We start from the raw sequence: 144,179 nt of genomic DNA on the forward strand, positions 1-144,179 counted from the left end.
GTCCTTGCTCTTTCAATGTGGCTGTTGAGAAGTTTAATTCTATTCTGATCCTTGATCCTCTTTATGATATAAACTTTCCTCCTCAGAAGCTTATAGGATAATCTCTTTGCCTTGACTGTTATGAATTTTTATGATGATGTGCCTTAGTGTGGGTCTGTTTTTGTTCATTGTGCTAAGCATTCAGTCTTTTTAGTCTAAATATTCATGTTCTTCAATTCTGGGGGATCTTCTTGATGTATTTCTTAGATGATTTCTTCTTCTTTATGTTCTCTGTTCTCTCTTTTTGTAATTGCTCTTATTTGTATGTTAGATTTCCTAGAATTTTCTCTACTTTTATCTTTTCTCCTGTTTCCATTGATTTGTCTTTGCTCTGTTTTCTGGGATTTTTCTTCAACTTTATTTTGCAAAGTTTCTTCTGTGCTTATTTTTTTAGTTTGTGCTTTCATGCTTAAATTTTAAAGAGCTTCTTTTTTGGGGTGTTCACTGAATGTTCCTTTTTACACTAGCATTGTGTTCTTCTTTCATAGATAGATATTATCTCCTCTTCTTTTATTGAGATTATTAATGATATATTTTTAAGTTTTCTTCCCCATGAATTGTCTCTGCTCATCATGTGTAAGAGGGAGTCACAGAAAGCTAAGAACCCCGTGTACCTAGTAGGGTTTGAGATCTTCACTGTATATTGCTTTGCTGGGCTATTTCCTTGGGAAACTATCTTGTTAGTATCTTTCAGGTTTGCTCTGAAGTTTATCAGATTCCCCAGAAAGACTGAGCTTTTGCTCGGAGCATATATGCTTGGCTGCCAGCATTCTGGGAGCCAAGTCGGGGAAAAAATGTCTAGGGAGAATCAATATTCCTTATGTATGGTTTCTCTTTTTTAGTATGATACTTTTAATGTCAACTGTGTATGCTTTGTTGCCCCTCAGTCAGAGACTCTCTCATTTGTCCTCTTTAGAGAATCATCTTCCAGTCTTTTTCTGGGATTGGGAAAGAACCATCATTTGGCTACTTAGAGTGGGAAAGAAGATCTGGGGTTCTGACTGCATCTTAAATAGATGCATTTAAACCCATTCCCCTAATTTGAGCCCTGCCTTCTCCACCACAGAAGACTTTGGGGGTTCTGCTACACAAATCTGGTTGCTTCTCAACTTTCCCCACTGCTGGCTTAGGGTTCAGCTTTTCCAAATTTGCTCAGTTATCAACGAACCGTCACTTTCCAGTTTCATATTTTTGTTGATATTGTCTCTTCCTCCACCCTCTTTCATCCCATTGGTTTATGCCTTTTTGCAATATTGCTTTATTGTCTTTTTAGAGGCTTGCATGAGGGAATGAAGGCAAGTATGTTCTCTCTCCTTTCTTTAACTAGAAGGCCAGGGGTAGTTCTTGGCTTTTGAAGAACTAACACTTCACAGTGTCTCTTTTAATTTGAAATGTGTAGGCCATACACTTTCTCCAAAAGAAGAGTCTCAAGTGATAGAAATTCGTGTAATTTTTCTTCTTAGAAAAAAATGAGTGTGAAGCTTCAGCCACCTCATAAACCTTTAGCCTTTTGTGTCTAAATTACCCAGACAACCAGATAATCACAGCTCTGCAAATCCACCCCTGACCTCCCACTCCTTTAAATCGAAGACTCCTCAGTCCATTTCCTTTACCCTTTTAATAGTAGCCTTTTAGTATGTTCCAATAAGTGCTTTCGACAGGCAATATACATATCATGCTTTCCTCATTGTTACTGGTCCATCAAAAATATATATAAAAATCAGAAGAAAAATCAAACAATGGTCATTGTACATGCATGAAGAATGAGTTATCCTTGGAAAATTCAATACAAGTGATTTACAAAAGGCATACCTAAGACACAAAGGTGAACATTATTCTTAAGTACATTTTGCTCTTCTGGAGAAGTCGGAGATTCCTTTCTCCTATTCCTCTGCAGTACCAGCACTGAATGAATGTAGGCTATGAAATTTATTCTAGGTGTCATGGTCTCAGTGTAAAACTTTTGGGGAGGTTCTGCTAGAGAAATCTACTCTGCCAGGCTAGAATCTGCAAAATATGGATATGAAGTTGTCTTTTGCCCCGTCTTACTTTTCACCCGGTGCTAACTTAGAGGAAGCCTTCAGGAGACACAAAAGATTTACAGTTCTAGGAAAAATTACACCTTAAGCCCTCAGGTTTGCAAAGCTCTCAGCCTTGCTCTCTTAAGCTTTGCAAAATAATAAAATGCTGGCCCCTTTCTTTTACAAACAAGGCTCAGTTTAATGACCTAGCCCAGGCCACCTGGCAAGTCACTGGTAGGAATAACTTGTAGTGAACTTGTGCTTCTGGAATTATGCCCTTATTTCAAGTGGCATAGCATATATCCTATTCCATGAGCACAGGCAATATTGCAGGGGTATTGCATCCAAGGATGAATGCTTTAGACCTCCCCTTTTCCTATCTTAAGAACACAGGGGTATATCCAAGTGAGAGATGACAACAATAATAAAAGGAAAGATCATATTTAATTCCAAAATTAAGTAGAAAACAATCTCCTATTTCAGCCGATTTGATGGGAATGTCTAGAAGGGGTGGAAAACCATCCCTAGCTGTGAGACTTATATGACTATCCAGTACCCCAGGAAGAGCCTGGTCTGGCCTGCCTGAACCTGACCCTGTTGCGATTTGTTGCGTTTAGGTTAAAGAGCCTGCATGAGCCTGCTTGGGTCTGCAGCAGACCCAGGACAGCCCTTGGAAAGTGGGGTTACTTGGACACTAGTGGCAGTAACAACAGCATGGCTTGATGTCCATTTTCTTTTCATTCAACTTGAAAATAAAAAGAACACCAAACAGCTGAATATGGAGCGGATCGAGGATGTCCACAAAAGAGAGAGGAAATTTTCAAAGACCATGATGCGGAGGGTGTTATGAGCGGGGTGGGGGGGGGGCGGGTATGAGGGTGGGGAGGGGAGAGCAGAGGTTGAGAATGAGCAGAAAGCCAGCATCTCTCCTTTAAGTATATCCTTCAGAATCAATTCTTGCTGTAAGCCCAGCCCTGATCCATGTGGGACCTTTTTCTTTTCTTCCTTCGTCTTCATATTTGGGCTGAGAAACATTGCCAGTTAAGCATATCAATTTAGGAAACAGATTACTTTTTATGGGTCCCATTTTATAGGAACACTTACTTTACAGATTCAGTTTCTTCTATTACAAGTAGCCTTTGGAAGTTCCAGGACCAAAGGAGCTTCCTCAATTTATAAATAAAGACCACAGAGGACTTGCCAACCAAGGGACAAAGCCATTACTCTCTTATTTGGCCATAAAGCTGCCTATCTGGTGATAAGATTCCAATGGTGGGAAGCCCTGTAACCTTTTGAGGGATTCTCCAGGCACTTAACTTAACCCTGAGGAGCAACTGCGTTGGGGACAGACTTGGCTTGGGAAAATATAAGCAAATACAGCCATAAAAATCCTCCAACAGGATCTGCACTGTTCCCTACCCCACTTTCCCAATCTGTGTCGATCAGTTGGGTACTGTCTAGGCTTGTTGATTTCCACTGGTTTCTCCTTTTATTGCAAAAGGTCACAGAAGGCACTTCCATATTGTTTTTGGACGCCACGAACAGGGTCAGCGTCTAGGACATGGGACATCACAAATGGTCGGTCATGCAAATTTGATGTGACTTTTTACAGCCTTTCAGGGGAGAGACTAGGTAGCCGTTAATACATAAGAGCAGCTGGAGCTCCTCCTCTCACAATTCTGGTTCTAAGACAGGACAGAATGACTTCAGAGCATCAGAAATAAAACAATGCTATCTGCCTTGATCCTCTGTGAGATTTGGGTGAGTGAGCCTGACTGGGGGCTTAGCTCTGAGATGAAGAGCTGCAAGGGGGACCCTCTCATGTCTCCCTGATGAGCTGTCGGGACCCAGACTTTGCTGGTTAAGAAACTGAAGGATCACAGCACAAAGGGTTAAGGTGGAAGGAGTACAGATGTTTATTATGAATTAGCGTAAACCTTTTTATGCTTCTGACAAAGTAACAACAACAAAATAATCATTCTGATCAAAGGATCTCCAGGGTTTCATATTTCAAAAACACAGATAAATAGCTTACTACAGATAAATAGCTTCACCTTTTGGGTATTTTCCAGAAGCATCTGAAAATTTTCCAGGGGGTCTGTAGAAGGGGATGTGTGACCAGTGCACCTCCTTCCCCTACCCCACTGGAAAGAAATGCCCAGGGATTGAGCTGATGGAAGGGCAATATGGACCCATTCAAATTTCCTCCCAGGGACCAATCCCTCTTAGCCCTGGGGGATGTCCTTAGCTGATGTCTGTTCCCTGGTCGGTGCGGTGGAGGGAAGGTTGAAGATCAGGAAGATGGATGTGTGGCTTTTGCTAGAAGCCGTCCATAGCACACCCCAGGGTGGGGTGAAAGGCTTCTAGGTGGGAACTGGGACAGTCAAATTCTTGCCGATTATTAACTGGGCCCTCATTTCAGAAAGCAATGCTGTTTTTGTAAATTGGAACTGACTTTAAGAAACAAAACACACACTCAAAAAACCCCAAAAAGGAATAGAAAATTTTATGCTGAAAAAAGATCCCCAATGAAAAAATCAGTAGCACATCGCATCTGTGAAGTGTCCCAGCTCCCTGTAAAGATTATGTCTCTGACAATGGTTTCTTTCCAAGGTCATGGAGTAGGTGTTACACCCCAATCTTCATGTCCACATTCTGCAGGTTCCGCCTCTCATCTGCGGTCATAAACTGGTCTGGGGTCTTTGACGACTCCTTGTTCACCAAATGCACCATCTCCTGAGACTTGCTAGCTTCTCCGTTGAGTCCGCTGGGCTTTCTCTCCTGCACAGTGCCATTGCCATTGTTGATCACCAGCTTTTTCTTCTGCCCACACCTAATAATTTAAAATATCACAAGAGAAATGGTGCAATGACCCAATTATCATCATCACTGCCACTGCCACCATCACTACAGTTGATGACAGTCTGAGTATGTTTCATCCTACTGACTCTTAACAAGTGGCACTTCTCAAAGTGAGGTCCTTGAACCAGCAGCAAAAGCATCACCTGTAAATTAGTTAAAAATGCAAATCCTCAGCCCCACCCCAGACATACTAAATCAGAAAACTCAAGGAGAGGGGCCCAGGGTCTGTGGTTTAGCAAACCCTCAAGGGCTTTCTGATGTGCACTTGAGTTTGAGAATCAGTGGTCACAGCTTTGGGAAGACAGTGCTATTATTATCCCATTATCACAGCCAAAGAAATCCTGGGGCTCAGAAAATTCCATAACTTGCCCCAGGTTATTCAACAAATACTAAAAGAATTGGGATTCAAACCCCGGTGTGTCTGACTCCCAAGTTCTAACTCTCCTTCCACCGTACTAGGGAAAGGAAATGTTTGCCTCTTTTAAACTCCAGCCGTTTCTGCAGGCTCAGATAAACCATCAACGGAACGACTGTAAATCATCCTGATTTGCGTATTCAAGGAAGTCCCATTCCTTCCTCTTCCGGTCAACACGTTGTGGGCCTTGTCGGGGTTATTACTGCAAGTACCGAGAAGAATGAGACAACTCTTTTCTAGAAGTATAAGGCCATATTGATTTTTCTCTTAACATTGGTTAACTGCTGTATAACCCTGGATATAGGAGGTTTAACTACCTCCTAGGCAAGTTGTTCACTATTACCTTAAGATTTCTCAGTAACATTACTTAAGATTCAAATGCAGAAGGTCTTCTATGGAAGAGCATGACCTTGGCCTTGTTGCTGGGTCAGAGCATTGCCTTATCATACCCAGCCTGACACAATGCTTCCTCTTTCCTGTAACATAATCATTGCCACACATCTAGAAGTCAGATGCTGCTTAAACAAAAGCAAAGGTGCAGACCCTCACAACTACACATGGAGTGGGGATGAGGGGAAATGGGCTAGCATTTATTGGACACCTCCTGAATGCCAGGCACTTTGTATGTAATTTCATGTAATCCTTACAATAATCTCACAAAGCAGCTGTTATTCCCATTATACAGCAGTGGAAACTGAGGTTCAGGGAGGTTTAGAAACTAGCTTGAGGGACTGAGTCAATATTCAAATCTAGGCTTTTATGACCAAAAGCCTGGGCTCTGCCACACTCTATTCAGGCTACTAACCATCTGGAGATTTGGAAACAGTATGAAGTCGGAATTGTTCACTTTGCCACTGGATATTTGGAGTTGTACAGACAAAGCTTCTATTATTCATGATCATGGGCCATTCCCTCTGGGACTGCCAAGGCCATAAACTTTAATCCCTTGTTTGGGGAAGTAGACATTATACATCCTGAATAGCAGGTTGACCCTGTCTCCTCTGGCATGACGGTTGATGAGGGGTCAGGGGAAGAAGAATGCTTGACTTGTGTGGTCTGTGGGGCTGGACATATGGATGCAGTCCACATAGACAAGAGCAGGGGCTTGGAAGGCCTGGTTTGGGGACCTTAACGCTGTGTGACCTGGGGCAACTCACTTCACTTCTCTGAACCTCAGCTTTCTTATCTGTAACACCAGGCTGTTCAGAGTACCAGTGTCAAAGGATTGTGAAAATCCCTTGAAACAGAGCCTGGCACTGGATACATAAGTCTACCACTGTTTTATTTGTTCCTCTTCTGAACAACATGGGGTGAGGAAACCGAGGCCTTGGATAAGCACTTAGGACAGTATCTGGAACACAGTAAATATTCAAGAAGCACTTGCTGTAATTGTTAATATAACCAGAGCCATATGAAATGTGTTTGGTTTGTTTCTTCTGGCTACCTCCACCCACCTTGTTATATTTACTCTGAAGATGATGGAAAAGGCCAAAGGTGGACGCTGCTTATGTTTTTTCAGATTGCCAGGGGGTATCTCATATGTTCTTTGTTTTCGATAGTTTTTTGTTTAAATTCAATTTTATTGAGTGTAGTTGATTTATATAATGTTGTGTTAATTTCTGCTGTACAGCAAAGTGATTCAGTTATACATACATATATACATATACATTCTATTTCATATTCTTGTCCATTGTGGTTTATCACAGGATATTAAATACAATTTCCTGTGCTATGGAGTAGGACCTTGTTGTTTATCCATTCTATATATAATAGTTTGCATCAGATGTTTTTTGGAGAAAATGTGTCTTATTAAAGTAAATCCCATTCACCTACCTAATGTGTACTTGAGAGGTTGGATGAAATATTGCAGGGAAGTGATTTATACTCATAAAAAATGTTTGTGCAAGGGGGTGAAGTGGGGAGTAATGTTATTACCCTAAACGAAGCTGACTTTGAAAGTGGGTAATATTCAACGTGCAGGGCTTAGGAATATTGGGCTTGGGTTTGGTCCTGACCCCATTTCCCTTTGGATTCATGGTCTCTGTTTTTTGTCTGAGTTGCTTCAGGAGGGAAGGGTGATGCTCATAAATAACTCAGCCCAATATTTGGTGCTCCGGGCATTTCATAAGCACTTTTAAAAAGCAAGTTCTAATTTTTTTCATTCTTATTAGTTATAGGAATGTTAAAAGAAACATTAGAGCTGAGGGTACTTCAGAGGTGATCCAGCTAACCTCTTTTCTGAGTCCAAGAAGTCGAGCATATCACGCGAAGCTACCCCGCTAGGTATGGCAGGAACTACACCGGATCTGCAACTTTATGACTTTATGACTCTAAAGGTCAGAGATTTTTACTGAACTGCCTCTTGCCTGTATCTCCTTTCCCCTTCAATCTCAGGCATTAGCTGAGGATGCAGTGACGACACGATGTAGAAGATACCAGACCGAAGCCTGGCCAGGAGCGGGTGGGGTTTAGAACCCAGGTAACATATCTTTAGGGCATGGGGGAATTTATCCTGAAAGACTTGGGTGGGTGGGGAGTAACTTAACAACTGACCTCCTGTCTCTTCTACCTGACAGTCCTTAAAGATATTTAGAGATTTATTTTGCATTGTGTTGGAGCTTTGCCATTCCATCCAGTAGCCACCAGCCAGATGTGTCTATTTAAATTTAAGCTAATTCAAATGAAATAAAATTTAAAATTCACTTTTTTTTTTTTTTTTTTTTTTGGTACGCGGGCCTCTCACTGTTGTGGCCTCTCCTGTTGCGGAGCACAGGCTCTGGACGTGCAGGCTCAGCGGCCATGGCTCACAGGCCCAGCCGCTCTGCGGCATGTGGGATCTTCCCGGACCGGGGCATGAACCCATGTCCCCTGCATCGGCAGGCGGACTCTCAACTACTGCGCCACCAGGGAAGCCCTAAAATTCACTCCTTAAGTCGAACTAGCCACATTATGAGTGCTCAGTAGCCACAAGTGATTAGTGGTTGTGTATTAGCACAAATGTGGAACACTTTTGTCATCACAGAAAGTTATACTGGACAGCTCTGCTGTAGAGGGCAGAAGGAGACTGGGTGAGCAGAGATTACAGTGAGCTACACTGCTACAGTTTTAAGATGATGGAACTCACGGATCACTTCCTCATGGGAGCCCATGTTTAACTCTCCCACCTCCACTTCAGCAATTAATGCTTTTCCACTTTTATCTTTTAACTGTAATTCACATAACAGGGCCTGGCCCAGAGAATGTTCTCAATAAACATTAGCTGACTCAAATTCAACAGGCCAATGGTGTCACGAAAGCTCAAGATTCTCGCAGAGAAGGGATGGTACCCTTTTCGTTTTAATGTCTTCCTGTTCTCTGCAGTGTTGACTGTCGTAACCACCCCTCAAAAGAGGTTTGCTGAATAACTGAATGGCTGCTGTAGGCTTCTTTTCCTCAACCAAACTTTCTTTGATGAAAATAGGATTCTGTATCCCTCTATAATGCAACACGCAAAGCAGAAAGGCCTCAGCCTTTTAAGAGGATTAGAAATGGGCTGGCAGCTTTAGAAACACACTGCACATTCAGGGGCCTGTGCAGCTGTTAACCACCCTTTAGCTACGTGGCAAATCTGTTTTTGATTATCAAATCAGGACATAGTAATTTACAGCATCCAAGCAGCTACTTTCCCTGTGAGACACTTGCTGTGCCAGCTCCTGTGTGTCCCTGTTTGCCTGTTGCCAGGGTGACCACCGGTCTTGGCAGGAGGAGGAGGAAAGCAAGGGGGCCCGTTTTTGCTGCAGACATGATGAGAAGTGACACAGGAGCTAACCAGCTACACTGCAGGGACTCCAGCTGCTCTGGGGACAACTGAGATGCTTCTCCAAGTTCTCCCCCACGCTGAGAGCATCTGAGGCCAACGTTTCTATGGTGACGTGCACAAAGCTTATGGACTGTATATGTGAGCAGAAGTGGTGCATTCTAGGGCCTGGAACAAAAGGGTTGATTTCTGACAATAGGAAATTCATATTTAATTGAGCAAAAGTCATCTAGGAGAAAACACAGAGGCCGAGGGAAAGTATAAAGACTCTTTGTAAGGGCTCCCTCAAATCGCATTATTTAAATTCAACTAAAAAAAAAAATCTCTTTCCATTTAGTCATGGGAGACTTCTAGGAGGTCTTTCAGATTTATTTTCCTAGTTTTTGTTCCTTATACAATTGGCTATCATGACTAATTATTTTTTATGCCTTCAAAGGTACAGATGGCAACACAGCTATTCAACTTTAAAAGCACTTTCTTTAACTTGTACCAGTGTAAAATGACATTATTTGATTTCTCCGATAAGTAGAGATACTGCATGGGCTGTAACACGGCAATGAAATGAGCTGTTTCTTGCTTTCCAAAAGCCAACAAGAAAGATTCTAGAATTTTCTCCAGGCCTTTCCCCAAATGGAGGGGCATTTTCTGGCCTGTTAGATGATCCAGTGATACAATCAGTGTGGTCCCACTTGGATGTAAGCTTCTTTTGCCTTATAAGAAGAAACCTCAAGGCATGTTTACCAAAGGTTAAATGTTCCTCTGCATTTGCTTGGAGAAACATCGTGGCTCTTTAGAACATCTTGAACAGGAAATTTAGCATTACACTTCTGGAATACCCCTGTGAAAGCTCATTTCCTCTGATGCTAGAATTACCGTTCTCCTTCACTTCATTTTAGGTAGCATTATTTCTAGAGCCTGGTCACAGCTCAATCAGGTATATGCATTGTGTACGTTCCAAAACGATAGGCCTTGGTTGAGGTAGGAGAGAGGGGACGTTTGACAGTATGAAAACAGCCCACATGCCAGTTCTAGGGAGCTGTCGTTTTTCAGACTTCCCTAAGGAAAGTTTTTTATTGTCTCATACACCTCAGTCTCAGGGAACTCTACATAGGCCATAACCTGAATCCTTTCAATGACAGCTTCCAGAAAGCAGAAAATACTGTCATTCCAAAAAAAAAAAAAAAACTCAACAAATAAAAACACAAACCCAATGCCTACTTTAGGTAAGGGTTCTAGAAGTTTCTAGGGGCCTCAGACAGGATAAAGGGCCAACCCTTGAATCTCTATATAGCGTTTTTGTGCACTATGAATTCACAATAAATATGTGTTTAATGAATCAATGAATGAATATACCTTTTATGTCTTCCTGGTGAGATATTGCATGACTTTCATCACATAGAGTCTCCATGGGCTTAACCCCCCCAAAATTAAGAACCACTAAAAAGTCAACCACTATTTAAAAGCAAATGTCCAAATAATCACAGTCTCCTTTCTCTAAGAAGTATGCCAGAGCAGAGCTTCTTAAACTGTACTGTCCACATGAATCCCTTAGGTCTTATCAAAACACAGACTCTGATACAGGAGGTCTGGGGTAGGGCCTGAGATGCTGCCTTTCTAACAAGCTTCCAGGGCGCGGAGGCTGCTGGTTCCAGGGACTACACTCTGAGTAGCAAGGACATATCACCTAAGGCTTTTTAGTTTTAGATTAAAGTATGGTTGACTTACAATATTCTATTAGTCCCAGGTATACAACATAGTAATTCGATATTTTTATAGATTGTACTCTGTATAAAGTTAATATAAAATATGGGTTATATTCCCAGTGTTATACAATATATCCTTGTAGCTTATCTGTTTTATACTTAGTAGTTATACAGCCCAAGTTTAAATGATGCCCTTTCAAGGTTGAAGGCCCTGAAGAGCATCCCCTTACCTCCTCCTACTGTTGACAGCGATGCAAACTGCAAGAATCAAAGCCAGGGCCAGGAGAGATGCCAAGATGATCAGCCATTCTGTTGGGAAGCAAAAGATATCCATGAACTTGGGAAATAAGCTTGTGAAAACAGAAATGTACTTTATAAATTGACCTGGTCCAAAAAAAGAATTACAGTCAGCTCTATACATGGGTCCAACCAAAGGTCCAGTCAATAGACAGATAATACTGGAAGAATCATTTTGCTATACATCTTTGCCCAACAGGACTCTTGTTTTCATCTCTTATCATCAGTCAAGATTTCCAAGTCCCCCCAAGAAAAACACGTTTCCAAAAATGTGTAGGATGACCTGTGGGAACTTGTAGGTGCCTTTGGTGCAATGTTATTAAATAAATTAAAGGAACATCCCTTAAAAGGAACATTCCTTTCCTATATGAGAGCATCCACCTTACATTTTATTAAGGAACAAAAATGGAGGCCACTAGAGGGTGGGAAAAAGGACAGTCCTGTGTGTATAGGGCGGGGTCATTTGGCAAAACTTATCAAAATCCTTCAAGATATACAGCCTTTGATCCATCATTAACACTTCTAGGAATATATAGGACCTCAGACTTAGCTATAAAGATGTTTACTACTGTGCTATTTGTGATAGTAAAGTTGGAAACAACCTACTATCCAACAGTTAGGGACCGGTTAAATGAATTAGGGTACATCCATTGTATTGTGTACTAAGATACAAGGGAAGAGTATTTAATGACATTGGAAAGCTGTAGCCAACCAGTTGGGAATGTAGTTTACTAAACAGTGTGTATAATTACATGTTTGTATAGAAATTAGATTGAAAAATAACAGAAAGGACATACATGAAAATGGTAACCATGGCATTTCTGGATGGTGAGGTAGATAATAAGGGATTTATATTTTTACCCTTTTGTTTAGCTGTATTTTCAAAAATGTCTCCAAAAATTAATGTATCACTTGTAGACCAATAAAATGTTATTTATATGTTTTAAAACCAAGCTTTAGTAGGATTAAAATATGACATGACAATTTGCAAGTCAATTGCAAAGTGGGCCGTATATCCACGCAATGAACTAAAGGTTAAGGAACAAGAAAAATGGGAAGCCATTCACTGGCCATTCTTCTTTAGGAAGCTTGATTCTCCTCTGATTTCCTGCTCAGTACTGCCTCTGTCTGACCTCTCCCTGGTTAGATGAGTTTGGGGAGGGAGGTAGAGTTAGGAGGTGTGGAGGCTGACAGGAAGTTACCATTTCTGTTCTTTTCCCAGGGTTCCAGCCCTGAGATGCTCCATATTCACTCTCACTAGAGCTGGGGAAAATCTTGCTGCCTGATTATAGCAAACTGCATCCCACCCACCCCCTCAGCCCACTCCCTCTCTCCACGTGCTATGCTCAGGTAAGCTGAGGTAAGGGGACGCGGCCCCTACCACGTTCTTCTCTCTCCCCAAGGGAGGCTCCGTCTGGAGACCTCTGAAGAGCAGAGAGGTAAAAGAGTCATTTACAACCCTAGGAAAAACCTTCCTTTATTGTAATCCCCCTTTACAAATGCCCAGTTTTGAGCCCAAGTCGAATAAAGAATTTGCCTCAAATGCCTTAAATCCTGATGCTGAAGGGAGCCAAGTGGCCCAGGCTTCTCGCTGCACATCACACATTCTGACACTTTCTTCTGTCTGGATCAGTAAAGACTGTCCCTCGAGAAAAAGTAGTTTTTTCTTTTAGTTTTTATGCCAGAAGAATATTCTCCCTCCGCCTAACATGACCCTTATATCTCCCCATTGTCTGCAATGCAAGGGGAAATTTACACGCTTCACCTCAAACCGGGAAGTAAAGAGATAACTGGACTGGGATAGGAAGGATCAGGGGATGACAAGGAGTCCCTGGGGTGATCACTCATTTGGGAAGGAAGCTGTAGTAACTAACATGGCGCTTCTTTGGGACGGACCAGGGACAGGTCTCAATAGGAGCTCAGTCAATCTATGGGACCGAGGAAAAAAGGAATGTTCCATCCTTTCCCACCAAGAGGCTGTGGTGCTCTCATTCACCCTTTAGCTTGAAAAGAGGGGCCATCAGCTTCAAGGTTAGACATGCAGGAGAATACGTTTTCTAGCTGGTCTCTGCTTCCTTTCTGGGACATTCAGAGAGACCCACTTTTAGCATTATTTTTCCTTCACAGCTCAAAACTCACCTGGAATTTGAGGTTTCCGCATAGGACCTGAGGTTGTGTTTGCCCCACGTTCCTGACTCTCACTTGAGTGTCCTAAAGAGAAAAACAACATCTCTCAACCAAAGTTTGGCACGTATAACCACGAGTTCCTTACCGAGTAGCACATAGGGCCAATCTCTATGTGCTGCATCACTGTAAAGCTATTTATAGATTCAAGCCACAGACATTTATAATGTGTTGCATGAAAAAACACCTTCCCAGAAAAACTCGGTTTGATTAAGGCTAAGGTTTGGAAATGTTATTTTTCTACAAGAGCATGAGAATTCTCAGCAGCAGTACTATGCAGTGTTTAAGAGGCTGTAAAGCAGGACAGCCCTGGATTCAAGCCATACTTCTGTCTCTTGCCAGCAACATCTGCTGCGTCAAGTCATCCCTCTCTAGGTCTCAGTTTTCTCACTCATAAAATGGAGTAATAATAGAATCTACTTCATCATCATTTTACAGAGGTTTAAAGAAGTGCACACGAATGGTAATTGTGTGCAGTTACTGTAATAGGGAAGAACCTCCGTTTCTATTACAAGTCAGTCACTAAAGGGATGTTACCTATAAGCTTAAATTATATATAATGGCCCATCTTTGGGAACCCAGCCTCCCAGGGAATGAGCATTATGGTAAAATATCTTTGTTTCACTCATAGGAAACATTCTGATCAGCCTCACCTGTGAATGACTGCAGGAAGGAAGAAATTAACACATCCCCTCGGGAGGCTGACCAGAAACCAGGAAAAGTTTGACTTTATTCCCTCCTCTTTTAGGATAAAAGAAGCCTGAATTCTAACTCAGGCAAGGTTGTTCCTTGGGATACCAGTCCATCTTCTCGGTCTGCTGGCTTTTTGAATAAAGTCACTATTCCTTGCCCCAACACCTCATCTCTTGATTTATTGGCCTGTCATGCAGCGAGCAGTACAAGCTTGCACACAGTAACATTACAATTTTCTGTTTTTAATTTTAGGACCTTGCTACCCTGCACCAGCAAGATCACGTGGGAGCTTGCTGGGAATACAGAGTCTTAGGCCTCATCCCAAACCTCAGAATCCTCATTTTAACAAGATCCCTAGGGGATTCAAATGCTCCAGGTAGTCGAAAACAAATCTAAAAACCACGTCCAATATCTTCAATAGATATAAATATAGGTATTAAAAAATAAGGATTTGGGGTGGGAGGGGCAATGGCCCCCTCTGTCTGTGAAAAAATCACCCGAAGGAGAGTGCCTGTTAATGTATTTCTGAAACATGCATTGCTTAGAAGACAACATTTTCTACTGCTACAAAACCAAATAAGGAGACAAATAAAGGATCTCAAACTGGAAGGAACAGGAAGTATCACAAGATAAAGAATCCACAAGTCAGAATGGGAGGTTCATCAAAATGATGGAGGAGGGGCTTCCCTGGTGGCTCAGTGGTTGAGAGTCTGCCTGCTAATGCAGGGGACGCGGGTTCGAGCCCTGGTCCGGGAAGATCCCACATGCCGCGGAGCAACTAAGCCCCTGAGCCACAACTACTGAGCCTGCGCGTCTGGAGCCTGTGCTCCGCAACAAGAGAGGTCGCGATAGTGAGAGGCCCACGCACCGCGATGAAGAGTGGCTCCCACTTGCCGCAACTAGAGAAAGCCCTCGCACAGAAACGAAGACGCAGCACAGCCAAAAATAAATAAATAAACAAAATGACGGAGGAATTATGTTTTAAAAGAAACTTCTAAGACATCTTGTGAAGGACACTCACCCAAATGAAAGTTTTGGTGTGTGTGTGTGTGTGTGTGTGTTTTGTGCTTCCTCCACTGCTTCAAAGCAAAATGTGAAAAATTCCCACTAAAATCAACTCTTTTTCCCTACCCAATAGGACCCCACTGCAGAATCCTGAAGGCTTCCAAGAAAAAAACCAAGGAAGTCTGTTTGGCTAATCAATGAATGAAGATGGCCAGGCCTTTAATGGTCTTTTTTCAGAGGGTCAAACTGTAGACTGTGCATAGGGGACTCTGAAATTTTGATGGCTGTGGTTATTTTGGGTAGAATGGCTTCTGTTTATGCAATTTGATGTTCTTGTGAAGCTCAAAATGGAGCAAAACAAAGTCTACCAGACATCTGGCTGTTTCAGCAGGCCATTTTGACAGTGGCCTTTTACTTTACAAACCTCAGAAGGAGTCCAAGGGGCTTCCTCTAGCTGCCTCCCAGAGGCCTTGGTCATTATTGGCAGGTGTTTGCCTGTACAGGTCATGGGATACTGGCCATCTAAACTAGAGATCCTTGCCTTGAAAACCACCTAAGAGGTACAACCACTCTCACTGGTCTTTCTCTGACTCATAGCAGCCTTTGATATTTGAATGGGAGGCCACTAATGGATCACGATCTCTATTTTGATTTTCAAAAAAGTGCCCCCAGCAAGGAAAGATCTGGGTGTGTGTACAACCAGATGAAACCTACCGTTTGAACAATACACACCTGCACAGGAGGCAAACAAAAGAGACTGCTCCCGCCCACCTGATTCTCACTTCAAGCAAGAGCCGAAGAAGACGGAGGAAGATGGACAAGACACAGCAGGCTGCCTCGCCTTGTGCCCTAGAGGCCTGCAAATCTAGCCCGGGTAGGGCTGGCTGGGGAAGTTCTGCAAAGAGGAACGCTTGACAATGCAGTTGGGAGGTGAGATCCAATCTAAGACATATGCACAGAGATCATTCAACTGGCTCTGACCGTGAGGAAGAAGTCTAAGACAGTGCTTCTCAAACTTCAATATACATACAAACCACCTAGTAGGGGAGGGGTGGGGGAGGCCTAGTTAAAATGCAGCTCTCCATTCAGTTGGTCTGGGATGACTGGGGAGTCTGCATCTCCAGCCAGCTCTTAGGTGATGTCCCTGCTGCTGGTCCAGGGACCACACTTGGAGTGGCTGGGGTCTCTTGATTTTAAAGAGCACTTCCTTTTAGTCAGAGATCCATATCATTTCCAAAACACTTTCAAATTCCTGATACCACACGCTCTTCACAAGAACTCTAGGTCAACCTGCCTTATGGCCTACTTTTGCTGCCTGGAGTAATGTTTCTAGGGGTGTGATCATTACAGTAATTACGGCAGTAATGATGGTCATGACAGGGTACTTTCTCCAGATCCTGCTTCTAGAGGCAATACGAGACCCCTGGGCTTGAAACCTGGCTCTACCACTCAGCTCACTAGTCATGTTAACTCAGCCAGGTTGCTTAGCCTCTCTGAGCCTTAGTTTCCTCATCTGTAATACTGGGATAATAATAGTACTGACATAATTAAATGAGTTAATAATAGATGAAACATATGAAATCACTGATATTTGACTGTTGACCTACAGAAATGGCAGTTTCATATGGTCCAACCTAATACATGTAAAGTGTTTAGAACAATGCCACCAGCACACAGTAAATTCTCAATAAAGGCTAGCTATTATGCCATGTTCAGGGAGGGGAGGTTATGCTAAATGCTTTACAAGTATACATCATTTAGTCTTTAAAACAACACCCTGTGACAATTATTATTATCCCAATTTTATTGGTTAGGAAATCGAGTCTCAGATCCTTTAAACAAGGTCTCTCATTAGCATGTGGAGGAGTTGGAATCAAACCCAGGCCGTTCTTCCTCCAAAACCCATGCTCTTAATCGCTCTGGTATAATGCAATGTTCAACTGAGCGCCTGCCTGAATTCTTCTTGATCCTTTCAGATGGAAGAATTTTCTTGAAAGCAGTAGTTCTCAAAGTGGAGTCCCTGTCCCAGCAGAATCAGCATTACCAGAGAACTTATTAGAAATACAAATGCTTGGGCTCCACCCCAGACCTACCAAATCAGAAACTTTAAGGATAAGGCCCAGCAACGTAGTTGAATAAGCCCTCCCCGTGGCTGTGATGCATGCAAAGAACGTATGAGAACCACTCTTCAGGAGACACTGACTCATACTTCATTAATAATCAGCAGGTTCAACAACAATAACAATAAATGACTAAAGCAGCTCAAACTCACCAGCTGATTCGGATCCATGAGTTGTATAGAACCTCCCGCTGGGGTCATGGGATGAGTCTTGGTCTTCTGTAAGGAGCAATAAAGGGAGATTCAGTACTGTGTGCTCAGTTACACCGCCATCTGCTTTTCCTCACGTGTGCATTTCCACAGAGCCCATCACAAAGTTTAACCTTTTAAAGGTGGCCAAAAACAATGACAAAGGAGCTTTGAATGGGTCCACGATATGAAATATTGTTCATTGCTTCATCTACTGATAAGCGGTCTAGAGCTTTAATCAAAATTTTAAAAACTGCGACAGCACAGACCTGCAAGGATGACCGTAGGAAGTGTGGCTTTAGTAAAAATCCCCAAACTGTAACACTCTACCAAAAATATTATGAGGTCTTGGCAAGTGTGAGGTGGGGATTTGATACGGTGTCTTTGAAATAAGGACTATATGCTTTGGATCATGACAAACGTGATCACTGGGAATGCGTGTAGTCTGTGGCTTACGGCATGAGACATTTCAAGAGATTTCTCTGAGGCAGGAAATAGAAAAAGGTTTTGGTGTGCAATAAGGGATCTTGGGGTTGAATCATGTAAGGATTCAAAGAGAAAAGTCAACTGCTTATTTATAGAAAAAGAGTCTGAAAATAAGTGAAAAAGAAATGGGGAGATGATAACTAACCTGTGGCTAAGGTGCGCCTGGTTAATAGACTATGTTCCAAATAATACTTCCCCAAAATTAAATCTGTATTTTTAACACCAAGAGTTACTATAATCCCATCTTCTCAAACATCCATCACCAAAAGGCTTTAGGTTGAGGCAAGTTTATGAATTGCTAAAATCTGGATCCACAGGTCAAATCTTGGGTTCAGCATATGGGAACTCTCAATCTTCTCCCTCCTCCCCACACGTTTTCCAAAACTATAATGGAATCTTAAAGCGAAACAACACAGGACAACAGTTCATAAAATGGCTATGGTCACCCATTATGAAAGGTTCTTATAAGGAATACACAGTAGTCTGATCTTCACCATGTCCTTTTTTAGACAAGGCAGACATAGGTGACCTGTAATCTATTATGTAATTGCACGGGGGAGATAGATTGTTTTGTTCCTCGGCTGATGGTTAGAAAAACTGAAAACAGCATTTGCTGAAATGCTGAACACCAATACCCCCAATACCACCACCACCATCACCATTATCACCACCACCATCACCACATCCACAATTCCAGATGTTTTCATTCTTAACATCAAGCAAAAAGATGGAGAAAAAAAATGTATGGGAGGAAATGAGCCTTTCTGAGTGTTCTGGAAGAAAACCAAGGGTGATAGATCATTTAATCCATGAAGAACCATGGAAAATCTGTCTGTACCAGCACAGAATGTAGAAGGAATCAGGGTATGTAAATATCAATTTTGTAGGAAGTATTTTATTTACTAACAAATAGACTATGTAATCCTTCGAGGCTACTGTAACTATTAAAATTGCCATTTAAAATTTAAATTCATTTGGGTGCATAAAGGGCTCTATTTTGCCATAAGAAACCAGGCAGTGCTCTAAGATTCATTTCTCCTGAAGAATACTGACACTGCTGCTAGGAATTTTTAATAACTGAGGGCAGACCTATGCTGAATAAAGAACCAACGGATGTAAGGGCTTTTGTCTTGCCAATACTGTCGAGGTTAGTATATATTTTTAAAATTTATTTATTTTTGGCTGCATTGGGCCTTCATTGCTGTGCGTGGGCTTTCTCTAGTTGCTGCAAGTGGGGGCTACTCTTCATTGCGGTACACGGGCTTCTCATTGTGGTGGCTTCTCTTGTTGCGGAGCACGGGCTCTAGGCATGCAGACTTCAGTAGTTGTGGCTCACCAGCTCTAGAGCGCAGGCTCAGTAGTGGTGGCGCACGGGCTTAGTTGCTCCGTGGCATGTGGGATCTTCCCGGACCAGAGCTCGAACCCGTGTCCCCTGCATTGGCAGGCAGATTCTTAACCACTGTGCCACCAGGGAAGCCCGAGGTTAGTATTTTTTAAAACTGTTTTCCTTGAAGCCCTGGGATGGGCAGCCCAAGCATGTGGGCTCTAGTAGAGAGGCCAAGCATGTGGCATTCTCATTCTGGGTTTTCTGTCCCACATCAAGTCACAGTATCACAGCTGTTATCTGTTTTACATATTGGGTTCTCATAAGATTTATTCTTCTTTTGAGAGGGAGGGGGATGGGAAAAGACATATGCTACTATATATATATATACACACACACATATGCTACCATATATATATATATATATATATATATATATATATATATATATATGTTTAAAATCATGAATCTTTAATATCCCTTAATGGTTGAATGGTAAGAATATTTGAACAGTTGGCACCAGGGAGAGTTCCATTTTAGTTTCTTAGCCAGGGTATTTTGCAGTTTCCTTTTCTTCAATGCTACTTTCTTAATGCAAACAGAGAAACAAAAATGGAAGCAGGGAGGATTGCTAGTTCCATGTGTAACTTAATTGAATAAGTCATCTTCAGTCATCTCTTTGCCATCACAACAAGAGAAAGGGTGCCTAGTCATTAATAGTAGATTGAATCATATAGTCTTAAGTGTACAACATAGTTAGAAGAGGTTATCCATAAGCTCTTAACCAAAAGTAAAATTCACCAATCTATCACCAATAAAAGAGAATTTCAGAGCAAAGATATTAGTATATGGAAATTATTCACACGTTGGGTAAAACCTTACTACATAGGCAGCATATACTAGTGGAATCAAATGAAATTGACACTTGACTACTTTTACTTACAAAAATATCCACTTCATATGGTTCAACTAAATATATCACAAGATCAGGAAGAAGACAAAGAAAGAAATTCTGCCATAACAATCAAGTCACAAAAAATAAATGGAAATTTCACAGGCTAATGAAAACATTATCTAAAATAAATCTATTGCACTAGAATGATGATCTGTGTGAAAGCCATTCCCATGTTACACATCAGTCTAATCACAGCCTACACAGAAGACATCCCCTATAATATGAAAGGATGTGTTGTTTCTCCCTATAGAGAAAGCAAACCAGATAACAAATGGCCAAATTACCTGGTAAAGAAAGATCAACATTAGAAGTAGAATCTCCAACAATAGTAACTTCAGTAACTTCAGGGGACCCAGTCTTAGCAGGGGTCACTGGGATGAGGGTTCTGTATTCATTTGTGTCTGGAGAATAAGGAGTGTAACCTTCCACTGAAGTAGTTGAGTCTTCAGAAAGATTTCCACCTCTTCTGCCACCTCTGCCACCATTCCTATCTGTGTGGAGGTGGAATCAATGGTAAACCCACATGTGTAAGACCACCACCAATCGTGTGCTTGTCTTCTGAACGTGAAATTGCTGCAAAAGCTTTCCACTTGTTATTTGTGAACGTGGGGCAAAAGACAGTGTGGTTTGTTACACTATTGAACAGAATCAATATTTTGCAATCAATACCGCCTGGACATCATTCAACAGAAGAGATTTTGGTGATCCTAATATCTAGAAGAGACATTTGTTGCATCATCTACCTGGCTTATTAAAATAAGGTTTATGCCACTAGAACTGTTACCTTGAAGCCAACTCAGGTACTCGATAATCTTGAGCTCTTACCCAATTGGACCCACCTTTGATGAAGTGGAAGAAACAAGCTATTGAGCTGACAGGTAAAATTATGCCCCCTGCGACTGGAAGAGCAAATGCAAAGTTTCAAAGACGTTGAGACTTTGATTATTCTTTCCTTTGCCAGAGGGCACTGCTTCTTGGTCACCAGCACCATGTATTTATGGTCCAGAGGATAAATGGCAAAATAATATTATTAATGCAAGGAAAATAGAGAGTGATATAATTCAGATCTTTCCACCAACTCAAACATAAGCGATCTGTTATTTTTAAACAAAGCCACTAACTCTGGAGTTTAATAAAACCAAACTTTAAGATTAAAAAAATATAGTTTGCATTTAATATACAATGGCTTCTAAGAGATCTACAAAGCAGAAGAATCCGAGAACCATCACCAGCCACAGCTTCTGATCAGGGGTAAGAGCACAACAACAGTCAACTGATGCACCTCCACCAAAGACACTGCAAAAGCACCCATAGTTCATTGACTTTTTTTTCAATAGCTGAAGCCACCTGGGCTTTACAGTCCTTACTGCTAGATGTTGGAGTAGCAGTCATGGGACGGTCTTTGTCTTCTTCCAAGCCTCCATGTGATGTAGAGAAGCTCTGAGTATCACTCTGCTCTGTTTCAATAAGGGATGAATCCAGTATTAATTTGTAGTCATGAAACAAACCCTCTGTTATCTGCTGACAGGGAGGATCTAATATAGTGGTGTCAGATGGGTCGATGCATAGGAATACCAAGGTTTGTGCACACCATTCTCCTCTGACTGATAGAAATGCGCAACAGAATTCTGCCTTGCCCCTAGTTGGCTTTGTTTTTCAGTATAATAAACAAGGTAAAATGCCAAGGTGAAATCTGGGCCAAAACTTTGCCCACCCTGGATCATCCTGGCCCAATTATAGCATTGCTTCCTGTCACTCAGGAAAATCAGAGAACTCAGAGACAAAGAAAAAGGAATGTTTGAATCCCAGCGTTCCTATCAGCCATCAAGAGCACCTTAGCTGTGTGTCAAGAAGCGTGACTACAGGGAAAATAAACATGATCATAACAGGTAGTATACATGTAACCACAAAAGAGACAGAAGTTCATCTAGAATAACTTGCTCAGGTAACTCAGATCAAATTTATACAAGGAAACACTTAAGACTCTTCTAAAGAACATTAAATTAAGTTACCATTGTACTCAGTTATTAGGTTTTTTTTTTGTGTGTGTGTGTGCTGTACGCAGGCCTCTCACTGTTGTGGCCTCTCCCGTTGCAAAGCACAGGCTCCGGACGCGCAGGCTCAGCGGCCATGGCTCACGGGCCCAGCTGCTCCGCGGCATGTGGGATCTTCCCGGACCAGGGCACGAACCCGTGTCCCCTGCATCGGCAGGTGGACTCTCAACCACTGCGCCACCAGGGAAGCCCCCAGTTATTAGGTTTTTGATCTCATCTGTGGATGAGAATTCTCATCACTGCCCTGAAATGCCAGGAAATGCTTGTCTGGGCAAACACAGGGTCCTCACTGATATATATCAATTTCAGGTTGAACCATTGCCCGTATCTGAAATGGCTTTGTTTTGAGTTAATTTCTTTTGCTTTCTTCTAAGAAAGGGACCGACCTCTGAGTTACACGTGCAAGCACTCCATAAAGCACACCGCTAAGCCATGTCCACCACCAAGTAAATATTACAACCAGGAGAGAGACAGTCACCAAATCCCAAACCCAACATCAGAACAAAAGTCAACAGGGACATAAAGTAGGAATATGAGACCCTCCATTGTCAAGGAGCCTTTTAAGGCTTATCTGCATCTCCTTTGACGCTTATTTACATTCTTGACAATTAACACGTCCTTGCTGATTTTTCCCTTTGCCTAAAAGGGCTCACATGAAAAGACTCCGCCCATTATGTGTAGCAAACAGTGAAATGAGGCCCTCTTAATTCTGGATTTCTTTCATATTCAGTCACGAAATTATGAATGACTTTATGGTGATCTCTAGGATAGCCCTGTATCTGTGGTGGACATTAAGGCAACTAGAAGTTTAGAATTGTTTCTACCAGATGTTTAGTGATAGGAAGAGATATAGCAAATGTTCCTCTTTTGTTCCCGGGCCCTGCAACCTATGTCAATTGTCAACAACATGCCTTGCTCCTCCTCTGTGGGCTGATGTGATTTCCGTACTCTCTGTGATGATCTGGCCCCACAACATGTTTTTACAACCATTGAAAAAAGGCTACCCCTCTTCTGCCTTGATTAAAAGATGGGAATCTAAAGGAGCTGGTCAGTTAAAGCATAGAGACACCACTGTCCTAGCTGTGGTCTTGAATTTCACTGACATAACTTCTCAGAAAAGGAAAATCAAGTGGAATGGAGTCCCACATCCTTTTTTTTATGTTTCAACATAAAGTCATTGAATCTGGAAAGCACCACAAATGAAGGTATAATCAGATTTAAAGAACCATCAAGAAAATATAGAAAATGAAGACAGCTTTTATGTTCTGAGCTGGGCTGAGCCACGTAGCACTGAATGTGCTGTCCCATCACCAAGCCCAAGCCCTGCATCGGGGCTAAGGAGAGCAAGAGCTGATGCAGCAATACAGATCAATAGAGACCGAGTGTCATTATCCTTACGAGTTGTCACTGAAAGAGGTCCTGTCCTGTCCAAGTCTTCCACCAAACCTGTGTTTGGATCTGCAGAAGGCTGAAGCGTTGTATTATGGCTGGTGTCCACATCTGAAGGAATTAAATCAGTGTTATTGCTTGATTTCCTAACTACTATCTGAGGGTTGTTTATGGTCTAGAGACAAATTATTCTTATATGCAAACCTGTATAAGAGGAAAGAAAGCACATACTGATTCATGTCTCCAGAATTGAAATGGATTATCATCTCTCCAAAAGAGCATCCCAGGAAATAACTGGTTTTCATTTAAAGGCTGAGTTGTATGAAAACGACAATTTTTGTTCTTTTTTTGCTGAATCTGGAAGAATGCTAAATGAGTACATGATGGGTCTCCCAAGCCTTGCAGACAGATGGAAATATAACCCACGTGTGACTTGTCCCATTCTACACAAGTGACCTGACACATGGAGAAAAGACAAAGTGCACTGGTTCAGGCACCATTTTGTCATATCCCCTTGATGTGGCACAAAAGCTTTTGTTACAGCCCTTTCCCTCATTTGCTCCCCTTTCGCTTCACAAAGTGAATGTACAAATAAAACGTAAAATCATCATCCCATACTATCTAGTTGGAGGCTACAGGAACAGTTTAGGCCAAGGAATAAGAAGCAATGGATGTCAGTGAATCATTCTTCCTATAAACGCAAGCAGGAAATGTCTTTGGAATGTAACATGTACAATGTTGAGTGGTACAGAAATTTCACTGAAATATTTATAGAAGCTGTTTCTAATGACTATCACAAATCGATTTTGCTGAAATAAGTCCTGAGTGAAATAGAGGCCACACAAACCATAAACACCATCACTTTTGCTGGCTCTAGGATTCAAAGTCCACCCACACTGCTGCCTCTGGGGAGATTTAATGTGCTCCAGATGACTCCGGAGGGAAACACTGGAATATTAGGCACCCACGTCTACATTGCAGCCTTTACATATAAAAAGAAAAGAGTATCGAGATCTTTGTAGGACAAAACGTGGCTGACTCTACTATTTAATAATAATAATAGTAGTAGTAGTAATAGTAATAGTAATTATTCAAAAAAGAAGAAAGGCTAACTAATCCAAATCAAAAACCCAAATGGATATTCTCCCAGAAGAAGTCCTGCCTGTTGATGGCCTCTAGACACTCTTGTTCATCTTTCCTTTAAGAGGTATCACACCACTCCATAGTTGAAGCCAATTGTAACGTTCTTGACATCATCAGTTTGACGGAAACTCTTTCCGTTCATCAGTATGGAGACTTAATATTGATTCTGAAGCTCTTTTACTGGCTTGGTTTTCCACAATGGTTATCATCAGAGCCTCTAGCCACCATGTGCATAAAATGTGTAATGGGCTTGCAAGTGGCACTTCAGTCACACCATATAATGGCCCCAACCTCACCATTCACACTCATCTTCCTTTGTGACATATGGATCCATTCACTCTGTCAAACTCATTCCTTGGCTTTCCTTCCTTTAAGCCTGTCCTTACATGTGCTTCCTTCCTAGAAAAACTTTCTCCAACTACCTTTCTCTGACTAACCAGGGTTTTTTCCATTTTTCAAAAAACCAGATCCAATCTACATTTCTCTGACATTCTCCAAGGGGTCCTCTGAATTTATTTTGTGTTTATTGCTAGCAATATTCATTTGACATCTATTACTTATTGTATTGTACTGTTAGATCTATTTTGAAGCTAACTGTTTTCTTTTCCTAACTAACTTTTAAGTTCCTTAAGAGCATGGACCATGAATTAAGTGTACATTGTTTGTCTCCATAAAGCATTGAACATAAATTATTAATACAATTCTATTAGCAGATATTTAAGATGATTGTACTTTAAGGGATATATGATCACTAATATTTGGGTACAACATAGTTAGGGTGTTCTGCAGAAATGAAACCATAGAAACTGTTGTATTGATTTTGGAGATAACGTTGTTTAACTCAATACCAAGAGACATTATCATTTCATTCTGAGAACTCATTTCATTAGTTTTGGGTCACGTATACCCTTGGGAGTTTGGACCCAAATGATATATTTAATGCTACGACTGAAAATTCATATCCCCATATTGGTTCTTTTGGTTGATCTCCCTTTTTGGAATGTCACATTTCTGTGATCAAGACATCTTGTTAAATTAAAAATAAATAAATAAAACTTGCATAATTCTATTCATGGATATAGTAAGGATTTTTCCCAAAGATAAAACATGGCTTCTTCCACTTCGTAAACACTGAGAAAAGAGGGGCACCACCTGCTACCAACTCTTTCAGATTCTCTCAGGAACACTGTCATCTGGTTCTGATAAAGGAAAAATTCCTTTTAAATATAAAAATTTGTTAAATAAAATAACAATCTTCCATTCTTGCATAACTCCAGTTAGTATTTTCTTACTCTCTCTTGTTTAATTCTGTTTTTGAATTGCTTATAGGTAAATAAGAATGCTAATTAAGAAAACAAGGATTCCATCTTGTGTAAAAGTTGTCCATTCATTAAATTCACGAACATTTATTGATGGACAAGAGTGGTCTAAATCCTAAGTCACTGGGTATAGTATTTATTTCTAAGTGTGCAAGAGTAATTAATACCATTTTCTGAGCCTTTTAGTTACTTGTTTGGAATGAGTACTCATCAGTTTTTGATCTCTAAGATTTCTCTACCAAAGACAAGTTTTATCTTTGGGTCTATAATGGAGATAGTCACTGAATCCATCACTTCACTCTTTTTAAAACCCTGCACTTAGAAGTAAATGGAAAAGAAATCTTGAAACTGCTCCTCTTCAGAGGAAGTGACTTCCACTCCCATCATCTTAGGACTAATCCTTCTTTAACTTTCCCACCAAATTCTCCACTCTCATCTAGGACTTCAGATTCAGATGCCTGTGCATATCACTCTTACCACGAAAACTAATTTTTGAAGAAACTTAAAGTTCCTTAGGAAAGCAGACTGGTCTAAAGCCAAGGGCATATTTCTAGGAAAATAGCCATTTGAGGGCTTTCAAAAACATAATATATAAAAAAGCTCAGAGATTATTACCCATCCTTCTTTCTGTTTGATGACCTCGTCCCACTGGATGTGAGACTGGGTCGAAGAAATAAGTCCAGGAACGGTCCTCTTGGCTCTGCTGTGTCACTCTTTGATTTTGATGGCTGTCATGGGCTGAGGCTGCTGTAACAATGCAGTTCAAGCAGTTGTCAACATGTTAGGTGACATTTGGCCAGGGACACACTGATTTTTTAAAGACTTTATTTTCTATGCAAGACAATGAAACCGTCTTCCGGATATAGAGGGCCAGGAAGTTGCAGAATGTTTTAGTAGGTATAGGTTCATTCATGCTCATGTTTCCTAGCAATCAGCATGTGAACTCGAGGACACAAAAGCATTAACGACTTCTCCAGTGGGTCGATGAGAAGTTACAGACATCAAGTGAAGATGGAGGAGAAATAGTTCTTTACCCACACCATGTTGCCACCATCCCTTAAAGGAGGACGTGTAGAAGTCCAAACACATGATGTCATTCCTAGACCATGTCCCAGTGAAATGCACATTAGGCCAGTAGTGATTTAGAGAAGGAATCAGATAACATTGAGATAAACATGAAAGTAAATACCATTGAGATAAACATGAAAGTAAATGCCATTCATCTCAAAAGCATGAGTGGAATCTATTAAAAACATCACCTTCTAACAATGAGATTTATGGCACAGTGGCATATAAGAATGCAGCACATGCTTTGGCTTCACTCTGAGCCACTGAAGACGTATAGGTAGAAAAGATGACAATAGTAGCCCCTTAGCAACAACTACACCACATATCCTGTCACTGAATCCACTGCTCTGCCAGCTATGGATTCAGAAGCTGCCACACACCAGAAGAACATCATGCATTACATTCTATATTGCAAATAAAAACACAGGGATATTTCTCACTGATATTAAGTAACGATATAGAATTCAAATTCTTTTACGAGAATGCATCTTACATGCATTTCAATATTTCTGTCACACAGACAAAAGAATCATGCACAGGAGCAGGTAGAGCCAAGTTATCTGGCATCACTTAGAAATGTTGACAAGATTGGGTCTAATCTCCCCAGTCCCACAATTCAAATATAGAGAAGAGGTGTTTTTTTATAAATCTAAGAAGAAAACATTGTACATTCAAGGAGAAATCTCCAAACAAACATGACAAAGGGCCAAATGACACCAGACAGGTGTTTTTCTCAAAATGTCTGGCTCCCTTTCTTTGACTACTGAGGTTCTGACCAAAAGCTTTCTAACAAGCCCAGGATTTCATAGAACTGTGTCGTAAAGCCTGGATCCATATCATAGAGCAGATTCCTTTACAAAAGAAAAGGGAGTATTTTATAAGATCGGAGTCCCTGCATCCTCTTACTAGGGGATGCCCAAAATTAGATCTGAAAGTGACATATGCAAGGGCATATTCTCTGTGTCTCCTTATGTGCTTGTATCCATTTCTGTTCTGGTGATTTGTTACGAGCACTTAAGGGTTGGCTCTGTGTTGACTGAATGGTAAGTGATTAAGGAACTGTAACATCTTGTGACATTTCCTTCAAACTCTTCTTGTTCACTGTCTTCAATGCCCAGTACTTAACCCCAGAGGAAGTTTTCACCCAAGTCTGCCTGTGAAACCATCCATTACCAGTTGTCCCTGCTGTTGAATGAGAGTCTTCTTTTGGCATTTGGGGATATTCCCCAGGCCATCCATTCTCAAACCACTGCTCTTTCTGGGTAGCTGTTTCTTCTGTTGTACTAGTAGGGGGTGCTCGGGCTGTGAGAAGAATGTCAATTGTGAGCTGTTATTGTTCAATTAATTTCCTTACCAACACATATCTTTCTACCTGAAGAGCATATACATGTGGGAGAGAAGGTAGAAAAGGAAAGCAGGGAGGAGAGATACCACTGATACTCTGAAAGGAATATTAGACATCAAATGGCCTGATACTTTAGCTTTTCAGATGGGAAAACTGGGGCTCAAAGAAGCTTTGATTTGCTCAAAATCATATAGCCAGGTTGGTACAAAGTTAGAATCAGACCACGGTCTATGAATTCAAGTATTATTCTTATTTTACTAGAGTCTATGGCCTCATATATCCTGTCTGAGAGAACTGTTTGTTGAAAAAACTTAACCTGTCTTCAGTGATCTTGGAGGGAGGAGTATATTATATAACAGTCCATGACAAGATCAGCCTAGTAGGAAGCCTTCTCAAAAGGTGGTCACATGACTCATAATTGCACACACTGGAAATACACCAGCAGTGCATTTGCCCAGCATGAAAGATGCTGGGAATGATTGAGATGTTACCCCACTGACATGTTACAAAGTTATGTCTATGGAGCATCTAAAATTGCCAAAATGACTTTTTAAGAAAATTAATTCAGTGGAGAAAAACTTTTCTAGCCAGTGTTTGGCATTATATAAATAGTAGAAGTGTGTGACAGGCTTAAAATTTCCAAGGCTCAGTGTTGTAATTGTCCAGTTTTAAAAAGGGCATAATGAATGAAATGAAATTGTATCGGGGTGCCTTTGGTAAAAATCATAAAGCCACTGACATTTTCATCTGTAGTGACTAATACTAAAGTTTTAGTTCATCAAGTAAATGAGAGTGTTATAATACTGTATATCAACTATACCTCAATTAAAAAAAAGGAAAAGAAAATGAGAGTGTATAAACTTGCCAAGCTGAAGTATATTTTGCAACTTGTAAAACTGGTTTATTTCATTATTTTAGAAATTAATATGTATGATTTGATCATTGCAAAGACATTTAAAAAATAAAACTTACTGTCCTTGTTTCACCCTTGCATTGGCCAAAACATTCCTGGGGTTAACTTGTTATCCAGAGGGAGGGGAAAAAAACCCCAAAATCTTAAGTTTTCCCTCCCCCTGACTAAATCACTACCTCATGACAAATAATAAAGTTAGAGAAAACACTGTGTGTAATTACAAAAAAAGAAAAATTAACCCAAAACATAGACTGCATACTTAAAGTTTAAAAAAAAGAAAGGAAAAAAAATGCGCACACACATGCTCACACATGCGCACGCACACACTATTCTATACTACTTCTACCTCTCCCTTTATAAAACACAATGATCCTTTAAATATCCAGTAACCCCTTGTTATCTTCAATATATGGGTTAGCAGAGTAATGGATTTCCATTGCAAATGACTCTCTTCTGGAAGTTGTAAATGTTCTTTTGACAACGCCCAGAATCACCAACCAGAATCACTTAAGTTTTGCAAGTCCTGATAAAAGAATTGCTGCAGCAGCTGCTGCTTTCCCTCTGTTAGGTTCTGTTATGTCCTGTTTTTCAACTGCCCTCCAGTAATCATGGCCCTCCCCCCCACCTTTTGACAATAGGATCATTAATTCCAAGCCTTTTAGTTTTCCACTTCTTAAGTACGAACCGTCTTAAATAATTTCTAAAATACACTGCTAGGATCCAAAGGGACTGGTACAGAATCCCATTCTGAAGACACTTCTGTTTCTTATGTCCTTCCTCTATCAGAAGACTCTTTTGTTAACTCAGCCTATAATCCACATGCGTATATTGAATCTGTTGGGGTCAATAATGAGATATAGGCCTGTTGGGTGTATTCAGTACAATGCCCAGGAGGTAGTAACCTATTCAGTCCTAGCTGATGTCTGAAACTTTTTTATTGTTGTCTGAAGACCTCCTCAAACCATGGATTCCCAAACTTCTTTGGCTTCTAAGTGATTGTTTCTTACATTTTTGCTTTAGGAGTATTCAAGGCTATGAGAATCATGGTTGAACCATAATTTCTAAAGTGCTACAAGCTGTTATCCTAAATTAAAGCTTCTTTTATTCCAAACATCATAGGCATCACTCTGAGAGATAGATAAAAAAAGAAGAGTATACACTTCTTACTTCTTTTTTTTGTCCTATCCTCATAGGCCAGGAGTGAGACCTGAAATTGTTTTAGGAAACCTGAGATGTTTGCACATAAGTAAAAATAACAGCGTCAAAGCCTTCCCCAAGTTACCCTGGGCTTAAAAACAAAAAAAAGAACAGTCAAGGAATTCATATATAGACCATCTGAGCAACTGACTTTCTTCCAAAGAGTACAAGGGATGCCTTTCTACAATGCAGTGAGGAACAGAATGTGAAAAAGAAACTGAATTCATCAAAGATCTTTATAGAAAACAAGAATTCCAAAGATCCTTGCACTTGTCATGCTTTCTTTCCAGATCCCACTACTAAGCATCAAAAGAACACACTCTTCTTCAAACATTTCCATAAACACACACAAATTACCCAAATGGAACCTCTGGGAAACTTTAACACAAAAACTGTATCTCAGATATTTTTAAACATTTTAACTTTTTAAACATTTTGGCCTTTTGGGCCACCTGACAAGTTAGTATTTTATTCCAATTTCTAAGAAATTGTGTGCAGATTTGGCAGCTTTTCATGCTCTGGGGATAAAAGAAATTACTGTGTGGAAATAGAAGATGTAGCCAATGTCTGCAAAAAAAGTCTTCCCCATTCTCTGGAGTAACTTCACTAACTCAACTAAACCAGAACTGATGCCTGCCATCCTTCTTACTTGTGCTTGTAGGATGCTGGGTCTCCTCTTCATCATGGTATCCATGGTGACTGAGAGAAGAGTGTGTTTCCTGGGTCCATTTTCCTCCATAAGCACTGGTGCTACTTCTGTCCACATCTGTCGTGATGACGGTTATGTACACTGTGACTTTTATCAACCAACTTTTGATTGTTCTGTTTTTTCATTAAAGTACGTGCCATCTAATGGTTCGATGCCTAACTAGTACCTCTGAGCCTCTCCTCTTAATACTTTTGAGTGAACTCACTAATATCTCCCAAGAGAAAACCAACGGGCATGGAAATTACTTAATGATTACCTGTTATTGTACTACAACCACTTTATCAAGAGCAGCACCACAAACCATTTTAACGTATTCATTTTTATAATGAAGCAACATAAAATATCTTGTGCCCAGATGATATAATTGACAAATGACTCCTAAGCTGAACTGAGTATCCTCGTGAAAGTTCACTAAGAATTTGTGATGAGATCTTAACTGAATTTCCCACTGTGTCCCGATGACTGACCTTTGCAGCGTCAAAGACTTTGAGGGAAAAAAAGTCTTTAATTAAGTATGTGTAACCCATTACCAGTCATCCTTGTGGTTGTCTGAAGTGATACTTCTGGATTCGAATGGCCTGGGCTCAGTTGCATCCAATCCTGGTTCTGTTGTGGGTGGTTAAAAACCCGTGGTGTGGTTGAAACTGTGATAATGATGATTGAAGTAATAAGGAGAATGTTATTTCTTGAGCCTTCACCACTTGTTTTGCATATCTCTCCCTTCTTCAGTCTATAGAGTAATTCATCTATACCAGGCTGTATAGATGGTTGAGTGGAAATGAAGGGAAAGCAGAGAGTGCCTTCAGCTTGATTCAGCCATACTGTTAAGCATCTCAGTGTCCTTTGCATTCTGTCAGAGAACACATAGGGGTCAGAACATGAGATCTTCTGGAGAAAGCAGCCAAAGAAGCTGCAGCAGGAGGAAGAACAGCTTTGAAAACACCAGCCCTACACCAAGGAGAACCAAAGATGTCAGCACTTTGCCTGTCCATGCAGTCTGTAATGACCCTCTGCAATTGAAAGCCCAAGGAATCTGTAACACTGCCAAGTGTGCTACATGTAGATCCTCAGGCTGAAGAGTAGATAACTGAAAAGTTATACCATGATGACCAGTTTACATTATTAGTAGCTTTAGTGGGGAAGGAAACACCCTGAGCAGCCAGAGCTTTCCTATAGATGATTCTAACAAAGAATATCTACCTAGAACAGCCATGTGATTTAGCTATACATTTCTGAATATTTATATTTATCAAACACCTATGGTATTCTCATCAAACACAAAGCATTTCATGAGCAAGCCATTCATAGCCAATGAAAGAAAACCAAGACGCATACATTCAGTAGAAAACACCATAGGTAACCAACCACCATCACAGCAGCTCCCCAAAGATAAAAAGGGGCATACATCCACCAGTGCCCTGATACTGTCACCCAAAATGATAGGGCTGGAAGAGGAGATGCACCTGACAGAAGAACCATGACAAAATCAGAATCAATGTCTTTTGTGAAAGGTTATTTGCAAATACATCCTAATTCTTTCAAACTTTATTTTGATACCCAAATAATACAAAAGTCTTTTCAGAACTATAATACTATGAGCTCTATTTCACAAGTTAATAAAATCAGGTTTAGAATCATTAACTACATTCTCAGTAAGCATGAAAAACTGGCAGTTATCATAACCCTACAGCAGAGAGAGGGCATCCTGCTGAATTACATGCACAGGTGCCAAGAAGAAAAGTGAGCTGAAGTCGGAAAATATGCCACAGAGATGAAAAAATATCAAGGGAAGTTTTCTCCTGGAGCTTGATGATATGATTTATTTTCAGGTTGATCTGTTTGGCTTGCCACTCAAGAGGGTTTAGTTTCTCAAGTGTCAAGACCACATCTTTCCTGATGCCCGACTTAGAAGATATGGCCACATCCTGAACCCAGCAGACAGTATAATAGTAAAGCTCCAGTGTCTTGGGGTATTTGGTTTTCTTTTTGAAGTAACTAAAGAGAGTTTCTTTGTTAGGTCTCTAAGCTCTGCAGGGGTGTCCAACTAAGGAATACACTACTTGAAAGTTTAGATATAAAGCATATAGTTCATCTCGAGTATTTGTTGTATCAATGTCATATACTCAGATGACTCAGGCCTAAGCTATGCTTTTGGACCCCTCCCTCCTGGGGTGCTGTCTTTTTGGGGATGAAACCCTCAGGTTCTAATTGGATGGACAGGACTTCTGTGACCTGAGAGAGTTCATGTAGCACCACAAAGGCACACCTTCTCTAAAAAAAAGGCAGAGCTGTGATAGAGTCAGGTTCAGGATTCTCATCTCAGTTCAGCAATATCTCAGATCATGACAGGTATGTATAGGAAACTCAGTCATTTGGCAGAATATTAGACCAACCTTTGAATTTTTTTAAAGGACCTTTCAGCTCAATTTCCATCTCTGTTCTCAAAAAGTTTTATAATTGTCACGAATTTGGATACTATTATGCAATGGTTTCACTATTTGTTTTTAATAATTGGCACTGTTTTGTTATATAGCTCAGCTTTAACACATAAATAAACAAAACAGGAAGTACCTGAGGTATTAGAAATTTTATTAAAGATATTTTTTCCATTTCTCCTCCAAATATATTTTGGCTTCCATTAAAAAAAAATCAGTTTTTTCCTTCATAATCTCATCAAGGTATAATTAACCTGTGATCATAGGCTTATGCTCATTTTTCATATTAACTATTTCCTAAGATCGATAAGCTTGGGCATCACTCAGATTAATCGATAAACCTGGCATAGATGGTTCTACAGGAATTGATTATTCTTACTGGTGCTGGAGATAAAATCTTCATCATCATCAATGCCTGATCCAGAATAACTGGGGTGTCTGTCACTTTCATCTTCATTTTCTTCAGTTGGCTCCCAGCCTGCTGAGATGATATTTGAATCCGTACCTGTCGTGGTGACTTGCATTAGTGGCTGAGCTGGATGCCAAGCAACCCATTTGACAAAGGAAGAAAATCAGGCACAGAATGTATAATAGAACTCCCAAGATCATAAGAAGAAAGTGAGAGATTTGACTTCTATACGCCAAATTCCTATATTCTGGTCTCTGAAGCTAATGTATAGATCTAAAAACAACTGGCTATGATCTTTACAACTGAACACTCTTTTTAAAGAAGTTAAAAGAATAAATATGGACATAACCCCACCAAACAAGTAAAAGAAAAAAAAGGCCAATAAACACAGCCCCATGCTTTCAGATGCATTTATTATTAACTTATTAACCATATGCCATGAAAGCTAGGGTGTCAAGAATAGAATGAAAAGGTTTCACACGTGCCTATTTGTTTTATCAAGCCACCTTCAGTAAAACCTTGGAATCTAAACACGTCAGTCATTTCTAAAAATCCCTTAGTTGTATTCACTATTTGCTATTCACCCAGCTATTAGGTGTGATCTTCTCTAGCATTCGATTACTGTAGCTCTGAACGCAAATGAAAGCTATACTGCAGTTCCCATCAATACTTTAGCATGTAGCCAGAAAAAAAAAACCAAAATTAGTCAATTAACAGAGAAATTTTGCAGGGCATTTATTAGTCAACCAAAAGGGTTGACTAGAGTGGATTGTAGCCAATATTTGCAAAAATTCTCACTTTTTCCCTTTTGGATGCAATCCTAAGAAAGGAGATGGAAAGTCCCCACCTCTTCGCAGTGGTTACTGTAGATGTCTCTTTACTAGAAAGAGGTTTCCTATATTTTGAATGAGATTCATGCTATCTTTCAGAATGACCGTTTATCTTTGCATCCTATGAGTATCTATCCCCAAAACAGTTCCATTGATGGAGATTTTTGTTAGCTCTACCTATGCTATTTTATTTTCTCATGAAAAGTCAAGAACTTTTTATCACTTCAGTCATTTAACAACATCTTTCAGAGTCAAGGTTTTGTTCTGTCATTGAGAAAGACCTAGCCCCCCTTCTCCAGCCCCCAGATTAGCCTCCTCCTGGGCTACATTAATTCTATAGAATATAAAGAAGAAATCTGCTTATTAGTACTAGAAAGTCAAACATATAGATCCCAGAGTCATGAAAAACATTTGTGAAACCAGCATGAACTTTAGACTTTGACAATATCCCCGAGGCCAATGAAAATTACTGAAGACTGCCAAGAAAACATATGAAATGAGATAATAATAACTCGTTACCAGCCATTATTGTTGTGGTGTGAAGATGCATCTTGGATGTTGATGGCTGAAACCACCAAGGAAACCAATCCTGCCAAGAAAACCAATCCTGGGCTTCTTGCCTCTTGGTTGCTGTTTTGGAAGTTGTACCACTAGGGCTCATCAAAGCTGTTGTAACCATAATTGAATTGATTGTTGAAAGGTTAATTATCAGTGCTTAAGAAATAGCATTGTATGTGCTTTCACTCTTTTACCACTCAAGAGTCATCTATACATGATACAGATGGCAGAAAGAAAGAGAAAAAGCACAGAAGTTCCATTTCTTTCCAAGGTCCAAACCAGGGTTCATAGAATGTCAGAGATGGAAGGACCTTAAACAGCATCTGGTTCATGCTCCTCATCTTGAAGATGAAAAAGCTGTGCTGGACAGACCTTGACTTGTCTGAAGTTAGGATGATTAAACAAGAGAGAAGTCTCGAGGGGAGCATGAGAGCTGTCTTTGAATTTTGAAAGGCTATAACATAAACAAGGGATTAAGTTTTTGTTTGTGTTCCTAAAAGGTCAAACTAGGACCTGTGGTGAGAATTTCAGGGAGATTAATATTCTTCCAGATGTTAGATTTAAAAAGGTAATAATCTGAACTCTCCAACAATGACAGTATTATACAGAAAGTATTATAACCCCCACCATCAGAAAGAGCACTTAGCAGGAAAACTGTGTCAGAGATTAAATGATTAGAAATGTTGATGGAACGAGACCATTTAATATCCTCTCCACATCTGAGTCTTTGATTCTAAAGGATGATGAGTCCTAGCCCATCATCTTCTACACATTCTATCTTGGTCAACCAATATCATCCTCCAAGAATTTAGGGTATGACATTTCTGCCAGCAGTCCCACACACATAGCCCCAGCAATATCTTATACGTGGAAGAAGGACGCATGAGGTGGAAGCCTGAAAGAGATGCCATTCCACTTTCGTTGGCATCCCAATTCCCTAGCAGCCTTGCCCATGGTCACTTTTATATCAGCACTAGATTTTGCAAAGCAGGACAGAACATTTTGAGACCCAGTTTTTGAAAATAGGATAATCAATCAGGAAAGACAGACGAAGATGAAGTGACCCAATGATCTCACTAACAAGACCAGAAGCAAGAGTCTTGATTTGAAAACTTCCAAAGACTGCCATTTCTGCAGCCATGATGTGCATCAGAAGAACAGTAGAGAATAGCAGACAAAAAACTGAAAAAAGTTCAAGCAGAAAGGCTGAAACCATCATTAAATTGCCAAGTACAAAGTAAAGTGAATTAGATTTCTTCTTTCCAGTTATCAAGAAAGCCCAGAAGTGTCCCAAGATGAAGTACTTCAAGACCTTTTCCTTCACAGTGTTTGTACTATGAAGATGAACATTTTCAACATTTTAAAAATACCATTTTTTAAATTCTGCAGTCAGTCTCCCTCCTCTCTCTCTCTCTCTCTCTCTCTCTCTCTCTCTCTCTCTCTCTCTCTCTCTCCAGCATTATCTTAATCAGTATGATATGCAATCATAGCATAACATCAGTACTATTTTCCTCACAGGAGTATTTGTCAAAATAAAAAATACAGTTTATTCAATGTATTATAAGCTAAGCAAATGTAAAAGACCATTTTTATAACTCTTTTTCTGCATAAACAATGCTTAATTATTTTGAAATATGGCCATATCCTCCATCAACAAAAGTTAATAAGTGAAGATATGCTTATAATATCCCATTGTTATAGACTTTGAATCTTTTTTCCACAAAAGCTCTCAAACTCTCACAAACACTTTATAGTGATTTAGAATTAACAGTCAAACATCCAGGGAGCTTTTTAGAGGCCTAGATTTTGATATAAAGCAACAGGTCACTTCCCACACTTTATAGTTGAGGTATCAGATGTCCAAACAGTTGTTCAGGGCCTATACTTTCCATCTGTAAATCAGTATTCTCTTCTATTATTATTACTGGCTGGATAATTAGATCAGTGGAAAGTAGGAGTATGCATTTTCTAATAGACTTCTTTTAAGAGGACATGTTCTGAATTAATCTCTTAATTGAAGCTCTGAAGGAAAAATAATTCTGATTCTATGTGCATGTTGCCAAAGGAAAACAAGTAGGACATTGGGCAGAATCCAGTCATGTCCCCAGATCCATGGGCCTCTCTGTTAAATGAAATGGTACCAGATCCTGTTCTAAGGATGTGGTGACAGCACATCAGTAGGAAACTTCAGCATGATAATGGTGTCCTTTCCCTTAACATTGAAAGGCTTGGCATTTAGGACAACAGATAAGCAAAAGACATAACAGTTTACCTGCCATTGCTGTTGTGGTCTGATCCTGAGTCTTAGGCTGTGAATTACCAAATGAGGGCCATATCCAATTATTTTGCTCCTGAGCTGCTGCATGGCTGTTTGAGTGCACAGTTGAAGTAACTGGATCAATTATGAAAATATCATTTTGTGGGGTCTTTCTAGAAAACCTTTACTCTCAGTCCTGTCTATATTAAATGTATGTATATATTGTAGAGTGAAGATTAGAGAAGAGTGAGGCCTGATTTTATCTTTCCGGTCTCCTAAAGTCTCTTAGAATCTTAGGACAACATCAGAAATGCAAATTCTGTATGAATAACCACAGAGTGCTACCCATTCTTCAAACTGAGACCCCTGAATATAGGCTCAGAACAAAACCAAGTAGCAACGGAATAACCCGTGATGGAAAAGAGATTTTATAGCTACCTGATTGGGTGACCCAGCCATGAACTGGATCATTCATTTATTTTCGGAATATCTTTAGAGGTGCTTGCTTGTATCTTTTGGATCTGTCTATCATTTTATCCAGGAAGCTTGTGATGACAACTAGCATTTCAAAGTTCCGCCCACACTCATTAATCTCAAGTCAAGCTTTATACTTGAGCAGAAACTTTGCAAAGGGTGTATATTCAAAGTGTTGAAATCAGATAAAGCTTTGTCAAATATCCATCTAACACTTTCTGTCACTTTTAATTCTAATTCAGAATGTGTTTCCAGAAAAGAAACACAACTGCCCAAGTTACAGAAATTCTGGACTCTATTCAAATTAGAGAAAGGATAATCGATGCTATTTTGCAATTTGAAATCTCCCACTTGACTCTCAAGCTAGACTTGAGTCAAGAATGTTTCTCTGTAGAAGAAGAACGGCAAAGATCATCAGGATAAACATCTAAACCAGTTGAGATTTTTAAAAACCATTTTGAGTCATATGCGCCCTTGAAAATCTGATATAAGTCATAGCTTCTCTCCTAGAAAAACAGATCCTACACATACGTATTCTCAAAGTTTTTTTTTTTTGCTGTACGCGGGCCTCTCACTGCTGTGGCCTCTCCCGTTGCGGAGCACAGGCTCCGGACGCACAGGCTCCGCGGCCATGGCTCGCGGGCCCAGCCGCTCCGCGGCATGTGGGATCCTCCGGGACCGGGGCACGAACCCGTGTCCCCTGCATCGGCAGGCGGACTCTCAACCACTGCGCCACCAGGGAAGCCCCTCTCAAAGTTTTGCATATTTTTTTTGGTGGCTCTTAAATAGCTTATGGCCTATCATTGAACCTACTGGATGTCCATGAACTCCAGGTTAAAAGCTTTGACTCTATACACACCCAATGTCAACTACCTACACAATGTGCTCTATGCTAAAAAGTACGCATTTGCACAGAATAGACTAGAGAGATTGGAACCAATTTCACCACTGATGCCCCCAGATAAACCTGGGCATCCCCTTGGAAAATCTGCAGACACCACTTTCTTACCCCAGTAACTTTATTAAAGATGCAGAACTCTGGCCACCCTCACCCTATAGTACATCAGATAGAGACCAACAGGAAGCAAACATACAAAAGCAAGACAGAAATAGGCATTATTTCTGTCTTCCTAAAAAGAGGTGTATGAGGGCTTCCCTGGTGGTGCAGTGGTTGAGAATCTGCCTGCCAATGCAGGGGACACGGGTTCGAGCCCTGGTCTGGGAAGATCCCACATGCCGCAGAGCGACTGGGCCCGTGAGCCACAATTACTGAGCCTGCGCGTCTGGAGCCTGTGCTCCGCAACAAGAGAGGTGCGATAGTGAAAGGTCCGTGCACCGCGATGAACAGTGGCCCCCACTTGCCACAACTGGAGAAAGCCCTCGCACAGAAACGAAGACCCAACACAGCCATAAATAAATAAATAAAAATAAAAATAAAAAAGAAAGAAAAAGAGGTGTATGAGATTTGGGGAAAATGAAAAAAGCAGAGTTTTCAATTTTCCCCACCCAAGTAGATCATGCCAGACCAAAAAATAATAATAATGATAAAAAATTTTAAAATATATACATATATATACACACACACATATATATTTTTCTTTTACACCCAGAAGACAAGGAAATAGAGCGTTCCAAGGCAGGAGTCTGCTTCCTGAATTAGTTTAAGTTTTTGGATTCCAAAGAATTCCTGATCACCAATAGTAAAAAGGCTTATGACATGCCTCCAGGAAAGCACTTCCAAAAACAACATTTATAATAGAAAGCCTGCTGGAAGTCAAAACCTACCCAGATGGTCGTTCTCACTGGCTCTCCCTATTGCCACCCACTAAGGACCCTTAAGGATGGAATCAGCCACACAAGCCAAAGATACTCTTCTCTGTGCTCAGCCAGCCCTCCTCTTGACCTTTGTCCTCCTGTACGCATTAGAGGGGATTTGCAATCACTCCCTCCTGGTAAGTCCCAACTCTGAGTCCAACACTCATGAGGTTTTGGGATTCTCCTCACTGGGCTTAGAAACTATGGTCTATTCATGAACCAGCACTAACTTGTTTGAGTACACTATACGCTATGTTCAAGTTTCTACCTGATTCTTTTCTTTGACACCTTTCTTCCCATGAGCTGATTTATTTGGCACTGCTGTATTGGGTTCTAAAGCACTTCCATGACTCTCAGGTTGGCTCTGGACTCACTCTGCTGGACATACAAGTCTCTCTCTTCCTAAACTACTGAAACTTAACTAAGTGCTCTGGAAAGAAGAAAGCACAATTCTTTTCTCAACCCAAATCCTGAACTATTCGTAGTTAAGTAAACATACTTAACTAAATCATTTCCTTGATTTCTGAACAGTATATAGGCTCCATGAAGGTAGGTCCAACTCTGAGTCCCTAGTAACTAGAGCAATGTCTTGCACAGAGAAGACCTCAAATACCAGTTGAATGAATGACTAGGTTACTAATCCTTACTTCTCCTCAATATTACTTTCTAATGGTGTTTACCAATAGGTCCCAGGCATTAGAAGAGCTTGGTACGTAGTAGGTCTTCAAAATATGTTTGCTGACTAAGGCAGGAGAGGCACGGTCCTTTAAAAGATGTGCTATGAATGTTTATAAAATGTCCTCATTGTCTTTTTTAAAGGACATGTGTAATACTATTTCTCTACAGTCTGTCAGCAGCTTGAATGTTAATTTCATCTGGTTCCCACAAGATATATTTTGTCACTATTTTCTTCTTTGGTGGGAAATGGTACTTTAGGATAGACCCGATCTGCTTCCTGCTGAGACCACTAGTTGTTGTGTTTGCCAACATCTGACAAAATTGCATGTCCTGATGATAAACCCCTTCAGTGTGGCTACTTTACGAAGGCAGGGAACTCAAGCAGCAAGTAACTAGCAGCCCACCTGCCTGGTTTGCAGAAGCTTCTCTCAAGAAGGGTTGTCCGTGGAATTACAGACAATACAGTGACACAATCTTCGGAGAGCCAATAATCTGGGAAATCATGGGAAGTTTGAAAATATGTGGTTTTTGAAATGTTTCAAAGAATCTGAGGAGAATGATCAGAACCCAACCCTATTTGTATCACCCTTCTCAGCAAGATGCTAACAGAAATTTAAGACACTGTTGAGAAAGTAACCTTACATTAAAACCTAAGTGTTCATCGACAGATGAATAGATAAAGAAGATGTGGCACATATATACAATGGAATATTACCCAGCCATAAAAAGAAACAAAATTGAGTTATTTGTAGAGAGGTGGATGGACCTAGAGACTGTCATACAGAGTGAAGTAAGTCAGAAAGAGAAAAACAAATACCGTATGCTAACACATATATATAGAATCTAAAAAAAAAAAAAAAAAAAAAAAAATTGGTTCTGAAGAACCTAGGGGCAGGACCGGAATAAAGATGCAGACATAGAGAGTGGACTTGAGGACACGGAGAGGGGGAAGGGTAAGCTGGGACGAAGTGAGAGAGTGGCATTGACATATATGCACTACCAAATGTAAAACAGATAGCTAGTGGGAAGCAGCCACATAGCACAGGGAGGTCAGCTCAGTGCTTTGTGACCACCTAGAGGGGTGGGATAGGGAGGGTGGGAGGGAGACGCAAGAGGGAGGGGATATGGGAATATATATATATGTATAGCTGATTCACTTTGTTATAAAGCAGAAACTAACACACCATTGTAAAGCAATTATACTCCAATAAAGATGTAAAAAAAAAAATCCTAGTGCTCTGGTGATTTCCCTGGCTTCTGGGTGATGAGGAATAGAAAAGGGCCCTGTCTGAAGCATTTGCAAACCAGTAAATTTCTGCCACACTCTTTGAAGACCCGAGTTCCACCCCTCAAGAGCCATAGCCAGGAAAAGAGAAAATCCACACCATACTAGGAAAGCTGCTGAAGAGGCAGATGCCCTATTTGAGTGTGAATAATCCTCCACAGAAGGAACGCAGCCCATCTGGAAACCTGTTTTAAAACAAACCATAGGGGAAAAGCAAAGAAGGAAGCAGAGAAGGAGACAAGGGGAAAATGTAAACACTTTCCAATGAAAGTGAAGCACTGGTGCCAAAAACCCAAAGGAATCTAATGCAGTGTTTACATATTTGCACTCTAGCTGTCCCAAAGTAATGTTACCCACATAACCAAGCAAGAATTAAGAACCTTCCCCTACCAGCTGGGATAGCAAACTTTTAAGCAGATTACTTTGATCAGATAACTCCTTCAGCTATGCTTCCTTAGACCAAAACCAAAGGAATTGCTTAGCAAATCATGGGTGGTGAATATGACTAATTATGACTCAATTAATAATACGAATATAAATCAGGTTAAAACCTAAAAATATAAAATTAAACTGAGAAAAGTAGCACATGAAAAACGCTATGATCACAACTTTGTGAAAACAATCTTATCCACAGATGGATAAGAACGAGAAGGAAACATGCAAAAATGAAAATAGCTTCTGCATCAGGCTTGAATTGTCACCGTATCTCTGGGACAAGAGAACAAGGGAAGTTCTTCTGAAAAACTTCCAATATGGTACTTCTCGTAGATGGAAAAAAAAAAAAAGGTAGGCAGTAGCAGTCAATGCATACGGTGCACTGACAACCACAGCAGCCCGCCTCCCCAGATGATGTCACCACCTTCTAGAGACGGAGGCAATCAACAGGTGAGTGGGGATCGCTCAGGAAGAGCAGAGACGTTTTTTGCAAACGAATCGCTATTGGAAAGCACAGGGATTCATTCTCCTTACTGGTAGCCAGGGTAGTCTCTGGGTTGCTGGGGACCCAGGGACTATCTTGGTCCGGAGTCGGGTACACGGTTGGCAGATGGGTGTGGAAGATGTTGTAGCCCCCTGAAGTGCTTCTCTCACTGGAGGATCCACTGCTCATGTCCTCCTCGGGAGTGGTGCCGGGGTTGATGTCATCGGGGTTAGTTCTGTATTCCCCTTTCTTGGTGTACCGGGTGCCATCACGGTTAACGATAGCTGGAAGACAGAGGAGGCACTTTCAGAGCTGGACAGCTGACGTTTTCCGACTGTAGGAAAACTGTGGCTTATCTTAGAAGACTTTAAAGCTATTTTTCTTTTTTATGAAGCAAACCAACACCTAACTACCTCTCTAGTTGGGGGGATAGAGTGAGCGATGCACTAAGAAAGTGAACTCTCCCTGCCCACCCACACACCCTGGAGACGGGGAGGGGGAAAGAGGGTGTGTTTGGGAGTCCCCAGGTTCGAATCCCAGTTTCGTGTGGCTCTAGACAAGGTAGGTAACCCTCTGAGCTTCAGTTTCATCATTTGTAAAATAGGGATGATACTACCTTCTGCTATGAGCACTATATGATATGTTGTATGGAAAGTGCTTAGCGTAGTATTCAAGACAGAGTTCGTGCTCAATAAGTGATCATTCTCCTGCCTGGTCCCTACCCTCCCTTCTCAAGTGCATGTAATATTTGTTGCTATTAATTCCATCTATTTCGAGAAAGGATTTGAAATAGGAGACAAAGAAGTGATCAGTCTCAGCAGGGAATATACAAGCATAACTCATTTATTTGTGCTTCACTTTATAGCTTCACGGATACTGTGTTTTACACCTTGAAGGCTTGTGGAAACTCTGCGTTGTTAGATAATGGTTAGCATTTTTTAGCAATAAAATATTTTTAGTTAAGGCATGTTTTTTAAAACATAATGCTATTACACACTTGGACTACAGTATAGTATAAATGTAATTTCTATATGTGCTGGGAAACCAAAATAATTTATAGCAATATTCAGTTTATTGTGGTGGCCTGAAACTTAACCCGCAATACCTCTGAGGTATGCCTATAAATTTAAAAATCCACAAAGAATTAAATTTTCTTTCTAAGCAGCAAATGTTGTCAGTTTAAATGCACTCCCAGTCCTGGCTAAGAAATCAGCATGCTTAAATATCGACAGAGCCTCTGCCATCTTCTGTGAAATTCAACCTAAAATGAAGAAGCACGGATGTATACAAAGGTCAAAGTCTTTGGTTTAAACAAGCAGATGACTAGAATGACAGGAGGAGAAAGAGCAAGGAGGACTTCTTTCATTGTTCTCCTCTAAATGTGTTTGTTGCCTTCGAGCGTGGGTCACTCACTGCACAAGTGTGCATTTAGCAGAAATGATTTTCTGCTGTATGACATTGGTAGGACTAAAGAGTCTGTCTGTCTGCCTATCTAGATTGCCCAAGTAGAACTATTAATAAAACATAAATTTGAAAACATTGCAAAGTCTCAATCACCCTAATTATCTCTGCAGATAAAAATCTGACAAGAAAATATGACTAAACTTGAACAGATCCAGACTTTGAGAGAGATCTGTGGGGACCAAGGAAATGGGGCATTTATTGAGCATCTACTAGGGGCCAGGCGTGCATCAGACACATTATCTTTCTTAATTTTCAGGACAAATTTCATATGTTTCATTACTCGGATGAGAAAACAGGCTCAGATCACCTGGGTGGTAAAGAACTAGGATTTCAAACCAGGCCTGATGTAGACAGCATACCTCACAGTGCAGGCCTCCCCTTCCTTTTCCAAGGTATAGGCCAGGGCAATCTCTTTCCTAACTGTGGGGGGCTGGAACTGTGTGGTCCAGGAAGATTCTGGTCCCCCTGCCACCATCACCATTGTCCCCATGCACACCGAGGGGTCTGGCTCTTAGGAGGCAGAAATCCAGCCTCCTCGTCACTGTGATACTTCTCAAAACATGAGGCTCAGAGTCGATCAGATCAAGGTTAACAGGTTGACCTATTTGAAAGTTCTGGCTGAAATATTCTGTTTTCCGCAGTGCCAACTGCCTACTTCTGAGGATAATCAAGATGGTTTTAGGTCGACATGTTGTAAATCATGCTGAAACGCATATCAGGAAGTTTGTATCATTTATTATCATTTTTCAATACTCCAGTTAAATCAAACAGAAAATTTGGGGGGCCAGAATGTCCCTACCCCTGACACTTATCAATCCCTGTCTCTGAGAGAGAGAACATAGCTCAGACTCAGAGCCTTCAGCAGCTAGAATTTAAGAACATCATTTAAGTTTTCTTACATTTAAATTTATTTTTAAGGTTACGTTTTATTTATAACCAGAGATGTTGGCTTTACATTTGCAGTTTTTTAATGTATTTTAAGTAGAAAAGAATGGGTCAATTAAATGAAAAATATCAAGTAAAAGATACTTCTGTGTCCACAGAGATGCCAAAAAAATGTGAAAGTAGTTTTCAGATGACTGATGTTTGAGGAACAATGTATTGGGGTAAACCAAAGAGCAGTTTTAAGTCATCGAAGGAAAAGGGGAAGGGTTGGTAAATCATAGCCACTGTCCCTAACCTTAGGGAAATAAGTGCTATTTTATAAAACATAGAAAATGCACCTCATCCTTTCTCCAAGAATAGGAATACTCAATCAAGGTTAAAAGAGATACGTACTTATGGTAATTGGTCCTTCAAAGGAATTGGGCAGGTCTGTGACTGATGTACAGTCTTCTTCAGGTAGAGCTATGAAGTAGAAAAGAAAAAAAAGGCATGAGAACTTGAAAAAAATAGGAGCCTAATTGATGTCCATTTCTACTAGTTAGGATGGTTTTTTATTATAACTTATCCCAAATCATTCTCTTTTTCTGAAACTTAAGTTTCCCAGGAACTTCTCTGATCTTGGTGACAAATTTTCCATTTTTATTTTGCTGCACACATTTTTGGAAGCTTACTTGTTCCCCTCCCCATGCCAACAAATTCATTCATTAACAAATGTATATGTTCTATATCAAGCACTGTGGAAAGCTGGGGATACAACAGTAATACGATAGACATGGTCCTTCTCTAATGAGGTATACATTAGAAGTTATTTTTAATTTGTTATTATAAAATTAATATGGGAATAACTGTAAAACTGTTAAAATAAAGAAATGTATGAACTATAATGAGGAAATCACGTGTAATCCCAATAATTTACAGAAATGATGGAAAAACACAGCCGACAAATGCAATCAAATGCTTATCAACATGAACAGCATGAGAATCTGAAGATTAAAATAATCAACAAAGAATTTACTTAGTAGAAATATTTTTTTAAAAACTAATCTTTCATCTTTTAATGTATTCATTTATTTAACAAATCTCCTAAGTGCCTACTCTATATAGACTGCTTCTCCCCATATAGTTTCTGAGGTTGTCCGTCTTTGGTCTGGGTGCCCAGAATATTTCCTGAGGCTTCTGTTTTGGCTTATCTCATCACAGGCGCCTCTGACTTCTTTTTCTTTTGTTCTCCATTTATCTTCTACTTCCCCCCACCCTTCTTCAGGGATAAAATTTCTGACTGTATGTTGGGCCTGCCTGATCACCCACAAATGTTACAAGAGCAGTCCTTTGAGAAGCACTGTCTAAAGCTCTCTGAAAGCAGACCCTGGAAGTTCCACCCTGCCTGCCATCCCGTGAGTCCTAAAGGAAGCTTTAACCAGTGGCTCCATTCCTGCCCAAATGCTCTATTCTGTAACTGGACCTTGTGTTGAGCTCTAAAAACTCAGAGAGTTTTAAACTGGCTTTGCTGTTATAGGAAGATTGGATTCATTTGTGTATTACAGCTTTTATACTCTGTGTGTGTGTGTATATGTGTCTGTGTGTATGTATGTGTGTGTGTGCACTTTAATGTAAAATGGAAACTTATTTGTTAGGTTGGTTTTTTCCAGAGTTTCTTCTTGGCAAAGAGGAAAGAACAAAGAGATGGATGGATGGATGGGTGGATGGATGGATGGATGGATGGATGGATAAATGGGTGGATGGATGGATGGATGGGTGGGTGGGTGTATGGATGGATGGATGGATGGATGGATGAGTGGATGGATGGATGGATGGATGAGTGGATGGATGGATGGATGGATGGATGGATGAGTGGATGGATGGATGGATGGATGAGTGGATGGATGGATGGATGGGTGGGTGGGTGGATGGATGGATGGATGGATAGAGGGAGGCAGGCAGGCAGACTGCTATCACAAGGAAGTCTGTTATCACAAGTATTTTAAGTGTCCTGCCATAAATTGCTGGGTACTCATGACACTGGACATAAACACAAGTCAAATGAAACAGAGTTTGATTGCTTCCCACTTCCTAGGGCCATCTTTTCCCACAGATAAAGGGAATGTCCTTTACCTGCCTATTCTTTGGCCTCATAGTGAAACTAACTGGCAGCTTTATATATTCAACTGCAGAAGAGCAGGTTTTAGAAATAGCTGTTCTTGCAAGGGCTGATCAAAAGATTTCTCAGAAGAGAGACTCTTCAAAGAGAAAGTCACCTCCTTGGTAAGGCCATTCCTCACCATCCAATCTAAACCAGCCTGTCACCACTCTCCCACATCCATCACCATTGCATATTTGTTCTCATTTCTTCTTCAGGTTTACTGCTAGCTAAAATTATCTTATTCACTTTACTTGATGGCTGTTCAGGTCACATCTCACATCCCCTACCCTCTGCCACCCACCCACCTCCACAGAAATATGGAAACTCCACAAGATGAGTAGTAACTTCACCTTTCTTGGCTAGAGCATTTATGTGTGATGGGGACAGAGAAGCACTCAAATATTTGTTGAATGAATGAAAAAAAAATCACACCAATATAATTTCTCAACAGTCCATTCTTCCAGTAAACATACCTAAGATATTAATCCCCAAAATGGTCTGCAAATACAAACAGGTCAAGAAACATCCAGATGAACCCTGAATGACAATGCCATAAGAAATAATTAAAGGACGTTTCAGATCTATCAGTTCTTTTATTCATTTTAAGCATTTACTCAACACATATGACAGACCACATTATAAACAAGGAGCAAAAAGATAAACATTTCTGTCCCTGCTTTTGAGGAATTCACAGGTCATGGGAGACAATAATAGTATTTCTTTAGATTTTTACAGTTTTCAAAAAAATTCCCCAATGATTCCCTCGCTTGAAAATCAGGGCAAATAGCCAACCTGGGAGATCTTGCAGAGTATCTACATAATCTGTTCTGGGGACACCACCAGAAACTGTCCTGACCTATGAGATGTTTCTGATATTATTATACTGCTCAGACCCAGAAACAGGCCTTAGATTATGGTTTCTTAATGGCAGGGATGGAATAACCTCCCCCAAATTCAAACACAATTGCAGGTAACAGTAGTACACGGGGGATTTCCAGGAGTAAAGTTGTAGCAGAATGAAGCATGATGTCAAAAACACTAAGACAGTTTTGCAAATGATGAGAGCATTTGTTCAAATGGAGTCCCTTCATGCTCCAATTCACCTTAACTTTTATAAAGAACATCAAGTCTGCCAAGCACACTAAGATGGATGCTGACCCAAATGTGCAGTTAATACATCACGCTCCCATGTCAGATACAGGGCATCATTGGACAGCCTTTCACTGTGTTTAATGAGCATCCCACTGCTGGGAGAATCAAGCCTGGTGAGGTTTCCCTGAACCAAAGGATTTGTTAGAAAGACTCTGAGATGAGCTTCCTGATAGGCTGCATCTCAGAAACCTTGCGTCCACCGCACCAAAATGGCCAAGAGCAATGTTAATTATTCAGTCTAGCCAATCACTCATTGACATAGAAAGAGAGCTTCCTCAATGCCCAATACATACTTGTTGAATAAATGAGTGAATGAATAAACAGATGAATGCAGAATCTTCCCCTAAATCCCTCCTTCAAAAGAGAACGAAGTATTTTACTGAAAGCAAACTTCAAAAATGAACTAATTCATGTCAGTTCTCTGTGTTAACACAGAAGTCATTAAGCTTGTGTTGGGCCTGACCCCTGAGAAAAGAGGCAATAAAAATCATGAAGCCTTATTTTCATTTGTAAACCATAGGCCGTGTTTTACAGAAACACTGCTGAAATTGTAAGCTTATAGAAAGTATCTGCTAAGATGGAGCTGGCTTTGGTCCCTGTAGCCAATTTGTCTCAGGATCACATCACCAGGTCCTGACCACTTGCTTGTAGGTCTCAGGCTAAGATGGATTCAAAGATCTTTCCAATGGGATCCTTGGCATAGAGCACAAGGTTATCAAGATCTGTCTCTCATTCAACACTCCCATTGTCATTCAACTCTAAACTAAGACATTTAGAATGTATTTATCCTTAGAGAAACATTCTTCCCCAGCTCCTTTATTTTTCATCTCATGACTTCAACAAGATTAAATTCGAAGACAAGAAATATGCCCTCTGGTTCCTTCTAACTCCACTCTGCCCAACACACTACTGAATGCATGTCGTTGATCAATAAATACTCTTTTTAAAACATATAGAAAATTGATAAAAGCGCTCTAACCATATTGAATAAATTTAGATACGAGAAAAGGAAAACCATCGCTTTGAACTTTACTACTTTGCTGCAGCTGCTTTGCCACTCACTACCCCCAGGGCATCTCAAGCTTTTTAACAGAACTAACCTCCCCAAAGAAGAGGAAAGTTCATCAGTACCGTTCACTCCTTTCTTTGAAGATGGGCCCAACCCTATGGGCAAAAAGGACAGGGAGAAAAGTCTCAGTAGTAACTGGCCTAGACGGCTTCAACTCCAGGTGATAAAACAGTGGGAGCTTCTACCTTTTTGAATGAAGGTTCTTTCCAGCAAGGGATACCAACTTGTAAAACAGGCGAGACAATGTGCATATACTACAACATAATTTATTGCATACATTCACCAGAAAAGATTCAGTGGGAGAAGCAACAGGCAGTGCCCAGAGGCTGGAGAGTATGCGGCCTTGAATTTGCCCTTCCCACATGACCAACCCCTTCACCTAAAGCATGAAGCCTTCCCAAAGCCTTCCTCTGACCTCTGACATTAAGCTAACCTAGTCAGACCACGTGTTGCTCTGTGTCTCTTTCCTACTGAATTGCATGTGGTTTTTCTCATCATGTTATTAGAATAGACTTTCTGGTATGGGTATGGGGACTGGATAGCAACCATGTATTGTTTAGCCTCAGTTGGACTCTCCTCCTTGGGTCAAACTCCATTTGTGTTCTTTGCTTATATAACAGGGAAGAGTAAACACTCTGTAGTTTTCCTCGTTTTAAGTGCCCCTCCATCGGTTCAGTGACCTGTATAAATGTGACATAATTTACTGGCCTCATGCACTCCATTTCAACTAACCAGCCCTGATATTTTCTCTTTCTCCTAAGTGCTAGAATTCCCTTCTGAATTCCCACTCTCATCCCTGCTGCTCACACAACAGTGGATGGGTGGGGAAGCCAAAAGCTACTGATGTAATCTCACAATTTCTTTGATGCACCTATTTAAGCTTAAAAATCCATGTAGATTTTATATTCTACTACCATATGTAATATCTGTGTTTGATTTATAAAAACCATGTCTTAAGTCATCATGTAATAATATCTGTCTCATGTAGGTAATATCTTAAGTCATTTTCCAGCTAATTTAACATCCCCTTCCTACCTTTAAGGAAACTGACATGTCAACAAGATGTGCCACATTTGCCTTGTGACTTCATCTTCCCCTTCACACAACCTTAAACCTTCGGGGGGAAACAGAAGGCCCCATTTGAGAAATAAGACATTTGATTGTTGGCATTCAAAAATTTGACATTGCTGGGTTTGACTCTCTTCAAAAGGCCCTGAAGACCCATGGTGCACAGAATTTTAAGATGTTGCTAGGGCCTGAGTTAGACTTGTAAGCATGAGTCTTCAGGCTGGTGGTTGGAAGCAAGTCCCTTACACAGGGAGGGGGGCCTGGCCAGCAGCCCAGAATGCATATCCTAACTTGGCTTTCTTATTCTCTAGCTGTTGGGTTTTCAGTTGTTGGGTAAGGACTCAAGAAGGTCAAAGGCCTACCATATATCCTCCCAGCCTTCTCTCCAGCCCCAACAGGTAACAAACACCACTAAGCAAAGCCATTTGGCTTATGCCCCAATGCTACCATTAGATTCGATTCATGTCACTCCCTTATTCAAAACCCTGCCATAACTTCCCATCACACTGAGAATAAAGTCCAAACTCTCTACCATAGCTTACAAAGCCCTATGCAATCTGGCACCTGCCTACCTCTCTGACTTCATTCCCTGGCTTTCTCCCCTCTGATCACCGAGTTTTATCCACCATGGCCTCCCTGCTACTCTCAGCACAGGCCATGATGCTCCCACAGGCCTGGCTTTGCACTGCTATCCACGGCGCCACGGCTTCCCTCCCTCGCTTCGCTCAGGGCTCTCCCTATACCCAGTTCCTCAGAGGCACTTTCCCTGACTATCTTCTCAGGAAAGCAAAGCATCCCCAGCACTCTGTAGCCCCTTGCTCTGCTTTCTTTTTTGTAACACTTGTTACTCTCTGACTTCACGTAAGTTATTTAATATGTATTTGTTTACCGTTGGCCTTTCCAACTTAGTAGGTAAGCACCCTGGAGACAGGAATCCTTCTTCTACTGGAGAGATACTCAGTGAACATCTGTTATGTGAATGGAAGCTACACGAATCCCCACTTAAGCCAAGATTGTCAGCCATGTTGCCGAAGGCTGGCAGGCCAAAAGCAGTCCAGAACACAAAGCCAATCCACTTGGAACCAACCTGAAGCATTGAAGCAATACGTGTCATACTGGGAGGTATTGGATGTAAGGATGTACACTCCCGTGTTGTTTGCAGCACAGATGGAATTGGGGTGGATCCGGGGGATCACCACGTGCCCATCTATGAACCCGTACCTGCAAAAGAAAAACCAGAGGTTATCCACCCACAAGGCTATAAGCAGGGATTTCATAATATCCCATCGAATGACATTTCATGCAGTGCAATACTTCCTTCAGTTCACCCCAGGGATGCTACAGGTTTTGACAACTGAGTTATGGGAAAGCCAAAAATAACAGCAGAGGGACAGTGAAAGGGACCAGCAAGGCTGATGAAGACAAAGTGATTTTTTCGGAGCTCTATAAAAAGTGTTTTAAAAAAATCAATTCATGAAAGAAAAAAAAATTAGTTTCAAATAAAATCTATGGTCAGCAGTCAGGCCAGGTTGAACAAGCAGAGGGAAGCCCAAGTCACAGACAGAATGACCCCTTGACAATGTGAGACCCACTCTGGCCCGCCATTACCTTCCTATTTGCCAGAAAATACAGAAAATGACTGGCTCGCATCAGACAGAACTAGGTGGCTCTTCATTTCAGTCCACAAATGGCAAACCTGCCTTATTTCCCATCCCCTCCTCTTCTTTCCTGGCCTCACCTTTTCCTGTGATTCCCTCACGCCAGACCTCATTGTTCTAAACACAAAGCCTTGTTTATATGCCAGATACAACGCATCTTGTCCCATGAGCATCTCAGGCATAATTCCATTGCCAGTGGAAGTAAACTGACCGTCATTGAAATGGGAGTCAGAGTGATTAAGTAGATAGCAATGCCTCATTAGCTCAGGAATTTTCCAGAAGCAGCAGAGAAGTGCTTAAGCCCCTTTGCCCCACCATGGTGTTTCTGGGAGTGGTTTGGAGCCGGAGGTTCTTTCAGATACAACATACAGAACCCAGCCTCTTCGATCAGCATCGTGGTGGCTGAATATTCACCGCACGATTTCTCTACAATATAAAATGCCTCAGAAAATGAGATGTGGGCTGAGAAAATACCATTTACAAGGGAAGAAGCAGAGAGGGAGAAGCTAAAGCCAACAGGTTTTTGAAAATGCAGTGCCAGCTAAAATGCACAGCCCAAATCCTTTTAATCGTTCCTGCCAGGGGTGACAGTACGTACTGCATCACCCTGCAAGACCTATGGGAATGGTTGTGAGTCTGAAATTTCTAAGCACATCGAACTCATTATGTCTAAGTTGCAAAAGCTGACATGACTAATTCGTCATCTGAAAGGCCAGACTGGTTTCTCCAAAGACGCCTGAGCTTGGTGGGGGGAGTGGCCACCATTAAATGTTAGTAAGTTTCCATGTATCTGAGAATTGCTACTAATCAGGGTGGGGCAGACAGAAGAGAGGAGATGCGAAGGTTTTTCCGTCACCTGTGAGACTCTCGCATCTGTCCTGTGGCAGGTATCTGATTCATAGCTACCTGAGTGAAATTATGGAAATAAGTTTTGCAACACTTAAAACCAGCTATGGGTAGAACGATAGCTGTCTTTGGCACAGTTTTTCTTTGTTTTTTTAAAATAATAACACTCGTTGGTGAGCCTCCTGCCCACCCCATTCCCATCACATTCTGCTAGCCTGTATCACACCGACATTCTAGAATTTAAATTATTCCTGAGATTTTACAACATCGTGTCGACTGCTGGTTTTATGTGTCATCCTGTCTATAAGTTGGAGATATTAAAATTTATATATGTGTATACTTCATGAGTAGGTTGTTGTTCCCAGGGAGGAAAGAAATACTCAGCAAATCCATCCATGCACCAGACTTTCATCTCCCTTTTGCTCTCAGTCCTTAGGGAGGGCGGGGTCATTAAATCTTGCCCTGGCCTCAGAAGCTGGTCTGGAATCCGAACTCCTCCCCATGAAAGTGATGTGGCCCAGGGCAGGCTGCCACTAAGCCTCAGTTGCTTCCTCTGCAAAGTGGGGTCATATAACCGACTCCTGGTGCAGTCTGAGGATTAAGAGAGGGATATGGGCAGGTGGGCTGGATGATTGGCCAGTGGTGGGTACAGTAAGAACTTCCCCTGTTTTCAGCATATGAGAACTTTTCTGTATTTAGCAAGTCTGCCTTGTCTGCATTTCACAATCAAAATTCAGCTTACTAAATCCACTTTCTTAGGCCACTGGCCTAGTCAGGGCCATATTTAAACAATTAGCCTTAGGGATAGAATATGTGGACCTGCTAATTAGCTTTCCTTCATTGCAGCCTACAGCTCAGGTTCAGAAGCTACCAGAGCTATCTGCTCCTTTTCTATTCTCCCAAGACCCTGCTCTGAACACACACAGATGCCTGCACACATCTGCTCTTTGTTTTAGAGCAGCACTGCTCATTAGAACTTTCTGCAAAACAGAAATGTTCTATAACCTACATTGTCCGATAAAGTAGCCACTAGTCATTTGTGGCTAATCGAGCACTTGAAACGTAGCTAGTGCCAATGAAGAGCTAAAGTTTTGATTTTATTTAATTTTAATTAAGTGTAAATAGCCATCTGTGGCTGGTGGCTACCATATTCGTGCAATTGTGAAGATGCTCTTTTTCCTCATCAGCAGAAGTATCTCAGTTCCCACGCATACTATGGGTGCCTTACTCTGTAACCAAGGACAGGGGATAGATGTATTTAACTTACATTTAATGGTTTCCATAAAGAGTTCTGCAGCTTGACTTTTTAAAAAGCAGCCTGTGTTTGCGTGTTTGCGCGTTGAAGAGAAAAGGGAACCACGTTACCCAACACTATCACATTGCAAAAGTGCAAAGGGGTAGCTGCAGGCTGGGGTGGAAACTTCAGAGAGCAGTTGTCCAGATTCCCCAGAGCTCTTCTAAAGAAAACAAACCAAACCGAAACGCTTCACCACGGCGGTCACCACTGCTTGCTCTTAATGTGCACCGCTTTCCACAGGCCCATGAGAAATTCAGAAAAATAAGGGCCATGCCTGCTGTGAATACCCTGGAGCAGATATCCTGGGCCTGAGGACAGCTCCCTGAGCACTGTGATGTCTGGTAGGAGGCCTCTCAGGAGGCCTCTGTTGGTCCCTCTCATCGCTTTCCCATCACTTGTAATAATACATCTCAATAATTTTCATGTCCTTTTCTCTCAAATCAGAGCAATGGAGAAGAGAAACAAAATCAAAAGAGAGAAAGTTGTTTGAAAAACCTGCTTTAGCCAAGTCTGCAGGGTGAAGACTCCACCAGGCACAGATTTATTTTAAACACTGTTATTTGGTTCCCTTTCTCTTGTGGTTCTGACAATGATATTGCACGCTTCTTCAAAGCCTGGAGAGCATGTTGTGGAAGCACCTCAGGCAAGTGGCTTCCAACACATGACCCTTAAGGGCCTCCTCTAGGCAGCCCCTCCCTCTGTGATTCACAAAGGTGTCTTCAGCCGGCCCTCAATTTCAGCGGTCATACTGGTTCCAGATGGACTTGGCCAGATTAATGGGTGGTGCCAACTCTTCAGGCAAGCAGCCATTCAGCTGTCACGGAGGAGCCTTCCTGGGTCTAAGCCCCGCCCCCTGGACCCAGGCAGCCTACTTTCCCGCCACAGGTTGGGGCTGGTCCCTTACCTGCAGGTCTCAAACCCTACACGCAGGGCTGCCTCCATCTGGGCCATGGTGGGCAGCGTACAGTTGAAGGCCTTGCAGAGGTCAGCAGCCTCAGTCTTCGAGATGCTGTAGCGACCATTCTTCTCCACGTGGAATACACCTGCATATCGGCAGGTTATATTTAGATCTATGGGATGAAAAGATGAAAAGTTAGATTCTTCTGCATCAATAATTTGGAAAGGATAAGAAGTCTGTTTTAGAGCAGCCTCATTAAAAAGACAAATAATCTTCCCTACTGGCCAGAGCCTTCAACGTTCACCGTAGCATTTCAAAGCATCACTACTTCACTCTCAAATCTGAGACAAGAGACAGAAAGTAGCATCACTTTTACACATTCTCTCCACCGACTGCTCTACAACAAAGTTTTTACAAAGCATGTGATTTATTTCTGATTAGGAAAGTAGCACAAACTTGGGGAAAACTTACAAAATTCAAGGAAGTAATGAAGGAAAAGCAAGTCCACCTCTAAGAAACTACTGAAAACATTTTGCTCTATCTTGTTTCAGTTTGTTTTCTGAATGTGTGTTATGTATATACTTGCGTAGTTTAAATGGTACTAAATATACAATTTTAGGTGTAAGAATCTTTTTTTCCACTTAATGAGTATTTTTCCACAATCACGTGGTATGGCTCCCCAGCTGATAACCTCCAGTGACTTCTAGTCACACCCAGAATAAATTTCATTATCATGGCTGATAAGACCCACATGACCTGTCTCCTAACCTTTAAGTAGCTCACTCTGTTCCAGGCACAAAGCTTTCCTTCAGTTCCTTTGGACATTCTGAGCCCTTTCCCACCTTAGAACATTTAGGTCTGACTTTACCATTTCTTTTTTTTTTTTTAAGATTTTGCAAAAAATATATTGATAGGGTATATGTGCGGAAGTCCGTTCTAAGGGGGAGTTAGAACAAGATGGGATAGATGGGATACAAAACAATATCAGACCTAACTTACTGATATGAGTGCATTTTACATGTTTAGGTTTTTTAAAAAATTTTTTATACAATTTTTAAAGGTTACACTCCATTCACAGTTATTACAAAATATTGACTATATTCCCTGTGTTGTACAATACATCCCTGTAGCTTATCTTACACCCAGTGGTTTGTACCTCTTACTCCCCTACCTCTATATTGTCCCCCAGCCCCTCCCAACTGTTAACCACTAGTTTGTTCTCTACATCTGTGAGTCTGCTTGTTTGTTATATTCATTAGTTTGTTTTATCTTCTAGGTTCCACATATAAGTGATAGCATACAGTATTTGTCTTTCTCTGACTTATTTTACTTAGCATAATGTCCTCTAAGTCCATCCATTTTGCTGCAAATGGCAAATTTTAGTTCTTTTTTATGGCTGAGTAGTATTCCATTGTATATATAGACCATATCTTTTTATCCATTCCTCTGCTGATGGCCATTTCTGTCTAGAATGTACTGTCCTCTGATCATCATATTTTGTTTTTCAACTTGAAATCACCTCAACTTAGGGTCCTTCCCTGAACATTCTTATCCAACCCTCAGCGTCTCCCTCAACTTACTATGCTTTTGTGTCTTCACAGCAACTTGTCTATTTATTTGTGCATTTGGTTTTTTCTGTCTGTCCTTTCTTTTGATGGAAACTCCAAGAAAGCAAGGGCCCTTTGCCTGTTTACAGCTGTTTCTCTAACACTCGCATCAGTGGCTGACAGAGAACAGATGCTCCATAAATATGTGTTGAATAAATGAACAACTCATTGGAATTTCTTCAAAAACACACTTTGAACATATTGACAGATAGATCCAAGACCTGTTCTTTACTCGCAAGAGTTAATGCATCCAAAATGAAACCTAACTGCTACTAACCAGTTTAAAAATGATTTAGTCCTAAGACTTCTGTGAGTTTGCAGACACGAATCTGAAATCTCAATAAGGAGCTGAAAATTTTAAAAAAATCACCTGGTGCTCCCTGATCCTCTGTAACAATCTCAAAAGACTTCAAAGCCCTTAACTGAAAACTCAATATTCTTCTGTATGATGCCCAGTTTGCACTTGCGTAAATGCCAACACAGAAAGGTTATGTCCTTGAAGCTGTCTTGGTGAAGCAGGAGCACTTCCTTGAGCCTCAAAGACAGTCAGACATTGACTCTGCCAATGCCAGACACCACTCTGTCAGTCCCAATTCAGACAGAATTGGCTTTAACTCAGAATCTCTCTCTCATATGGGTGGGTCCAGAGGTCATCAGGAAGATTCTGCTTATTTATCAATGAGAAAACCGAGGCTCAGAAAAGTGAGCTGCCCAAGGAAGTGACAATTGCCGTCCAGAGCCTGTAGTTGCCTTCCTGAATCCCAGTTGCTTTGTTTTACATTTCTGAGCTGATAGCCAGGGCGGAGAAGCCTGCAACTGCAGCATCCCTGGTTACCCGGCAACTTTGGGGTTCTGTGTGGCATCACCTTTCAAAGACCCTGAGAGGTGACTTGTATGTATGTATGTATTATTTATAGGTGAAGAAACTGAAGCTCACAAAAATGAAATGACTTTGCAAAGTCACCCAGCCATTAGGTGGCAGAGCTGGAATTCCACCTCAGGCCTGTTTAACGCCCAAACCCATGCTCCAATCCGTTTTGCTATGTGCCCAAGAATCCTTTCATATCATTAGAGCAAGTTTTCACTCTGGAGGGGAGAGATACACCTAAACAACTGTTACATAATGACAAAGACAGGGTCAGTGTTAATGGAATTGTACAGCCAACAACTGCTTTCTCCTCTCTGAGCAGGAAGCAGCTTCCAATCACTAGAAAACAGAGTCTGATGAATGCAAATCGAGATGATAAGAAAACTGTTAAACTTCTCTACAACCTTTCTCAACTCTGAAAATAGTAAAAGAAGATATAAAAAAATGGAGCTTTGCAAAGACATAAGCCAATATCAAGTGATTCTATTTTCTTTGTATCATTAGCATGGAGGTGCTTTTGAAAAACATTAGAACTAGGTGAAATGGAGAAAACGTGTTTTGGGGAGACTAATTCCTTTTTGGAGTGGTGTCCTTTGGAAGCCACTCACACAATACTTGGCTGATGAGGCCAGGGGAGCACAGAGCGGGGAATGTACAAGGCCCTTTTGAAATGCTGTTTGTTTTTACTGACATTTTCAGCTTTGGCCTCGGTTGGCCAATCTTTGCCAAAGGAGACTGTCACGCTGGGTGACCGTCCTTCCGGGGGCCCTCTGTGTGTAGCTTACAAAAGAGAAGCAAAGCCTCCCAATCAGTTTCTTGGAGGTGAGGGAGACAGAGGACACTTCAGCAGATGCCAGGAGAGGCAGACCGCCCATCAGCGTGTGGCCAGGTGGCTGCTGGCACTCCTAGGTTAAAAATAAAGTCTGAGGCATGGACGGTGGTTTGGAGCTGAATGGCAGTTTCTGTCTTATTAAAATAAATTAGAGTTTGCCACCTGGCACACAGAATATGCAAATGCAAAAGGAACCGATTCACACTGAGACTTTTGAATAAAATCCCTTGAGTTCCCCGGGCGGCAGCCAACATCACTTGATAGATGATACACACAGGAATGTGTAAGTGTGTTTCTAGGTGTGCATGTGAGTAGTGAATGTGTGATGTGTGTGTGTGAGGTCAGCCAAGACAGGAAGGGACAGATAAAATCAACCTTCAGCCTTCCTAGAAATGCAAGGCTTACACCGCGTGTGTAGTAGGTATCAGGAAAGGGCTGCTGAATGAATGAAGACATTCTATGCAATGTGAGAATTCCATGGCTAACATTTATCTTAATCTCACACATAGAGAAGGTCCAACTCCTAATCTTGATGGCATTCAGCCATCTGGGAATTCCAAAGACAGTGCCAAAACCTTCACTTCAGGTCAACAGTATTCACAGTTCCTCCCCTCTGGGTCCCTCGTGTCTTAAAAAGGACCAAGCCTTCAGGGCTGTGTATCCGTTAAGCCCTGATAATTTATGAAGACTTTCCAACAGGCTTTCTTAACACTTTTGCAAACAGAAATTATTACCCCAGAGGGTATTGATAATACTAACAGCAATAATAGCAGCTAACACATATTGTGCACTTATTATGTATATGCCAGGCACTCTTCTAAGCATTGGACAAGTATTAACTCATTTTATCCATAAAACAACCCTATGAAGTAGGTAATATTATTATCCCCACCTTTCCCGATACAGAAACTGAGGCACAGAGAGGGGAAGAAACGTGCCCAGGTTCACAGAGCTCGTAATGATGGAGCCAGGACTCAAACCCAGCCAGGCTGAGCACTGAAGAGTCCACAGGCTTAACCACCAGGGCACACTATACTCCTCACCCCGATTTACATAACTTGTTTTGCCCTCTCAACCTCCCCCATGTACAGCTGAGAATATCCCCAAGGTTCAAGTAAGGTTAGGGTAAGGCCGAGGCGTGAGTAGCCACGGACCACAGACCACCGGATAGGCACCCGTGTCCATGGCAATGGCACTGGCCACACTGCAAACCCCTGTAGAGGCTGGACTCCGGAGATATCTGTGCATCTCTCCTGAGAAACAGAGATCCCTGTGATCCAGGAGCTGCCATGACTCAAGAGCCTAATATTAAATGGCCGATTGCATCTCTCAGACAAGCCTGTCCAACTGGACGTGAATCAAGAATGTTTTCCGTTAAGCCCTCTGGTCTCCAATAAATCTCCTGTATCGTGTAATAAAGGAAGGATTCCATGTTCCTCCCTCCAAGAGACCCAACGGGCAACATGAATGTTTGGAGGCCACTTTTGGATTCAGGGTGGAGCCTTTCTGGAGGGTGTTCGTTACGATGGGGTTGCCAGGAGGACAGAAGGGTCATTGGCCCAGCACCCAAGGATCTCATTGCCCACATGGGAAGAGATCTATCAGTAACCTGCCAGGAAGACCACAAAAAAGGAGCTCTGCAAGAGAACTGTTTAACCAACTCCCTGGCACCAGCTCACGTGAAGGCTGGTAGCTCAACTTAGAAGAGATCCACCCCAAACTGGGTTCAGATCCTGACACTGACACTCCCTCCAGGTTACACAGCTAGTTAGTTTCTTACCCTCTCTGACACTCAGCCTTCTCCTTGATGGAATGACAATAACATCAGGGTTTGTGGGACTGTGAAATGAGCTAAATGAATTCTCACAAAGGTGCTATGGAGTGGGCACTATTGCCAAACCCACTTTAGAGACAAGGAAACTGAGGCACAAAGAGGTTAAACAGTGTATCTACAGTCACCCAAGTGGGAGAGTCAGGGTTCTAACTTCTGTGCTATGCTGCCAATTATGTGGGGTTCCGGGTAAATTCCTTCTTATTTGGATAAACCAAAGCTAACCCATAACACCATTAATTTTACCTATATTTTTCACTAAGCCTCACATCAAGGAAAACAGATCTTCCTAGTAAAATCGCCCTGGGCCTGAGACGAATAGCTTCTTGGTTTGCTCCAGTCACTTCGAGAGTGATAGAAAAGCACAGCATCTGCTGAGAGTACAGCAGTGTGTAATCTTTACCCAACTCACCATTATGTGCACGTGTCCAAATTTTCCTAAGAGGTGAGTGAGGGTGGGGATAGTACACAGCCGACTAGCAATGGAGCTGAGTGACAAGACATGTTCAACCTGGAATCCACAAGTTGGTCTTCAGGGGTCTATAAACCTGGGAAATTATACACAAGACTGTGTGTGTATGTATATACGTGTCTACGTGCTTGTACGCATGTGTGTGTGTGTCGGTGTTTGGCTAGAGACAGCATCCCTCAGTTTCCATTAGCTCCTCAAAGATGTCTGTGGCAGAAACAGGTAAAGAATTACAAGAAATTATTATCTTTAAGGTCTCTTCAGTAATTAGAAATTCCAGGATTCTGGAATTTTGGAACTTCCTTGTGGGCTTCATGACAGCAGGGACTGCGTCTCTCCTTCAGCATGTGTCCCCAGGACCCTGTGCAGCACCACACAGAGTAGGCACATGTGGAACAAATGAATGAATGAATGAATGAATGAATATTCTCCCACACACACAGGACAAGCAGGCGTGTAGGATACAAACAGAACACGCCTCGGGGCCACTCCCCACGTCACGTCTAAAAGAATCACCAGCTGGGCCTGGTTGAGAATTCCCTAGTAGACACTTCAAATGTTTAAATATTTTTAAACCGAAGCATTTGCTTCTGAGAACCTCTGCTGTTTTCCCTGAAAGCAAATGTTTCAGAGACCAACTTTTAGCTTTGCAACTGGCGTTGTCTGCCTGGGCTTTGCCGCTGTCATCTCAGAGACGAGCACAGCCTTTTCACATCCTGTCATAGGGCCCCTTCTGAGGCCGGATCTCCTGAGACAGGAATGACAGGCACAGTGCATCCCATGTGAAGACCACAGGAGATGATCTACCATCACGCTGTGCCCAGAGACTCTCAATTCTCTGAACCAGACTTCTCCAGACGGTCCAAAGTAAATTCATGTATTTTCCAACAGGCACCACCTAGATGTGCCTGGTTCCTTTCGTCATCTCCTCAGGAAGGATGAGGCAGAATTAGATTTTTTTCTGATTTGGTCCCAGAGTAGCTATGTGTCTGGGGAAGTTGGTTTTCTTGAAGATGGGGATAAGGCCAGTTCCTGAGACCCAATGACTTGTGCAATTCCCATGGCCATGAGGACAACTGCGAACATTCACCTAGCGCCTAATCAGGCCCATATGAGGTTTCCAACATTTTACACCCAAAAATTCATTTAATTCTCACAACAGTGGTATGTGGTAGGCACTCTGGTTATCCCCATTGGATGCAGGAGGTAAATGATTCTTTGAGAAGACATGAATGACCTGAGCTAGGGGCTAGTGGACCTGGTTTCAGACTGGGCAGTCCAGCTGATCATACTTCAGAGTTAAGTGGCACCTTGTGGGTGGGACAGATGCTAAACTACAGGAAACCCTCTTCTCCACGTGTTTTTTTTTTGTTTTTGTTTTTGTTTTTGTTTTTTGTGGTACACGGGCCTCTCACTGTTGTGGCCTCTCCCGTTGCGGAGCACAGGCTCCGGACGTGCAGGCTCAGTGGCCATGGCTCACAGGCCCAGCCGCTCCGTGGCATGTGGGATCTTCCCAGACCGGGGCACGAACCCGTGTCCCCTGCATCGGCAGGCGGACTCTCAACCACTGCGCCACCAGGGAAGCCCTCCATGTGGTTTTTTTTTTTTTTTTCTTTTTTCTTTTTGCGGTATGTGGGCCTCTCACTGTTGTGGCCTCTCCCGTTGCGGAGCACAGGCTCCGGATGCGCAGGCCCAGCGGCCATGGCTCACGGGCCCAGCCACTCCGCGGCATATGGGATCCTCCCAGACCGGGGCACGAACCCGTATCCCCTGCATCGGCAGGCGGACTCTTAACCACTTGCGCCACCAGGGAGGCCCTCCATGTGGTTTTTAAAGTGCAGAGAGGTGAGCATTAAAAGAGAACTCTGCAGAGAGGAATTTGAGCTTATTAAATATTAATAAGCTCAAATATTATTTTAAGATCACAGGTCTCTTGATTCTGGACCAAAGACTTAAAGGGCAGGGCCCTTTGCTCAAGAGCTTGGGAAAACTTAGATGGGAAAACCTGCACTAATGGAACTTCCACCCTCTCCCCAAGGCAAAGATTCCGAGGTCTCTGTGTTCGCTGGCTTTTCCCAACAGAGGTCTGGCTTCCTCTCTCTCATTCTACCTGTGCTCTTCCCGAGATCACCCTGGGGATCAGAGACCCCCAACCCCAGCTGCAGCCTCAGGCCTCTTCTGTCCTTTACAGCCTGAGGGCTCTGGCCAAGGCCAGGCAGAACAGAACGAAGAGATGTTGGCCCAAGGCTGGGATGCCAGACCACAGGCTGTCCTTGTGACATTTTGAGATGTCTGTTGCCCAGCCCCCAAACCTCAACAGACCAGGCCCTTCTAGCTGGAGCATGGCACCCCAGGCTCACTGCATCCGACTCCATCGAGCCCCTGGAGTCAGTCACATGCAAGCCTCCTGGGCAGAGGTGGCCAAAAGCACCAGCGAGCTCTCCACATTTTTCATCTTTATAGTGTTTATCATGAAGCAGCCAGGATTCTCTTTCTGTCCTCTGATTTGCTGAGTTCATGTCTGAAAAAGATTATGCAACATCACAAATCTAACTGAACTGATCCTCATCAGAATTAGGGAGAGATAGATAAGGCCAATTGTTTTTTAAAGGATTATTGCTAATTGGATCATCCGTGTTTAAAGCAAGGAGGAACAATAGCCAGCGAGCATCAGAAATTCTCTTGAGACCCAAGAGAAAACAAAAATCCACAATGACTGAGCATGGTCCCCCAGACAGTTGTGAGAAAAGCAGGACCTCCAGGGTCCATAATTGCTAGATTCCTGACCCCCAGTCCAGTTTTCTGACTACTGAACTGCTTTTATAAGAGGCCTGAGCAAGCCATTCCAATAAAGCCACAGTCCACTGTCTTAATGGGACATGAAGAAGCCATTCTCTTCTTCATTGTGATTGTTTGATGTCTTCAAAGCCCAGAAGTTTCCATCTGGGAGTCTTCCTAGCTATTATAGCCCCTGCTGCCACCCAGGCCTGCCAGTCCAGAAGGCTGGCAGCCTTCCTGCTGCCCCACATCTCTCGCCCCCATCCCCTGATGCCCATGTGATGAGCGCCTGGTGAAAGGGTCTATTGTTCAGCATCCCATTCTGAACGAGGCCAAAATCACATTCTGTGGCCGAATCGCCTTTGGCTGCCCGGGGCAGACCATAAATCTTGAAGGACTCAGTCTCTCCCCGAATTGCCCTGGAGGCGGGTGAGGGTTTAATGAGCAGAGAAAATAGTCATACACCATCATACCGAGAGAATTTCCTCCAGAATGTGTCCTGGGTTGTTTTCAACTGAGTTATTCATCCCTTGGCACTTAGAAGGGAAATGCACCCCAACTTCTTGGTGCTGGCTATATCCCTTGACCTCTCAGCCCTTTTGTCCAAGGAGCCTGTCATGGCAGCCAACAAGGGCCCATCACATCCACTCTGTCAGAGAAGAGTCCAAGGGTTCTCTCAGCCACTACCCTGGCCCTTCAGTCTAGGCCTCCAAAGTAGCAATCCAATGAAGCTCTTGGATTGTTTGTACAGAGTCTGAAGAAAGACCCCCGCCCCTGCCTCCTGGTTGGGTAATGGGAACTGGGGGAGGGGAGAGGGTGGGAAGGTCTCGTTAGGCCCCCATTCCCGATCCTGGATCCAACAGTCTTTCTGGCAAAGGAGAGTGTGTCCCAGAACTGTTACCTCTGTACCCAACTCTGTGAGGCCATTGGTCTTTGGCGAGCGCGTCTCCAGGAAGACAGCTGGGGGAGAGAAACCACAGTGTGTACCCCTGCGTGTTGCCATGGTGACCGGGAAATATTTGGCTTTGGGCCTGAGACCTTGTTTTCTTCTTTTTTGGACCATATCTGTTTAGCAGACTGGCTAGCACAAACCCAGGATGTGGTAAATGAAATGAAAAAGCATCTCAGGGGCCCACATGGGGTTTTTCCTGTTGCAAGTAGAAAAAAAAAGAGGTCCTACTTTGTTTCATAGTTAGATTTGGTGGGGGGGGGAGCTAATTACAGTTCTAACACCTAGTTCAGGTACAGCTTTGGCTCAGGTCTATGGCCGGATCTTTGAGGAACTGGCTGATTTTAATCTGAGGGAAGTATGTCATGAGAGCTGAGGTGGGCTGAGACCGTCATTCACAAGTAATAGCTGCATTTCGCGGAGGTTAGTGAGTCACTGACACGCTGATGAGCCATGGGCCCCCATCTGGGAGAAGGACAAACGGTTCTAGCCTACCTCCTGTTCATTATAAGCTGTGTGACGTTGAATAAGTCACTCTAGATCTCTGGTTCACACCTAGCCTTCCTGCCTCCCAGGATGAAGCAAGAAGTTAGGAAATGCTTGAAGCTAGTGCGATAAAGCAGGGAGGAGTTATAGGCGCACCTGGGACAGTATGAACATCTCAGAAAGCTTCCCAAAAATCTAGTATTCATTAAGACATATATGGGCTCCAACCCCAGCAGAACCGTTGGATCAAAGTACAAGCAAGCGTCAGTAATAGTGCCATGGGGGAACTTTCCATCTCCAATTATGAAGCATTTCCACATCCAAAAGCAGCCCCATGAGGCCCATCAGGTAAGTACTATGGCCCCATTTTACAGATGAAGAAACAAAGGAGCAAGAGATTCAGAGACTCCAAAGTCTTACAGAGTTTGAATAAAACCCAGACCTCAACTCAGATTTTCAAGGTCTTCTGAGTTTCCCCATTACCCGTGGTGCTGCCCTTTCCATCTTGGGTGTCAGCAAGCAAAGGGGCAAAGTAGCAGCACTCAGACAGAAGAGCAGTGGTTTTCATACTTTTCTTCCCCTCCCCCTCCCAATGATGTCTTAGGCAGAACCACAATATTTAGGGTAGGGGAAAGCAGAGCTGCTCCCGTGGGAGTAGGAGTGAGGGTGGAGGGGCAGACCCCAGAGCCTCGATCCTCCAGGGGCTCATTCTTGCCCAGCCTCCACCCCACCCCACCAATGGTCCTGACACCCTCCACAATGCTTTAGGAGGCTGCGTGGAACTCTCTGGAAACCACCGCAGTAGGGGCCAATCATAACAACGATAACCACCCCTTGGCAAGGCTTGCGATGTGCCGGGGCTCCAAAGCATCCTAAGACGTTCAGTCGCCCCATGTGACAGCTGTGGAAGCAGAGGGTCAGAGCGCTAAGTAATTAGTACAGGGCTCTGCAGCTCAAAGGCTGCAGCCCAAATGAAATGCATTGTATAAAAATGCTTCACAAGTGATAACAGGCTTAGCATGGCTTTTTTTTTTCCTGTCAGTCTCAAGAATAAAAATACCTTGCAATGTAAATTTCCCCTGAAAGGTTGTCCCTGGCTCACCCTGTGGAGAGGAGATAATAAAGTCTGCTTTTCTAATCCTAACCTACAGGGATGGGGGCTGGAGAGCAGTGGACTCGAGAGGATTTATAGATCCAGAAACTGAGGTGAGGCTGTTGTCCTTCAAGGTAGAGCCATCCAGATGGAGGGGAACAAAAGGCTACCACCAACTCCCACAGAGTCCAGCCTTACCACACAGTCCAGGGTATCTCCAACTCGGATTTGATTTTCTCTTCCCTATCTCTTTTAGCATCCTTTCAAGTGATAAAGACAAGATTCTAGAATTTATGGAGCTGCTATTGTGTCAGACATTAGTCTAGGTATGGTAACAGGTGTTGTACCGTGTGATCTCCAGAGCAGCTTTGAGAGGTCAAATCATCAATCCCATTTTGCAGATGAAACAAGTGAGGTTCAGAGCACAACTGACTCAACGTTTGCTGTGAAAGTGGCAGGGCCATGAGTCAAACGCTGGGATGATATCTGGTCTCCGACGTGAGTTAGCCCAGATGTTTACCAAAGCCACCCCCTTCTGCTTGGGGCACACAGATTCTCACACTGGAGGCTAGAAATGAAAGGACCCTGTGGGGTGTGGTTGGGACAGGTCCTACTGCTGAGCCCGTGGCTGGGCTCCCCAGAAATATTACCATGGATGGAGCACCTACTGTGTGCTAAGTGCTTCACACTGATGATCTCATTTAATCTCCACAATAAATGTATGAGATAAGGACTATTACTGACATCAGACCTTATTACAGATAAGAAAACTGCAGTTTAGAGAGGTTAAGAAACTTGCTCTTTTCCTATTCATTTATTTATATAATTAAATGTAAGTTGCCTTTATAAGTTATTTTAACTATGTCATAAATATGTAATTGTTGGCATTTTACTTGTTTTCCTTATTTCTGAATTTTAGTACTTGGAATAAAGACTCTTATTATAATGTCAAAAAAAAAAAAAAGAAAGGAACTTGTCCAAGTTTGCACCGTTAGGGGGTCAGGCAGCCTGGCCCCTCTCTCTTAAATGCCACACGAATGCCTCTCTCATCACTTAATTTCAGGAGATCCCAGGTGAATTGCAGGATAATGCCTCTTGCCAGATAGTTTGTGCATCTCCCGGATTTGTATTTGCTAGTGTCGTGTCAATAGAGTTGGTGGATGGTGATTGCTGTCTCCTCCAAGGGGTAACTAACAGACCCAAGGAGATGGAGACATTTTCATAGAGAAATGAGTCCTGCACTGGGACTTAAGAGCCCTGTGCCCTAGGCAGGGGTGACTGTCTCAGGATCACAGTGAGAGGAAAAGGTTGCGGAATGGCTTGGATTTCCACCTGGCTTCGACAGTAACTCGCTACCTCTACTCTTTCCATGACAGATGGTACCTAGTTCAGACACCCCTTAGATTGATGGTTTTTATCCTCTTTCCCCCATGGCACCACTTCAAATTCACAGGAGGGAGCATGTCAGTCACACTCCGATGGGCACCAGGTACCTTGCCGTCCCTAGTGGCCTCTTTCCCTGTCACTCAAAAAATCTTACCCAAATGCAAGTGAGTGAGCATGCAAAGTCTTCTAGGAATAGCCATGAGTTTGCTGCAGTTTATAAGAGAAGAAAGTCATTCATAAGCCTTGGCACCTGGTTGCCAGTAGCCCTGTACTTACAATTTACCTACTACCAATCCTGACCTTCACGTGGATTGAGATAGAACAAGAACCATGCCTTTAGGTCATCCCTTTCCACTTCAAATGCATCAGCAGTGAAGCGATGTAGCTGCAAAAGCATTTGTTTACAACAACAAGTATTATAAGTGACCAAGGAGAGTTCTAGATAGTCACTGATTTCTAATTAGGAGGGCTCAGAAATCATCAGATCATATTTTAATGACTCAATTGCTCTCTTTTCTCATAGACTCTCTCTCTCTCTCCATCAGATGCTAAAGTGAAGAGGGGTGTGAGTGCTCATGTGAGTAACAGGCCCCTTCCCAGTCCAAGAACCCTACCCTTATTTATTCTCTAGATGCTTTTAAGAGTAATACAAATGTTTCAAAGCAGAAACCCTATAGAGGGAGAGGCTGGATTGAGGGGATATTTTTTTTAAAATCTGGGCCAAAAGATTTCCAGGATCAGTACAGTTCCAACTGCCCTGTGAGCTAAGAGCTTGTAATTCACACCTCTTCCTGAGCTTTCAATCTCTGAAATCTCATCTGTAACCACAGATGCCAGTTGCAAATGCCAGGCTCCAGAGAACACATTTCTGACAAGCTTTTAAATCTGACTCAAGCCACAGGGTTTGGACCAAAACCTTTATCATTTCATGTGTAGCTGGAGTGGGCCAAGCATAACTTCCTGCTTTTAAGGAACATGGCTCATGCAAAAAGCCAGGAGGCTTAGAAATGGAGGAAGCTATAAATGATCCTTCTGTGAAGTTGTCAAAGAAAATAAGATCTTGATTTTCCTTCAACTAAATAGCCATCAAACATGGCAAGAGACCACACCTGGGTGAAGGCCTAAGCTACTTTCAGCCCGGACACTTGAGAGGCATTCTAGAAGCAGCAGGATAGGCACAACAGGGCAGGGCCTCCTCCTATGAAATCTGTGCCTCCCAAATTGGTCTTCTTAGGGCATGGCACAAGGTATCCGTTCAAAGCACCCTCTAGAAGATGTGAGTGTTATATACCAGATATGAACCTGGGTGCTGAGTAGACATACGAGGTCCCTGCCCTGAAAGAGCTTATGCTCTAGTGTGGGGAGACAGATGGTATATAGGGAAACTATTAGCATATAAATAAGGCAATTTCGGGAGCAATAGTGCTACACAAAAATAAAAGGGGAACAGGCTGCCTTTTTGGGCAGTCTGTGTGGTCTGAGGCACACTCTTCTATGAACTTATGGGCATATTTTCCCTATTTATTATGGGGCCTTTGGTGAGATCAGATACATGGCGAAAGGAAATACCTACACACACACACACACACACACACACAGATTAAATCAGATTTGGAATTCATCGCCTTCCAGGGTCCATAACGAGATGTCCTTAGCATGTGGACTTAGTAGGGTAAACAAGGGAGACTTGGAAGGCAAAGGCTATGGCAACCAAACGACCTGGCTTGGGGGATAAGAGTTCCATTTGAGTCATAAGCTGGGTACAGAGCTGATGGAAGATGGCTCTGTCTGCCCCTTCTGGGTCTTGGCCTGAACTTCAAGGAGGCAAATCAAACAGCATGACAGAGCAGCCCGTCAGAGTGCAACTGTGATGTGTCCACTCACCAGCCCTCTGAAGGCTTACAAGGATCTCCTGGCATCTTCAGCCTCCCTTAGTTTATAGTTACTAAGGTGAGAGAGCAATTACCCCTATGCTATTGTAAGATGGCACAGCGGCCAAGGTCCTAGTCTTTCATATCAGAAAGACCTGGGTCCAAGCCCCAGCTTGGGCTCCTGTGGAATGTTGGGCACACCATGTTTTCTTAACCTTTCAGCCTCCGTTTCTTCATTAGTATAGTGAAGGCAATACCTGCGTCATGGGGTGCTTTTAAGGTGTCAATGGGGAAATGCACCTGAAACACATAGCAAAGTACCTGACGCTTAGCAAAGTGGCTGGGACTTGATCAATATTAGGTAATCATCTCAAAGATTAAGTGTATGTAAGGCTACTTAATCATAAAGAGCCTCCCACTCTGACAATTCTTGATTAACTGGTCAGTCATTCACTGTATCACTGGTAATAGCCACTCAAGACCTCCAGTTAGGAGCCAGAAGCCTAATTATACAATACCTGAGCTCCTACTCTATATAATACATGTGATAGATAGATAGGTAGATAGATGATAGATAGGTAGGTAGATAGGAAAGAAGGAAGGAAGAAAGAAAAAAAAGAAAGAAAGAGAGGAAGGAAGAAAGAAAGAAAGAGATAGATGAACAGGTGGATGGATAGACAGATGGATAGACAGACAGACACTATCTATAAAACATTATTCTAGGAAGAAGTATGCCTCAAGTGATACTAACCCACATAATCAAAATGGGTTTCACTGGGATTATGCCTTGTTCATCCTTATATCCACGATGTCTGATACATAGTATGGTGCCCAATAGATGTCTCTTTAGTTTTGTGGGAAACGCATGAGAGTCCAGTGACCTGGGACCTAGAGTTGGACTTCTTACTGATAAGCTGTCAGTACTTATCAGTACGGCTTCAGGTTCTTTGTCAGAGCAGGAAGAAGTTGGCTTTGGTGGTGTCTAGGTCCCTGGCCAACCTAACGCCCTGCCTCTAGAAGTCTGTGTTTCTTCTAAACTTGTTCTCTAAACACTCCAGGAACCCGAGTGGCTCCCTCTTGCCTGCAGGGTTGTGGCATATCCCTCTGGAATCAAGGCAGTGGTGGTGTGATGGATGCGTCAAGCAGGCTGGAGCGGCCAGCAAAAAGAAACAATAGACAAGAGTGTTACCAGCATCCTTCTCTCCAATTACAACAGCTAAATGCCTTCCAGCACACAGAGACTACAACCTGCCCCATCCAAGCTGGAGGGAGAGAATGGTTTCAATTAAGGGAAGCACAGCAGGATGGCTGATCTCCTTAGAGAGACTACTCCTAAATTATCACAAACAGCTCCAGCACTCCCTGCAGTGAATTTCAGCATCACGGGCCAATGCAAACCATTCTTTAGTTGTGAGACAATCCTCAAGTGAGGTGCTTCTCAGCAGCTCCCACCTGCACAACTGGAAGTCGAGACGTCCACCCCCAATTGGCTCCCTGATCTTTGGTGGTCTCGGAGGTCCCACTGCCAATGGGAAGAGCAAAGAGGGAAGTTCCCTTCACCTGTTTTCCCGAAGATAACTCTTGGTAGTACTAAATTGTTTCAAGGTGCTTCATTTTCAAGGAGCCAGAAAAATCCAGATTCTCAGGAAAAGGAGATGCCTTGAATTTTCAAGGCCTCCAGTTCTGGAGATGGAAGGACAGGATGGGCCCCATAAAGCTGAATGGAACGCTGGTGTGATGTGAGAGGGAGAAGATTGAATTCCAGCCCCACCACATGAGAGCGGAGCCTTCTTGGACAAGTTACTTCATCTTTACGAGCCTCAGTTTCTCAGCCTGTAAAATGACTCTAAGGAAATTCAGTCATTTATTCATTCAGTGGATATTTGATATTTGCTGCGTACCACAAAGAGAGGTTTATGGGAGTTAGATAATCAACTCAAGGGAAACACCAGCATTGCATTTGGTTCATAATAGGTGCTTAATTTTCCTTCTCCCACGGGAAGATAAAACCCTGGACGACCAGTCACAGTTCTCCCAGATACCAGGGGGGACCCCTCGGTTCTAATTTATAATGTATTTACACCACGAACAATCATCTGTGTTTTGATAATCTTCTGTTTCAGCCCAAACAATAGTCTGCAACTACACTCTTATGAAATTAAAAGCAAAATGAGAACCTGACACAAAGGCAAACACTTCTATTAAAAGGTGCAAAAGTTCTAGCCACTTCTGAGGTGTGGCTGGGAGAGGCCAGATGTCCCTTTCTTTAGAGGTGAAAAGAACTGAGCAGTTAAAGGCAATTAAAGGTATTTTGGGAGATAAGACGATTGAACACCCCAGTGATTGATGTGTGGGCGCTTCATGTACTCAAAAGCTAGTCCCCTCCACACCTCCACAACCAGGAAATTCTAAGCCCGGGCTTCTGGGGAGGAAGTGGGCTTTGGGAAACTTCAAAATTTCCAGAATGAGAAGAAAGCTACTGCATTAAATTGCCCCTAAGGGTCTTTCTATACTCTGAGACCAGGGAACGGTACTGTAAAGAAATACTTCTACCCAAGAGGGAGGAAAATACCATTTCCTCCTCCAGCCTCACTGCCAACTGCCAGCACAGAAGGCAGGAAGAGGCAGATCCTGCTGGGACAAGCAGCCCAGGAGACTGCCTGTCATTGTGCAAGTAAAGACAGGACCGGGAGCGTGTTTCCCCACTCGCTTCCACCAGCCTCTGCAATAGCCAAGCTTCCCGGAACATCCTATGCTGCCTTATCTGCCTGGCAACAGTTGTGCCAGGAAGCATGTGGGTGCCAGCACTTCGGTGTGCCCTCCCCCCAAATTAAATGAGGTCTTATTGGCAAATGTTTTGCCCAGAAATGGAATGAAAATCTTCCAAAGGCAGCTGGAAGCATGTCTCAAGTGCAGCAGGAACAGAGTTTGGGCTGAATGGGGAAGGGAGAGGTCCCAGGTCTAATAATTACAGTGATCTCGATGATTACTGAGGATGCTTGCTCCTGTCAGTCATTCCGCACACAGGATCACAGTTAGTCCTTGCACAGCCCTGCACGTAGGTATTATTACTCTATTTTAAAGATGAGGAAATTGAGGCTCAGAGTGTTAAGTCAATTGCTTAAGGCCACATAACTGATGAGGGGCAGGACTCGAACCCAGATTTAACTCCAGGACCCAGACTGCTTGCTGAGAGCCTGAGATACCAGACTTCGATCCCCCTCATGCATCCCTGACACCTATACTTGGCCCAGAGGCTAAACTATGTAGGATGATGAGTAAACACTCTCTAATCTAGCCTTTAGAGGAAGGTAGACAACCTGACTTTGACAGACACTATTCCCTGGTGGCCTATCTCTAAATGTCTTCCAGGGGGTCTGGGAAGCTCATTTGGAGAAGAAACTGGATGTGTTTTCCAAAGGTTTTAACAATGAAAACAATGCAGAATACAGAAGTAGCCGCTGACTTTAGCCTTCCAAACAATACAAAGAATAGGAAGCTCAAACAGATAATAGGGTACCTTTCCTCTACCCTGAGAAACAGTCCTTAAGGAAGGCTGGAGATTATCTGATGATACTTATTTGAAAGGAAAGAGAGCTGCCCCAAACATGTTCCAGAAGCGAGCCACAGGGCGCCCCTCCCTCTGCCCCCAGGAAGAAGAGTCTAGAATATCCAAGGCTTGCCTTCCCAAACCTTGCCCCATCTCTTCTAGCCCTCAGCAGAACTTGTCTTTCACATCCATGAAATATTGCACATATTCAGCCTCTGTTTGGTACCTTTGCAGGAAACCACGAAAGAGACTGTTTCTTAGGTGATGCCAGCCAAGGAAGAGGAATGGAAATTGGGGTGGTGTATGGCCATAAAGGGAGGAGAAAAGATGTGGTCTGCTTGCTGACCCTCATTTGCTTTTTTTTTTTTTTTTTTGCGGTACGCAGGTCTCTCACTGTTGTGGCCTCTCCCGTTGCAGAGCACAGGCTCCGGACACGCAGGCTCAGCAGCCATGGCTCACAGGCCCAGCCACTCCGCGGCATGTGGGATCTTCCCGGACCGGGGCACGAACCCGTGTCCCCTGCATCGGCAGGCGGACTCTCAACCACTGCGCCACCAGGGAAGCCCCCTCCTTTGCTTTTTAAGCACTTGTCTCTTTTTCCAATAGACAGATATAGATAGATAGATAGATGAAAGATACATGGATACATACACATATAAAGTTGTTTTTTTTTTAATTGGACATCATGGCCTGAATCCACCATGGTAAGCCACAATCCCACAAATCCAACCAAACATTAAAGTGGACACCAGCCTTCAGAAAAGAGAAGACCAATCCCAAGTTTATTCATTCAACAAGGTTTCATTCAGTGCCCCCACGGGCACTGTGCTAGGCACTGGGACCAGGGCATTGAAAAAGGCCGGCAAGGTCGCTGTCCCAAAGGAGATTATGGTCCAGGGGAGAAGACAGACACTCAACAAGTCAACAACACAGCACAATAAACGTTGTAACAGACATGCAAGGTGCTGAGCACTTAGTCTAAAGGGAAGCCTTTCCTCCCCAAGGCCTTTGCTGTCCCTAAGAGATGCCTCCCCAAGGCAATGACATTTCAGCTGAGAACTGAAGGATGGACTGGGAACTAGCAGACCAGGCTCAGCGAGCCTCACAGTCAGGAAATTCACCCTCAAAATAAAGCATAAATCATTTCAGTTTGATAGAATCCATTTCCTCAAGCTCTTTCATCATTAGATTTTGAGAAGGAGAGGCCCCCTTCCCATGTAAGAAAAAAGTCACATTCTTGAGGTCCACATTAAACATCCCCTGGCTTTCTCTTCCCTGGATTCAGTCATTATGAATCCTTTAATGATATTTAAATGATAAAAAGGAATGGAAAAAAAATTTTTAATCCTGAATTTCCCTTGGTGCTGTTAGATTCATGAGCTAACTGCATATGGAGGCAGGGGACTGGCCCAGAAAACCCACCTGTCCACCTTTGGGCTTATTAAATGTTAAGATGTTAGGCCCTTGAACTTTGGACTCAAAGAAACTATTAGGAAAGAGTTTTCCTGCTTATGAAAGAGCAATTATTAATATAAAATTCAATAGTCAATTCTAGACTCCCTGAAAGCAAGTCAGATCCATTGGGAGCCAACATAGTGTGGTGACATGGACATCAACTCTGTGGGTGGACAACTAGGATTCAAATCCTGAATCTGTACTAATGAGCTCTATGACCCTGGGAAAGTCATTAAACTTCCCTCCTCTACAGGAGTGTAATAATGCTAACCACAAAGTTAATATGAGGGCTGGATTAGATAATGGAGCTGAAAACACTTCACACACATTAAAACACTCCAGGAGTGTAGTTTCTGAAAAGGGAAGCAGCCTCTCTCCCTTGGGGGTCATCATCTCATAATTTACAGGAAGAGATGCTCTTCCAAGGTCACAGTAATTTTTTTTTTTTAAGAAGATGTTGGGGGTAGGAGTTTATTAATTAATTTATTTATTTTTGCTGTGTTGGGTCTTCGTTTCTGTGCGAGGGCTATCTTCAGTTGCGGCAAGCAGGGGCCACTCTTCATCGCGGTGCGCAGGCCTCTTGCTATCGTGGCCTCTTTTGTTGCGGAGCACAGGCTCCAGACGTGCAGGCTCAGTAGTTGTGGCTCACAGGCCTAGTTGCTCCGCGGCATGTGGTATCCTCCCAGACCAGGGCTCGAACCCGTGTCCCCTGCATTAGCAGGCAGATTCTCAACCACTGCACCACCAGGGAAGCCCAGTAATTCTTTTTAAATGGATCACTGCAGACTAGTGGTCCTCAGGCATAGTGTAGCTCCAGCAGTGCTGAGATTGGTCGCAATAATGAAATCCTAATAATAAAGTGCTCAAGTGTGCAAAGGTGGACAGTTTCTTATAAATTATTACAGATTTAAGGTTATTCCCTGATACGCTTTTTCTGGAGAGAGAAAAGGATAAAGTTATAGCTATTGTGACTGAGTATAAACCCAGATGATCTAAGCCTCAAACTGCAGTGTGTCCCCCATGTGAACTTCGTCTGTGAGGCGTGTCTTCTTAGGATAAGGTTGAGGGTGTGGCTTAGAAACACAAGAACTTAATTTTGCCTTTTTTCTTTTGCCTACATAGAATCTCAAACCACAACTCTACCAGTTGCATAGACTCCCTTTAGGGCCTTACTTATTATAACAGACATTGTTACCAATGCAATAAAATTCTTCTTATTGCAACCCGATTTTGTTCCAAATCTCAAACTTGTGCTTCAGGGGAGGTGAGGCCCCAACTCCTAGCTCAATTGGGTAGATCATGACTGGTCTAAGTCAAGCACGTGGTCAGAGTTCTCCTTGCCAGCTATTGGTTCAGTGTGGGCATTCCAGGCAATGGGACCCCATTCTTCCAAAGGGAAGTCAATTAAGAACTTCTAGAAAAGCCATTCCTCCATTTTTCTAGAAGAGATGTTTATGAATAAGCATCTTTCTTCTGGTGCTGGATAATGATTTTGTTTTTCCATTGGATGCCTGGAACTGTAGGAGTCAATTTGGGACCATGAAGGAGGCTAAACTAAAGGAAGACACTGCGAGGGGCAGAGTGGGAAGTTGGAAGAAAACCGGGTCTTTGATAACAGCATTGAGCTTCTGGAATCATCCTACTTCCATACTTCTTGTTATGGGAGATAATGTTTTATGAGGGTTGATTATTCTGTTACTTACAGAGATACCCAGCTGACATGAACTGATGTGGGTATATCAAGAAAAATGTGACAGATAACAATTACATGGGGGGCTATACATCATGGTTTGATGCATAGATGGGTTGTGGCTTATGTTCAATCATGATAGCTATAACTCCACCCTTATCTCTCCAACCCAAGAAAGCACATCTGAATAAAAGGGAAAGGATGTTATCATCATCACTGTTTGGGGTGGGGGGGGATAAACTTGAACCTGTTCTTGTTTATAAGACACAGTTGTTTATAACTGACCACTTGGATTGCTGGTGCCTATATTCTACCAATTGATAAATAAGTGATGTTTTGTGTTTTTGTTTTTGTTTTTTTCTCACCACATCAATCTCACTCTCCTGATAGAGTCCACTCTGGTCATCTCCAAGTAGTTAACCACCAACAAAGGAAATAAAAGACTGAGGCCCATGTAGTCAAATGGTTGGACATCTGAATCCCAGGGCTCTTGCCTGATCCTCCTGCCTGGACCCAGGAGATGCACCTGCATGGCTGCTGGAAGTCATCCTAGAAACTTCCCCCTTCCTACACATCAACAGACCCTGGGCCCGAGCTCTAGCCACCAAAGTGCTTAAAACAAGACCAAGAAACTTCCAATAAAACGGGCCAACAGGGCTTCCCTGGTGGCACAATGGTTGAGAGTCCGCCTGCCGATGCAGGGGATGTGGGTTCATGCCCCGGTCCGGGAAGATCCCACATGCCGTGGAGCGGCTGGGCCCGTGAGCCATGGCCACTGAGCCTGCGCGTCCGGAGCCTGTGCTCCGCAACAGGAGAGGCCATAGCAGTGAGAGGCCCGCGTACCGCAAAAAAAAAAAAAAAAAAAAAGGGCCAATAAATCTGACCCTAAACTGAGGCTTAACACTCAAGATTCCTAAGTAAGTTATGAATTTTTCTCCCATGGAAAAATGACACTTTTTGTTTCCCAGAGTTTGGGTTCCTTTTCTCCTCCAACATGTGCTTCTAAGAGCTTGAGTCAGCTTGGAGCTTCCCATGGTTCTCTTCCCACCACTGTCTTTTGCAGGGTAGGTAGGATAAACTGGTTGCTTTCAGAATCTTGAGGAATAAAACTTTCTTTTCTGGTTCTCTTACTCAGATGACCCACGTGAGAGGCAGCTAGACTAGGAGCTGCCTTGGCTAGAGTTGCTATGAGGAGCTTTGACCCCACCCACCAAACTGTCCCCCGGTTCTGAGAGCTGGTGGGGTTGAGAAGTCCAAGAGGTAGGCCTCCCAAGGAACTGTGGGGATCCTGCAAGCATAGTCACTGCTATCCACTGAGGAGTCTTGAGAAGTCTTCCTTGATGCTCTAGATCAGATGAGCACTCCCCGTTACCAGCTCTCACGAGCTCCGGCTTCTCCTTCCTAGCTCTGATCACAAGCATAATTAAATAAGGGCATAATTAGTTGTTTACTATGTCTTGCCAGATAGCTGGTAAGTTCCATCAGAGCAGAAACTGTGCCTCTCTTGCTTAAAGTTGTATCCCCAGCCCCTGGCAGAGTGCCTGGCACATACTGGTATTCAATAAATATGTGTTAAGTGAACACATGGATCATTTGGAAACCACTGATTGATCAGAGAGGCTGGGCAAGAGCAATGCCAGGTTATGCAGGGCCTTCTGGTTTCCAAAGCCTCATTGAGTCAAAAAGGATCAAAACGAACACCAAATATGGATGTACAAGATACTACACAGGAAACCAGATCCAAGTACAATGAAGACCCCAGCAGAGTGCAAACACCTACACTGTTTCCCATTGTGTCACACACATAAAACCCCCAAAACCCAGGACCATTTAATCTTCCTCTCTGTCACTCCAAGCCTTCTTGCCCTGGTCAGCCACTGTCCTCCTGTTTAGTGCCCTTTCCTCTATCATCTGAAAGTATGAAATGGAAAGAGTACTGGATTGAGGTTCAGAAACCAGAGTTTTGACTCGAACTGGTTGTATGACCTTGGGCAAGTCACGTGCAGTCTTTAAGACATCCTTCCCTTGTTTGTCCAATAAAACTAGCGGGCTATACAATTTCTAGCACTTTCTCCCATCCTGACATGCCATCATCATTGGCTTCGTGTCACCAGCTCATGAAAACTTCTCACTTAGGGCCCTTTCTCCCTTTCTCTTTTTTTCCCTCTTTGGATCCATACTTCGACCCAGCTCAGTCTTGCACCTAAGCCCTGGCAAAGCATCTGAAAGCCCTCCTGCCCCTGCCTCCAGCACTCTTATTGAGTTACCCCAGTAAGGGGATTGTGACTCAGCTTGGCAGGGTACCCCAGTCCCCTGCAGGCTGGCTGCCTCCGCCTGTCTCTGGAAATGGCAAGACCAAGAACCTGAGCACATAGCAGGGCCCCCTAGATAAGCACTGCCCAGGAGGGGATGGCAGCTCGCAGATGGGTGAGCCTTCTGAAGAATACAGTTTCAATGACTGGGGTCAACCAGCAACAGGAGACAGAGATAAAGGTGAAAGTGACTTCAGGTAATAATAGAACCTTGTAGTTCTACATCACGTGCTTCTGCCTACCAGCACAAAACACTTTCATACCAGCAGGCAAAGGTGGAGAGGTCTAGGGGAAGCAGACAGATTGTTATCCCTGGGTGGGTCACACACTGTATTGAAGCATTAGACAGATAAAGCCAGTAGCCCAAGGTCACACAATTAGGCTTTGACACAGTGGGAATTGGAGCAGGGTGTCCTAATCTCACCCAGGGGCTATTTCTAGTAGACTCTTGATGGAGCCTTTTGTTTATACCTTGGTTCTATCTTATCTTACCTGCCCAGGTAGTGAGCTTGCTTTTTCCCTTGGGGATGAACAGAGGGAAACTTGAGCAGCCCAGAGTGGGTTGACCAGTCTGAGTTTAGAATCCAGCCTTCTTGACTTAGATTCTACCAGCAGGACCCAGGAAGGTCAGACTGTGGAATGCTGCTACTGTTTGCATTTGGGAAGCACAGAAGAGCCCCAGTGGCAGCTGAGAATGCAGAGGCTCCAGGGCTGATAAAAGTTGTAATTAACGTGCATATACGATCTTTTCATCTTCAAAGGCTTTAACTCATATGAGCTAGTTATGCCTCCTATCACCCCCATGGCTGAGGAATCATTTTTGTCTTCTCAGTTTGCAGATGGAGAAGCTGATGCGAGAAAGAGCTCTTTGCCAGGATGTCTGGCCCTGATTCAAAGAGAGGAAATTCTTTACTCCCAGCATCTTACCTCACTTGGGGTAATGGGAAAACAGAGTGTGAATTAATCATAAGAGAAGGCTCAAGGGACCAAACTCCTCTGGGTGAGAGACTTCATTTATACTGTTCTGGAAGGAGGTGGAGTTTATGGTATGGCTAGCTGACTAGATTCAACTCCCAGAGTTACACACAACTATCAGAAATGTAGACTAGAAAAGCCTACTGCTCTACTGTGGGGATGTCCATGTGATACAGGGGGGTCAAATCCTCCATATTGTGCCCATGGCAGACATCACTAATGGATCACAGCACTCTCTGTGGGTGAGCCAAGGTTTGGCTTCTTAGCACAGCCCCACAGGCAGCCTCTAGCAATCAATGGGAAATGGTACAGGAGATGAAATCTGTTATTGCTGCCCTGCCATACAGTCTGTTTGGGATTCTCTTAAATTGCCAAAAGTTGCCAAAGTTTTATCTCAGCCAATGTTGGAGCTGGCCTTTTTCTGAACTCTGTCTAGCACAGTCTAAAGAGGGTGTCATGAGAACTTCTAAGTCTCTGGGGCAGCATAACTGGATCTCATAGATGTTGCCACTGTTACATGATCACCTGGAATCTGTCCAACCTCATCCCTCACTGTTCTTCAACATGGCCTCTCTTATTCAGGTAGATGGAGCCCCCTCCTGACCCCAATCAAGCCGTACTTATTTCTCTGACTTTAAACTTTCAGCTGATCCTTTACACTTCCCTGCGTTGCTCTCCCCTCTCTGTCCATCTTCTTTCCCATGCTCAGTTCATCCTCAAACTTTACTCCTTCCATGAAGCCATCCTATACAACTGCCGCTCACAGAGAGGTCTGCTTTCTTGTATAATTAATTACTTCACTTGTTTAATTTTTCTTTCACCAAACGGTAAACTCTCTGAGGACAGAAACTAGATCTTCTACATCCCTCACTTCTTTCCACAAAGGATTCTTCCCAATCACATGATAGTTTTTAGTGCATTGATTGGTGAGTGTATCCCCATTTTACAACTGGGGAAACAGAGGCAACCAATAAAGGAAGAACCTTGCCCACAGTCATCCTGTGACTAAGACAGAGAAATGTTGAGCCTCTGTTGGCCACATGTGGTTCTCACTTCTCCTAGAATGCAGTGTCTGGGGGACTGGCTGGAGATACAGATGACTGAACGGTACCCAGTAATCACCGAGGGCATTGCCTACTACAGGAGAACTAAACCCAGGCTGGTGTTGTATTTCAGCTTCTGGTTAGTGGATTCCAGATGGATATGGACATACCCAGGATGGACTGTGATCTGACAAGGATTTTCAGTGACTGATAGAAGGTCAGACCCCAACAGGGCATTTAGTCTCAGACCCATCACTCTGACAAACTCCTAAGTAACACGGTCTTTATAACTTCCTTTTTCTTTTCTTTCTTTTCTTTTTTTTCCCCACTGAGCAGGAAGAGTTTCTCTGGTCTCATGAAAAAGAAAGAAATATCTTAGTAGGAGTATGGAAGTTTCTCTGTAGAAGAAGCAACTCACCATCTCAAAGGTCTGCCTTGCCCTGTGCCTTGGTATCTAGATGTTTGTTTTTGTTTGCCTTTTTTTTTTTCAGATTCCCATATCTGTCCAAGTTACTTTCCCTAGGATACTAGAGCTTGCCCTCTAAGCACTGCTTTGGCTGAATATTAGGGTTCATTTTGCACCAACATGTTGCAGGATTCCCTTGAGGGAAGCTGAGAAATCCAGTGTGTTCATGGAGCTCTGAGAGTGAAGGACACAGTCTTTTCTCTTCTTCAGGGGTTTACTGCTCTGGCCTCTTGAAGCAATGTTTTCTCAAAGAATATTGCATCCAGATCCTGTGGCTAATCCCAGGGCTAACTTCTTGCAGTTTTAGCTGTGTGACTGACACCTGTTGCTAACTTCTCTGGCTTAAACTTCATCTGCTCACCTGCACGTGGTCAGGAGGATTCGGGGGAGTCCTCTGAGCAAAGCACATTGGCCTAGGAGTCCTTCTTGCCCATTGGAGTTTAGAGTGTAACTGGGTCCATATGCTTGTTGTTTCTGGTGTGGATTAATAATTCACTTCTGACATTTAATACAAACCAGGCATTGCTTTTGTGTGCTGGGGGCACTGGGCGGGGGGGGGGGACTGCATTATAGTTGTGTTATTCCTTCCATTAAGTTTTATGAGGCTTAGGTGTTTGTGGGCCCACAGAATGGTGGGTTTATAGAACACGAGGCCTGGAAAGGACTGCACAGATCAACTAGAATCTTGCTGTCTCATCTCACACATGGAAAATCGGAGGCAAATAGGAAGCAAAATGATTGGTTTGGCATCACATAGTGAATCAGTAACAGAGGAACTAAAATATCATAGTCATTTCTATTCTTGGGGCACCTTCAGTGTACTAGACACTTAGCTCTAAACACTATGAGCTAAACATTGTTATAGACACTTAATGTGTGCAGTGCTGGAGCTCACGCTGCTCTTAAGGGGCGGGGAGGAGAATCAACCTGTTTTACAGCCCTTCGTCCTTCCACACGGCCCTCCTCCACAGCCAACCTCCTAACTCCCACACCACCATACGAAATAGCTGGTTTGGTATGGACGGTCTTTAAACCATTGAAAGAAAGAACTCCTCCCATTTTTCCCTTTTAACTTAGTGACCGAAAAGCCAAATGCTTTTCTCTGAGTGTTCTTGAGAACATGATTTTGAAGCTTGGGGTTCTTTCTACATGAGGCCGGATTTTGGAGGGCAGTGCTGGGGCCGAGAGGCAGACAGACTTCTAAGAAATCAAGATCCCTGGTTTACTGGACAAAACCCAGTGAGGTCTAAACTTCCTCCGCCTTGCCTGACATGTCAAACTCGAAGAAGGATACACTCAAATTAGAGAGCATGCAGAGAAAAGAGATTTCAAGGAGATGTGAGGATTAGTACATGAGCCACTAGGAAAAAAATAATAAAAAGGTTTCTATAGATCAGAAAGATAAAAAAAAGAAGGAAAAAATTAGCCGGAACCCATAAAAAATCACAGAAGGTAAATGATAAAGATGGCTTTGCTAGCCAAATCTAGAAATCTCATTCATTCAGTCAGCCATCCAATATTTATTGAACGTCTACTGTAATTGGGGAACTGACAGCTGGGGACTACAGCAATACAAAATTGTACATAATGTACATAAATGTACATAATGCATAAGCTTTCCCCTAAGAAGCTTATAGGATCACCTGTGAAAGAGAACAGAGCATCAGAATACAGCTCAGAGGCATCCCTTGAACTTCTTTTTAGATGGAAATATGCTTGTGGGGTTTTTATGAATTATCAGGGAGAAACAGTTAGTAGACAACAGGAGAAGGTAAAAGTCACTTTGGGAAGTCTAGAGGGATGTACCTGACCTCTAAGGTTGACCTTGGGAAGATAACTAGTTCCATCACAGAGGATCCACTGCAAAGACGAACTTTTGGGCAGGAGATTTCTGGGCAGTATTACTTCTCTCTCCAAACTCTGATTTGCGTCTATGTGACCAACACGCTGGTGGGTACCTGAACCCTTGTCCACCCCTTGCAGGGAAGCGTGGCCCTGAAACTCACTGGTGGCTGTGGGGTTGACTCAGTGACGTCAACTGGTCTCCTGCAGACTGTAAGATGGTGCTTGGCTCTGCTGGAATCTGCTTCGTGGACTGGACACATTCAACAATGGCAACATTTGTGACTGGTGTATAGTATTTACACCACTTAATACTTTTGGTGCCAGGGGCCTGGGCAGAAATGACCTTCTAGGTCAGAGGCAGGAGACCAGGTCTGAGCTGCATGGAATTGTTCATTTCTCCCTAGCATCTCAATTTCCATAATGGTGAACACTTGTGAAGAGGTCTTACCATCCTCACTCTAATATCTTGGTGGGTTCTCTTTGAGAGAGGATGTAGAAAAAGATGCTGCCTAGATCCACTACTGGCTTGTGATTTCTTCAGGAAGGCACTGCAGACCCGCTCAAGTGCAAAAAGACGTACTGAAATTGAAACAGATGGGGATCTGTGATGAGTTTCTGCCCCCAGGCCAAAGGCGGAGGTCCCTTCCTGCAGACTGAGTCAGACATTTCTAGGGGGCTTTGCCTCCTTCCTTCCGGGATGGCTTGTTTCTCAGACAGGCACCCAGAGGCAACGCTACCCACCCCGCCGCCCCCTGCAAAGGTCACCTGCTGGGCCAAACAGAAGCCAGACCACTGGTTTGCACTGGAGCTGGGAAGAAGGGTGGCGGCACACTTCTAGCTTTTGCTCGATTCCTGGTGCCCGCGGTGAGCATAGACTGATTCCTGACAGCCTTCGCTCTCAGAGGACCCCTTTCTGTCACCAGTTCTAGCTGGTAGAGAGAAGGTCCTGGCATCACGGACCCGTAAGCTGAGGGCAAACATTTTTGCTGCTGTTTGATTGGCTCCTCTCCCAACTTTTATCCTGTCATGAGCCAAAGTCCTAGAAGATGGAGCAACCCATCAGCAACCTCCTCGTCCATCAGGTGACAAGTACGGAAGTGATCATGAACAAACAACTCAACTCACCATCCCTTTGAATCCGAGCCTCTCCCCAACTCCCCCCGCCTCCACCCCGTATAGAAGAAAACAGAACTTGTATCCAGGAATTGGAATGAATGAGCTGCTCAGAGTATGAATGCGAAGACATTTCCATTACTTCTTTCTCCTTCATATTTGCAATTCCAGCCCCCTCCTCTGACATCACATGTATAAAGGGAGAGCAAAACCAGCTCTGTGGACGTTAGGATCCTGCCCGCCTCGGATTCCTAAACGGGATTTATGAAGACAACCAGCGTACTAGCAGGTATCATCGTTCGGGTTTCTGGGGCTCCCTGACATCTTGATATACGAAGGGAGGCACAGCAATGCAGTGACCAAGAACATGAACCCAGCAGCTAGACAACCTGGGTTTGAATCCTAGCTCCATCACTTACCAGCTCTGTGGCCTTGAGCAAGTTACTTAAATTCTCTATGACTCAGTTTTCTCATTGGTAAAAGAGGGATAATAATAACACTTCTTCCTAAGGTTAGTGCATGGATTAAACAAGTTAGTATAGAGGAAAAATTAGGATGGCGCCGGCATGTGGTCAGCACTCTGTGTTTGTTATTATCAGTAGTAGTGGTGACGGTATCTCAAATACATACAACTAGCTGCAAAGAAACAACCACAAAAGGCACAAGAGCTCTAACTCTCAAGAAAGGCTGAGGGTTAGAAAGATGAACTTTCAGGCACAGCTCAAGGAGAATCGCCATGACACCAGAGCAAAGGCTCAAAATTACTGGTCTACGTGAATTCTCTGTTTCCCTGGAGTTTTGCAATTAATGTTTACTCTCAAAAGCTGAAGACTCGAGAAAGATTTTTCGGGCCTGAGTTTTGCAAATCACCTCCTTGGTGACTCAGCCCTTCCCCACCCACCTGGGGCCTGTCTGTGTACACTTGTTCTTAGAAGGGACACTGGCCTCAGGAGGACACACCCAGGCAGGTGGTGCACCCCAAACTCAGGGAGATCTGGCTGCATCAGGTTCTGTGCCCCCATGACACCCACCCTCTCGTCCTATCTTTGACTCCCTGCCCCTACGTTCCACAGGGTGGATGATCCATGGGAAGGCAGGACCTGACCTGGTTGTGGGCGACTTCACACGTGGCGAGCTCCCTGGAAAGGAGGCACAGTTTGCCGCCGAAGTAGATGTCAGGCTTCCCCGGAGACCTGTAGCTGCTGCAGGAGATGCACACAGAAGGCAAGGACTTCTGGGAAGTACTTCTGCTTCTCTCCCAGCTGCCACCACCTTCCAGAAGCAGGTGTGGCATTGCACGGGAGGGTATGGGCCTCTCACCCAAAGAGTCCAACCTCAGATCAGCAGCTCCAAAATAACCAGAGCTCTAAGTGGGCCATTGCACGGGAGTGTTTTATTTTGAGGCTTCAATTTGGGGATTGGTGTCATTATCCTGCCTGGCTCTCACTCTCTTCTTGGCCCAAGAAGTGAGTCACCCTGTCCTTAGTCGGACGTCCCCAGACACAGCAAGCAGCCACCAAAGCCACAAACAGACGGGCGATCTCCCTCCTTGGGCAGACCAACCATGAGCCCTGTGGTGGGCAGCTGGCCGGCCAAACGCCAGTCTCAGCCCCGTCCTGGAGAAGGCAGCCATCATCACTGCTGTCATATACAGACAAATGCATCTGTATCTTAGGTAGACTGTCAGGCATGCTTTCGTATATAGCGTGGATGTAGTAATTTCTATATTCTAGACATTCATTTCAGTTCAACAGTTACTGGTAACGATTACGGGCCAGGACTGGGATCCGGGACCACAGAAATGAGTGTGGTTCTATCCCTGATGGCAGGGGGCCCGCACAGCACTGCAGAAGAGATATAAGAGAAGATCTGTCTGCTTTGGGGTTTTCTTCCAATGAGAAGCATGAAAGTCATTAGCACCCCTTGGCCCCAGATACGCTTATTTATCTTGATTTTCCTGTGCAGCTTTTAGGCTAATGAACTGGGGACCTATGGGAACCAGAGACCTCCTTGTCAGAGATGAAGTTGGCCACCATCCAGTGACACCAGGGATTCTCAACCGGGGGCGACTTTAACCGACCCCCCCATTTGGCCATGTCTGGAGGCAATATTGGTCGTCACACGGGGTGTGGGCGGGGGCAGGTTTGAACTACCAGAATCTAGTGTGTGGAAGCCAGAGATTCACAGTCAGCCATTATCCAGGAAACCCTACACTAGACCATGAACTACTCAGGAGTGAGGAGTGTGTCCTTCTGACCATGAGCTCTCAGGACCTATCCGCTGGGTGTACCAAATAGGCAGTGAGTGAGTGAACGTTTGCTGGATATATTGTCCAGTTAATGAACTTACTCAAGAGGAGGTAAATTAATAGCAGAGTAACAGAAATATACACACTCCTATCTCACTCCCTCTTCTTCAGATATTCAAATCCTCTCTTGTCCACACTGCCCCCTCCCCCTCCCCATCACTGATTCCCCAGCCCTCCTAGCTGTGCTTCAGCTTGGCAAGGCTGTTAGCTTTACGATCTAAAATGGCCAGGCTGTCACTTGATGGCACTGTCTTACATGTGTAGAACCATAAGGTTCTTGGATAGAAGTCCCACAGCTCACACACTTAATCCCCCTGTAGTACCCCACACAGCATGGGACCTACAGAAGACACATTATAAATGCTTAAGGACTGACCAGCAATACCCACATTATGTGTAGACACATGTGTTCAGATGCATATATACCTACGGGCACACCCACACCTTGTGTATGTCCACACCTAGCAAGCAAAAACCCTATATGTAGCTTTTCTTGGTACTTCACATATTGGGGTGATCAAAAAATGGAGAGCGGAGGAATACAAATGTTCCTCTCCAAAAGTACACATTTTCTGAACCAAATATCAATTTAATCAGACACTAGACTGATTCACGAGTTGTATAAATGTGATTTTCATTTATGCAAAAATCCATGCAAGTTTCTGACTTCTAATCACACAAAGCCATGTACTTATTTGTAGAAAAATATATAAATATTTAGTCAAAATATACACTAGGCTTCAATTGGTAGAGTATTTACATATTTGAAATCCTGACACTCCTGGAAAATCTGGAGTGCCCCACAACTGCATCCATGCCAAGCCAGACTCCGCAGCCGCAAACTTCCCAAACCCTTGCTGGCCAACTTTGGGGGAGGGCCCTTTTTAAGAAAAATATCAACTTGCTAAGGGAGTGAAAAGTGGGGTTCCAATTTAAGGTTGGAGGCACCAGCCTCCCCTGGTGATTCTAAAGAACACTTGTGTGCTTCCCATTCAAGAGGGGACACAAAGGAACTTGAGTCATCAGCTTCTGGCTGTGCAAACCCCCAGAATTTCTCTCTGAGGCAGAAAAGATCCCCTTTGAGAACTGCACTTTGTATGGCAGCATCTGCCACCTGCTTCAGTTCATTCTTTCACAAGACCCACTTCCGTTTCAGGCTCTGGGTAGAGTCGGCTAAAAAGGAGGTGCAGGGGAAACACAATGGCATCTGGTATCTCAGCGCCCATCCCAGCCAGGATGGATGGCTGGGGAGGTCGGCTTTGCTCCCACCACCTTCTCTCCATCAGGGACCCCCGCCTGGAACCGTCTGACACCCAAGGCCAAAGTGAAATCTCACTTGAGTGACCATGTTCCACCTAGAGCCCCACAGTGACTTTCCATTCAAGACCCCTGAGTTTTCTAGAGAACCGTGTCAGCCCATGACCGGGGTCCTCAAGACTCTCCCTCACTGGACACATATGACCGGCTAAATGCTGAGGGTTTCCATTGAGCATGTGATGAGGGGGCTTCCTGGCTCATTGTACCCAGAATGCTTGCAGGGTCAGAGCCTCTGCAGGGCCCCTTTCTTAATTTCCAGGCAAAAGGCCTTGCCCTGACTTGTCTCTTAGACAAGGAACAGCCTCTCCCTTTTCTCCAAGCCTGCAAATGAGAGCATGTCTAGAAGGGCAGCTGGACTCTGATAAGGGAATTGACTTATTTTAGTAACAAATAACTAGGTTGGCATCTCTTGACAGCTGTGGCCAGGCCTGGGGAGAGACAGGCCAGGGCAGAGCAGGGCAGCCAAGAGTCCTCAGCCTGCCAGGGGGAGAGGAAAGCCACTCATACCAGGCTTCATGTTCACTGGCCTCACACAATTTCCAAAGCCCTCCAGAGGCAAAGTAATGAGTCAAAGGAACACAGGCATGGGAGTCTACCATGGGGGATGTTAGAAAACTCCATCACTCACTAGCTGTGTGTCCTTGAGCAAGTCATGTCAACTCCCTGAGCCTCGATTTCTTTATCTAGAAAATGGAATGAAGAGAGTGCTAAGTGTACATAGAGCTGTCATGAGGCTTATATAGGATAACCTATTCAAAGCCCCTGGCTGAATGCCTAGCACAGAGTCAGTGCTCAGTAAATGGTATTTCCTGAGGACTTAGGACCCTACTTCGCAGAGGAGCTGAGTGTCAGGCTTTTAAAGCTGGGGTGCTCCTAACTGGGAGGGATCCAGCGACACTCCAGGAGACCCCAGACAGTATTGAGACTCTTCCCCAAGCAGCAACTTTGCTCGATTATAAGAAATATATCATTACTCTTACATTAAACTGGGTATATTGTGGAGGAAAATGCAAAATTGTAATGAGTATTTAAGACAGTATTTCAGGCATGAAACAAATGTTGCTACGTCATAGATCGCACTCTCCCCACCCCCTGCAGGGCGTAGAGGTGGAGCTGTCAGAGTCCTTGAGGATGGAGGTATTTCAGAGACCTGAGGTTTGGAAAGCATCCTGCACTAACACTCAGCTTGAGAGAGGGGAAATCACCTTTCTCTCCCTTTTGGGATCTGTTTTCTCCTTGGGAAAGAGAAAGGGTTTTTCTATATGATCCTTGGGGTGTATGACAGTGAGTCAGGAAATAGTTCTTGAATGAATGGAAGGCGATCTGTCATAAACTAAGAATTTCACGCTGCCCAGCATCCTTTCCTGCGTGGGGCAATTTGGAAAAAGAATGGAAACTTTTCCTACTGGCTGCTAGCCTCAAACACACCTACTTAGCCCTGTGCCTTTGCAGGGAGTAAGATGTCCATTGTGGTTTTGGGGCACAACTGAATTAATGGATGCGAACTGACCTCAGCAGCGGTGGAGGTTTGCTTCCTTTCTTCTTCACCTGGGAAAACACAGCCAAAGCTCTAACTCCCAGAAACAGGGGTCTTTAATGCTCAGAGGGATCAGAAGGGTGCTGGCCACCCACAAGCCCCAGAGGTCTCAGACGCACCCCTCTTTCTAAACACCAGGGGCACGATTCCCTAGCAGCGACCTCTCACCCACAGAGAAAAGGAGGTGGAGAGGTATGGAGGGCTCATCCCACTGCCCTCTACCCGGGGCCATTTTCTTCCTTCCACATGTGACACCTAGTTCAAGATATCTGTTCTCCAACTTGGAGAGTCTGGGTCCAATGCTGCTTAACTGCATTGGGCCATGTCTCTACTTCTTGCTTTCCAATATGAAGACTGGACACTTTCCTCCTCCCCCAAAACTTGCCCCTTTCCAGAGTTTCCTCACTGTCCTCCACAGCCCACTGCCTCTGCTGGTGGGGCAGCAGCAGAGCCTCCCCGCCTCCCCTTTCTCCTTCCTCTCTCTTCCTGCCCAGCCCGAGCCCGCTGTTAGGTCACATCTCCTTTCCAAGTCTCAGTTCCTTCCAAACAGCTTTACAAGCACACGAAAGCCCGGGTGCAGGCAGTTATTGCTATTGGCACTTTTCTGTGCTTCCTCCAAGTGACGCTGCCCAAAGGGACCACGGGAACGCAGGGCGGGAATGAGCCCACTGGTCTCGGGGAGAACTTCAAGGGTCAGGACAGTGCCAAATATTGGGGGATGGGGCCCTTTAGAAGAATCAGGGCTAGGGATGGAAGGAGTGAGGAGTCAGAATCCTCAGAATCAAAGCAGAAGATGTCACGGGAAGGTAACACACAAATAAACTTCCCTAGAGGCCACGGAGACACCAGCATGGTCCCTCTTCCCTGAGGCCAAGCTCACAGCTCTCCCTGAAATCTTTCCCTCTTCTCTGCCTTTCAAGGACTCCTTGGAGCTCCAGTTCCCTTTGGAAGCCTCCTCTAAGGCCTCTGGTCCACCATGACCCGACCCTTCCTTCCATAAAACCCCTTCTGGGTTTATCTATGCCATACATACAGCCTGATGGATTCTGACTAAGCAACAGGCTAAGGGGCCTGGTTCACATGAGCACCAATCCTCTTGGCTGTGTGAACACCAGCAAGTCACTTAACCTCTCTGAGCTTCAGTTTGTTTCCCTCCTAGAAAACAGGACTAACAACACAGCACGTCTCACTTGGCCATTGTGAGGGTAAAATGTAAAGAATTCAGCACCGTGCCCGGCACAGCCAGTGTATATACTAAATGGTGGTTAGTGCTGTCGTGCCTCTTACTACTAATTATTATTATTAATTATTGCTTTTTCTGTTTCAGGAATCTAAATCCTAGATCCCCACTTACCCTCAGTCTAAAGCACCCAGGTAGGACTGTGTCTTTTACTTTCTTGGTACCCCCAGAGCTGGGTTTCATAAATACTTGCTTAGGGCTTCCCTGGTGGTGCAGTGGTTGAGGGTCTGCCTGCCGATGCAGGGGACACGGGTTCGTGCCCCGGTCCGGGAAGATCCCACATGCCGCGGAGCGGCTGGGCCCGTGAGCCATGGCCGCTGAGCCTGCGCGTCCGGAGCCTGTGCTCCGCAACGGGAGAGGCCACAATAGTGAGAGGCCTGCGTACAGCAAAAAAAAAAAAAAAAAAAAAAAAAATTAAAAAATAAATAAATACTTGCTGAGTGGAATTACCCATAGGTTGACCCAGCTGTCAATTCTTAAAAGAAAAATTAATTTTGCCGGTGATAAGCAAATCAGCCATGTGATGATCTGTAGATATAGAGACAAAGGAATGCTTGGAGTTCAGCCTCACCAGAACCCCTCACACACAGCCACTCCATCCACAGCCACCGAAAGAAAGGCACAGACCCTGTTGGGATGGGATATTGGCGGCCGGGCTCCAGGATCCATGATGCCCCCCTGGAGCCCAGGTGCCCGCCCCCCCCCCGCTCCGAGGCTGACAGGCAGAATATAGGAGTCACATTACTGTCTGGATTTCCCCTAACCCACTGGCAGAAGCAGGAGGCTGCAAGGATGGAGCAGCTGGCCCAGTCACTGCCTCTCCTACTCACACTCCTTGCCCCAGGCTGGCACCTCGTGGCGACCCAGAACCTCGCCACAGAGCTAGTTCAAGTTCCCACAAGCATTAAGATCGTTAGTGACCGGAGCCAACTGTAAGAGCTTTGGAACCCAGGCGCAGTGGGGGAGCCGCAGGAAGCCAGGACTCCTTTCTGGAAAGCTCACTGCCACTAGCTCTCACTCATGGCAACTGTGCCCACCTCTACGGTCACCTCGCTAACAGCCCTGTCCCTGCCCCAGCCCCCGCCCCTGCCCGGCCACTGCCCAGCCAGGCTTCAATCGCCCTTGGGCACAGGAGCCTGTTAGTCCAGACACGGGCGGCGCGCACCCAGGAATACAGTTACTTTCTGCCCTGTGCTCCTCCGGCAGCAAAGACCTCACCCACGACCGCGCGCCGGCAGCCTGCCCAGCAAACTTTTCTTCGCCCTTTCTCTTTTCCTTTCAACAAAACGGTGCTTCCCACCGACAGGCTCTCCAAGAGCTTAGCGCAAATCCTCGCCCCGCTCTCCACCAAATCCCAGCCGCTCGCCGCCCATTTAACTCCGGCCCCCCAGGGCCAACTCAGCCCGCGCGGCTGCCGGCTGGGTCCCGGCCACTCGGGCCACTCCCTCCCGCCGCCCCGGCGGGCACTCACCGATCTGCGCCAGACTCAGCTGCACGAGGCAGAGTCCCCAAGCTGCGCGCCACCAGAACGTGTCCATGGCGTCGGAGCGGCCAAGAAAGCAAGCGAGTGGAACCGGAGGGGCCGGGCGCTGGGCGGGGGGCAGTGGAGCACGGGGCGAGCAGGGCGCCCGAACCTGTCGGAGTCTGGGGTCCGGCTGGCAATGAGGGCGCCTCGGAAGTTGGGTGCAGTTTTTATTCGAGGGCTGAGAGAGTGACCTAAGAGGGAGGGAGCGAGGAAGGACACACCCAAGCGAGGGGGCTGTGACTAAGCAGCCGGCAGAAGTTTAAAGACGTACCAGCTCTCCTTGGCGCTGGTCCCCGCCCCCCCCTCCGCCACGGCCCGTTCTCCTCGGAGCTGGTAAAGCGGGGGGGTGCCTGGGCGGGCGCCCGGAGGGCCTCGGGGTCCCCGTGCACCCGGGGCGCACCGGCTTTCCTCTCCCGGCGTCTGGGAGCGCAGCCTCTGGACGCAGGAGGGAATGACTGAGTCCTAAAACCTCGCGCCGTTGGGTTCAGCCTCTGGCCTCTCCTCTCCGCTAGGTTTCTCTTTGACTGTGGCGGGGGAACTCTTCTTTCTGGGTTTCACAGGCAGCTGGATATTCTGGGAGAGGAGCTGGGACAGTGGGAGAGTGGTTTTTCCCTGCCCATGGTGGGGAGCTTGCGATTCTTCCCAGAGGAGAGAGGAAGAACTCATTCTTCTTCCCTTGAAAGAGAAGGAAGTCCACATACCTCAGGTGAATTTTTTATTCTTATCAGGACTGCTTGGAGAAAGCTAATGATAGCCAGCCATGGGGCTGGAATTTGGCTCCACTGACCTATGTGTCATCATCTTCCGGTCCCAGGCAGGCATCTGGATTTATCCACCCATTCATCCATCCTCCCAAACATCCTTCCATCCACGCATTCGTCTACCTGCCCATCTTACCTTACATCCCTCCAGGGCTCACACATCTATCCATCCTCCTGTCCATCCAGTATGCACTCACATCCATCCAGCCTCTTGTCCATCCATTTATCCAACCACACATACTTTCATCTGTCCATCCATCCAACCACATATTCTTCCAACGCCCTTCCCATACAACTTCTCATCCATCTTTCTTAAGCTTTTCACATCTCTTTGTAAATCCACATCCATCTATACACTATTCTCTTCTCCATCCATCCACCTACATATCTGTTCATACATGTATTCATCCATCATTCAACCATCTATCAATCAGCCACCTATCTTTTCATCATTTTATCTGTCCTCTCACCCACCCACACATCTATCCCTTCTTTCTTGCTTCCATGTATACTCCTATCTATGCAAACGTTAATCCACTTTCCCCCCATCTATCCTACTTGGCAAATCTCAAAAAAGGGAGGAGATTGTCCTATTCTTCAGCAGAGGCATTTTGAGTTTGAAAAACCATACTTTGCATCATAATCATATCTATCTATAACATTGTGGTTTAATATTTGAAAAGCAGAAACAGTATTTATTGTTAATGTGGACGACTGAAAGTAAATCTAAATGGAATTCTTGCCTGGTGAGACACACAGAAAATGATAGTGGTTACCAGTAGCTGTGACAAAACCCTGAAGGAGCCTTTGACTTTGGAGAACAGTTGGAACATTTGATCAGATGAAAAGGTTGAAGGGGGACAGCAAGGCATGAGGCTGGCGGGAGGAAGCAGGGGCCAGTTTGTAAATTATACTAGGAAGTCTGATCCTTAAGAAATAGGGAGCCAATTTTTGTTGTTGCACTAAAATACACCTAACATAAAATTTAACATTTTAGCCATTAGGTAGCATTTCATACAGTCACAAAATTGTGCAGCCATCCCCACTATTTTAGCTTGGGCTGCTGTAACAAAATACTACAGACTGGGTGGCTTACACCACAGAAATTTATTTCTCACAGTTCTGGAGGCTGAGAAGTCCAAGATCAGGGTGCCAATATGGTCTGGTTCTGGTGAGAACACTCTTCTGGTTTGCAGATAGTCATCTTCTCTGTCTTCTCCTATCCTCACAAGAGGGAGAGAGGGGGATGGAGGGAGAGAGAGAGAGAGAAGGACAAGCTCTCTTGTGTGTCTCTCCTTATAAAGGCACTAATCCCATTCATGAGAGCTCCATTCACATGACCTAATTACCTCTCAAAGGCCCCACCTCCTAATACCCTCACACTGGGGGTTAAGATTTCAACATATGAACTTGCAGGGGAGACAAACATTTAGCCAATAACAAACACTATCTAGTTCAGTGTAAGTTTTTGAGTTGGGGAGAGGCTGCTTGACAATAGGCTGCTCTTCTTGCATTTTCAGGGACAGTGTTTGAGGCTAAAAAATCACTGGACCCACTACTCCCCAAATGCTCAGTGGCTGGCATTCCACGACTCTCTCATGGGCTGGCCTGTGTGAAACAAAGACAATGCCTCTGAACCCCAGCTGACAATCAGGCACGTTGATAATGCTACCAGTAGCAGCAGAGTTGGCCCTGCTGCTCTCTGTGATGAAGAGGACACTTTCCTGCAGCAACTGGGGGCACACTGGCTTCCAAGCAGATCCTCAGGCTCTACCCACCAAGAAACAAGCCCTAGTGAGTTCCATGGAAAGAACACTGGACAAGGAATGGCCCTGGCCATCTTATGTCACTTCCAGGGCTTTCAGCTTTCTTGTTTTGGAGGAGGGGGGAAAATGTGGGATGGGTATTTATATTCACTAGAAATACTAGAAACAATGTTTGTCTTTCTGTTTCATGGAACTAGGCGGTTCTTTGGAGACCCTTCAGAAACACAGAGGTCAAAGCAAAAGCTTAGGCATGGGTTGTTCCTGCCCCATCCCAGCCACAGAAGTCCCACTTACATCAATGTTATACACTAGACTACTGTGTGAGATTTCATTTTGACAAAGGATTTTACTTCAATCAAAAATTGTGTATACGGGCTTCCCTGGTGGCGCAGTGGTTGAGAGTCCGCCTGCCGATGCAGGGGACACGGGTTCGTGCCCCGGTCTGGGAGGATCCCACATGCCACGGAGCGGCTGGGCCCATGCGCCATGGCCGCTGAGCCTGCGCATCCAGAGCCTGTGCTCCGCAGCGGGAGAGGCCACAACAGTGAGAGGCCCGCGTACCGCAAAAAAAAAAAAAAAAAAAAAAATTGTGTATAAAAACCACTAGACTAGGTCATCTTGAACCCTGGTTCTTTCTGCACTTGTGCAATAAGCATTCAGCAAATGAAGAGATGGGTGTGAAAGTGTTTTGTAAACTGTAGAGGGGCATGCAAATTCTCAGTATTGTAATTAGGATTCTTCTCCCAGGGGAAATCTTTTGCCTGCCTTCTTCCCGATAGTTTAGTGAGGGACAGAGGTTGTTTGCCCCCATGCCACACATGACTCATTTCAAACTGACCTGGTGACTTACTGAGTCAGTGTCAGCCTTTGGGAATTCCTGGATCACCTCTCAGAGCTAACCCCCATCTCCTTTCCACTCCAGACACCCCTCTCCCACTGTGCCCACACCACTGGTCTCAAGATCATCCTTATTATTGTTATTTTATAGTTTCATAGTATTCCACTGTATGGATAATACCATCCTTCAATTACTTATATTTGGACATTTAGAATGCAATTACAAACAATGTTGCAATGAACAATCAAAAAAAAAAAAAAAAAAAAGACTTTCCCGTGCTCTTCTCTGAGCCTCTATAAAGGTTAGATCCTCAAAATCACTAATTTTAGATGCTCAATATCTATTGCAACAGCTACTTTTTTAAGCCTAACTATGAGATGTGGGAAAGTGAAAAAGAGAGCTTGAATTGATCTGGGTTGACAAGAGATTACACTGTTTGGGAAGAATCCAGGACTCAATCAGCAGCCTTGGATGAGGAAGCCCCAGTCTGAGCCTTGATTCTCCCGCTTAGCAGCCCGTGACTTTACTCAGGTCACTTAGCCTCTGGGAGTTTGGGTTATCCCATCCACAGAATGAGATTAATAAGAACGTTCTCACAGTCTGTTATGAGCAGTAAGTGAAAGAAGGCATCGAGACTCTTTACTGGGGTCTCTGCCTCATGGTGAGAGACCATGACCCACCAGCCTCTAAGCTACCTAAGGACAGGGCCATGTCTGCCTTGGGCCCTAGTATATACTCAGTTCTGGGTGCCTGGCAATGCCCTGTCTCTAGTAAATAAACACGACATAAATGCATGAATGACTGTTGTTCTTTTTCCTCCCAACACCCTTTATAGGGTGACTTTGGGAATCACAGGAGCAAATAGGTAGAAGCATTTAGATATCTTAATGCCTTCGAGACAAATGCAAGCAGCCGTGTCATAACTGGGTGACCACTTTCAGAAGATCCAGGGGAGCCGGAGCATGGTTCCTGCTGGCAGACTAGACTTTGTTTATTTTTCCTCCTAAAATATTGGGATCTGCTGTCTTCTGACTAGTAATAAATCTTGTTCTTCTTGAGCAAAGAGAAGTCAGATCTAAACCAATGTTAGCAGGTGTGTGTGGAGCAAAGCTGGGAGATGGGAGACCAAATCATGCCATTTGAGGATTATAAACACAGCCACTGGGCTCTTTTAAAGGGATAACATCCAATTCTTCTCTCCCAGAGAAGGAGCAAGCTGGCAAAGTAAAGAAAAAGTGCCATTCCGTTCATGTTTCTCTCAAAAAAAGAAATCCATTCTTAGATCACCCTCACAGTGTGAATTCCACACATGCACGTGAGCAGCGCTGAAAAAGCTCTAGTGAAATAATTATTAGTGAAGTCCAAATAAACCAGTCATTTGGGAAGCAATCTTCACGATAAATAAATGACATTGCATGACTAATTGGTCCCGAGTTAACCAAGTGTGACTACCAAGCTGAGCCTTTAGGATTACTAAGGCTTTCAAACTAAGGCAACTGAAGTAGTTGGTGCATTCTGGAAATGCCAAAGGGACAGGGTGTCTCTGGAGTCTAGGTATGTCCATGTCAGTTGCCAAAGGGGCTTTACACAGACCTTTGGAAGTTAAAATGGTGTGCCTTTAGGACCAAATCCCACAATTGGAGAGTAACTAATTTAAAAATGTGAATTTTTGAAGTTGAGATTTGAATTAATGGTGTGTGACCTTATGTAGTAACCTAATTAGGAGGAAGACAAGCGAGAGTCTGTATCGTTTGCACAGTTATTTAAAAGAAATTTAATTGTATTTCTTTTAAGCACATGTAGTAACTAAAATGATTATTTATTCATCTTTTCTCCACGTCATACAAATTGTTAGTTAAACATCTCTTGGAAGTCTTTAAGGAATCTCCGTTAATGAACATTGAAGTATGATTTGTGTTGGTCATATCCATGTCCGATATATAATGGTGGCTGATATACTTGGGGTTGTCTGAAAAGTGCTTGCCTCTTCATCCATTCACTATGTGACTATTAGATGCTGAGCAAAAGTTAAACATTCTTGATTCTATCATAATTAATCATCATCACCATCACCACCATTGTCACTACCAACCCCACCACCATCACTTCACCACCACCACCACCATTGTCACCACCACCACCATTATTACTACCATCACCACCATCACCACCACCACCACCACCATCATTATTACTACCATCACCATCACCACCACCACCACCACCACCACCACCACCACCATTATTACTACCATCACCACCATCACTTCACCACCACCACCACCATTATTACTATCATCACCACCACCATCACCACCACCATCACCACCACCACCACCACCACCATAATCATTACTACCATCACCACCATCACCATTATTACTACCATCACCACCACCACCACCACCACCATTATTACTACCATCACCACCATCACTTCACCACCACCACCACCACCACCATTATTACTACCATCACCACCATCACCACCACCACCACCACCATCATTATTACTACCATCACCATCACCATCACCACCACCACCACCACCACCACCACCACCACCACCACCATTATTACTACCATCACCACCATCACTTCACCACCACCACCACCATTATTACTATCATCACCACCACCATCACCACCACCATCACCACCACCACCACCACCATAATCATTACTACCATCACCACCATCACCATTATTATTACCATCACCACCATCACCACCACCACCATCACCACCATCATTATTACTATCATCACCATCACCACCACCACCACCACCACCACCATTATTACTACCACCACCACCATCACTTCACCACCACCACCACCACCATTATTACTACCATCACCATCACCACTACCACCACCACCACCACCATTATTACTACCATCACCACCATCACTTCAACACCACCACCACCATCATTATTACTACCATCACCACCACCACTACCACCACCACCACCACCATTATTACTACCATCACCACCATCACTTCAACACCACCACCACCACCATCATTATTACTACCATCACCATCACCACCACCACTACCACCACCACCACCACCATTATTACTACCATCACCATCATCACTTCACCACCACCACCACAACCATCATTATTACTACCATCACCACCACCACCACCACCACCACCACCACCCCAACCCCATTATCATAGACAGGGCACCTAACCACCAGTGCTTAGTACACGCCAAACCTAATGCCATTTAACTGTCACCACAACTCTATGAAAAGTTCATTCCTATTTTACAGCTAAGGAAACCGAAGCTCAGGAAAGTCAGGTGACTCGTCCAAGGTCGCATCTTCATTTTACTTAAAGGAAATCTTTCTTGCCATTAAGAGATATAGAGATAGAAAATTTTGATCCCATTCTGATCTTGATCTAGCAAAAATACTAAGTCAGTTGAGTCTTAATTAATTAGTTTTCACTAGATTTTATCTCAGTCAGTTTCTTTTAAGAAGGAAGGTCTCCTTCAGAAGCTTTTGTTAGACCTGTGGACGTAGAGAAGAGGTACCTAAGGTAAAAGGTGGAGAATGTTGATTCTCATAACTCACTGAAAAATTAGTCTCTTAGAATGAGGCAACTTTTTTGTTTTTTGTTTTTAATTTTATTGAAGTACAGTTGATTTACAATGTTGTGTTAATTACTCCTCTACAGCAAAGTGACTCAGTTATTCATATACATATATTCTTTTTCATATTCTTTCCATTATGGTTTATCCCAGGATATTGAATATAGCTCCCTGAGCTATACAGTAGGACCTCGTTGTTTAAGAATGAGTCAACTTTAAAACTCAGGTCTTGATTACTTACTAGAAAATTCTAGATTTGCATAGGACTATGCCTTCATTCCTTAGAATATCATTATGAGATAGCTGTATGTCCTTCCTAGAAATAAACACCATTCTCTATTTACAGCACCTGAAGGTTTATTCAGTGACCATAGTCCACACAAGCCACTTTTTGGTTTGCTGGCCCATCTCACAAGTTATAATTCTTTCTCTCAATATTGCATCTAGATTGTCAAAGGTTCCCATGGCAGCCATAATTTTACTATGTGACCCCTACCTCCCATGCCCATGACTGACTGGACCTGACACCTGATCCAAGTTGGGCCAATCACTGTCTTTCTTCTAGAAACTTGGGATTGGAGTATGGCTGAACCTGTAAAACACATAGTTGCAAGCTGTGGGGTAGCCATGTACCTCCGTGTGGATGAAGAAACAAAAGAAAGAAGAATAAGGCAAAAGCTGAGAGAAAGGCAGAAAAACTTCAGTTCTGACACTTTTTCAGTTCCTCATTCTAGTTCATTCTTGACACGTGACTGTGTTCTTGTGCATGACTTGTGTGATGCACCCTGATGTCCTTTCATAAACCCCCTTTCTTCTGCTTGTGTTAGCTTTAACTGGTTTCTGTTGCAACCAAAAAACTTGATGAATATAGGAGGGCATCTGTCTATTTTACAAAAGAGTAAACAGGGGCTTAAATGGCTAGGATGTGCCTCCTACTGGGTCTTCAATTCAGGACTTATGACTCAAAATCTCAGGGTTTCTGATTCTAAGTTCCATGCTCTTTTCACTACCTGGCCTCACCTACAACCCCTCGCCCCATCATCCAACTATCCTGAGAATACAATTATTTCTTCTCACTGTTATAGACACTAGACATCTCTGATGATTTGCCTACAGTTGCATGACAATCCAACTGAGTGGCAGGTCTTCTGAGTCCTGTCTTCCCAGGCCTTCTCCAAAAAGCCCTTTTCTGCCTGAGCATGCCTCACAGTCTATTTCAAAGGCAAACCTTTCAGTTGGCAAATGGTAACAGCTGCCTCTCTTCAAAACACCCAAAGGGTAAAACTGCTGGGCTCCAATACACAGGCTTGAGGCTCCAGCCAAGTCTGGATGGGGCTTTGCGTCAGCTCCTACAGAAAAGGGAATAGGTACTGTGCTTGGATGTGAGGCCAGGCCCAAACCCATTTTAGGGCTGGATGCTGTTCGTCCACCACAGTAGACTTCTGTTTTGGAAGGCATTGTGTGTGTGTGAGCAAGAGACTTGAACTGAACTTCACTGGGAGAGGATGTGGTGAGAGGTGGGGGGAGAAGAGAGAAAAGAGGAGACATCTTGAGTGAGTGTATGTGAGGTGGAAGGGAAAAAGGCACAGATATGAATCTACCATGATACAAAGGGAAATAAGAGCCTTCTAACACCAATCAATCAGAAATTTAAGGGTACCTTGCTGGAGACATTACATGGACTCAGCACAGAGGAAAAGCCCCAAATGAACTGGACCTGCTCTCTCTCCTCAAAAAGATTATGCTCTATATTGGGGTTGGCAGATTCGTTTCCTTTATTATTTCCAGAAATATTTAGTAAGCACCTCCATGGACCAGGAACCACTCAGTAATGGGAACGCAACAGCAAAAAAGACAGACTCGTGTTTTCTTATCATTGAGGCGGAGAGTAGAGGATGCAGGGTAAGTTCAATGAGGTGAACAGGAAGGTCTGCCTGAAGAGATGACATCTGAGCCAAACTTGCAAACATATGAGAGAAAAGCTTTCAAAAAAAAGTGGGCACAGCACGTGTAAAAGTTTGAGATGAGAATATTCTCGGTGTGTTTGAGGAACAGAAAGGCCAGTGTGGCTGGAGTGCAGTGAGTGAGAAATAAGTGGTTAGGAAATGAGAGTGTAAAGGAGGGTAAGTTCTAGCTCTTGTGTGACCTGGCAGGCTATGGTAGGAAGTTTGGATTTTATGCTGATTGCAGTAGGATGATTTTGGTAGGTTTCCCTTCATCTTACAGCTTTAATTAACCAGTAGTGATGGCTTAGGTCACTGTGATGAGAAAGATTCTGAGGTCTTACAGATCAATGGGTAAGAGTTCAGTGATGGGTTGGTAGTATTTATCACATCTCCAGGATGGGGCAATGGTTATGCTAATGATCAATATTTGCCATCTCTGATGAGGATGGAATGTTAAGTTTATTAGGATAGTCTGGGTTACACTGCAGTAACAGCATCACCAAAATGTCAATGGCTTAAATTTTTAAGAAATTTCTCACAAAGTTAGTACAAAACATAATTTTGAAATCCTTGAACTAGAGTAAGCAAGGTCGTCTAGACAACCTACAGACTGGGAGAAAATATTTGCAAATGATGTGATTGACAAAGGGTTAATTTCCAAAATACACAAACAGCTCATACAACTCAATAACAAAACAAAACAAAACAAAAAACCTAATCCCAAAATGGGCAAAAGACCTAAATAGATATTTCTCCAATGAAAACATACAGATGGCCAAAAGGCACATGGAAAGATGCTCGACATTGCTAATTATTAGAGAAATGCAAATCAAAACTACAATGAGGTATCACCTCATACCAGCCAGAATGGCCATCATTAAAAAGTCTACAAATGACCAATTCTGGAGAGGGTGTGGAGAAAGGGGAACCCTCCTACACCGTTGGTGAGAATGTAAATTGGTGCAGCCAGTATGAAAAACAGTATGGAGGTTCCTTAAAAAGTAAAAATAGAGGTGCCATGTGATCCAGCAATCCCATCCTGGGCATATATCTGGAGAAAACTATAATTCAAACAGATACATGCACCCCAATGTTCATAGCAGTACTATTTGCAATAGCCAAGATATGGAAGCATCCTAAATGTCCATCAACAGATGGACAGATAAAGAAGATGTGGTGTATATATACACAATGGAATACTACTCGGCCATAAAAAAGAATAAAATAATGCCATTTGCAGCAACTTGAATGGACCTAGTGATTATCATACTAAGTGAAGTAAGTTAGAAAGGGAAACACAAATACCGTATGATATGACTTATATGTGGAATCTAAAATGTGACACAAATGAACTTGTTTACAAAACAGAAAGAGACTCACAGACATAGAAAACAAATTTATGGTTACCAAAGGGGAAAGGGGGTGAGGGAGGGATAAATTAAGAGTTTGGGATTAGCAGATACACACTACTATATATAAAATAGGTAAACAACTAGGTCCTACTGTATAGCACAGGGAACTATATTCAATATCCTGTAATAAACCATAATGGAAAAGAATATGAAAAAGAATATATATATGTATAACTGAATCACTTTGCTGTACACCAGAAACTAACATAACATTGTAAATCAACTATACTTCAATAAAAAAAGAAATAGAGTGTGCAAATATTAATATTGACCATATAAATAAGGTCTTATATTCAACACATTGTTACAAATCCCAATAGAGTACAGTCTCTCTCTTTGTATATCTTTGTATTGAAAGAGGACTGGAAGCATATGGGGTGAGATTATTGGTGATTTTTTTCCAAACAGGGCAATGAAGATTTAATGGAAGGATACATATGCACAAAAGGAAGGTGGAAATCTTTAAAAAAATTTCAATTATAGAAAATTTCAATCATAAATATAAATAAACAGGTAGTGAGAAAAGTATAATGAATTCCCATGTACACATCACCCAGCTTCAATGATTATCAAGTCATGGTCCATTTTATCTGTCTGCACCTCCTACTTCCTTCCTCACCACTGGATTATTTTGAAACAAATCCGAGACATCATGGCTTTTTTTTTTTTTTTTTGCCGTATGCGGGCCTCTCACTGTTACGGCCTCTCCCGTTGCGGAGCACAGGCTCCGGATGCGCAGGCTCAGCGGCCATGGCGCATGGGCCCAGCCGCTCCACGGCATGTGGGATCCTCCCAGACCGGGGCACGAACCCGTGTCCCCTGCATCGGCAGGCGGACTCTCAACCACTGCACCACCAGGGAAGCCCCATCATGGCTTTTTATCTGTAAATATTTCAGAATGTGTCTCTAAAAGATAAAAGCTCTTTAAAATAACATAACCACAATACTATTATTACATTATGGGTGATTTAAAATTGTCTTGACTAGACGTTTGTATGCACATTATAAATATATATATATATAACTTTTGAATCAAACAACGATCATGATGATGAACAACTATCATATTTTAAAAACATATTAAGATGCAGTAAGCATAACTGGTGTCTTCAGGTGTGTGCACAAAGGATGCACACACACATGCCGAGTGGCTTCCCCTCATCTCTAGGAAACGCCCTGGTCCCGTGGGCCATCTCTACCTCACGCTGCTTGATGAACAATGAGGATGTGAGGAGGGTAGGGGGAAAGTGAAAGGGAGACAAGTCAGGGGGAAAACAGAAGTTCAAAGAAGATAGAAAGTGGGGAGTGAGAAAGATGAGACGTATCTGAGAAATCGATAGAATGCCCATCATTCCTGTGCATCCCGCAGATGGCACCCACCTCTGCCTAGCACAAGGGCACCATGAATACAACGTAGAGGGGAGCAGGCTCCGGTCATGGGACACGGGGCAGTTTCTCCATGAGATGAGGCAACGGATACGCCACTGTTGGTTGATTTGTCGGTGGAGATACAGGACCCCCTGTTCTGGGGCTTCCCCTCCTCCACAAGACTAGGCTGGAATAAAGAAAGTTTTCCACTCTTGAATAAGAGCAAGCCATGTCTTGCCAGTGTCAACTGTCACTGGCGTGGCCCCATCTGGCCTGGGAAAGGGGCAGGGGTTGCCACTGAGAAGCCAGATTTGGTACAGTTGGAACAAAAGCCAAGGAGGTCTTAGGTACAGCCTCTTTCTGGGTTTTCCCTCTGGTTTTTCCTGAGTATTTTCCTCATCCACATCCACCTGAGCCAAACTTGCTGGGAAGAATGATCTTCTCAATTCATTGACCCAGCAACAAGAGTGGCTGATAAGGCTTTATGCGTTTACATGGTAGATGTTGGGGCGTCAGCTGCAGTAGAACTGGAAGGGAAATCCTGCCCATCCTCATCCCAGTCTGTGAGAAATGGGGCTGAGGGTGATCTGGTCCAGTCTTACAAGGGCTGTGAGTGGTCCGGACAGGCAGCCTCTGGAAAGGGATGCACAGGAGGCTGTCAAACCCGGGAAGCAGGAGGCAGGACCACCAGGTGACATCCTGAGAGAAGGTCCAGTCAGCCTCTCTTCTGCCAGCCAGCTGACGCCCCAGCATCTACCATGTAAACGCATAAAGCCTTATCAGCCACTCTTGTTGCTGGGTCAATGAATTGAGAAGATCATTCTTCCCAGCAAGTTTGGCTCAGGTGGATGTGGATGAGGAAAATACTCAGGAAAAACCAGAGGGAAAACCCAGAAAGAGGCTGTACCTAAGACCTCCTTGGCTTTTGTTCCAACTGTACCAAATCTGGCTTCTCAGTGGCAACCCCTGCCCCTTTCCCAGGCCAGATGGGGCCACGCCAGTGACAGTTGACACTGGCAAGACATGGCTTGCTCTTATTCAAGAGTGGAAAACTTTCTTTATTCCAGCCTAGTCTTGTGGAGGAGGGGAAGCCCCAGAACAGGGGGTCCTGTATCTCCACCGACAAATCAACCAACAGTGGCGTATCCGTTGCCTCATCTCATGGAGAAACTGCCCCGTGTCCCATGACCGCAGCCTGCTCCCCTCTACGTTGTATTCATGGTGCCCCTGTGCTAGGCAGAGGTGGGTGCCATCTGCGGGATGCACAGGAATGATGGGCATTCTATCGATTTCTCAGATACGTCTCATCTTTCTCACTCCCCACTTTCTATCTTCTTTGAACTTCTGTTTTCCCCCTGACTTGTCTCCCTTTCACTTCCCCCCTACCCTCCTCACATCCTCATTGTTCATCATCTCCCCAGTTTCCCTGCATTCCTACCTCTCGGCTGGCTTCCCCTCCCACCAACCACATTTTTTTTTTTTTTTTTTTTTTTTTTTTTTGCGGTACGCGGGCCTCTCACTGTTGTGGCCTCTCCCGTTGGGGAGCACAGGCTCCGGACACGCAGGCTCAGCGGCCGTGGTTCACGGGCCCAGCCGCTCCACGACATGTGGGATCTTCCCGGACTGGGGCACGAACCCGTGTCCCCTGCATCGGCAGGCAGACGCTCAACCACTGCGCCACCAGGGAAGCCCCCACCAACCACATTTATGCCTTTTCTTGAAACTTCAGTCTCGCTCCCAACCACTTTGGTCTGCCCGTCTGCCACCTTGTCAGCCAGGTTTTGTCCCTTCTCTTTCCCCACCCACAGAGTGTTGGTCCCTGGCGGCCTGGCTTAGGTCTTTCACGTGTTTCCATTCTCATCACACGCAATCTGGAAACTAACCTTCAGAGCAGAGGATGGCTCTAGGGCACAGCCTGTCTTACACTTCTCTCTTCCCTCAGGAAGCCAGGACAGGCTTCTCTGGTCCTTTGCTGGGGAGGAAGACAGAATGACAGGAAGTTAGCTCATGGGATAAACACAGAGGGCACAGAATATACTATACAGTCCCCATCTCCATGGGGAGGGAGATGGAAGACAAAGAAAGTCCCAGTTTTGTATGGAGCAGTCACTGGGAGAAGGGTGACTTCAGGATGTCTCAGTGAATTCTGTGCTGTAGGAATGGCTAGTGCCACTTAGTGATAAAGAACCTGAGGATCAGAGAGGTTAAGTGTGGCCTGCCCATAGTCACACAGCAGTGGAGCCAGTGACGGAACTTTGTCTGATGCCAAAGCCCTTGTTCTTTCGACTGCAATGAGGGCCTCTGTGGACTGAGGAAACTGGGTTACTGGTCTGCCTTTTCCTGTCTTAACCATTCGAGAAAGTCTCTTACCATCCAACACCTCAGCATTTGTTTCTCTCTTTCCTGCCCTTTACTCATTTGCGTCTCATTTCCTCTAGAAAAGTTTATGGTGTAAATGTCTTCACCTCCTCTCCCATGCCTTTCTCCACCCACGACTCAGTGATGTCACCAGTACTTTGGGCAGTCTGCAAAACCTCCCTGCTACGTGGAGTTTCGGGATTCTAGCTGATTGGAGTCAGAATCAAAGTTTCCCTTCCCTGTGGGATGCTTATAGGAACCTGTGCTCAGGATTTCAGCATCTGCCTCAAGTTAAAAGGACACCTAGGATCAGGCTAATACATGCAAGTCGGATGGAGGCTCAGCAGTATCAAGCTCTCCCCAACATTCCCAGGGACCCTTCCCCCACCAACAAACTAGCTGATGCACAAGCATGTAGTTCTACCTACAGCGCTCCATTCATATCTGTTCTGCTTTATTGACAAGGTAGTGCCTCTGCAACGTTGAAAATAATTTTTGTAAAAAGAAAAGAAGATTCATCTAAATCCCAATCTTTTTGTGATTAAAAGTTATTTTTGTTTTTGATATTTCTTTTTAGGTTTTTTTTTTTTTTTTTTTTTTTTGTGGTACGCAGGCCTCTCACTGTTGTGGCCTCTCCCGTTGCGGAGCACAGGCTCCGGACGTGCAGGCTCAGCGGCCGTGGCTCACGGGCCTAGCCGCTCCACAGCATGTGGGATCTTCCCTGACCGGGGCACGAACCCGTGTCCCCTGCATCGGCACGCGGACTCCCAACCACTGTACCACCAGGGAAGCCTCTTTTTAGTTTTTTGTTTTGTTTTGTTTTTTGTGGTACGTGGGCCTCTCACCATTGTGGCCTCTTCCACTGCGGAGCACAGGCTCCGGACGCGCAGGCTCAGCGGCCATGGCTCATGGGCCCAGCCACTCCGCAGCATGTAGGATCCTCCCGGACCGGGGCACGAACCCGTGTCCCCTGCATTGGCAGGTGGACTCTCAACCACTACGCCACCAGGGAAACCCCTCTTTTTAGTTTTTGATCACACATGCTCTGACTTTTTTTTTCCTACACTGTTTGCCATCACGGTGTACACACCATTTTCTCTTCTGCTTTGTTCCCTTAGCACTGAATTCTCTAGTGCTCATTTTTCAATGAGAGTTCCAGAATTACTCTTTTAAAAATATATCTAGCATTCCATTGATTGGATGTAGCATAATTTATTAAGCTATCTCCTTGCTGATGTCCATGTAAGTTGCTTCGTCTGGTCACAGTTATATCAAATATTCTAATGGAAGTTCTTATGCATGTTACTTTTTGCTTCCATCAAATTTTTCCTCAGAAAATTTATCAGGAATGGGAATTGGTACTTGCTAGCTGTGTGACCTTGGACAGACTACTTAATCTCTCTAAGCCCCAATTTCCTCAAATGTAAAACAAAGCTAATATAATGTTTAATCCATAGGGTTGTGGTGAAGACTGAATAAAATAATGGAATAAAATAAAATAACATACATTCCATATATCTTAACTGGTACTAGTACTACTGCTGCTGTAACTGCTACTACTATTAACCTATTTTTTCTGTACCTTTAGACTCAGCTGACTCAACATCATGTGGTTGAAACCCAGAATATTTTCTTAGAGGCAAACACAGCCTGGTTTGCAATCATCCAACAGGTCAAATTATTTTAGAACTTCTTATTTCATACACACCCCTCAGCCCTGCCACCTGTTCCTTACACACATCTCCTGTCTGTCCTGAGTCTGAGACTTTAGTCAAATCTCTGTCCTTATTTGATTTTTTTCTTAACATCTTTATTGGAGTATAATTGCTTTACAATGTTGTGTTAGTTTCTGCTTTATAACAAAGTGAATCAGCTATATATATACATATATCCCCATATCCCCTCCCTCTTGCGTCTCCCTCCCACCCTCCCTATCCCACCCCTCTAGGTGGTCACAAACCACCTAGCTGATCTCCCTGTGCTATGTGGCTGTTTCCCACTAGCTATCTATTTTACATTTGGTAGTGTATATATGTCCATGCCTCTCTCTCACTTAGTCCCAGCTTCCCCTTCCCCCTCCCCGTGTCCTCAAGTCCATTCTCTATGTCTGCGTCTTTATTCCTGTCCTGCTCCTAGGTTCTTCATAACCATTTTTTTTTGTTAGATTCCACATATATGTGTTTGCATACAGTATTTGTTTTTCTCTTTCTGACTTACTTCACTCTGTATGACAGTCTCTAGGTCCATCCACCTCACTACAAATAATTCAATTTCATTTCTTTTTATGGCCAAGTTATATTACATTGTATATATGTGCCACATCTTCTTTAACCATTCATCTGTCGATGGACACTTAGGTTGCTTCCATGTCCTGGCTATTGTAAACAGAGCTGCAATGAACATTGTGGTACATGACTCTTTTTGAATTATGGTTTTCTCAGGGTATATGCCCAGTAGTGGGATTGCTGGGTCGTATGTTAGTTCTATTTTTAGATTTTTAAGGAACCTCCATACTGTTCTCCATAGTGGCTGTATCAATTTACATTCCCACCAACAGTGCAAGAGGGTTCCCTTTTCTCCACACCCTCTCCATCCTTTATTGTTTGTAGGCTCTTTAAAGACCTTTGTGAGACCTTGGCCCTCTTAATTTTGGAAAACATACTCCAGATCACATCAGGCATATTAAAACATTCCTGTCCCTCCATATCCTGCAGGAAATATAACATAGGAGCAGTAGAGTAGTAGAAGTAATGTGAGGTTTTGTATTAAATTAAATACTTAATAATTTTGATTTTGTGGTTTGGGTTAAGATTTAGGGGTCTAATGAATAATGTCTTTCATATTCCTTCCTGAGTTCAGAACTAAAGAAGAAATATATTCAGAAGACAGATAGATGGAGATCAAGATAGCAGCTTTATTACTAGGAAAAGCTGAAGAAAAGAATCTGTTTTAAATATGTGGTCAGAGAGAACTTTCTAATGCTGCCCTCTGAAATGAACTTGCAGCATTCCCTCCAAAAACCTTCAGGCTTCCTCCACTTGCCACAGAGTGGATGGAAGCCCAGAATGTTCCCTCGCTGCAGGGTCTGAAAGAGGGGAAGAGGGAGGAGCTGAGTGGAGAATGTTTGGTTTTTCTCCAAACTCACTGGCCAGAAAAGAGGGGGTAAAGGATGATCAGAGAGGCCAGGAGTATTTTTAGCTGAAATTCCTCCACATGAAAATATTGAGCCATTTGCAGCAACATGGATGGACCTAGAGATTATCACACTAAGTGAAGTAAGTCAGACAGAGAAAGACAAGTATCATACGATATCACTTATATGTAGAATCTAAAAAAAAAAAAAACGATACAAAGGAACTTATTTACAAAACAGAAATAGACTCACAGACATAGAAAACAAACTTATGATTACCAAAGGGGAAGCAGGGGGGAGGATAAGTTAGGAATTTGGGATTAACAGATACAAACTATGATATATAAAACAGATAAATAACAAGGACCTACTGTATACCACAGGGAACTATATTCAATATTTTATAATAACTTATAATGGAAAAGAATGTGAAAAAGGACATATATGTGTGTGTATATATATATATATGAATCACTTTGTCGTACACCTGACATTGTAAATCAACTCCACCTCAATTAAAAAAAAACAGAAAGAAAATATTGGGCCAGGAAATGACAGGTTCCTTTCTGGACCCAATATTTGGGTGTCATGATGTCCAGCTGACCTGCTGGACATAATGAGAACAGGTTCCATCTCACCATTTGCACCTTGTGTTGTATGTCTCACATACAACATGTGGTTATGACCACATGGTTAGACCCACTCTCTCCTACCTTCTCTCCTGACCTTCCCCTTAACCCCTGGCCTAGTGCTGGCCCCCCTACCATGGGGATGCCGTTCTGACATTTATGGCTCTTGATTCATGTTTTCACGTTGCTTTCCTGTCCGTGTGTAAATCTGTCCACCATAGACTAGGATTAGGTCAGAAGCAAAGAAAACAAAACAAAACAAAAACAAAAAACAGAAAACCAAAAACAAACAAATAAGCAAAACAAAACAATCCCAGTTCAAACTGGCCCAATTTACATTGGGGAAACTTATTATTTCACATTACAACAAGGGAAAATGCTAATGTGGAATTAACAATGACTCAGTGATATTGAAACAAGTTTCCTGCTGCTCTGTCATCCCAGAATTTAGGCTTCATCCTACAATTGGTCCGACCTGTGTTCCTAAGATAGATGCTGAAATTCCAGGCATCCCGTCCAGGAACCACTGCATTGAGAAAAAGAGAAGAGACCAAGCTGTCCCTGCTTTACTATTTTAGATGAGAAATCTTTCCTAAAATCCCCCTCACACTGTATTGGCCACTGTGAAACCAATCTCTAAGCAAGAGGCTAGAACCACCATTACCGTTTTAGACCTACTGACAGAGTTATGACTGGATAAGGTGGATACCCCAACAACATCGGGCTCTGACAAAAGGAAAAGGAGGGAACAGATGTTGGGTAGGCAGCCAGACATGTCTCTTGAGCATCACTAGACATTTGCTTCAGTGGTTATGATTTTAAAGAACCAGTTTCCTTCTATTTCTCTGTTCTCATCTCTGAACCCCAATTTCCTCATCTGTCCTCTGCACCTTGCAAGGCTGCTGTGATGATCAAGTGAGATATCATGTAAACTACAAAGTGCTGTGTAAACCTTGCTTCTGATGAGCATGATGAGCATGAATGTGAGCTTTTCCTACCACCACTGAGGTGCAACTCATCGCAGACTTGAGCAGTTGTTTGCCAAGTTGGGGTAGTCCTTATAAGACTGGGAAGTGGAAACATCTCACCATTGGGAAGAAAGTTCCTCTTCGACCTCCAAATAGAATGAAAAAATGGAAATAAAGAGCTAAAGCAGATTAAACAAACACATGAAAAGATGCTCCATGTCACTAACCACTAGGGAAATGCAAATCAAAATCACAGTGAGACGTCACCTTAAACCCACTAGGATGGCTACTACAACAAGTGCTGGCAAGGATGTGGGGACTTTGCAACCCTCACACACTGTTGGTGGGAAGGTAAAATGATGCAGCCACTATGGAAAACAGTATGGTGATTCCTCAAAAGACTCAAAATATAATTACCATATGACCTAGAATTTCCACTCCTGGTTGTATAAGTAAAAGAATTGAAAGCAAGATCTTGAAGAAATATTTTCATACCCATGTTCATAGCAGCACCATTCACAATAGCTAAAAGGTGGAAGCAACGCAAGTGTCCAATGGATGAATAGATAAGCAAAATGTGGTGGATGCATACAATGAAACATTTTTCAACCTTAAAAAGAAGGGAAACTCTCGCATGCTATGATGTGAATGAACTCTGAAACCATTATGCTGAGTGAAATAAGCCAGTCATGGAAAGACAAATACTGTATGCTTCCACTTATGTGAGGTACTTAGAGTAGTCAAACTCATAGAGATAGAAAATAGAATGGTGGTTGCCAGGGGCTCGGTGGGAGGGGGCAATGGGCAGTTGTTGTTTAGTGGGTAAAGAGTTTAAGTTTGGCAAGATGGAAAAGTTCTGGAGATTGGTTATATAACGATGCAAAGGCACTTAATGCCATTGAGCTGTCCATTTATAAAGGGTTAAGATGATAAAATTCATGTTATGCATTTTTTACCACAGTAAAAGTTTTTTAAAACTAAAGTTTCAGAATATGCAGTGCTGGATAGTACAGAGTGAAATAGGCACTCACCCCCAACCCATAAACTTCAAATGGGCTTATTTTTTGTGGATGGTGGTTTGGTAACATCTGTCAAAATGAAAGGCAGAGAGGGAGGAGGTCTATGGGACCTAAAAGAAGGGCCATTATATAATAGGCCCAAGTGGGACCCCAAGAACGGGAGTAGAGAGTCAGTGTCCAGAGACTGCTCAGCCTCTGCCCAGCACATGCCGTTTGCAGCCAACATTAGGAAACTGAGCTAACCATCCCTTCTCAGTTGGGTGACCCATTCCACTGTGAAGGCCTCTACTTGCTATCCTTCTCCTGGTCATCAGGTAAAGGTTTTTCTACCTGTCATTTGCTGATCATCTGGATAGAACTGTCATCTACCTATGCCCCAAGATTTTGCTAAGCCCTGTCTTTATAATCCATCTTAGGCAGGGTTCACTAACCAACAAATAACCTCAACATTTTAGTGGCTTAACACAATAGGACTTTATTTTGTTCTTATATGAGGTTCAATGCAGATGTTCTTGGTGAAGCAGAATTCCCGGGCAGTTCTCCTTCAAACAATGACTCAGATATCCAGGTTTCTTGCATCTGGTGGCTTTTCCATGCCTTAAGGCCCTCACAGAGTCTTCCACTTGAGCCTCTGCATTCAGCCAGACAGCAGAAGTTGCAGGGGTCATTTTAGGGGCCAGGCTTGAAAGTGGCAAACATCACTGCCACCCATATTCTCTTGCCATGAGGCAGGCAGTCCGGAGCCAGGGGAACTCCAGAAGCAGTTTGACCAGGGCTTTGTACTGTTTCTCTGTTCTTCTCTTGGTTCTCCTCTGTGTTGACGCCGCCCTCTTGATGGCCGTTCTCATGGCTACAAGCTGCATCCAGGGAACAGGTTGTTCACATTGAAAGGGAGAGAGGAAAAAGAAGTTTCTCTCTCCCAGAAGCCCTGAGCAAATCTCTCCTCACATCTCACTGATGTGAAGTGGCTTAGGACCGCCCAATCCTGAACCAATCAGTGACAGGGGAACTACTATGAAGGGTATAAAGTAATTGCATAATCTACATGAAAGGTAGAGAGTCAACAATAGTGACTCCTGGCAGGTTTGGGCCAGACTGTGGAAAATATTGAATCTCAACCTCAGGAATCTGTATATAAAGTAAAAGACATGGGGAACCATCGATTGTTCTTCCAGCAGGGGAGCAGACAGAACTAAGTTCAGGGCATAATTATTTGCGTGTGTAGATCGGAAATAATCAAGCAGAGGGGAGTGGATGTGGAAGGACCACGTGCCCGCTGCCACCATGTCTTCTTCTCCCCGCATCAAAAATGGCTCCCAGGGCTTTCCTGGTGGCGCAGTGGTGGAGAGTCCGCCTGCCGATGCAGGGGACACGGCTTCATGCCCCGGTCTGGGAGGATCCCACATGCCGCCAAGCGGCTGGGCCCGTGAGCCATGGCCGCTGAGCCTGTGCGTCCAGAGCCTGTGCTCTGCTACGGGAGAGGCCCCAACAGTGAGAGGCCTGCGTACCGCAAAAAAAAAAAAAAAAAAAAAAAAAAAAAGGCTCCCAGAAGAAAAGCTGCATTCACATCAGGTAGAAATGACTGACGAGGTATGAAGCCAGTGGGAACGGAAAGGAGATCTTTGATGGAAGGAACAATCCGGAAAGAATTGACAAGATGACAGTAGATGGGGAAAGAAAACTTTTCAGTGATTCTGAAGTTGTAAATTTGGACGATTTTAATGTGTAGTACCATGGATAAAAATACGGTCATCTAGGAGAATCAGTGAGGGGATTTTGAATCTGTAAATCAGACGGATGACTAATAATAATGATAAAAATAAAATGATGCCAGTAATAAAGTAAAAATAATTAATAATAAAAATTAGCATATATTGAGCAGTTAATAAGTGTCAGTATTTCCTAAGGCACTTACTTAATATTTGCTAAGATGCCTCCTGTTGCTCTGATACATATGTATGCTTTTGTTTACTCCTTACAACAATCCTATTATCACCCCCATTTCATAGAGGAAGGAACTGAGGAATAAAGTGGTAAAACTACACAATTCAAAGTCATATAACTGGTAAGTGGATAAGGTAGGATCAAGCCCAGGCTATCTGACTCAGGACCCTATTCTTTCAGTCATTATAACAATAGCTAATATTTATTAAGCACCTACTATATGATAGTACTCTACATATAGTCTCTTTAATGCTTACGAGTCAACCTATAAAATCGGTTTCATAGATGAGGAAGCTGAGGCACAGAAAGGGTAAAAGACTTGCCCAGAGCAGCCCAGCTAGTAAGTGGCAGAGGTGGGATTCAAGCTGCAGTAGGCATAGCTCTAAAACACATGTTCTTTCCACGACGCAATGAAGACAAATGCATCCTAGGACTGCAGGATCTATACCCCTTGTCTCATCAATGATGATTTAAACTTCTAGGTTGGGGACCAAGCCTCACATATCTGGGGTACACCCTTGGTGAGTACAGGACCTGGCACATAGATGTCCAGAACCAACAGAATTGTGAAGTTTCTGGAAATCTCTGCATACAAAGAAAAAGCTGAAACTATGGTGGAAGGATTCTGACCAATGGAGGCATGAAATTCAAGGAGGTGGAAGGGCGGGGTCAGACAGTCCTGAGTCCAGTTGCATTTGCTGGAGAGCCTTGGGCAAACTGCTTAACCTCTGAGCTTCCATGTCCTCACCTGTAAAATGGGGATAATAATAGCGGTACCTCACTCTGGAGAGCAGTCTAACGACGACTACCCATCATAAGAGGAAGCAAGTGAACGTTTGGCTCCTAGCCCTAGCAAACACTCATTACATGGTAGCAATGTTGCTATGATTGTTGCAATTGTTATTATTTCTACAAGAGAATGTGCCAAGGAAACAGTCCATGCCTCCGGGAGAAGGATTCTGCAGCTTATATTTTATAATGTTCCTGCCCCTTTGAAGCCTCCACACAGCAGCTGCCTTGGCCTCCAAAGTTTCGCGGCAGGATCTCTTCAAACCCAAACGACAAAAGCCAGCTGCTGCTTGGGCTTCCCTGGTGGTGCAGTGGTTGAGAGTCCGCCTGCCGATGCAGGGGACATGGCTTCGTGCCCCCGTCCGGGAAGATCCCACATGCCGCAGAGTGGCTGGGCCTGTGAACCATGGCCGCTGAGCCTGCGCATCTGGAGCCTGTGCTCCGCAACGGGAGAGGCCACAACAGTGAGAGGCCCGCGTACCGCAAAAAAAAAGAGCCAGCTGCTGCTCCAGGAGCAAAGGAGGAAGGGAAGGGGGGAGGGCAGTGGTAGGAAAAAGGAGGTGGAGAAGGCCTGCCCACCCAAGGAGTCTTCCCTAGGTCCTTCCCGGATCCCACTAGCTCTGCAGTGTGGCCCCAGAACTGGCTGGCGCTGTGCTTCCTGCTGGGTCATGTGGCTTGTATTTCAAAATGTAACTAGCAGCTGCTGGCTGCTGGTTCTGGCTATTAATACCATGACCAAAAAGTGGTGGATCTATGAGGTCAGTGCTGGCACCGGAGCAGCTGCCGTCTCCCTGTCCACATGGGTGGGGAGTGAGCCGATGGGGAGGACCCAGCCCTGGGAACTATAGCACAGGGCATTGACTACCTCAGAGGGGCTTTCAGATCTTCCAGACGGAGACCCCCAGCTCGGCTCACCTAGACCCAGACTCTGGCTTACTCACCAGGAGGAAGCAACTCCCCCTCAGCAGCCATCGCTTCCAGAGTCTTCTGGAATCCTGTGAGTCTCCAAGTGCTTAGTCATGGCACTTCAGAGTTGGCAAAGCCCTTAAACCAACTATCCCGTTTTATAGGCAAAGAAACTGAGACCTAGAGGGGTGAAGTGACTAGTCTAAGATGGCCCATGAGTCAGGGCAGGGCTGGGCAGGAACACTTGCTGCAAACAGCCAGCCTGGGGCTTTTCCATTACTCAAAACTACAGGGCCTGCCCTGGCACCCTTAGCTCAAAAGAGCTGGATCCTGGGATCCAGTTGGGACCTGTGACCCAAACCAAGTGCTGCACACCTTTGAAAGAAGGCTTAGGGAAAACAAATAGTGAGGAAACATGTTGGCAAAGAAAAATGTGTTCTGACAGAGATACGTGCTCACCCCTACAGTGTGAAATGAAGAAAAATCGGATTCCCCAGGCACAATTCATCTTATGGTCTCATTTGAATAAGAAGCATGTCGTGCACACGCATGTGGACACAGAAAAAAGACTGGAAGGAAAAGTAAACCAGACTTACTTCCAGAAGGCAGGGTTATGGATGGTTTTCATCTGTCTCTTGTCTTATCCATATTTTCTAACTTTTCTACTTTGGGAGTGTTTACTTCTGTAACAACAATATTAAAAGGATACAAAATGAATAGACAAGTGCCCGGGTCCCCGGTCACCCACGCTCAGTCAGGCTTGGCTTGCAGAAGATTCCAGAACAGGCTGCACCCATTGCACAAGGAGGGGGCGTTTTCCTTTCTGGTGAAGGCTAAGCCAGCTCGGGCCTGAGGGCAGCAGTCACGGCACGGCTTTGCTGCAGGCTGGGGCAGCAGCTCGTGCTTAGGTCCCCCCCGGGTCCCCCGTATGCACAAGGGAGGGAGGACCACACAGCAGACCCCAGCCTCACAGCTGGCCCTGCAGAGCACATGCCCACGGCCTGACGTGTGGAGAGTGGGCAAGAGCCAGAAAAAGGCCAGGTGGCCCTCTGGGGAGCTCTCCCAGTCTCAGCCACGCCCTCCAGGAAAGCTCATGGCCTAGTGTTGTCTTTCAGACATGTATATCTCACTCACATTTTGTTGCCACTTGCCTGCCATGGTGCCAATGTCCTCGAGACCAAGCCACCTTTCTGGGTTAGCCCATGAGGGCTGCCTGCCAGCTAGACCTCCCAACCTCCTTCTTGAGGAGTACAGCCCAGGGAATGGTGGGTCTTGTCCCCAGTGCCACGGAGCTCAGGGAGAGTTTTGTTTAGACAGAACACTGCCCCTATGCCACATACCAAGTCAGGACTACAGTGCCTGCCCAGTGCCCTGGCTGGGGTCCCCTGCTTCTTAGACATTAGCTAATTTATGCTTCCCCAAAGGGCCCGAATACCACAGGAAATGTCATCATACATCGAAGGGGCACCTCCATGAGGACAGCTTCTCTTGTCCCATAAAGGGTGGGTCTTACCACATCTCCACATGGTACTGACAAGTGCAGAGGGAACCCATACAATCAAGTCTGAAAGCACCATGGCTCTGCTCTCCACTAGCCCATCTCCTGGGCCGGTTATGGAACATCTCAGGGCCTCCGTTTCCTCTCGTGTAAAATGAGTCTCAGCGGTGCTGGCAGGATTCATTCACTCTCAGCCTCTACCTCTGGGGTCAGCACACTACCGCCCTCGAGTACCTGGTGTGCCGCTTGTTTCTGTGTGGTCCTCAAGCCAAGAATGGTTTTTACATTTTCAAATGGCTGGAAAAAAAATTAAAAGAAGAAGAATATTTCATAATACATGAAAATTATATGAAAGTCAAGTTGCAGTGTTCATACATAAAGTTTTATGGGAACACAGCCATGCACTTTTATTTGCATATTTCCTGTGGCTTCTTTTGGGCTGAAGCAGCGGAGGTGAGTAGTTACAACAGAGAACAGATGGCCCACAAAGACTAGATTATTTACTATCTAGTCCTAAACAGAAAAAGGTTTGCTAACCCTTGGTCTGAATGGCCTGGTACATGGCAGAATGTTAACAAGCATTCCTCTCCGTTCTCATCATCTTTTTAATCCTCCCCACCAGGTACCATTTGGTCCTGGCCCAAAGACAAGGAGTATCACTGTTTTGGGAGGATGATGAAGGAGGGGGACCCTCCTCACTGTGGATCATCAGGCTTGAAGTTGGAAGATCAAGTTACAGAGGTTGGATCTTCATTCTGCCACCAACTGGCTGTGTGACCTGGGGAAAGTCACTTCACCTCTCTGAGCCTCACTTTCCCTCACCTATAAAACAGAATAATGATAACAGCTGATGCTTACGTTACTGCTCGCCGCATGCCAGATGAGGCTGCATGATGCCACATGGCACATCGGTCACTTATTTAGTCCTGACAGTTCTATGAGTAGGTACTCTCATCACCCCATTTATGGGCAAAGGGAGCTGAGGCAGTGGGAGGGCAGTTCTGGCTGCCAGTCAGAAGTGGGCTTCGGGCAGTCTGTGTACGAGTCAAGCAGGAGCATCACTTCAGTGCCTCAACAGCTACTGCGAGCCCTCAGGCTTTATAGCCATCCTGGGAGATTCAACTGAGATAAGGAATCTGAATGCTTTTCATGACAAGTTCTAAAATGACATGAACTCTTTTTATCTTGCAAGAACAGAAAGGGATACGGTTTCCAAATCTCTCGCCAGTGGTGGCGTTTCAGAGACTGTGGCAGCACCTGAACGGAAGGAGGCATCCATGGGTAACAGCGAGCCCTGCCTGGGTGGTTCTATTTCCTAGCGCTGCCAGGAGAAAGCAACCAGCTGTGCTCCCAAAGCCAGAGTGCTGTGTTATTGAGAGCTGTTCCCAGCTCACCCTTGACTGATAAACAGGAGTCACCTTTCTCCTCGGGGGATGGAGACGCTCTGGCACCTTTCCCGCCCTGATGTGGGTCTCCACCCAGCCACTGCTCCCTGCCCCATCTTGTGGAGGAAGAGCCCCAGCTCCTCAGCCATGAGCGTTCTGCATCTTCCCAGGCTGCCGAGGACGCACCTGTTCTGTAGAGTTCTCCCCAGCTTCCCCCCGAGCCGGCCCTCAGCCCTCCCTTCTGCCTCTCACTCCCATATCAGCACAGGGATGAGTGGTAAGGGCTGGGAAGGCTGTGTCTTGTCTTTTTGTCTAATGAATACACATGAGGGCTCTTGCTTGGCTGGGAGGGTGTGGAGCTGGCATTAAAGATGCAGCACATGTGGTAAAGGGTTAACAGCCTGAGCTCCACAGTTGAAATTCCTCCACCACTTCCTGGCTGTGGGACCTTGAGCAAGTTACTTAACCTTTCTGTGCCTGTTTTCTAATGAGCAAAATGGAGGTTGTTGTAAGGATTCGGGGACCTGCAAAGAGCCTGTGATCATGCCTGGCATATACTAAGTGCTCAACAAACACGCACTATGATTACTTCTTTCCCTCTCGGCAACGGCTTCAGCTTAAGGTACCTCAAGAAGGTGACAAAAGCTTTTCCCACATGCTTTCATAATATCCTGCACCATAATGCATCCTTGATTCATCCAGTATGTGTTGAGGGCCTACTAAGTGCCAGGCACTGTTTAGATCTAGAGAATGCAAGAATCTAACACTCAGGGGGAGGGAGGAAGAAGACATATACACAGATAGTACACTGGAGCGGGGGTCGATGCTTTGAGACCCGTGGGCCCTGGGGAGGGAATCCTCCAACACTGGTGAGCCTGTGACGGTGGAGGGGGCAGGGGGCAGGGAAGACCTGCCAAAGGAGATAAACTTGAACTGAATCCTGAGTCATGCATAGGCCTCGCAGGAGCTGGGAGAGCATTGCAGACTGTGAGAACAGTGATGAGAGGGACAGCTCAGCGCATCCCGTCCACATAGCTGTCTTCGTGAGCCTCCGTGGAGACCCAGCTTGGTACCTGAGCTTAGGGCCCAGGCATGGTCCATGGGGGAAGTGTGAAAGTTCCTCTTAGCAACTAACATTGAGGCCTTGGCTGCCAGGACTGGACAGGGTTGGGGAGACAGCCAGAGCCACGGCTGGGAGGGAAGGGAGACAAAGTGAGAGTGCTGGGGGAAGGCCAGGGCCGTTCCATCCCAAGGCTGGCTCAGAGCGGCTCCACCCTGAACCCTGCTCACAGCCAAGGAGACTCCACAGGAATTGCGAGCAAGAAGGGACTGAAGAGAATAAGACCAACTTTCCCAAGTCTTCTGCGAAGGGAAAAGAACCAGCGGTGTTTGACTGGGAAAAGAGGGAGAACTTGTCCAGGGAGGTGCCATCCTAGCAGGCCAAGGATGGGAACACCTGCCCGAAGCTTATGACCATAAGGAAAGCCGCCACCATCTCCCCTGCAGGAACTGGAGGGGACCAGGGCAGTGGGGACCGATCAGCAATGCTGGTAGATACCATGGCTGACTGCTCCGATGCCTGCGACCCCCAGCTCGTCCATCCTCCTTCTCCAGTCCTCCTGCTCGCCTGAGCCAGGCTTTCAGCTCAACCCTGCTGAACGTGGGAAGCTCATAGGCATCCACACCAGGGCAGGAGCTGGCTCTGGACAAGAGAGAAGCACAAGCCCAGCATCTTGGTCCAGTGTTTGCCCCTAACCTGCAGTGTGGCCCTGGGCAAGTTTCCACCCTCTCTGGCCTTCTGTTTCCTTATCCTTATAATGAGACCACATACTCGCTTTCCCTTCAAGTTTGCTGGGAGGAATTAATATAATGTGAAAAAACACTGAAATGCTTAAAGTGGGAATGGCTGTGTTTTTTGACGTCTTCACTGAATGTGGAGCCCCGGGGAAGGGGAATCTGTCTGGTTTCCTGTTGCATCCAACATGGAGCACACCCAGCCTGCTTGCAGGTGGTTCTGCCTGAAATGGGGGGAATCGGGGGAAGTGATTTCAGGCTTCAGCAGGTCCCCGTACCTGCTCCTGCCTTGTGATCACCTGCAACTGCTAGAGCGGTGAGAGCTGCAAAAACAAAAGCAAAACCCATGGAGGCTACAACACAGTGGCGAGGCATACAGTACCTGCTTCCTCTAACTAACCTGGCCCCTGGGACAAGTGGTTGGAATCGCCTTCCCTGTAGCCACTTTGCCTTCTTCCTGATGAACGCAAGTCCACTTCAGCCTGACTTGGTGAAGTTTTGAGGCAAAAGCTACATTTCTCACCACGCTTGCATCTAGCGTAGCCATGGGACACAGCTGTGGCCAAAAAGATAAGAAGGTGCTGGATTGAGACTCTGGAAAACCTCCAACAGATTCATCTGGTATTTTGCCATCTGATCTTCCTCTTCCTACTACCTGGAATGCAGAATTGCTGCCTAGAACTTTAAAAGCCATTTTGCAACCATGAGGACACAATCCATATGCTAAGAATGACTGAGCAAAGGCTCTGATGGCATCTTTGAGCTGCCATATAACCCTGGACTGCATGCTTCTGGAAATATAAACTTCTTAGTTGTTAAAACCACTGTTCTTTTACCCCTCCCTGGGGAGAGGTCAAGGTGAGGGGATGGAGTCTGCTATTTGCAGTCAAGCACAATTATAACCAATACACCCTTTCCTCCAAAGACTAGGTCAGTGCCACCTTGGACATCCTCTAAGACTCCACAAAGGTCTTATCATACTGCACTATAAGAGCCAGTTGCTCATATACCATCCCTACCAGGCGCAAGCTCAGGGAAAGCAGGGTGCACATTCTGTGTTGATCACTGGTGCATCCCCAGGGCATGACAGTTTCTGGCAAACATTAGCTTCTCTCTATACTTTTCTTGAATCAATGAATGAAAGAACACTTTAAATTGTAATTCCAGGAGATGTAGCTAACTTGCATTAGACCCGGGAACCATCATTTCTGGCCAGTTTTGAAACCTCTGTTGACGCATCTTTGAAAAAGTCAGTTTTAGAATGGTTTGCCTAAAATATCTAAAGCTTTGTAAATAACTCTACCAGCCTCCCACAGAACCACTGCCTTTTCCTAACCACCCACAGCCCATCATGGCTGCCCTCAACTTGCCACTACATGACCCAGAAGGCAACTCACGCAAACCCTCCGGCAGATTCTGATGCCAAGTGATTATCATAGCTGAGAAACGGCACATCCCACGATATATGGAGAGCTTGACTGAATAAAAATAAATGTGTAAAGGGAAACATTCACAGACATAGTTGTCAGATTGTCTTCCTATCCAAATATCTCAGTTATTTTTAGACTTGTAAAACTACTTTCTTCAAGACATCTGGAAGGTTCTAACAGTCTCCTCCTCCTCTTTCCTTTATTGTGACTTTATCCTCAAAACCTGCTGTTTTCACTGTGTCCTCAAAATATTCACACTTTTTCCGTATTCAAGTTATCCAACTTGGAGATCCAACTATATAACTTCTTCATTTTTGTTTTTTAATATTTATTTATTTATTTGGTTGCACCAGGTCTTAGTTGCAGCAGGTGGGCTCCTTAGTTGCGGCTTGTCAGCTCCTTAACTCGCAGGCTTCTTAGTTGTGGCATGCAAACTCTTAGTTGCCGCATGCATGTGGGATCTTGTTCCGTGACCGGGGACCAAACCCTGGCCCCTTGCATTGGGAGTGTAGAGTCTTAATCACTGTGCCACCAGGGAAGTCCCTATATAACTTCTTTATTTGCCTTCTTTTGGAAAAGCATGGGAAGTCCATATATAACTAATGGGAATGCAGAGTTCATGTGTTACCTACAAACTTGCAGTTCATTTGTTCAAGATGTTTGATCCCTTGAGGAAAATCACAGATGATGCAGCAGGGCTGCCTGCTAAAGCTCTCTCAAGTTCTTCTTTCTGGGTTCACACCCTCCCATGATGTATGGTGAGGGTCATACATCCCGAGATCCTTACTCTCCTTCCTTATCCACCTGCTGAATGGGGAGGACTCCAAGGACTTAGAGGAGGATGGAGCCACAAGATGGAAGGAGCTTGGGTCTCTTGAGCAGCTGCATGAAGCAGAGAGTTGCAGATCGTGCACTAGGCCGTTGCAGGAGTGAAAGAAATAAATGTTATGGTACCAACGCTTTGGAAGTGTATCTGTTACAGCAACTAGCATTATTTCAGATTACTCCTTACTTGTCTATAGCCTGTTTTAGTATCTTTATTCTAAAATGCTGTCCCACTTTGCTTTGTATTAGAGCTCTTGACAGTCCATGACTATACTGAATGTAAGCCTTTAGATCATTGGTTCCCAACCTTGGCAGCTCAACAGAAGTAACTGAGGAGCTTCTGAAATCTCCCAGTGCTTAGGCCTTACCCCCAAAGGTTGTGATTCGATTGGTCAGTGGTGGGACACAGCCTTTGCTATTTTGAAAGAGCATCTCAGGTGATACTAAGGGCAGCCAGAATTAAGAGCCATTGTTCTAGAGCAAGTGTTCTCAAAATTGAGTGTGCACCAGAACACGTGAGAGACTTGTTCGAATACATATTTCTTGGCCCCACCCCCAGAGTTTCTGATTTAGTAGGATCTGGGGTACAGCCTGGGAATTTTCATTTGTAATACATTCCCAAATGAGGCTGATACTGCTGGTTCAGGGACCACACTCTGAGAACCACTGGTCCAGACTTTTAAATCCTCCATAATAATAACAACAGCAATCACTGGTGTCATCCCTAGAAAACACTAGCCACTCAACAACTGAGTATATAATTGAGTTGAAATGAAGGCTCATAGGCCTTTATACTTGATGATTCTTCTTACTTTGTTTTTCAGTAGATTCAGATTGAGTTTGCTTAGTTGTGCAATCCAACCAAGACACTCTGTAGGAACAGGAAGAGGGGAGAATGTTTGGGTGAGGAAGAATTTAATACTTGGGTTTGAGCTGGCATGTGGAGCAAATATTTATTTAGTATCATGTATGGTCATGGCACTAGGTTGACCTCTCCCTATTTTATCCTTTAGTGAAGGGAGATTTCCAAAAGAGAGAGGGACTTCCAGCCATCTGTGACTGAGTAGTAAAGCTCAATGAGATGGAGGCAGGAGGGTCTCCGTAGGAGGAATGACCTAAAATAATACACATACACATGTACACACACACACACACACACGCATACACACACACACACACATTGGATTTATAGAGAAAGTGGGAGAATTGGATATGGTATCTCAAAGAGGCACAAAATAAATGACGGAATGAAGTAAGGAAGTCTGAGGACCCAACCATATCATCTTTGTGAGTCCTTTAACACCTGAAGTTCTTTTTTCTCCCAAAAAGGAGGACACACTCCCAATCAGTGTGTGCTCTAAATAGAGCACCTTTCATAGCCTACAGTCTTCTTTCATACAGGCGGACCTCACTAATGCATAATTTTGTAATTGTGATATATATACACACACATACATATACATGTACACATTATACATACAGACACATATGATATAAATGATCACCCGGCAGGCAGTAAAGCTGTTTAAATTTAGTGGACCATACAACTTTACACTTAGAGTTTCTAACACTGTTTATTTTACTCATTAATTCTACTACAAATTCCAATAGTTATTTTTATAAAATACTATGTACCTATAAAAGGCTATTATGAAACCCTCCTTCATATTTGAAGATACTTATTTACAAAATACAGAAATGGATTCTGGCTATTAAAGCAAAAAAGGGGAGGGAAGAGGGAGAATTTATTAAAAGGTATTGATTAGCTCAAAAAACTGCAAGGGCCAATGAACTAGGATTAGAACTTACACATCCATGGACAACATCACAAATCGAAAAACTGCAAGGGACAAGGAACCAGGATTAGAATCTACACAGCTATGGACAACATCCAAAATCATGCCCAGACTGGTCACAACCAGACACCTCTACTGCCAATGCTCGGCACCACTTGGGCTGCTTCTACCTCCAATTCTGAGCATGGAATGTTGCTGCTATCATTGAAACACTGCTGCTTTGAGGAAACAGATGAACCTGCTCCTGCTGCCACCATCTTTGCTACAAGGATTCCTGCCTCTTTGCCTCACTAGCTCTCTCTCAAGTGGATGCCCCGTATGGGTGTGTCTCACTGGTGGAGCCTGAGTCACATGCAAATTTCCTTATTGCAGAGGAGTCTGGGAAGTAGTCCCTCCCTTCTACTAAGAGTCATAAGGTGGGAAATTCTCCATACGTAGCAAAGAGGTTTATATCCTGGGCAGTCACACAGAATGATAGATGTCAATGTTGCTAGTTTCAGGAAATTAAACATTACGTGATTTTCATTTCCTTAAAAAAACTACTGTTCCTGAGATATTTCAAAGTCATACAGAAAAAATTTTTAATAATAAATTTGCATGCTACCTCTAAAAGAAAGCATGTGTAAATATTAGCAAACAGATCCAACAACACATGAAAAGGATCATACAATATGATCAAGTGGGGTTTATCCCAGGAATGCAAGGATTCTTCAATATATGCAAATCAATCAATGTGATAAAACATATTAACAAATTGAAGGATAAAAACCATATGATCATCTCAATAGATGCAGAAAAAGCTTTTGACAAAATTTAACACCCATTTATGATAAAAACCCTCCAGAAAGTAGGCAAAAAGTGAACTTTCCTCACCATAATAAAGGCCATATATGACAGACCCACAGCCAACATCATTCCCAGTGGTGAAAAACTGAAACCATTTCCTCTAAGATCAGGAACAAGACAAGATCGTCCACTCTCACCACTATTATTCAACATAGTTTTGGAAGTTTTAGCCACAGCAATCAGAGAAGAAAAAGAAATAAGAGGAATCCAAACTGGAAAAGAAGAAATAAAGCCTGTCACAGTTTGCAGATGACATGATATTATACATAGAGAATGCTAAAGATGCTACCAGAAAACCACTAGAGCTCATCAATGAATTTGGTAAAGTTGCAGGATACAAAATTAATGCACATAAACCTCTTGCATTCCTATACATTAAGGATGAAAAATCTGAAAGAGAAATTAAGGAAACGCTCCCATTTACCATTGCAACAAAAAGAATAAAATACTTAGGAATAAACCTACCTAAGGAGACAAAAACCCTGTATGCAGAAAACTAGAAGACAATGATGAGAGAAATTAAGGATGATACAAACAGATGGAGAGATATACCATGTTCTCAGATTGGAAGAATCAACATTGTGAAAATGACTATAATACCCAAAGCAATCGCAGATTCAGTGCAATCCCTATCAAGCTATCAATGGCATTTTCCACAGAACTAGAACAAAATATTTCACGATTTGTATGGAAACACAAAAGACCTCGAATAGCCAAAGCAATCTTGAGAAAGAAAAACGGAGCTGAAGGAATCAGGCTCCCTGACTTCAGACTATACTACAAAGCTACAGTAATCAAGACAGTATGGTACTGGCACAAAAACAGAAATATAGATCAATGGAACAGGATAGAAAGCCCAGAGATAAACCCACACACATATGGTCACCTTATCTTTGATAAAGTAGGCAAGAATATACAATGGAGAAAAGAGCCTCTTCAATACATGGTGCTGGGAAAACTGGACAGCTACATGTAAAAGAATGAACTTAGAACATTCCCTAACACCATACACAAAAATAAACTCAAAATGGATTAAAGACCTAAAGGTACGGCCAGACACTATAGAACTCTTAGAAGAAAACATGGGCAGACACTCTATGATGTAAATCACAGCAAGATTCTTTTTGACCCATCTCCTAGAGAAATGGAAATAAAAATAAACAAATGGGATCTAATGAAACTTAAAAGCTTTTGCACAACAAAGGAAAACATAAACAAGACAAAAAGACAACCCTCAGAATGGGAGAAAATATTTGCAAATGAAGCAACTGACAAAGGTTTAATCACCAAAATGTACAAGCATCTCATGCAGCTCAATATAAAAAAAACAAACAAACCAATCCAAAAATGGGCAGAAAACCTAAATAGACATTTCTCCAGAGATATACAGATTGCCAACAAACACATGAAAGTATGCTCAACATCACTAATCATTAGAGAAATGCAAATCAAAACTACAATGAGGTATCATCTCACACCAGTCAGAATGGCCATCATCAAAACACCTACAAACAATAAATGCTGGAGAGGGTGTGGAGAAAAGGGAACCCTCTTGCACTGTTGGTGGGAATGTAAATTGATACAGCCACTATGGAGAACAGTATGGAGGTTCCTTAAAAAACTAAAAATAGAACTACCATATGACCCAGCAATCCCACTACTGGGCATATACCCTGAGAAAACCATAATTCAAAAAGAGTCATGTACCAAAATGTTCATTGCAGCTCTATTTACAATAGCCAGGACATGGAAGCAACCTAAGTATCCATCCACAGATGAATAGATAAAGAAGATGTGGCACATATATCAGTGGAATATTACTCAGCCATAAAAATAAATGAAATTGTGTTATTTGTAGTGAGGTGGATGAACCTAGAGTCTGTTATACAGAGTGAAGTAAGTCAGAAAGAGAAAAACAAATACTGCATGCTAACACATGAATATGGAATCTAAAAAAATATGGTTTTGAAAAACCTGGGGGCAGGACAGGAATAAAGACACAGATGTAGAGAATGGACTTGAGGACATGGGGAGGGGGAAGGGTAAGCTGGGATGAAGGGAGAGAGTGGCATGGACATATATACACTACCAAATATAAAATAGCTAGCTAGTGGGAAACAGCCACATAACACAGGGAGATCAGCTCGGTGCTTTGTGACCACCTAGAGGGGTGGGATAGGGAGGATGAGAGGGAGGAGATATGGGGATATATGTATATGTATAGCTGATTCAATTTGTTATAAAGCAGAAACTAACACACCATTGTAAAACAATTATACTCCAATAAAAATTAAAGAAAATTTAAAAAAGCATGTGTTTCCTTGGCATGAAAAGTGCTTTCTCAAAGTCTCTGGATCTTTGCGAGCCAGAAAATTGATTCTGTGGCTCTGAATGTTTCAATAAGGAACAGATATGTTCATGGTGGGTGGCTGTAGAAATACTAGGCCTTGTTTAGACTAACTGTCTGGATTTTAGCTCATTTTATGTTCACTTCTGGAGACTCACTCACTCTATCTGTTAGAATTTTAGCACAAAACAGATGGCCACTCCAAAGGATGATTGGACAGGGTTCAAGGAGGGGTTATTTACCAAAGCATGGTGCTCATGAGTGGAAACAAACAAGGGATGATGAAGCACCCTGGGGCTAGTAAGGGCAGAAGCTGTTGTGATGATGGGTCTGAAGGGGCAAAGGGTCCTGTAGCCATGAGAGAGTGAGAAGACACTGTGACATACTCCATCATAGACCCTCAGTCCAGCTGACTTTAGCACAATGTGGTGGACAGTTCCATGCATTTTGCCCACATCAAAGTCCCACATCAAGGGCAGAGAACAGAAAATAGAGATACTATATGATACCGCAATCACACTCCTGTGCATATATCTGGAGAAAACCATAATTCAAAAAGATACATGCACCCCAAATTTCACTGTAGCACTATTCACAATAGTCAGGACATGGAAGCACCTTAAATGTCCATCGACAGAGGAATGGATAAAGAAGATGTGGTACATATATACAATGGATTATTACTCAGCCATAAAAGAGAGAGAGAGAGAGAGAGAGAGAGAGAGAGAGAGAGAGAGAGATTGGTTCAAGACGGCAGAGTAGAAGGACATGTGCTCATTCCCCTTGCGAGAGCACCAGAATCACAACTTACTGCTGAACAATCATTGACAGGAAGACACTGGAACTCAACAAAAAAGATACCCCACATCCAAAGACAAAGGAGAAGCTGCAATGAGATGGTAGGAGAGACGCAATCACAATAAAATCAAATCCCATAACCGCTGGGTGGGTGACTAACAAAATGGAGAACTATTATACTACAGAAGTCCACCCACTGGATTGAAGGTTCTGAGCCCCACGTCAGGTTTCCCAACCTGGGGGTCCGGCAATGGGAGGAGGAATTCCCAGACAATCAGACTTTGAAGCCTAGCTGGATTTGATTGCAGGACTTTGACAGGACTGGGGGAAACAGAGACTCCACTCTTGGAGGGCACACACAAAGTAGTGTGCACATCAGGACCCAGGGGGAAGGAGCAGTGACCCATAGGAGACTGAACCAGACCTACCTGGTAGTGTTGGTGGGTATCCAGCAGAGGTGGCGGGTGGTTGTGTTTCATCACGGGGACAAGGATGCTGGCAGCAGAAGTTCTGGGAAGTACTCCTTGGCATGAGTCCTCCCAGAGTCTGACATTAGCCCCACCAAAAGTCTGTAGCCTCCAGTGCTAGGTCACCTCAGGCCAAAAAACCAACAAGGAGGAAACTCAACCCCACCCATCAGCAGACAAGTGGATTAAAGTTTTACTGAGCTTTGCCCACCAGAGCAACACCCAGCTCTACACACCACTGGTCCCTCCCATCAGGAAGCTTGCACAAGCCACGTAGATACCCTCATCCACAAGAAGGCAGACAGCAGAAGTAAAAAGAACTACAATCCTGCAGCCTGTGGAACAAAAATCACATTCACAGAAAGACAAACAAAATGAAAAAACAGAAGACTATGTACCAGATGAAGAAACAAGATAACACCCCAGAAAAACAACTAAATGAAGTGGACATAGGCAACCTTCCAGAAAAAGAATTCAGAATAATGATAGTAAAATGGTCCAGGACCTCAGAAAAAGAATGGAGGCAAAGATCAAGAAGATGCAAGAAATGTTTAACAAAGACCTAGCAGAGTTAATGAACAAACACATAGAAGAATTAAAGAACAAACAGAGATGAACAATACAGTACCTGAAATGAAAAATACACTAGAAGGAATCAATAGCAGTATAACTGTGGCAGAAGAATGGATAAGTGACCTTGAAGACAGAATGCTGGAGTTAACTGCCACAGAACAGAATAAAGAAAAAAGAATGGAAAGAAATGAAGACAGTGTGAGAGACCTCTGAGACAACATTAAATGCACCAACATTCGCATTACAGGGGTCTCAGAAGGAGAAGAGAGAGAGGAAGGACCCGAGAAAATATTTGAAGAGATTATAGTCGAAAAATTCCCTAACATGGGAAAGGAAATAGCCACCCAGTTCCAGGAAATGCAGAATCCCAGGGAGGATAAACCCAAGGAGAAACACACCGACACACATAGTAATCAAATTGACAAAAATCAAAGACAAAGAAAAATTATTAAAAGCAACAAGGGAAAAATGACAACGTACAAGGGGACTCCCATAAGGTTAACAGCTGATTTCTCAGCAGAAACTCTACAAGCCAGAAGGGATTGGCATGATATATTTAAAGTGATGAAAGGGAAGAACGTACAATGAAGATTACTTCACCCAGCAAGGATCACATTCAGATTCAATGGAGAAATCAAAAGCTTTACAGACAAGCAAAAGCTAAGAGAATTCAGCACCACCAAACCAGCTGTACAACAAATGCTAAAGGAACTTCTCTAAGTGGGAAAAACAATAGAAGAAAAGGACCTACAAAAACAAACACAAAACAATTAAGAAAATGGTCATAGGAACATACATATTGATAATTACCTTAAACGTGAATGGATTAAATGCTCCAACAAAAAGACACAGGCTCACTGAATGGATACAAAAACAAGACCTATATGTATGCTGTCTACAAGAGACCCACTTCAGACCTAGGGACACATACAGACTGAAAGTAAGGGGATGGAAAAAGATATTCCATGCAAATGGAAATCAAAAGAAAGCTGGAGTAGCAATACTCATATCAAATAAAATAGACTTTAAAATAAAAAATGTTACAAGAGACAAGGGAGGACACTACATAATGATCAAGGAATCAATCCAAGCAGAAGATATAACAATTATAAATATATATGCACCCAGTACAGGAGCACCTCAATACATAAGGCAAATGCCAACAGCTATAAAAGAGGAAATTGATAGTAACACAATAATAGTGGGGGATTTTAACACCTCACTTTCACCAATGGACAGATCATCCAGACAGAATATTAGTAGGGAAACACAAGCTTTAAATGACACAATAGACCAGACAGATTTAATTGATATTTATAGGACATTGCATCTGAAAACAGATTACACTTTCTTCTCAAGTGCACACTGAACATTCTCCAGGATAGATCACATCTTGGGTCACAAATCAAGCCTTGGTAGATTTAAGAAACTTGAAATCATATCAAGCATCTTTTCCGACAACAGCTCTATGAGATTAGAAATAAATTATAGGGAAAAAATGTAAAAAACACAAACACATGGAGGCTAAACAATACGTTACGAAATAACCAAGAGATCACTGAAGAAATCAAAGAGGAAATCAAACAATACCTAGAGAAAAATGACAATGAAAACACAAAGATCCAAAACCTATGGGATGCAGCAAAAGCAGTTCTAAGAGGAACTTTTATAGCAATACAGTCCTACCTCAAGAAACAAGAAAAATCTCAAATAAACAATCTAACCTTACACCTAAAGGAACTGGAGAAAGAAGAACAAACAAAACCCGAAGTTTTAGAAGGAAAGAAATCATAAAGATCAGAGCAGAAATAAATGAAATAGCAACAAAGAAAACAATAACAATGATCAAGAAAACTATAAGCTGGTTGTTTGAGAAGACAAATAAAATTGATAAACCTTTAGCCACACTTATCAAGAAAAAGAGGGAGAGGACTCAAATCAATAAAATTAGAAATGAAAAAGGAGAAGTTACAATGGGCACCACAGAAATACAAAGCATCATAAGAGACTACTACAAGCAACTCTATGCCAATAAAATGGACAACCTGGAAGAAATGGACAAATTCTTAGAAAGACTGAACCAGGAAGAAATAGAAAATATGAACGGACCAATCACAAGTAATGAAGTTGAAACTGTGATTAAAAATCTTCCAACAAACAAGTCCAGGACCAGATGGCTTCACAGATGAATTCTACCAAACATTTAGAGAAGACCTAACACCCATCCTTCTCAAACTCTTCCAAAAAATTGCAGAGAAAGGAACACTCCCAAACTCATTCTACGATGCCAACATCACCCTGATACCAAACCAGACAAAGATACTACAAAAAAAGGAAATTACAGACCAATATCACTGATGAATATAGATGCAAAAATCCTCAACAAAATACTAGCAAACAGAATCCAACAATACATTAAAAGGATCATACACCATGATCAAGTAGGATTTATCTCAGTGATGCAAGCATTCTTTAATATATGCAAATCAATCAATGTGATACACCATATTAATAAATTGAAGAATAAAAACCATATGATCATATCATTCGATATAGAAAAATGTTTTGACAAAATTCAACACCCACTTATGACAAAAAAAAAGAAACTCTCCAGAAAGTGGGTATAGAGAGAACCTACCTCAACATAATAAAGGCCATATACGAAAAACCCACAGCAGGCAGCATTCTCAATGGTGAAAAACTGAAAGCATTTCCTCTAAGATCAGAAACAAGACAAGGATGTCCACTCTTGCCACAGTTATTCAACATAGTTTTGGAAGTCCTAGCCACAGCAAACAGAGAAGAAAAAGAAATAAAACGAATACAAATTGGAAAAGAGGAAGTAAAACTGTCACTATTTGCAGATAACATGATACTATACATAGATAATCCTCAAGATGCCACCAGGAAACTACTAGAGCTAATCAGTGAATTTGGTAAAGTTGCATGATACAAAATTAATGCACAGAAATCTCTTCCATTCCTATACACTTACAATGAAAGATCAGAAAGCGAAATTAAGGAAACAATCCCATTCACCATTGCAACAAAAAGAATAAAATACCTAGGAATAAACCTACCTAAGGAGGTAAAAGACCTGTACTCAGAAAATTATAGGATGGCGATGAAAGAAATCAAAGATGACACAAACAGATAGAGAGATATACCATGTTCTTGGATTGGAAGAATCAATATTGTGAAAATGACTATACTACCCAAAGCAATCTACAGATTCAATGCAATCCCTATCAAATTACCAATGGCATTTTTTAAGAGAAGTAGAACAAAGAATCTTAAAATTTGTATGGAAACACAAAGACCCCTAACAGCCAAAGCAATCTTGAGGGGAAAAAAAGGGAGCTGGAGGAATCAGACTCCCTGACTTCGGACTATACTACAAAGCTACAGTAATCAGGACAATATGGTGCTGGCACAAAAACAGAAATATAAATCAATGGAACAGGATAGAAAACCCAGAGGTAAACCCACGCACCTATGGTCAACTAATCTATGACAAAGGAAGCAAGGATATACAATGGAGAAAAGACAGCCTCTTCAATAAGTGGTACTGGGAAAACTGGACAGCTACATGTAAAAGAATGAAATTAGAATACTCCCTAACCCTATACACAAAAATAAACTCAAAATGGATTAAAGACCTAAAGGTAAGACTGGACACTATAAAACTCTTAGAGGAAAACATAGGAAGAACACTCTTTGACGTAAATCATAGCAAAATCTTTTTGACCCACCTCCTAGAGTAATGGAAATAAAAACAAAAATAAACAAATGGGACCTAATGAAACTTAAAAGCTTTTGCACAGCAAAGGAAACTATAAACAAGATGAAAAGACAACCCTCAGAATGGGAGAAAATATTTGCAAACAAATCAATGGACAAAGGATTAATCTCCAAATACATAAACAGCTCATGAAGCTCAATATTAAAAAAACAAACAACCCAATCAAAAAATGGGCAGAAGACCTAAATAGACATCTCTCCAAAGAAGACATACAGATGGCCAAGAGGCACATGAAAAGCTGCTCAGCATCACTAATTATTAGAGAAATCCAAATCAAAACTACAACGAGGTATCACCTCACACCAGTTAGAATGGGCATCATCAGAAAATCTACAAACAACAAATGCTGGGGAGGGTGTGGAGTAAAGGGAATCCTCTTGCACTGTTGGTGGGAATGTAAACTGATACAGCCACTATGGAGAACAGTATGGAGGTTCCTTAAAAAAGTAAAAATAGAATTACCATAGACCCAGCAATCCCACTACTGGGCATATACCCAGGGAAAACCATAATTCAAAAAGACACATGCACCCCAATGTTCATTGCAGCACTATTTACAATAGCCAGGTCATGGAAGCAACGTAAATGCCCATTGACAGACAAAAGGATAAAGAAGTTGTGGTACATATATACAATGGAATATTACTCAGCCATAAAAAGGAATGAAATTGGGTCATTTTTAGAGATGTGGATGGACCTAGAGACTGTCATACAGAGTGAAGTAAGTCAGACAGAGAAAGAGAGACTGTTTAAGAAATGTCTCTGCTTTGCTGCTTGGGGCTTTCTCCAAGGCTGCCAAAGGCCACTTAGCCAACATAGGTACAACACAGACAGTCATGGAGTTGGTATTTGCAGGAGCAATTTCAATCAATAGTGACTAGGAGTCAATGGATAAATGGCCAAACTTCTCAGTCTCCATGGAAATCCTTCTGGGACACAGGCTAATAGTTCCTCAGGGGATCCCCAAAGTGACTGAGCCCCAGTTGCCAAGGGCAATAACCAGATTATTAATAAACACTCTATTGTTCCTTCTGCTTCCTGAGATCAATTCCCAAGTAAAGTTCCAACACTCAAGTTCTTTTTTCAGGTGCTGCTTTCAAGGGCACTCATAATAAAACAGAAAACCAATCTTTGCCAGAGAAGCAGAGTCACTGCCAATCTGAGAATTGACCTGGCAGGAACTGGAGGAATAAATAACCCTACCTATCTCCTTCAACCCTGTGATGTCCTGCCAGCGCACCTCGGAAGCCAGAGGCAAGAAAACCCAGTGATAGGGTCTCTAAAAGTCAGTCTCACAGGGAACAGAGAGGGAAAGATGGAGAAGGGCAGAGTGGATTGGGACAGGCAAATAGAAACTATTCACTTCAGCCCACGCCTTCTGTCTCTCAGCAGTTTCCAAGTCCTTCAAATATTGCATCATTTCAGGGTGATGAATTCCATCACACTGTTGCCTGAAATCTAAAACGTTAGTCACCACCAGAGCTATTCTGATAAGGTAGTGAGGAAAACAGAGGCAAAGGAACAATTCACATCCTTCTAGCCCCCATTCTGTAGCAGCACCCCACTTTTCCCTTAGAAATCATAGTGACTGTCTTCTCTGTTGGTTCATGTATATGAGGCACCCCTAATGATCATCAGCAAGTTCAGCTTATAATTTATTAGAACTAAGGCTGTGGTCTCTGGGGAAATCATTCTACCCTTGGGCCCTAGGACCTCCAAACACATTAAACTCAAGGACACAGGGAAGGGAGGAAAAAGTTTTCTGAGTAGGTTATTTCTTGTAATAGTGAGAGGGGATACTTCTACCTCCATCCCTGGTTTTCCAGACCTGTGAATTCTCTGGTGGGAGAGGTGGTACCACATGTTAGCTGTTAGTCATTTTTACAGACTGTAGGACAGCACCCTAGCCTACAGGACTATACATGAGGCTTCAGCAGGCTGTCTTACTGCTATTTGCAGTGTAATAGGAAGCCTCTAAAATGGTTCCCAAAGATCACTGCTTCTAGGTATTCATATCCTTGTGTATTCCCCTCCCCTTGAACGTGAGCTGGACATTGTCACTTGTTTCCAATGAATAGAATATAGCAAAAGTGATGGGATGCCACGTCTAAGATTAGATTGCAAAGACTCTGGCTTCTGTCTTGCTGGTTTTCTCTTGCTCTCTGTTTGTTTGTCCTGATGGAATCCAGCTGCTAAACTGTAAGCTGTTCTTTGAGGAGGTCCACATGGCAAGAAACTGATATCTCCAGCCAATAGACAGCCAGGACCTGAAGCCTGCCAACAGCTGTGTGTGTGAGTGAGTGATTCCTCCCCTGCTCAAGGCTTGAGAAGACCACATCCCTGGCCCATATCTTGCTAGCAGCTTTGTGAGCAACCCTAAGTCAGAGGTACCCAGCTAAGCCATGCCTATATTTGTGATCCATCAAGAAACTGGGAGATAATGTTCGTTGTTTTAAAATGTGAAGTTTTGGGGTAATTTGCAGTAGATAGCTAATACATCCAGTCAGCTCTTTCTGGATGATAGGGTATATGGAAACAGCAATGAATTCTGTAGTCACGAGCCCTATGCTATACTTTTGTTGCTCTTAAAAAATGAGTTCCCTGTTGGGAGCCAATATTGTGTGGAACGCCATGGTAATAGATAAAGCTCTTTACACATCCCTAAACGATAGAGCTGGCCAAAGCATTGTGGGTAAGGAAAACAAATTCTATAAATGAAATGGGTATCTCTTCCCACTAGGACAAAAGCTTGCCTTCTCCATAATAAACGGGGTCCAATGTACTTATTCTGCTACCAGGTGGCTGTCGGTCCCTTGGGTAATGGTGCCACATTAGAGGCTTATATTGGCTTCTTTTTTGACAGAGTGGACTTGGCAATGGTGATAGCTTGAGCAGCCTTGGTAAGGGGACCTCTGTGTTGTTGGGCCCATGTATGGTGCCCACCCCTGCTGCCATGACCACTCTGCATATGGAGCGAGCACAGGGTCATCTGGAAAAAGGACTGACGTCCCTCAGACAGATCATCTTGTCCATTTGATTGTTTGGAACCTCGTCTGCAGTTAATGCCCTTGGTAAGTATATTCACAGGACATATAGATGTCTTTACACTTGGTACCCACTCCTAGAGATCCATCTACATCCATCTCCCCAGACCTCCTTGTCGCCAGTCTTCTAATCCTGCAAGAGCCAAAGTCCTTGCACTGCCAAAAGTTCTACCCACTCAGAGGATTTTCCATCACCACTATCTTTTAGGGCCACCCCTGAGTAGGTCTGTAAGTAGTGGCATCCACTTCTTATTGGTGCCAGGATACTGTGTAGATCCACCCATACACCTAGTCTGTCATTGTCTTTTCTTCTTTAACTAGCCATGAGAAACTTCCATGGAGCCATAGGTATGGCTGTAAGGAGAAAGTGTAAGTGCCATGGGGGTCTGAGCCACTTGCTTAGACAAGGCACTGTGCCTTCCAGACCACAGAGGCTTGCTGATTTTCTATCTGCATTCTCAGTTGGATATTCAAAACTTTTAATTTCTTCTTTTCTCTGTGAATACCCTTTAGGGTCTCCAGAGGTAGCCAGTCTGCACCACAATCTGAATAACCATTGTCATCAGAGTGACTAAGAAGCACAGCCACTGATCTCAAAACATAATACCCTCCGTGTGCATTGTTGCTGCAATAAAGCAAGAGGAAATAGAGCTAACTCCATCTGGGCTTCCGTTATTTATTGCCTCTGTGTCAGGCACTGTGCTAAGAAAGAATGAAACCACTCATATCAAGACAGATGAGTCCTTGGACTTGGATGACACTTACATTCTAGTGGGGGGAGAAAAACAAAAAGCAAGGAAGCAGATGGATTCGTCAACTCAGATACTGATAGGTGCTGCGGATAAAAGAGGCTATGGGAAAAGCAGGGCTTGGCAAACTCTTCCTGAAGATGGTAAATAGTTTCAGCCTTATGGACCATATGGTCTCTGTTGTTGCTACACAGACATAGTCCTCAACTCTGCTGGTGTAACACGAAGGCAGCCATAGGCAACATGTGAATAAATAGGTGTGAACAGATTTGACCCTTGGACCATAATTTGCCAAGCCCTGGGATAGGGTAAGCTTGGCCGGGGGTAGGGGAGCGTGTTAAGAGTGGAAAGAGTATGAGGTGATGTCACCAAAATAGGATGCCACTGAGTCTGGAGTCTTTCTAATTACGACAGAAAGCCACTGGAGGGTTTTGAACAGAGCGATAAGCAGAGAGACCTGTTCTTGTCAGAGAGAGGAAAGAAAATAGCAATCCCTTATTTACAGAGCACCTGGCCACTGCTTGGCTCATAGAGGTAGCTAATACCTTCCTGGGTATTGGTCACTAAGGCATTGTGCCTCCAAAGGGTCACCAAATCCTAGAATAGAAGGGACTATAGAAACAAGGTAGCATGTCTCTTGTGTTTTACAGATAAGTGCATTGAAACCCAGAGAGGTTAGATGCTTTGCCCAAGATCACTCAGTAAGTTGGCTGCAGAGCTGGTACTAGAACCCAAAGGAGCAAGAAGCTTGGCCTGATAACAAAGCAGTCATGGTGAGAAGGACAGCATGATTCTGGATCCAGTACGGTGATGTCACATGGCCATATCGGCACGTCCAGCCCCACAGGCACTCAATGTGAGAGTTCCTGGAAGAGACAAGTTATGAGAAAAACCTGAGCAGAAAAGATTTCCAGGTGCAAGGGACCAAGCGGTGGCCTCGAGTGCACAGAGGAAGTCTTGGGCATGACCGTTCTCGCCGTGGCTGTTGACTGAAGAATCATGGACATGGGACTCCCCTGGAAGAGGCCAGAGGGGGACAGGACGACAATGGCAGGCACCAAGTGCAAAGGACAAGGGCTTCTTTCTGAGAGCATCTGATAGAACCCCAAGAAAGCTCAGAAACACTCGAGTGACACTTTGAGAAAAGTTGAAGTGTGTGATAGCAACTGAGACCAGTGAAACGTGATTTACCGCTGTCAGTGGCACCCATTTTTGTCACCCAGTCTGGTGTGCTCCCAGGGAACACAAGTCACGTTCCAGAGTCATGTGGGAAGATGAGGACACCTATCCCAGTCCATTCAGCAAATACACGAGCACCACCTTAAATGTCTACCTACTACCTCCAACAGGTTGCTTTCTTGGAGCTGGTACACATACTATCAATGACCCCAGATCCATGCCAAAGGAAAGCTTTGGCAACCTAGTCTGGGCAGGATGGTGAGAGATGGAGGGTCATTCCTTTCATGTGGAGTACAGCACAGCTGGGCAGCAGGAGGGCTGGGCTCAGGATCTTGAAGTCAGATCTCAGGAGACAGGGCTTCTCCCAAGCAGGGAAGCGAGTCTTACCAGGTCAGGACAAGGCAGCCTTCCTTTCCTTCCTGGGTTAGGGCTTCAGTCCCGCCTCTTACACAGCAAAGCTACTTTTTTATTTTTAGGGGAAAAAACTGCTATGAAATGTACTTTCCAATTTTAGGGCTCTTTCCTGGGCTCTATTTCTAGTGACCAACTGGGAAAATACCTCTCATTCTGCATGTACATATTTGAAATCTGGCCAGTGGTTTCAGAGTCCACTCCCTGGAGAGGGTTTGCACAGTGAACCAGTTCCAAATAATGACAGGCCTTTGTCTTTAGGAGAATGTTGGCCTGCATTTTGCAGAGAAGATGTGAACCTCCATGGCACCAACCCTGCTACCTTCAGCCACAGGGAAATTTGAATCATGTTTTATTTCAAAGATTCATTGATGGCCTTGGGGCTCTCTGCTAATGAAGATGATGAGAGGTCGGGATGTATAAGTAAGAAAAGTCAAGGTTCTAAGAAAAAGAGGCACAGTCCTTTCATGGCTTTCTCCCAGTGGGTTCCATTCCCAATAGGAATTATGGACCGGGATAGGGGAGGGGCTTGATGTTGTACTGTAAACAAAATTGGACATGAGATGGGATGAGTGGGCCTGTTCACCTTCACCAGATAGGAGCCAAGGCTCCATGGGAAAGGTTGGAAGGCAACCAACATCAATTGAAACGTTAGTTGATCTTCACAGTGGGACTGGTGACCAACACAGTGAAAGGAGGTCAGCTCCATTGGTCCAATATGACAGTGATGTAGCCAGCATTATTCAAATGTCTCGAACATGCTTCTGCTCCTAGGAGATAGGAACTGTGCTCTCTTTCTGGCAATGATGACTCTTTATGTTTTTTTTTTTTTTGCAGTACGTGGGGCTCTCACTGTTGTGGCCTCTCCCGTTGCGGAGCACAGGCTCCGGACACGCAGGCTCAGCAGCCATGGCTCGCGGGCCCAGCTGCTCTGCAGCATGTGGGATCTTCCCGGGCCGGGGCACGAACCCGTGTCCCCTGCATCGGCAGGCGGACTCTCAACCACTGCGCCACCAGGGAAGTCCCAATGATGACTCTTTAACCCTGAGTACACTTGATGAGGCTGGGGAATGCCTTTGAAGGGTCTAAGGCCTGGCTTTTTAGGCTGGAGGCCCTGTGCCCCTGAGACCATACACAAACTGTGACAGGTACACAAAGCTTAGGAAAACAGAGTGTATGTTTCTGGAACATTCATTTCACTTGCTGATTGGTGGTTAAAACATAATGTTAAAGTAGACAGTGTACAGGTGAGGTCTCTTCTGACCACTAGGGTGTTCTGAAAGCCTTTTCTCTGTTGGGAAAACGTCTCACATGGTGGGTCCTGCCGGAACTGGCTCTTCCATCTCCTCTTTTAGCTGAGCTATGGGCTGTGTCTTAGGCCAGGCCGTACAGACATTCACATAAGACCTCAATTAGGCAGAAAGCCCCTGAGGATGGGGCCTTGAGGAATCCAAGTTTTGGCAGCATCATGGCAGAAGCACCGATTCCCATACACAGCAGTGGTGGTGCCTCAGTATCCAGTCCCCACTGGGCTCGGAATGCACAGCTCCGTCTGGCAGCTGTGGTGTTTGTGTTCAAGGCCAACCCCACTGGGGATTCACGGGGGCAGCCCCTGAGGGGTGGTTTGGGCATGTTTCCTGTACGGGGAGAGCTCGACTCTCTGGTTCCCCTACAAAATCTACAGTTGCCCTTTAATTCCTGTTCTGTCTGAGCTACTGAGAGTGGGCTCTGCTGTTTTCATCCAAGAACAGTAACTGTTACACATGGATAGATTACAGAGCCAAAGACGAGAGTCACAGGAATCTTAGCAATAAACATCAGATGCCAAAGAAATTTCACACTCTAATAGGCACTTTAGGCTAAGTCTTTTTTACCCTTTTTAGTTGTTAAGGGCATTTTGGTGGAAATGTTTGAAAATCCCTGGCTTCAGGGATAAGCCTGGTAAAAAAGGAAATAAATGAAGACAGGAGGGAGGCAGGACAAAGAAAAAAGAAGTCACAGAGAGAAGGACAAGTAAGCAAAAGAAATATTTGTGCATATAATTGCCTGCCTTAAAAAGGCTGAGACATACATGATCTCACGCGATCCTTGTGTCAACTTTGTGACGGTCCCTACTTTACAGATATGGACATTGAGGCTGCATGAGAGACGATGGGACTCGTCCAAGCATATGTGAGTGGAAGGTAGTAGGGGCAAGTGTTGAAACCAAGCTGTCTTGTCAAGCCCTGTGCTCCTACCACTCTGTCCCACAATGGGCATGATGGGTACGTGCTTTGTTTTCCTGTCGACCAGAGGAAACGGAAGCCCAGAGTGCAAGAGCCAGAGGGCATTTTCCCCACCTCCCTCTCCAGTGTCACTTCCTCTAAAACTTATCCCCACCACCCCGTCCAGGTCAGGTGACCCAGCAGGGCAGTCTGACAGGGGTGGCTCTGCTGGGCCCTGTGGCTTCCGGTGTTGAGACCATCCTCCTGGGTGGCAGGCGCTGTCCGCAGCCAGGTGTAAACAGCCAGGAGCGCTGCTGGCTTTCGCTCCGCAGCTCCATGTCTTCACCCACCGCCCAGCCCTCTCATTATTCACTGTCGCAATGGCTGGAGCCTCACATACACACCGGGCTTTGTCTGCAGAGACACTAGCCAAAGGGGCCTGGAAATGCAAGCTGAGCTGCTTACAAGGCAGCATCTCCTTTGGGCATCAAGTGGCCCCCACATGGCTTGTGTTTGCAGGGCAGCTTGAGGCCGGGCCCGGGGAAAGAAGAGGGGAAACCCAGTCCCCCAGTGGGAGCCTGCACCCAGAGCTTCTGGCCCCGGGGAGTTAGAGCCTTCTACCGCTTGGGAGTAGAAAGGAGAAGGCGGAAAGGGGATGGGGTGTGGGTGATGCTCCCAAAGAGTCTAGAACTTAATTGCTAATAATCATGGCTGTCATTTACTGAGCACTTACTATATGCTGGGCATTCTGTTGAGCACTTTACATACTTCTTCTGTCTTCACAAAACCCCTGCAATAAGTACTATTTTGGGGCATTCTGTTGAGCGCTTTACATGCTTCTTCTGTCTTCACAAAACCCCTGCAATAAGTACTATTTTTATCCCTTGGTTTTCAAATGAAGACACTGAGGGCTAAGGCATTCGCTCCAAGTCACACGAGTAGAGAAGGGCAGAGCACAGACTTGAGAACAGGTCTTGCAGATGACAAAAGCCATATTTAATTAAGTCCTTATTAAATACTCAGCCTTTTGAGTTCTAGATGGCTCACAAAATGAACGGCCCTTCAGGAACAGGGCAGAGTCGTGAGTTTAAGATCTTTCGTCCCCCCATGGTTGTCCAGTATTGTGCATCCAATCCAGCCTGGGGTCTCCAGAGGGGCTACTGAAAAGTCTCCATGATGTTCATTAAATGCCCATTGGGAGTGCTGCCTGGCCCTCTCCAGGATCCGCAGGCTTGCCAAGGCTGTCAACAGATTAACCACATTCATACTAGATAAATACAAGAAACATGACTGGTTGGATTGTTTTTATTTCCTTGCCCATATGATGCCAAGTCAGGATGGCTTGGTACTATTTCAGTGTTTCTTTTCAAAGCTGGGTTATGGTCTTCTCACCCCCTAACCCTTTATCACTCTGCTGGAGGATGGTGGAGTCCTTTTTGTCACTGTACATAGGTTTTCCTCCATACTCCATTCTACCTCATTCCCATTCTGAGGACTGTGTTTCTGACTTATAGGGGAGGAGTAAAAAGACATACAGAGAAAATATCATGCTCCTTTGTCAGAAAAGAATGCCAACTCAGAACCACCTTCCTTAGCATCAGCTCTTTGTCACTCAGCCAAGGCACGAAGAGGCAGTGAGAGATGAATTTTACATATGATACATGCAAGAGGCTTAGTTTATGGATCTATGAGTAAATGGAGCCAGGACATAAAATTAGACCACCAGGATTACAACTATGTGGCCAAAGCAGACATTGCTAGTCAATCACAGTACTCCTCTGAATTGGGATCTGGCCTCTCAAATGCCCCTCGAGTACTCTAGGCAGCCATTACCAATCAATCAGAGCACACAATATAAAACCTATTTTTAAATGTGAACCAGTCTGTGGGCTCCTTATAGGCAGGGACCCCACCTTATGAAAACATTTCTCTCCCCTTAACATAACCTAAGACAGTGTAATCTGGATAGCCCTCAATGTTTGTTGAACACATAAATGAATGAATTAATGTAGCTATTTAGACAGATGTGACTCAGTCATCTTCTGGGTACCCTATCTTTGCCCTATCTTTGATTGAGGTGCTGGAATCTTCTGGGTACCAAATTGGTGCTTTGTTCACATGTTCCTCCAATGCTGCTTTAGCTGTACAGTTTTATACACTGATCCCAAACCTGGGGAGCTGTACCCTCAATCATAAAAGTCAAACAAGAATTCGCTGACCCTAAGTCAGAAGATGCATTAGAGTAACAGACACTGTGGTGGATTTTCTCAGCCTCTGATGACTAAGTCATTATTCCCAGGCTACGCTTCTCTGCTTGACTTGTTCATTCTTTGGGATGAATTCTCTCCTGGGAAGGCACCTCATGCAAATAGCCTTCTAACAGACCTGCCCCATCAGCTTCTCAGTTTCCTAGTCACAACTGAATTCCAACACTGGACACAGCTTATGCCTAATCTATTACCCTTTCTCTTTACCCCTACATGAGGGAGACCATGTGTAGCAGCTAGCTATTGCTACATAACAAACCACCCCAATGTTTAATGGCTTAAAATAACAAATATTTCTTATTTCTCACAAGTCTACAGGTCAGCTGGGTGATTCTGCTGGTCTGTGCTAGGCTTGGCTGATGGTGGTTGGGCTCACTCATGTGTCTATGACTAGTTTGTTAGGTGACTGGGATAGCTCAACTAGGATGGCCTTGGTTGGATGACCTGGCTCTCTTCCATGTGTCTCTGACTTACTTCCAGCAGACTAGCCTGGGCATATTCTCGTGATGAGGGCCAGAGTCAAACAGGGAGAAGCAAAAATGTAGTTTTGGGCAAGAAGAGAATGTAGCCTTCACTAGTGGGAAACATTTGAAACAGTGCCTGGGTGAGACCCTGAGCCCCTCATATGATGCGAAAAGCTTCAAATCAGTGACTTCATACTTCAGATGAATGTCTTGAGTACAAAGGCCTCAATAGAAATATTCTCTGGAGGTGAGCAGGCTTTGGTCTTGGTCTATCTGCCAGGTTTTCATTAAGGAACTCAGCAGATGAAACAAAAATGAGGGCTTCCCTGGATAGTCACTTCTCCTCTTTGTCCAGAAAGTACTTCCTTTGTAGCCACAATGACACAGACAACTGGCTTCCTGTCATCTCCCATCTTTTGGCTCCTGTACCAAGCTTAGCTAGTTCAAGGTGGGCATTCCTCCACATGCTTAGATTTCTACAGCAACTGTCATCATCTGGTGGTTTTGATGTTATAGGTGTAAAGAGTGGGAGTGAGCAATACTCTCTAATGACCTATATGGGAAAAGAATCTAAAAAAGAGTGGATATATGTATATGTATAACTGATTCACTTTGCTGTACACCTGAAACTAACACAACATTGTAAATCACCTATACTTCAATAAAATTTTTTTAAAAAAGAGTGGGAGTGAAGATTTATTTTTGGTGCTTCCAGAAGATCACTTCCAATCTGGTTCCAGAAAACTTTCACAGATTAATTGGGAGATTGGGATGGACATGTATACACTATTGATACTATGTATAAAATAGATAACTAATGAGAACCTACTGTATAGCACAGGGAACTCTACTCATGCTCTGTGGTAACCTAAATGGGAAAGAAATCCAAAAACAGAGGGGATATATGTATATGTATAGCTGGTTCACTTTGCCATACAGTAGAAAC

At 43.7% G+C, this 144,179-nt stretch overlaps 1 protein-coding gene across 26 annotated transcripts; it reads right to left on the minus strand.

Annotated features, from left to right (window-relative positions):
• Positions 1–3,952: 3,952 nt before the first annotated feature.
• Positions 3,953–92,095, minus strand: CD44 (CD44 molecule (Indian blood group)). 26 transcript variants are annotated; one of them, XM_060103158.1, is made up of 19 exons: positions 91,855–92,095; positions 55,369–55,534; positions 51,751–51,884; positions 45,628–45,696; positions 42,936–43,169; positions 37,730–37,849; positions 35,419–35,565; positions 34,040–34,165; positions 31,756–31,869; positions 31,166–31,282; positions 28,235–28,363; positions 26,609–26,737; positions 23,541–23,642; positions 21,456–21,545; positions 20,373–20,579; positions 17,288–17,353; positions 13,273–13,344; positions 11,067–11,145; positions 3,953–4,893 (listed from the first exon to the last, which is right to left on the minus strand). In XM_060103158.1, the coding sequence occupies exons 1-19, from the start codon at positions 91,919–91,921 to the stop codon at positions 4,689–4,691; spliced, it is 2,373 nt and encodes a 790-aa protein (XP_059959141.1). In that variant the 5' UTR covers positions 91,922–92,095; the 3' UTR covers positions 3,953–4,688. The 26 variants fall into 26 exon arrangements, with proteins under 26 accessions (XP_059959141.1, XP_059959115.1, XP_059959114.1 ...); XM_060103132.1 differs by lacking the exon at positions 37,730–37,849 and having other exon boundaries at positions 34,040–34,195; XM_060103131.1 differs by lacking the exon at positions 37,730–37,849 and having other exon boundaries at positions 26,609–26,740; positions 34,040–34,195.
• Between the last annotated feature and the right edge of the window lie 52,084 nt (positions 92,096–144,179).

The sequence above is a fragment of the Mesoplodon densirostris genome, chromosome 7 (assembly GCF_025265405.1).
Source record: "Mesoplodon densirostris isolate mMesDen1 chromosome 7, mMesDen1 primary haplotype, whole genome shotgun sequence".
Lineage (NCBI taxonomy): Eukaryota > Metazoa > Chordata > Mammalia > Artiodactyla > Ziphiidae > Mesoplodon > Mesoplodon densirostris.

Coding starts and splice junctions, on each gene's coding strand:
- CD44 (XM_060103158.1), bottom strand. CDS start 91,921: ATGGACACGTTCTGGTGGCGCGCAGCTTGGGGACTCTGCCTCGTGCAG. Junction 34,166..35,418: donor CACCACAACAATAATGGCTG/GTAACGAGTTAT, acceptor TCACCACGACAG/GTACGGATTCAAATATCATC. Junction 31,870..34,039: donor AGATTTTATCTCCAGCACCA/GTAAGAATAATC, acceptor TCATTATCACAG/TTTCAACCACACCACGGGTT.